Source organism: Anguilla anguilla, chromosome 19, assembly GCF_013347855.1.
Source record: "Anguilla anguilla isolate fAngAng1 chromosome 19, fAngAng1.pri, whole genome shotgun sequence".
NCBI lineage: Eukaryota > Metazoa > Chordata > Actinopteri > Anguilliformes > Anguillidae > Anguilla > Anguilla anguilla.
This window is the reverse complement of record NC_049219.1, coordinates 12,072,113-12,211,684: the sequence shown is the minus strand read 5'-3', so window position 1 is coordinate 12,211,684 and position 139,572 is coordinate 12,072,113. Positions and strand designations below refer to the sequence as shown.

General features: G+C 50.0%; 6 protein-coding genes and 1 long non-coding RNA gene across 10 annotated transcripts; 5 read left to right on the top strand and 2 right to left on the bottom strand.

The window, feature by feature from the left end:
- The first annotated feature begins 26,825 nt into the window (after window positions 1-26,825).
- On the top strand, window positions 26,826-29,054 carry LOC118218765 (caveolin-2-like). The gene is made up of 3 exons (XM_035401419.1): window positions 26,826-27,063; window positions 27,416-27,603; window positions 28,570-29,054. The coding sequence occupies exons 1-3, from the start codon at window positions 26,914-26,916 to the stop codon at window positions 28,718-28,720; spliced, it is 489 nt and encodes a 162-aa protein (XP_035257310.1). The 5' UTR covers window positions 26,826-26,913; the 3' UTR covers window positions 28,721-29,054.
- A 1,888-nt stretch (window positions 29,055-30,942) lies between these two features.
- Window positions 30,943-36,110, top strand: LOC118218734 (caveolin-1). Of its 2 annotated transcripts, XM_035401375.1 has the most exons (3): window positions 30,943-31,126; window positions 31,920-32,087; window positions 35,728-36,110. In XM_035401375.1, exons 1-3 carry the CDS (start codon window positions 31,094-31,096, stop codon window positions 36,067-36,069), a joined length of 543 nt encoding a protein of 180 aa, XP_035257266.1. In that variant the 5' UTR covers window positions 30,943-31,093; the 3' UTR covers window positions 36,070-36,110. The 2 variants fall into 2 exon arrangements, with proteins under 2 accessions (XP_035257266.1, XP_035257267.1); XM_035401376.1 differs by lacking the exon at window positions 30,943-31,126 and having other exon boundaries at window positions 31,197-32,087.
- A 6,679-nt stretch (window positions 36,111-42,789) lies between these two features.
- LOC118219053 (cortactin-binding protein 2-like) lies at window positions 42,790-74,646 on the top strand. The gene is made up of 23 exons (XM_035401874.1): window positions 42,790-42,853; window positions 43,059-43,156; window positions 47,244-47,351; window positions 59,804-60,028; window positions 60,113-61,502; window positions 64,368-64,547; window positions 65,215-65,314; window positions 65,697-65,847; window positions 66,079-66,300; window positions 66,657-66,774; window positions 67,624-67,854; window positions 68,699-68,794; window positions 68,987-69,066; window positions 70,024-70,110; window positions 70,367-70,466; window positions 70,816-70,971; window positions 71,652-71,839; window positions 72,312-72,490; window positions 72,833-73,038; window positions 73,386-73,565; window positions 73,707-73,740; window positions 73,822-73,912; window positions 74,251-74,646. The coding sequence occupies exons 1-23, from the start codon at window positions 42,805-42,807 to the stop codon at window positions 74,452-74,454; spliced, it is 4,473 nt and encodes a 1,490-aa protein (XP_035257765.1). The 5' UTR covers window positions 42,790-42,804; the 3' UTR covers window positions 74,455-74,646.
- Window positions 74,647-77,636: 2,990 nt separating this feature from the next.
- LOC118219051 (cystic fibrosis transmembrane conductance regulator-like) lies at window positions 77,637-98,763 on the bottom strand. The gene is made up of 27 exons (XM_035401873.1): window positions 98,665-98,763; window positions 97,804-97,914; window positions 96,182-96,293; window positions 94,511-94,726; window positions 93,858-93,947; window positions 92,505-92,668; window positions 91,977-92,102; window positions 91,067-91,313; window positions 90,689-90,781; window positions 90,409-90,585; window positions 89,896-90,087; window positions 87,513-87,607; window positions 87,126-87,212; window positions 85,979-86,681; window positions 85,505-85,633; window positions 85,208-85,245; window positions 84,609-84,871; window positions 83,807-83,886; window positions 83,204-83,354; window positions 81,549-81,776; window positions 81,241-81,341; window positions 80,555-80,779; window positions 79,898-80,053; window positions 79,386-79,475; window positions 78,841-79,013; window positions 78,419-78,524; window positions 77,637-77,840 (listed from the first exon to the last, which is right to left on the bottom strand). The coding sequence occupies exons 1-27, from the start codon at window positions 98,715-98,717 to the stop codon at window positions 77,637-77,639; spliced, it is 4,410 nt and encodes a 1,469-aa protein (XP_035257764.1). The 5' UTR covers window positions 98,718-98,763.
- On the top strand, window positions 81,237-86,054 carry LOC118219052. 2 transcript variants are annotated; one of them, XR_004763649.1, is made up of 3 exons: window positions 81,237-81,639; window positions 85,491-85,576; window positions 85,891-86,054. It is a non-coding gene; the product is annotated as an uncharacterized LOC118219052 (long non-coding RNA). The 2 variants fall into 2 exon arrangements; XR_004763648.1 differs by lacking the exon at window positions 81,237-81,639 and adding an exon at window positions 84,724-84,837.
- An 8,289-nt stretch (window positions 98,764-107,052) lies between the features above and the next one.
- LOC118219371 (transmembrane protein 19-like) lies at window positions 107,053-111,375 on the bottom strand. The gene is made up of 7 exons (XM_035402498.1): window positions 111,344-111,375; window positions 110,727-110,893; window positions 110,050-110,163; window positions 108,782-108,916; window positions 107,969-108,223; window positions 107,565-107,774; window positions 107,053-107,356 (listed from the first exon to the last, which is right to left on the bottom strand). Exons 2-7 carry the CDS (start codon window positions 110,854-110,856, stop codon window positions 107,193-107,195), a joined length of 1,008 nt encoding a protein of 335 aa, XP_035258389.1. The 5' UTR covers window positions 110,857-110,893; window positions 111,344-111,375; the 3' UTR covers window positions 107,053-107,192.
- Window positions 111,376-112,246: 871 nt separating this feature from the next.
- LOC118219010 (zinc finger C3H1 domain-containing protein-like) lies at window positions 112,247-139,264 on the top strand. Of its 2 annotated transcripts, none has more exons than XR_004763630.1 (35): window positions 112,247-112,983; window positions 114,046-114,483; window positions 114,882-114,976; window positions 115,220-115,490; window positions 115,963-116,180; window positions 116,958-117,081; window positions 117,390-117,484; window positions 117,872-118,072; window positions 118,472-118,621; window positions 120,231-120,368; window positions 120,679-120,797; window positions 121,028-121,159; window positions 121,785-121,959; window positions 122,549-122,680; window positions 123,135-123,671; window positions 123,799-123,908; window positions 124,153-124,284; window positions 124,476-124,597; window positions 124,793-124,894; window positions 125,362-125,490; window positions 125,714-125,900; window positions 127,585-127,771; window positions 128,440-128,628; window positions 129,459-129,699; window positions 130,864-130,969; window positions 131,055-131,253; window positions 131,625-131,719; window positions 132,938-133,045; window positions 134,085-134,189; window positions 135,700-135,865; window positions 136,895-136,995; window positions 137,341-137,442; window positions 137,615-137,729; window positions 137,770-138,136; window positions 138,258-138,343. XR_004763630.1 is itself a non-coding variant. In XM_035401790.1 (35 exons), exons 1-35 carry the CDS (start codon window positions 112,431-112,433, stop codon window positions 138,393-138,395), a joined length of 6,000 nt encoding a protein of 1,999 aa, XP_035257681.1. In that variant the 5' UTR covers window positions 112,247-112,430; the 3' UTR covers window positions 138,396-139,264. The 2 variants fall into 2 exon arrangements, 1 of the variants encoding a protein (XP_035257681.1); XM_035401790.1 differs by having other exon boundaries at window positions 137,615-137,654; window positions 138,074-138,136; window positions 138,258-139,264.
- The last annotated feature ends 308 nt before the right edge of the window (window positions 139,265-139,572 follow it).

The window sequence follows — 139,572 nt, the reverse complement described above, 5'->3', positions numbered from 1 at the left end:
GGAAGAGGGGGGGGAGGGGGGGGGTGGCTGTATTGATAGTCCGGTTTAAAAAAGAAGACTATTTTTCACCTGCCCTTTTTGCTGACTAGCCTCCCCCCACTCTCTGCCCGTCTATTATGAGGTTCAAGGAGCGGCCAGCGGGCCAACTTAACCTTTTCAAACAAATCGTTTTATTTTTGGCAGACGTTCCGCTGCGTGGCTAGTCGGACCGATAAACCGGCCCAGCTGTCCCCCGTCCTGCTCTTTCAGTCTGGCTGTGTCACTTTCTTTAGGCAGGATTATCTTACCTCTGTGCGGGATGCTCTTTCCCCGTCGCACAAGGAACCTGTTCCAGTTTGCCTTTGTGCAAGTGAAGCAATATGGGATGGTTGTGAGGCATACTGAAATACTTCTTTATTAAAAAAAATAAAATAAAAAATAACTCTTTCATGCTAAGTATAATTTTTGACTGTTAATTGCTATTGCAAATGTGCCGTTTTGAGAATGTAGCACACCTACAGCCACCCTGACCACATAAGCAGAATGAAATATGGGGTCTTGTGCCGCGGGGTTGCCATGGTGAATGGCGGGTTTCGCGCGGTCTCTTTAGGCCTGCCTGTCCCCTTCCGCGACCCCGGCGGAAGACGATCCGTGTCGGCCTGCGTTAGATCCAATCAGCCCACAGCGCACCTGTCCGTCTCCGCAGGTGACTGTAATCACATCTACTGGGCCACACTCACATCTGTTTAAGCTGTGAAAGCGATCGAGATGAGCTCCTCACACAGAAGCCCGCCCCGGCTGAAACACTGAGTAAGTGTAACTGATGCCTTTAAAAGTGCTTCTGGGGCGTCAAGAAGCAGCAAGGGCCTCGCGCATCACCGTCAGTCTGAGGTACAGATGGATTTAGTCGGTTTGTTATGAATGGACGGCATGCAAAGCACGGTGTCTTTTCGACGTCCGCGGCCGCCATTTTGTATTTATTTATCATCAGCGAAGGCGAATCCGGACGTTCGGATTTCCGCACCGCTGCGGTCCAAAGCGTGCGTGCGACTCGCGGTTCGTGGTTCCCGTTCTCAGACGGCTCTTCTGCTTCCTGGCCGCCGCCCCGCGCCCGCTTCCTGCGCGGCCCCCCTTCATCACCCCCCCGGCGCGCTCTCCAGCTGACCGCTACGCAGGTGGAACGTCTCCAGCGGCTCGAGAACCGCGTCTCGAAGCGTTTCGGGTTTCGCGCCCCGCTGGAATAAGACGTGAGGGGTGACTGCTGAGATTTTTAAAAAATCTGCGCTCGGAATAAATAGCCCTGTCACGCACTGGAAGGCCATCCGAGCGCTGCACGGGGAACTTACCCATTTAGGAACAAGCCTTAGGCATCTGCTGACCAGCGGGCTTCAGCGTTTCAATGCCCGCTGGATCACAAGGGAGAGGAACAGCTGGGGAGGTCCATAAACAGGCCGCTGGGACGCGGGCCCGAACGAACTCGGTGACACGGGGCCGGCCCCAGCCCAGTTCCTGGAGGTCTACCATCCCGCAGGGTTTCCATTTCAGCCCTAATCTGGCACACCTGACTCTGCTAATGAACGGCTCAACGAGGCCTCTGGCTGTTTAAGGAGGAGCGCTTTGTTAGGGTCGGATTCGAACGGGGACGGGCAGCCCTGCTCTGACACTTCAGACCAAAGTGAAGTGAGCACTTGTCCGTTTTTTTCCTGAAGTGCACCCGCCCGAGAATAGGCTGTTCTGATCTCAGACAAAGGCCCTGCAGCAGTAATAGCATCGGTAATGGCAGCTCTGTCCTCTCCTCCAAAACACAAAGTGCTGCGCTGTGTGACTGTAAGGACTTTTTTTTTACGGGAAAAGGCATGGGCTCCGCACGAGCAATAACATGAGGACAGGAGCCTTATAGTCAGCGGGGAAATATTTCTGCGGGAGGCGTCCTGTTGATTATCAAGGGAAAGTTATATTTAGTGTCATTTTTCACCACAGCTCTCTGAAGCCCTGTGTCTTCATGCCCCTTTCCGGTCGTGCTGTAGAACAGATAAACCCTTAAAGTGTCTCTTCACACTGCTGGTGGGTCCAGGGGTGCCCTGCTGCAGAAGAGGGGTGCAGCCCGCAGCGTGTGCCCCCGGCTCGGGGTCAGCGGGGGACGCTTTTAGCCCTGGAGAGAGTCAGGGGGGTTGGCACGGCCCCCCCTGGCCCGGGTCCACGTGGCATCGGGGCCATTTTCCACAGCCCGGCCGCGAAACCCCCCTGCCAGCAGGCCCCCAAACGGGCATGACCCGAGATGCCATCTTCGCCCACCGTCCAAATGAAAATGCCACCATCCACCCCCGTCTAGACCACGGATACTCAGATCTGGACCTCCAATCCGAATCCATTTTTTTTTTCCGGCCAGGTGATTAACTGAACAGTTAGTGCTGCTGATTGGCCAGACTACATTCGCACCTGACTCCCAGGTAAAGGGAGGATGGAAAACCAGAAAATCAGTTCTTGGACCTTGAGTGTCACGGTCTTTACTGAGCAACCTCTCTCCAGACTGCACAATGGTGATGCTGCTCTGCTGATGCTGCAGCAGTAGTGGTCCTCAAACCGTGGGTCAGAACCCACCGGTAGGTTGTGTGAGGATTTGATACATGTGAAACTACTGTCCATATCATCCGCTGTCTATATCATCCACTGTCTGTCATCCACTGTCTATATCATCCACTGTCTGTCATTCACTGTCTATATCATCCACTGTCTGTCATCCACTGTCTATATCATCCACTGTCTGTCATCCACTGTCTATATCATCCACTGTCTGTCATCCACTGTCTATATCATCCACTGTCTGTCATCCACTGTCTATATCATCCACTGTCTGTATCACCAACTGGAGCCAAACCGAGGCCCTCCTTGTTGGGGGCTGGGAGTCCAGCCTCAGCATGGATAAATAGGAGGTGTTGCTCCCGCAGGGAGTTCAGGGAGGAGGCGTCATGTGAACAGGTGGGCCGCAGGAGCGGGTCGGAGGTGCGCGCGGCGCGGGGCAGGGGCAGGGGCGAGCGAAAGCGAGACGGCGGGTAAATAAAGAATGAACAGAACCGGCGGTGAAAGCCTAGACGGGAGGCCCCGCCGGGGCCCAGACGTGCCGAGAGAGGCGGAGGTGATGAAACCCGAGCAGGACGGGCCGGGACACCTCAGCACCCCGGCCCGGGGGCGGTCCGAAATAGCGCAGCGCGGAGTTTTCGGACAGGGGCGACGCGTCACGGGTGAAGGGGAAAGTGGGGGGGAGGGGCAGTGTGGTAAAACAGCAGGGCTGGGCCTCAGGATCCAATGGAGGTTAGGATGCTAGAAACAAACAGAGAAGCAAATGAATAAAGTAAATAAAGTCTGAATAAATCACAAAAGGCTCAGAATTGTAGGCTTGTGCACATAAATGTAATTTCTGAGACATTAAAGTTAAGAATATTCACACCGCATAGCTTCCATATATCGTTATTTCGCCAGGAAGTGCATTGCTTTATGTCATATTACTGCTAGTTTTTGAACAATAATTCTCTGGGCATTTTTCAGTTTTAGCACATCAGCGAGCGATAAGACTGTCTCTAATTAAACTTGATAATGATCAATAATATAATGGTGCCATTCACAATGTAAGCGATGTAAAAACAACCACTAAAGCAAGAACCCCATTGAGAAAATAATGGAAAAGGACGCACACTGGCAAATACGCACAGATCGTATTGGGCCCTTTGGTGGCCATTTGGCTGAAATCGGTGATAAATGGTTTTCCATCCTCTTGCTGGCACTCAAGGTATGTCAGGAATAGAACGGCGGTGACACAAGGCAGATGCACACCCACTAATCTGTAACCGCAGGATGGAAATGCACATGCTCTCTCCGCAGCTTCGAGTGATCATTCGTTAGGCTGAGGGTGCCCCCTTGTGGACGTTCAGTACGCCAAACGCAAAGCGAACGAGTGTCCAAAGGAGGAAATTGAGTTCATCGTTTCTTCGTTTCCACAATCAAGCGAAGCACAGTTTTTTAAATGATATTCGACTAAATTTAGGACTGCAGTGTTACCGCATGTTAACATACTAAGCAGAAGTTGATTCTTTGGGTATTCTCAGAGGATATTATGCCTGAGATTGCCTAAACACAAGCATGTTCAAGCAATCGTGTTAATCTTTTAATCTATTAATCTTCTGCACTAATTATTCAAACCTCACACACCATGCTGATCTCTCTGCTCTAATCTGTGACCTCAGGGCAACTGGCCTATCCCGTTCCTGTGTCTCAGTCTCCATGCCTGTCTGCAAGTGCCCCACTAGGGATTTTGGGCCCAGTGAAAGTATCTCACATTGGGCCCTCACCATCCCAGGCCACCCCATCCCTGCGCCATATCTGCACAAATTTTTGAGGACCCCTGTCAGAATCATCATAATCACCATGTGTGACTGATGCGGCTTTTATACATTTAAAACATTTTTTTGTTGAAATACACAGCATGCTGAATATTATACATTACGATAAATAGCATGCAACCCTGGAATTGTCCTTCTTTCACAACGAGGTCATTTTCATGCAATTCCAAACCATTCCACTTGGGATTGCACTAAGCACATCTTTGGTCCTTGATACTCATTACAAGTACAGTAGTTGGTCTGTATCAGGTTATTGCAAGTTAGTATATTAATACATTGACATGAAAATATAAATAGAAGGTACAAAAATAGTGGACAGCCTGTTATTTGGACATATACTGTATAATTCTAATTTCTAATAACATCATAAACTCAAGTTCATGAACTCAGAGCAGCATTTGAATTGCAGTTACCGTTATTGTCTATAGACTCAGATGTGTAACGACTGAAGTGAAATAAGCCTATTAAAGCAAAATTAGGCATTGAGCTGATATACAGCAAACAGGGACGGCAGACATTTCATACACGTTGCTCGCCAAAAGCACAGATAACAGCAACAATCTTTTTGGAGGACAGGGTCATTTCTGTGGAATGTCGGTGGAAGGACTGCAGTTGTAAGCTATGAATGGAAGCTATTCATTTAAACAAGCCATCAATCTCTAGGATAGGTAGGACTGCTGCTGTCTAAATTATGTTTTTCATAGTCTCCTGTCATTCATTTTCCCCGACTGCAGCGTTCTATTCTGTCGTTTGCAAGAAGGATAGAATCAAATGCATTATGGGAGATTTCATTTTCAAGAAACTGAGTTTGGGAAAAGTTAGAGAAAAAAGTCTTTTCGGTCATTTTTGCTGGAATATTTCCTAAATCTATGAAACCATACCACTGCACTGGAAAAGAATTAAAAACATACTGCAAATGTAATACATAAACTTCTCTTTTGTGACAGAGTCAGCAATGGAAAGAAAATAATTTTGATTTGTACCATGAAAGAAAATCCCGCAGACTGTCAGCTGTTTCCCCAGGGATTCCATGCAAACAGGTAAACCTCACTTTGCGTGCAGCGCGTTTGACCAGTTTTCATTTGGCAGAACGTTCACGTTCTTCATTTGACTGAACCGCCCCGTGTGGGTGCTCGAGCCAGGGTCACCCCTCCGCCTCCTCTTCCTGTGTAATATCGCACTGGCTCCTAAACTGAGTGGGATAGGTCCCAGACTCCTTGGCAGTGTGTGAGAGGTATCACCAGGTGTATTTTCACAAGGTGAGCTGCCAGCTGAAGGATTGGCCACTCCCCCTCACAACCCCCTTCGTCTCTGATTTCTTTGGCTTGTTCCTATTTCTCTGCTCACTTGCTTTTCCTCTTTTTTTTTAATCTTCACGCTCTTTCTCCTCGTTCCCCTCCTCTCTCTCTCTCTCCCTCCCTCTCTCCCTCTCTCTCTCTGGCTGATACGATAAGCGGTCGAACCCGCTGCCAAGCAGAAGAGAGGCCCCCCCCGGGGACACACATGCCTGTTGCAATGTGCAATGGAATGCGTGGCTTCAAGATTCTTTTGATTCACAATGGAATGATGTGATGGATGGATGTACCAACCCCACTGAACCAGAAAACTGAAGAAAGAGAAGAACTGTTCTAGCTACCTTTTAGGTGGCCTGAAATAAACAAACAACAACAAAACATTACATTATATATATATCATTTTAAAAATTGATTATACATTTTTTTAATGCTTGTATGCCGCTTGTGTACTTAGTAGTAGGCAAGTATGCTTATTTGGGCCGGGCTCTGGTGTGGAGTGGGGGAAATGGCACTCTGGGTCAGGCTGCTTAATGAAGGTGGAGCTGCACTCTGGAGCCCGTATGGCTCTACGAGGGCAGTCCTGTGTGACGGTTCACACCTGCCCCCTACTGGCCAACCCTGGAATAAAAACTAAACAGATGCTTACTTTCACATTAATATTTAACACTCATATCTCACTGGAACGCAACAAGTAAATAAGCCTCAGATAAGGACGGCTTGTTCTAACAGAGCTGATTTATAAATTCCTATCTGACAAAACACAGGCTTTCCCCCGGCATGTTTGCTCAGAGCAGGGCAGAGCAGTTCTCCTGCGTATGGACATGTACATAGAATGATTATTTATTCAGCCATTTTTAATTACAATTCACTGGGTTGTTCAGCCAAAGGAAACTGGGATGGTATTGCAAAGTCTGGAAGATTGACTCTGAACTGTGGCACGGCATGAAAAGTAAATATGTAAAGAGCAATATAATAGGCTGACCAGATGGTCTCTTCATCCAGGACATTTCCTCTTTTAGATTGTTCCATAGACTGCATATAAACTAATGGCCCAGTATTATGTTCATCATGCCCACCTGCCTCTGTCCTCTTTTTAAAAGCCAATACTGTATATGGTCACCTTACAATATAAAAATAACAATGCCAAGGTGGCAAAAATGGCACGCATGTCCACGCATAACCGGACCCATTCTACTGGAGGATTAGCGGGGAGAAATCTCGATGCATTTGCTAACGTTTAAAACACATGTTGAGCATGACCAGGAAACCCGCTATCATGTGGAAAATGGCTGAGAGGACAGCTGGTTCCTGCATTGCAGTACAGTGATGCAAGCTCTTTTTACCCTCCGAGTTCCGGTGATGATTGTTGCCCTGGTAACACGAGGGCCTGCTACTGGGCGCTCCTCGCAGTTTCCGTTTCCTGTCATTGTTGAGCAGAGAGTAGCCTGCCCCCCCCCACCCCCCCTCAAAAACAGATCCCTTCTCCATCTTCATTTTTAAACATATTTTAACCTATATTTTATATTATTATTATTAGCTCTGAGGACTGTGGATTGCAGCCAGTTTAGCCCACTCCCTTAAACCTTGATGGAAACACAATAGAGTATTCTGGTAGCAAAATGGCACCCAACACTTTTACCAGACCCCTGGGGAATGGGCTTCCCGTTAAGGAACTGTCACAACGTGGGGATGGATGAGATTTTGTGATTTCAGGAAAATAATGCTTAAGGCAACTTCTCAAATCAGTCTGCTGATTTGGAAGCCCAGTGATTTTAAAAGTAAAATGTCCACACACAGATCTGGCAGCATGTTTTGTCCTTTAGCAGGTGTATGTTGTAACAAAGCTACCATTAAGAGAGCTTAACATCCGATCAGTCGTGATTTTGGGGTGTGTTTACCGAGCCAGGGTTACCAAACCCTACGAACGCTGTCCTTTCACAATTTAAATAGGTCCCTTCAAGTTGCTCTCTTGCTTAACGCGGGGATGACCTCTGTCACGGTTTCCCTTCTGTCTGACTGAACAGTGTAACCCCCTCATTGGAAACGTATGTAATCCGGTCACCAGGGAGACCAACTGCTTCCGTGCGCCAGCACAAGTGTCACAATCTGCAAGCGAAATAGCAACATGGCGCAGATGCCCAACTGACGAAAGAAATCCCTTTGGTTTAGTTCCGCTTCCTGACAAATTCTGCTTGGCAGGAATCTTTGCTCTTTTGTTTGGCCTCCGAGCTTCACTCTGATGTGTGAGTCAATACGTGGAGGACCTGCTGGGGTGGGGGCAGTTGCCGTGGGATACGGTGACACGTTATCCCAGTACAAGAGAAGGAAACACTTCTCTGCACCACCAAGGCTAATTTCACTGAAAACCGCTTTCCTCCGATTGTCCAAATGAGCCTTTGTACACACTCCCCCTTCCCTCGCTCTCTCTCTCGCTCTCCCTCGCCCCTTAAAATGGCAAGGTAAGAATTCCTCCAGCTCCAGACAACAGTTTGGCAAAGCTGCTCAAAACAGAGCCAATGAACTTCCTGGGTAGGAATGCATAGTTGCCTTGTAAGGTAATGGTAGGGAGGACTGAGCCTGCCTTTTTTTGTCCTGTTTTTTTTGTTTTTTGGACTAGGAGTTCGTTCCAGGCCTCCAGTAGAACTGTGGAACCTGTCACTGGTGCCTGATGAGGAGAACGCTGCATTTGAAATGCACACACGCACGCATCGGGCACACGGGGCAGAAGGGGCACCCAAAGCCACCCCCCTCTGCACGTGCCCGCGGTCCCCTCTTACACTGTGACCTCCGCCCCAGACGGGGAGAGGCCTGGCAGTGCTCGGCCAATCCCAGGAGCCGTTCTGGCGCTCGGAACACTCTTTTTCAATCGCCCTCCCGCGCGGCGCCCCCGGCAACAAATCACCGCGATCGTTCCAACTGCCGTTTTTCAACTGCCAGTGCGCAGGAGCGAGCCAGTGTCTGTCAGAACTGAGAACCCCCTCTTCTACGAGCCCCAGAACAGACCGCACAGCTGGAAATGGCTACCAGAGCTTTCTGGACCACACAACGTACCCAAGAGGGGCTGTAGAGAACAATCGGAGAAACCGGACAGTCGGGGAAAATTCCTCAGAGCAGTGCTTTTCTTTAAAAAGGTGTTCCCTCGCCCCCCCAGTTTTGGGAGGGAGGGAGGGAGTGACTGGCCCCCCTGGTCCAGGAATGTGACCTGTGCTCTGACAGCGCCGTTCCGGGGTGTGTGCATTCCCCCGGCCTGAGTCAGAGCCGCTGCCTGCTGGACCCGGTCCACACAGAGGCCCGGTCCCACCGACAGGGGCGTGGGTACGCCCGAAAAGAGACCCGCGCCCGGACCACATGCAGTATGGTGCATGCGGCACGTATTACAACATCTTTCACAGCTTAAAAGAAATACGTTTCAGTACCGGAAAATCTGTAATTATTTTTGTGTTCGCCCCCACACATTGTACAACGTAAGTGTTGCCGCATCTCTTCTGAAATTGATAATGTGTTTTATTTCACAGTGCGCTGTAGCGCGCTGCGTTTCAGAAGGGAGGGAGCAGTTTGGTCTCTGCTTTGTGTTCTTTGGACAGAGCAGAAGAACAGCTGCCCAAACAAGCTCAAGGGCCATTCACCCAGATAGGAGGCAAACAAGCACCTGCTGTTTAAATCCAGACGATGTCGTAGTAATAATCCTCGCCCTGTAGGGTCCTTCTGTCAGCCCACTGGGTTTCGCGAGTGAAAAATAGTTTGGCTAAAATGCAAAGCTGTGAATTTCCTTCCCCGCGGAACTGCGTTGTTCCAAAAAACCTGCGGTGGACTGTACACTTGTGGCTTTGAATTATGAGACACCGGTTCTGTTCTGTTCAAATGTTCAACCGAACAAACCTTGACTTGACGATGGGGTGTGGTGACAGTAGTGGGGCGGGCGGAGGAGGAATATTTCCATCCTTTGTCAGTAGTAAATTTGAGCTTCTTGAAACTGTAAACCGAGGAGTACTGATGGGAATCAAGGGTCACATTTTTTAACTGGTCAGCCTGCAGTCTTTGGGAGTGTACTGTCAAGTGAGTGAGTGAGTGAGTGAGCATGTGTGTCTGTGTGTGTTTCTGTGTGTGAGTGCGTGTGTGTGTGTGTGTGTGTGTGTGCGTGTGTGCGTCTGTCTGTGTGTGTGCATGTGTCCACAAACATGCCCTGCACAGTCCTCCCGGACACACCCAGTGGAAGCACGCTGATGCTAGCGCTAACGCTAACCTTTCCACTGTGTTCCGGGTGAGGCCAGCATGCTTGTGCTCAGCTGGAGGGTTGGAGTTTGGGCTGGGCTGTGGTTGGGGGTCACCAGGGGGCAGGGGGGCTGAGCTATACCCCTCCCCAGCCGCAGGGCGGGGTGGACGGACTCCTGCTGAGGATTATCCCTCGCCTCATTCCTTAACCCTACACTTATCCTCTCCCACTCATCCTTGTCTAATGTGGGGCTACTGTGTGGAACACTGTTACAATTATTTAGTCAGGTTTCCCTTTTTGTCTAACAAAAACATACACACATACCTACATACATACAACATACTGTTTTCAGGAAATGCATTAGGATGACGTTCCACGAATTTGAAAGACGGTGATGGTCCAACTGGGACCAGGAATACCTCGTCTAGGATCCCAGTCCACATCCAGTTGCCACGACATGAAGCTCAACCGCATTTTATGAGCGTTTCAGATGTTCCTACCATGCACCAGTCCACCGCGTGCTCGTTCGGCTGTGGACATCCGGACCGCACATGGGAAGAGTGGACGCTTGGAGGAAGCCCTGGGAACACTGCCCGCGTTTCACTTTGATCTTGATGGGTTCCTTCTCGGAAAATGAATGAATTATACCCAAGATGGATCTGGATATGAGACTCACCCCCTTCCAAAGGCGGGCGGGAGGAAAGATATGCAGAAAAGAGTCAGGTATTATTGAATACATATTTTAAGCATGAGTCTATCTAAACCACTGTGCCGCCATGATCCACAAAGCTCAGCCGCATTCACCAAATTACAGCTAAAAAAAACCCCAATAAAAACGGTTTCAAAAACCCTGTTGCCATGGGACCGACAAGCTTATTGTTCCCGTAGCCTTTTATGAGGTGTTTCCAGTTGCATGATGGGTAAAGTGTCTGACAGTGGCAGATGTGCCTTGAACATCACCTTGTTTTAAACAAAAGGGGTGGTTTGAGAAATTTGAATGGGGGGGGGGGTGAAGGGGTTGATATTTGCATTGCTCCTAGGCAAGGGTGGGCGTTACTGTGGAGACCTGAGACCTGAGGGCAGGGTGGCAGTGGTAGTTTTCGGGTAGGCCCGCAGCCTACCAAACAGATCATTCAGAGGCAGCTCTGCAGTGGCGGGGTAAACAGAGCAGCCTTGCCTCCTCTCCAGCTGCGGCAGTTTGAGTTTGAAATGCAACCACAGGCACGGCAGACAGCTCTTTGTCATGGGAGATTTACTGTGGTAATATGAAGGCTGTTCCGCGGGAGACGGCCTGTGCTTCAGACGCGCTGGCATGAAAGGGATGCTTAATCACTCTCAGGCTAGCGTCCAACCGCTGCTAGCCTCCACCTGTCCTGGCACCGTCCCTGGAGAGCGTCCAACCAGCTCCCTCGTTTTGGTCTACCAGGGTGAGGCCCCTCCCCCTTGTCTCCACTGCCTTTTAAAAAAAAATTAATTCTTTTATGTTCCATCCCCCATTTTTCATTTTTATTCGGTGATCTGCAGTTTTGTAAATCACAGACTGGCACGTTGCACTCTCCTCCAAAACGCACTGTGCCAGTCCCCAAAATGCTCTGCCCTCTGCTGGCTGAGCTCTGTACTGCAGGGGGAAACCTGCACTTCCCGGACGCCTGCTGCAGGTCGACTGCAGGTGACCCTAACCCTCACCTCCCCAGCCGTGAGCTCACACCTGTGCCTTCCTCACACGCACTCCACCTCCTCCTCCTCCTCCACCTCTCTGACTCTTTTGTCCTGCATCTGTTCTCCCGCCACGCCCTCCGAATTCTTCTCCCTTCCCCTGAATTTTTTCTCCCCCTCACTTTTCACCCACCTCTTCAGAACCCTTGATTCTACAACGCAAGGTGAGTCCTGCCACCCAGAATCAATGGCGAGCGGAACTGCCCCCCCCCCCCCCGGAGTACAGGGGTTTTGCTACACCGGGGCCCAAGAATGCGGGGATTTCCTCCGGCTACCGAAAACAATGCCCCCCCCCCCCCCCCCACGAGGCGAGATCACCGCTGAGAGAGCGCGCCGCTCCCGCCAAGCCGCCATCGCTCCATTCTTCTCTCTCTCTTTTTTGGCTGGGTGGCCTTCAGAGAGCGGCGGAGGAAATCCCAGGATCGCCGACGCCCCCGCTCAGCGTCAGGGATGTCCTCTGCTCCGTTTACACCCCCCCCCCCCCCCAACATTCCCCCTAGCCCCCCCCGCCCAAGTCACTCTGCACCAAGACAAGCATCCGGTCTTTTCCACAAAGAACGGAGGGCTTGGCACGTGGGCTGAAGAGCTCCTGTTCCAGGCCAGATGTTTGTGAGGTTTTCAAATGTTCCGCATGCTGTTAACACGACTCTCTCTCTCTGTCTGTCTCTCTCTCTCTCTCTCTCTCTCTCTCTCTCTCTCTCTGTCTCTCTCTGTCTGTCTCTCTCTCTCTCTCTCTCTCTCTCCTTCCCTCAGTCCCCCACACGCTCCTCTCAGAATGCCTCTTTAGTGTCTCTTACAACGCAGATCATTCTTTCAGTGAGAAAGTATTTTGATATTCATCAAAGTGCTTTGGCTATTTACTGACCCAGTTCTGTTGTCATCAGGAGGACCACACTGGCGAGGCAGCCAATGAGAAAAAGGCTGAACAGGGCTCATCCTGCAGAGTTCTGGTAACTGATTGGCCTGGTGCCATAGAACACCAGTTCCTAGTCACCTGAATATTTGAATCTCTTATCAATATTGGGAGGGTATTTGAGCTGTTAATATTGTGAGGGCCCTCTGTTGTAAAATGTTTACTCATTTTACCTGCCACTCGAGTAGCTGTCAGTGACTTTCCTACCTGTGATTGGCCGGCACACAGTCCATGAGCCTCTCTTCCAGACTGTAATTGGCTGTGAATGAGGGGGGGGGAGGCGGGCCCTCCGTCCAGACCACTGTGATGTGACGTGGCAGTCCTTGGGTCTGAGGCATGGCTGGTCTCCATGGCAACGATGCCTGTTTACACCGGACTGTTTTCCCACATGCGGGGGGGCAAACCGAGGCGTCTGGCGGAGGCTCGACACGCCCCCCCGCGCTTTTCTGTCCAATCAGCGGCTGCAGCAGCCCTGGTCACCCGCACCGCGGGCTCTATCCGCAACAGGAAGCATCACCGTCAGCCTCACACCTTACAGACAAGGGATAGAAAACACCGGAAAGTTCTGCTTGAAGTATGAGTTTGTTTGCCTTTTCTTTTTCCTCTGCAGTGACATACTGTATAGTGAGTGACATACAGTGGCTATCGGAAAGCACATCTGACACGTTTCAGTGTCATCAAAACCACGTCCCATTATCTCGTCTTTGTTTGGTTGATATGGTTTCTAATGCATCTCAAGAAACAAAAGGTGAACAATGAAATATCTATTCACTTACAGTAGCACACACACACACACACACACACACACACAGTGTTTGTGTGCCTATAAAACATGCACATATTCTGCATTAAGCTGTGTAACCAAAGAAAATAACAGGCATTGTGGTATTTATTCTGTGCTGCCATGGTAACACTGGCAGAGTTTTTTTGAAGACGGGGGTGGGTGGTAGTTTTAGGGAGGCAGTGTTTACGTCATCCCGGCCACCCCAAAACACTCACACACACACACACACACACACAGACACACACACACACACATACTGGAAAAGTCAAGCCAGGCTTAGAGTTTGCAGTCACCATGGAAACAGTTTGCCTGCATGGACTCATTACTGTACAACAGCCTGTTGAAATGATGAGGGGGAAGGGGGAAGGGGGAAGGGGGGGGGGATGTCGAACCCAGCAAGGCCGTCTGTAATGCAGCCCTTAAAAGAAGCAGCTGTACATTACACCACACTGATAAACTATTTGCCCTCAGTGATGTGGATGTGACAGACAAGCTCATTTCACCTCCCTTAGTTAGCTTTGGGACTGTAGACTGTAAGCCCGGGACACTCATTTCCCATTAGTGTGACATTTATCCTGTTTCATTTGCTATCTTTGGGAAGGTATGTACTGCTCTGAGTCCTGCCTCCATTTTAGTGTGCCTGAGCAGAATGAGTCCATTCACACGGTTTCAAAAACGAACACAAACCCACACGCTTTATGGATAATGAATTAGCTGGGAGCGTCTGTACGGAGGTCAGCGCTGAGCTCTCTTGCGGCAGGGAAACCTTTTTTTTTTTTTTTTTTTTTCAAGGGGCGAAACTGACTCACTCATTCCTGCACAGGAATCACACTTTGCTCTTTTCTCTGTAGTGCGTCGGGAAAGGAAAGGGAGCTCGAGGGCCTGTTGGCTTTGGCTCTCTGCGTGTTCAACTGCAGGACGCGGAGGGCAGGGGTTTGCGTGGATGGCGGCTTGTATGGGGGCAGCCACACGGAGCTCTGATAACGGGGACGTGTGGGTGTGCATCTGTGTGTGTGTGCGTGTATGTGTGTGAATGTGTGTGTGTGTATGTTTGTGTGTGAATGCGTCTGTGTGTGTGTGTTCGTATGTGTGTGTATGTGTGCGTGAATGTGTGTGTGTGCATGTGTGTGTGTGTGTGTGCGTGCATGTTCGTGTGTGAATGTGTGCGTGTGTTTTATAGTATCCAGGCAGAGGCAGCCCGGAGTTTCCACACTCCCGCTTCAAGCAGCACTTTCCTAAACCGCAGCCAGGAAAAAGTGCTCTGGGCTTGGCAGCGAGGACTGTGGGAAGACTATGGCAAGAGCCGACTGGCCTGCAGTGCCTGGAGCTTTATATAGACACGCTCCCTCAAACACCTTCTTCTGTGTAAAGCTGCCGTCTTCCTAGTGTAAACTGGGGGAGAGAGAGAGACAGAGAGAAGGAGAGAGAGAGAGAGAGAGAGAGAGAGAGACAGAGAGAAGGAGAGAGAGACAGAAGGAGAGAAACAGAGAGAGAGTGAAAGAGGAGATAGAAGGAGAGAGTGAGAGAAGGAGAGATTGAGAGAGAGAGAGAGAGAGAGAGTGAGAGAAAGTGAGACTGGGAGAGGAGGAGAGAAGGAGAGAGAGAGCTATGCAGAAAGGGTTCGGGGGGGGGGGGGGTCTCATTATTAACGTGCATTTGGTCAGGTACAGCCCTCTCAACAGACGGAGAAGCACTTAGCCCCCCCCCATTAAGGCTGGGTGATGGGGCTGTGATTACCTGCAGCTCTGTCGGTTGGCTGTGGGTCTCTCAGGGGCCGAGCCTGGCGGACGGAGATAAGGCCATAGTTCCATGCAACCAAAACAAAAGCCTTTCCGGGCCCTGCTTGATTGGCAGCCAAAGTCCATCCCCGTCTCACGTTTCTGGGGTTGACATGTTCCCCATCCCGTCTTCACATCCTCATGAGCCCCCGCCCCCCCGCCCCCCCGCCCCCGTCCCCCTTTTGTTCGCCCTGACCCCTTAACCTGACCGGCCCCAACTGTCTTACGAGGACACAACATCCTCGAAGATTTCTAAAAATACTTAAACATGCCGAAATCATGAGCTGATGCAGGAACCAGTTCCGGCGCTGGAGTGTCCCTTAGCGTCTCTGCGGCACGGGGAAAAGCATTGTTCCAACGCAGCGCAGCCCAGCCCTGTTCCTGGAGATCTACCGTCCACTCGGCTTCACTGCAAGCCAGCAAAGCTCACCTCAGTCCACAGCTGCAGAGCTCGCTGAGCTGCTGATTAGTACAGCCAGGTGTGCCTAATTAGGGTTGAAACGAAAGCCCTGCAGGACGGTTCACATTGACAGCAAAGACCAGATTCTGAAGGGGTTAAAAACAAAAGTGATGCGTCTGTTTTACCAGCTGAGAAGGGGATTACATATCTTGCGTAAACATTTCACGGGTCATTTTGCTCAAATGTGAATACATTTGAGAAACTTGTAAAAAAAAAAAAAAATCCAGGAAAACAACGGTGGCATTTTGCAAACGGTGACCTGGAATGACATCCAGCAGATTCAACTCGGCGCTGAAATAAACAGCGTTCTTAGGCTTTGGGGAACAGGAAAAGTACCATAAAATAAATTCAAAGCAGCCCAGTAACTCAATGCCGAAGGCAAAAATTCTGTTTGTTTTTGCTTCTCCTGGTAAGATGGTCCTTTCCTTGGTATTTAGACACACCGTTAGTGAAAGAAGACTGCTCTGTGGAATGCGGGAATTGTTGATTACTCACAGAGGAATACTCACCTGTAATTGGCAAACTGACAGCAGCCTTTAAAATTTTTTTTTTCTTTTTAAATCGGGAGTGTTGTGTTTTGAACTTAGGGTGTTGCCAGGGCAACTGTAACACATGGGTATGGGGTTTTATGATGCTGATCATATGAGCAAAGGCTGACAAACAAACACTGTGTGTGTATGGGGATGGGGGGGGGGGTGGCACAAAGAGTTTGATTTAGGACAGGGGACTTTCCAGCCCTGCCCCCAATATGGATTCATCAAACTACTAAAATCTCCTCTAATGTAACCACTGATTTACAGCTGGAAATCCCGGTACAGAGACTCCCTATCTCCCACTGAACTATCTACCTGTTGAGGCACAGGGAGAAGTATATTTATGGTAGCTTCAAGCCATGAGAGTGGAGATCTTAGTAGAATGTAAAATGTCTGGTGTTAAATCAACTCTAACAGTGTTCATTCATCTCTTAACAGATAACATTTGGTCCGACTTGACTCGGGAATGTGGGACCAAGATGTTATCTGTTTAAAAGTTGAATTAACACTGTTAGAGTTGAATTGACACTGGACATTTTACTGTGTAGGCCTTCTGTTATTGTCTCACCCACCTTTTCACCGCAGTGTTCCTGCCTTCGTGAAGCACTCACGCACCCTGACAGTGGCACTCATTGGGCTGCATCTTTGCCCGTCTCTAGCTCGAGTGTTATTTGCCTAACATGGGAAATGCGCTTTGGATAAAAGTCCCTCGGCTAAAAGCGTCTGCCAAACAGCCAAACCATAAACTGTAAATCTCTTGCTTAATTTAGCACGCGCCAGCCTTAATACAAACTTAAATTTCGCTCAGCTTTCATGTTCTAGAGCAGTGCTCTCCGTAGCAGCAAATCGCATCTCTGACCATATTTTCAGACAGCCCTTTTTATTGGTGGAAAGTGATATGATGAGACGGTCGCGTCACACGTCTTAGGTTGTGCGCCCCTTTCTGCCGAGTGACACGCCCCTTCTGGGGCCGGTTAACCAAACGGAGGCGTCCGCGTCTTCACGCGGCGACGTGTTTTCGCGGGTTTTTTTTTGTGTCAGTGCCGCCATGAGCGGCATAAATACAGCCTCCTCCGTACTTTCCACACCTCTTCCTGAAATGGCCAGATCGAAACGGCCTCGCCCTTCAGAACCGGCTGACCTGTCTTCTCAGTCGGTTGTTGTGGGCCGATTAGGCTGAGCGCACTTCTGTACGCACTTACGCTGTGGCTTTACAGCGGCGCTTAATCCCCTTATTTGGCCAGACGGAGGCACAAAATATGTGCGTTTTGGTCGAGTTCCTTCTCACGCATCACAGTGGCATTCTGCTGAGATGAATCACCCTTTTTTTTCTTTTTTTTAGTTAAACATGAAAGTTTGTTGCAAACAAGTGTGCAAGTTTGGCTTTAAGATGAGTTATAAATATCACATTCAGAAACTAGCAGAATCAACACTGCATACTTTCAACAGAGGCTGCACTTGTATGCACGTTCAGTACAACACCAAGCAATAATCTCACAAGGCTTAAATGTGTATAATAGTTTTTTTTTTTTTATTAACATGGGAACGTACGGCATGTATATTTTAACACAAAGAAATGTGAGGGGCAGACATGATGAGGAAGGAAGTAATGATCTGTGTTCTATGGAAGTGTTCTGTGGCACTCGGTGACTTCTTCGCTGCATTGTACTTTTTTTATTAAGCAGGTGTAAATGTATTTCCAGCTGCTAGAGGAATGTGACCTGCGGCGTGTGCATTCTTGTCTTCATCCTGCCTTTGTGGATGAAGTTTCTCATTTGCTGACTGAGTCCCTGATATCTGTAGTCCCAACAGACTGCAAGATCCAGAATACAACTCCCAGCCCCTGGTGATCTTAATAATACTTCCCTACCTCGCTACACAGACATGCGCTCAGGCCCATACACACACACAAACACATATACACACACCCGCATGCATGCACGCACACACACACACCTGGAGGGAGACCTGAGCATTGCACAGGATGAGGAGGAGGAGGGGGAGGCGGAGGAGGAAGAGGAGGAGGATGAGGAAGAGGGACTCGGTGCTTTAGGAAGTGAAGGCACAAAGCTGCTACTGAATCGGACTGCGTGTCAACCTTGAGACTCATGGTCTTTGTTTTAAATGAGATATTTGGAGCCAGTTAAAAAAAAAAAAAAAAAAGTCCTGAAAAACATTGTGATGGTGGAGCTCTGAATGTAAAAAATAAAACAAAAAAAAAACAAAAACAGCCCAAATGACTTTAAATGTTTGCACTTGGCTGGGTTTACCTTCCTGAGAGCATACACTGGGAAGGTCTGGGTGCCTAATGCCAGGGAGTGGAAAGGAAGCAGGCATACTTTAGTGAAAGAACACGACTTACGGCACATGCAGGAGGCAGGCAAATGGGGAGGGGGCGGGGGGGGGGGGGGTATTTCCAGATTTCCAGGATCAGATTAGATGTTTGCCGAGCGGTGGCAGGAGAGGGAGTCCGCGGGACCCTAAAAATAACCGTGGGGAGCTACTTAATCAATCAGGGGCCGAAGGGTAACAGAGCGGGGCAGTGTCTAGAGGGGCGGCCCAGCACAGCTCGCCCCTCTCTCCCTGTCATTAGGTAAGTGAGAGGGGAGGCCGAGCGGGACGCTGATTAGAGGCCGGCGCGACTCTGCGCTGGGCTCAGAGAGGGAACCCCACACGGGGAACCCTGTGACTCACGCGGGGGCGGGGGGGTTCGGGGCGGGGGGGCGGGGGGCGGGGGGGTTCTGCGTCTCGACTCCTGCGAGTCCTGCTTCCAGCCGCGTTCTCTCCCAGAGAGAGAGAAACGTGCAATTTTCCTAAATTGTAAACAGATTTTCTTTTCCAATCCTTAACACAACCCAGGCAGAATTTGCCGAAGAGGTGTGGTCTTTCTTTTTTTAGATGTCTCACTGATGTCTTCAGTGTGCACAGAGACTCCCTGTGGAACAGATAGAAGCCCCTCACAAAAATGGTTTCACTGTTGCCTAACCCTAAGAACAATATATCACAAGAACAAGCACAACATATCAATGGCAAAACTATTTTTAAGGTTGTTAAGATCATGGTTATTTTAGTTTTCTATTCCTAAGGATACGACTGACCAAAAAAAAAAAAAGTACAAAAAAGGAAACAAGAATTGGCTGCAGCAGCTTTTCTGCATCGTTCTATTTTTTTCAAGGGGGTTCATGACTGATGCAGTAAAGCAGAAAAATGTGAGGGAGAGGACTGAAAATCTGTCAGAGAGGGAGTATTAAAAGTGATACTTCACATTCTTCTGTCAGACAAAACGATCGGAGCAAGGTCACCTTGATATAATATACATCGCCTTGAAAAGATGTAATGAAAATATCAGTTACATAAAACACGGCAAAGAAAACAGTGTTAATTGGAAAAACAGTCCCATTCACACAAGCATCCTGATTCTGATGGCCATTATAAGTAATAATAAACCCAAGTGTAAAGTTTCACAAGGCTGTGCTGTTTCCATCCGGACCGGAATTCAGATGCAGTGCAGTGGGATCCGGAGATACGCAGACACGTACTCGTACTGTAAACACGCAAACACACTGGAGCTCAGTCACGGCATCAGAATGCGAGGCATGAGCGTTTCCAGGGCAACGTTCGCTGTGAGCCATCATTTTTCCCCGCGCTGCCCACATAAGGAAAAATCTGGGAATGCCGAGCCGGAGCGCTGGGAACAGCGCTCTCCTTGGCCTGGGGAACTGGGAGCGCTGTTGTCTTTGCTGCTGCGGATTCTCCCTGGCCTGCCTTCACATTCTCCCACCGCTGGGAAAACTATTATTATTATTTTTTTCTTCCAGTTTGGTAAAGAGAGAAAGATAGACAGAAACAGTAGTATAATAATGTAGTAATGTATGTAACACGTACATGTGCACACACACAGAAATGTACCTGGCCCTATTGTGCACAAATACTCATGGAATCCAGGTATTTGATGTGTTCCGCCTTAAGCACACTTGATAGAACTAATCGATAAGCACAGAAGGGGTTGTGGAGTGCATGGAATGTGTTTGCAGGTTTGAGGAAGAAATTATACATTTTTTAAATTGCTAAACGTTTGTACTACTAAATCTCCGAATTTCGGTCAGAATGGAATGTGAGCATCCAAGTTTAGCGATTCCTGTGAACTGTGTGACTACCGTGACGTATTGTCAACCATTTTTCTTGTTTAAGACAAAATTGCGGAAAAGAACTGATCGTGAGCATTTATAAATCATCGAGGAAGGCGGTAGGATGTTTAAATATGGAGAACACCTAGAGGTCAGCATTGCCTATCACCCGGCCCTTCTGTTCTTCAAAGCCAACATCGTGAACATAATCCATGATCTTTTTTTCTGTTTAAGTGAGATTTCCTGTGGGTACCCTCAGCGAATCCCACTGAGCTGGGCTGGCAGTGAAAGAAGACGTAGGGGAGGCGGGGCTTGCTGTGGGGAAGGCGGAGCTTGCTGTGGCTGCTGGCATGTAATTTGCGTTTGAGCATAGCCGAGAACTTTGTATCACCAAGGGAACATCGCTTAGCCACTCTGTCCTGCATCCTCTGCCATCGAGTATCTGAGGCCCCTCCCATTGGCCGGAACCCTGATACATTTTTTGAACAACCACAACAGCACAAAGGCCATCTTCACATGCTTGCTGCACTTTGTGTCCACTGAACGTTAAATAAATAGATTTTTAGTCGCTGGCTCTGTACATGAATAGACATGCACCAGCAGGCTACATTTCATTGTGCATAAGTCTTGAATCATAAAAGGCAGATCGCTCACTGTTTTTTGTTACTAGCACAAAAGAACAAGTACAAACAGATTTTAAAATGTTGACCCAGGACTGTTTTTCTTTGTTTCTGAAGATGAAAGTAAAGTAGGATGACATTCTTTCTGATTTATTCACTTTGCAAGCACACTTATCCCAAGTAAATTACACAGTGTACCCGACATGGGTGTTTACTGAACAGATATAGCTGAAGTACCAAACAGTATGTTAGACTATAGCAATGCCCCACCTTAGATATGATTCAACAGATATAGAGGCGTCTCGCTTGTTATTTCGAAAGAATTCAGCTATGCCTGTCCTAAAATACATTCTTTCTTATCTTACATATCGTATGCATACATTTTTTCTCCTTAAAACTGCACATTTCCTGCTGCTGGTAAATGGCCAAACACAAAGCTCTCATTGATTTTTTTCTGATTATATTTCTAGCAGCCATTGAAAGCAGACACAAAAGCTATCTACTCCTGTCTAAATATGGACACAGTATCTCCAGCTGACCACACAGAGGAAAGCTGGTTAACCCTTTGAAGAGTAGGTTTCTTTTAGAAGTTTTTTTTTTTTTTTTTTCGAAATTCTATGTCAGTGTTCTAGAACTCCATTGCGTTCAGCTACCAGTAGGTGATTGTTACATCAGCATTAGAATGCTCAGTTCATAAAACTCTAATAGCGTAATTGTTCAGCCAGTAAGAAGCGTGCTATCGAGCATTTCCCTTCAAACATTCGGTCTGTTCTCCATGCCCAGAGCTGTGTCGCCAAATTTTCCGTTGCACACTAAGGAAGGCCACTCAGTGGCTGCATCAGTGCTCCACCGGGAGTGACCTCTGGACAGAGCTCTTCAGGGTTTTAGAGCGAGGCCGAGCCTCGGCCAGTGAGGTTCTCCACAGTCTGAGATGTTTACCAGGTAAACATATGAAAGGTGTCTATGGCTCTCAGCTTACGGCACCCGGGGCTGCAAGGCGTGGCTCCCAGGTGTGCTTACCTGGGAACGGCGAGCTGAGGCCGATGTGTCCTACCTTGTGCCGTTCAGTGAGATGAAGGGATGAACCCTTCTGAACAGGGTTCAGGCACCGTGCCCAGAACGCTGTTCTCTTTTCTCTCCTGCCAGGCAGACAGGAGACACCTTTTTTTTTGTTTTTGCCCGCAAACGGAAAGGCCGTGCCTGCGTCAATGACGCCACCGGCTGAGAGCGCTACTCAGGCGGCCTGCTCTGTCGTCCCTTGCTTGGGCTTGTTGTTGTTGACTGGTTGTTTTCTAAGGAGTGGCTCTTTCTTTCTAAGGACCGCCATACACAGAATGTCTTCTCAGCGGGAGAACAAGTGCCCTTTTGTGGGTAGGGTAAATATGGACTGACGTTTTTTTTTTTCTTTTCTATTGATGCACACATGATAACGTTTTATTCATTGCAAGCTTTAAATCTTCCAAACAGTCTCATCCTCAGTTAGTACGGTTCTGCTGGACGGCCCTACAGCTTTGATCTTGTGAGTTCCAGGCTGGGCTCCCCAGATCGGGCCATTCCGGTTACGGTTGGCCAAGGTTTCTAGGGTTACCGTTGCATGATCGTGCAGGAGAACGTGCCGGAAGTCTACAGGTGAGCAGGTGTCGTCAGCAGGGGATGCGTTTCTTAGAGCACCGCAGAACTCTGCAGCGAGCCACACAGTCACCAGAGCACCGCTGTGACTGCTCTCCTGTGCTCTTCACCTGGGCGGGTGGCTGGAGAATCGGTGACGTGAACAGCACAAATGGCACTTCTAACCTGGGTGGTTAAAAAAATTTTTTTTCAAATTAATAAAAAAAAAATGTTGTCAGGTTTCACGTACCGTAATCCTAAAAGGCCAGACGGAAGAAGAAGCTGGAGCCCCAGCCGCCTGCCTTCCAGGCCAAAGGCCCTGCTTTGATTAGTCATTAGTGCCAGGGAGCCAGGCTAATGAGTCAACACTGGAACGTTTCTCGACCCCAGAGTGGTCAGCGAGTGGAAAACAGCAGTTTTGGCAGACAGGATGCACTAGAAGGCCTCCCTCCTCTCAGGAACCCCCCCCCCCCCCCCCCCCCCCCCCCGCTGTACAAACATCACTCTGACAGGCAAACAGCAAAGAGCGCCTGTCTTTACCGCTAACACCGAGCCGCACTTACACTCTGAGCAGCTGAGATATGCCGTAAACATCAGCAGTTTCTACTGCACAAGAGGACACGCACATGTGCAATGCACAAGGGGCACAACTAAAGTCACAGTTTCACTAGACCTGTTAGAACTCAGCACTATAGGCTGTCATTTTTTTTTTTGCAAGGGAAATGATGGTTTGATATTTTGCCAACGTCATCTAGTCTTAAAGCTCTTTGTGTTTTCACCAATAATTCCCCTTACTTCAAGTGGTACTTATCCTTTTAGCGTTCTGCCTCAATTGGGACTCTTAAAAATAGTACCTCTTGACCGACACAAGTATTTAAAACCACAGTATGTTTTTCAAAATTCTTGTTTTTTATTCTTCCGGTATTGCAGTTTTAGCTTCTTGGCCCAGTGCCCTCCTGTTCTCTCTCTCTCTCTCTCTCTCTCTCACAGATGATTGACGGGTGTTTTTGTTCAGTCACGTTCCCCGAAACCGCACCTTCGTGTTTTGGGGTGAGCCAGGCACACGCCACGTGCGTTCAGTCGCGTTCACAGAGATGAGGCTCGTCCACTTTCTCGCAGCGCCCGGCCCCATCCCTGGGGGGGCGGGGCCGGGGGGAATGGGAGGGCCCGACCACCTGTGGGAATGGCGGGTCTTCCCGCGACACACCCTCGCATTTCCCCACGCGGCGTCGCGTCCCGGGTACGTCTCCCGCCGGAGGCCCCCTGGCTCCGCCTCTCACGTCAGACGGGGGGCGGGCTTCCCCCAGATTCGCGGCTATGGAAACCAGCAGCGGGCATTCTCTCCTATGCCCTCAGGGCAACTCTACAGACCCCTGCCACACTCCCATGGCCAGTACAGTGCCAGTGTTAAGGGCGGTGTACATGCATGATTGCCTGATGGATATCACTACATTGTGACATCATCGTCTTCATCGTCATCGCCTGCACAATGTATAAACACACGAACAGAATGATAATGCAACGCATTGCCAATGTGGAGCCATTTGCACGCTAAAGACAACTGTCTAACGGGAGACGAGAATGTTCTGTAACGCCACGGCAACTGAGCCATCGACCAGGTCAAAGTTTATTTTTGGAGGTTGCACATGCTGTACTTGCCGTCCCCAAAACTTTCCAGAGAACACCGGAGTGATGGGCCAGATTCCAAATTTTTGGGGGAGTGTAGGCAGGAGTTTTGAGGGGAGACACAAGGCAGTTTCGTCACGTAAACAGTTCTCCGAGGGCGTATTTTGTAAGCGGTGGGTGAGACGTATTCATAACAAAGTAGCCTTTATGTCGCCTGCTGTCCGTCGGGCGACCTTCCGCTTTTAAGTTTAAAATGGCACCTCGGCGAGTCGACTCTGGGCAAACATCGCGCTCGGGTGAAGAGCAGCGTCCGTCACGAGGAGGGCGACTGAGAGGAGCTGGGACGGTTCGCCCCGCCGGCCCACACAGCGGGCGCAGGTCTACTGGCTCCAAACGAAATGCTCTCGGTGACTTTTCAATGCTTCGCAGTTTGTGAGCAGAGGACAAACCTGCACCACCAGGCCACAGAAAGCGGTCTGAAAGTCCGCCACCACACAGCTAGGGGAGTGTGAACACTCATTAATGCCTGGGGATGGATAAAAAGCTCCGCGGCGTTGACACATTCCTCAGCTACACGTCTTAATGGGACGTTTTTTCCACTCTGGCCTGCGGTTCACATACGTGTAGGTATGCCTCTTTTTTTTTTTTTTTAAAGTCCTGCGACAGAGGACCCAGAGGCTTCACTGCAGGTATTCAATCCCAGCACGGTGTCCTAGCTCTGGACCCTGGAGTAAGGGTTCTGTACCTGGAATGTTCCAGTAAAAACAAATCCCACGATATTCACGGGAAGGTAGATTTTTTTATCTTTTGTGGGTCTGATGATTGAATAATAACACAGCTGCATAGTTAGACCATCTGCTATGAACCAGTCATAATAATGTTTTTCAAGTTAATGTTTCATTGTTAGTCAGACACCCACAGGGAAGTTCAAGTATCTGACTCATCGTTATACGTTTGAGGTAGGAAAATAACATCTATTGAGAAGGCGATTGCCCATCAACTGAAATGGTCATGCTGAATAGTCGGATGACTTTGGGATCTTGCCCCACAGACAGCTTGCTGCTGTGCTGTACACTGCCCGGTGTAGCCCTGCGTGTGAATTCCAAACAAAACTGGGATCTTCACTTTTGTAATGCCACCATTTTACCCAACAGTAAGCTAATCCATGACTAAACAGGCAGCCGTACGTGTTTTTTACAGGCATGTTATGAAACTAGATGCTAGGAAGAGGCTGTGGAACAGAAGTACAGACGACTGTGATGACACAGCAGCCAAGCATCCCTTTTAGTGCCACAGAAAGAGCAAAAAACAAGACCTTGGCCATATGCTAAATTTCCCTTCTAGTGCTCCACATCCACATTCAGGCCATGGCCACATTTATACATGGGCACACACTGTGCCAAGCACACACAAATCTACACGCGTAGTCGTGTACACAATGTGCCAAGCACACACACGCAAGTGCACACACTGTGCCAAATGCACACACACGCACACACACACACACACACACACGTGCACACACTGTGCCAAATGCACACACACGCACACACACACACACACACACAAGTGCACACACTGTGCCAAATGCACACACACGCACACACACACACACACACACACACGTGCACACACTGTGCCAAATGCACACACACGCACACACACACACACAAACACACACACACACATGTGCACACACTGTGCCAAATGCACACACACACATGGTGTGTTAGACTCCCTCAGCGTGTGATGTCAGAGGGCAGGGGACGGTGTGCTGAGCGGCACCTCTGTGTGTGTTGGTAGTTTGGTGCGCCGGTGCTTCTGCGCTGGCAGTGTGGAGGCACGCCGGAGAGCCCGCCCTCGGCGCTACGCTGTACTCTCTCTCACCACACAGCTCATAGTGTGGCGGGAGAGCCTTTCCGGCGCGGCACAGAGCCACGCTCGATCCACACAGCTCGCTTTTCCCATTCACAGACAGCCGCGCCAGGCAGACTGCAGCAAAGCGGAACGGCGACCGGAGGGGTCGCGGGTTTGAATCTTGCTCGTGACACAGCTGCCGCACCCTTGAGCCCCAGTAGCTTCAGTTACCATACGATCTGTGTGAAAGGTTCACATTTATGATTTAAATTGAAATCAGGTTTAGAGATTCTCTCAGGAAAACAAGGGACAAAGTCTAAATGCTGCAAGGAACCCTTTTCACAACAGCTCCTCCCTGCTATAGATATTGTGGTCTGAAGAATGCATTTACAGCTTTCTTTCATTATCTTTTATAGACTCTGTAATTAATGTATAATCTTTCAAGGCTACTGGCCTGTGTCTTGAAGACATGTATGACACCACCCATGCTGCACTGGTTTATTTGCAGACTCAATTCCAGTCACAAACTAAGAAAATTAAAAGGGTTCCCATTCCAAAATGGGAAAGTAGGAAGATTGACGACTGTTTTTTGCAGAGTTCTTTTGAAACGGTTTTGCTTGCTTTAATTGTTACACCCAATAAACCCTTTGGTCTCATTCACAGAGGCCAGAGCTTTAAGGAATGCGGGACAAACTGAAACATTTCATGGCTTTATTTCAGGGTACCCATTTTCCGTGCGAACTACCCACTGTTAAGCATAAACAGTTTCCATGCGTAATTTCGTTTTAAATGAATGTTTAAATCAAAGTTAAGTTCATACATCTACATTGCAATGCATAAATTATGAGGACTGTCACCAAAGACGTGACTACAGAAGCAGTGCTGTGTCAACGCCATGGTGCGCTGCTTTGCGCACGGGGGCGTGAGTCTTTTCTTGGTGCGTTTTACCGTCCAGCTACTATGCGCGCGCGCAGCGCACTCCACACTGAAGCGACTGCGAGCTGAAAATGGGATTCGAAAATGAGAAATCCGAGACGAGCATTATTTTGGACGAAGACGAGTTCAATAGATCTGTTGAACCTATTCTAAACAAGAAAGATAAAGTATTTACGGAGACGCCAGATAGAGACCCGCAAGACACAAATGGAAACTTAAAGGTAAATGGGGACTGGGAAGACTTTAGCAGTGCTAAACCAAATAAAACTACTTGTCGGGCTGAAAGCTTTAGCTTGTACAATATTTTAATCCAACTATCAAGAGTGTCTTGCTTTTGCCTACCATTGTGTGTGGATTCCATCTAATTTATGTAGCTTGCGTTTTTGTTCAGACGCATTTATGGCCATGGCATGCGCTTGTCGACCAGCAGCTAAACAGACCACTGTCCGCACATGCGCTTGCAGTCGGCTCTTTTTCAGCGACAAAACAGTACGAGGCGGATCAAGCCCACGCTCAAGTGCGGTCTACCCAGTTTGTGCGTCGTTTTGAAACAGTGCCAATCTTGCCCCACAGGTTAGCTTCGAGGATGTCGTCGGCGAGCCCGGCACAGCTCACAGCTTCGACAAAGTGTGGATCGGAAGTCACGCGGTGTTCGAACTGGTTAAATATGTACTGTACCGGCTGCTGACCACGGTACTGGCCATCCCACTGTCATTTGTTGCCGGGGTTGCCTTTGCGGTCCTCAGCTGCGTACATATTTGGTATGAATCCTTCACCGTGCGTTTACATACTGTCGTGTTTGTTATAGCCTTGCCATAACTCGATGTTGTTCAAATCAACTGCCAATGAATTACCAGGGCTTATAGCGTTTTCTTTTCTGGCCACTTAATATATTTTTAATAACTCGCTTAAGCGTTTGTATCACTGTCTATGTCAGAGTCCCAAACCAGACAGATGGGATACTCAAAACCTGAATTACCAAAAAGGTGTTATGTTCACACCATGTGGTTACGTGCAGATATGACTAGCAGTAGAAGATAGATGATTGCACAATTCCTGTTAAATTGTCATCGTTCTCACCTGCCTTACAGCAACACATTTTCCACCGAATTCTTGTTTGAACGTTCCAAGAATTCGTTCAAGAGGTCACAGAGCGATGCTTTAGCGTTTGCATGGATGACTGTGAAATATTTGCGTAATGCGTAATATTTCCATATGTTAACCATTTTTCCCCATAGCATTGCTTATTATGAGACAACAGTGAATTATTTAGTATGCACTAAGCAACTTTGATATAACTTAATATAATTTAGTGCACATCCAGAAACTTTGAACTTACCCAATGCAATTCAGTGTGCACTAAGCAACTTTGGTACGACTTGATGTAATTTAGGTTGTGCCTTCTTCCGACTTGCTGAAAAGTTCAATAACAATGAAAAAATGGAAAGTGTATGATAAATATATTAGTCTAAGTTAGGGTTGTCCAATCTGATCCAAAAACTGTGGATGCAGGTTCTTGTTTTAGTCCAGCACTACAACACCTGATTCAGTCAATTAAGTGGTCATGGTCCTCAATCAAGGCCTCAATAAGTAGAATCAGGTGTCTTAGCGCTGGGCTAGAACAAAAACCTGCACCCACACCGGCCCTTTTATTTTGGATAAGATTGGACACCCCTGGCCTAAGTGAAGTGAAACACCAATCAGGGCCCTCCGTTCCTCTTTGACAGGGTGGCGATGCCCGCGATCCGAAGCCTCTTGATGGTCCTGCCCCCCCTCCGGACCGTTTGGCAGAGTTTGACGGACAGGTTCATCGCCCCGCTCTTCCACAGCGCGGGCGCGTGTTTGTCCGCCGTCGACGCCAAGGTCCTGGAAAACTGAGACGGCGAGACGAAGGCCAAGGAAAGCCTTCCATTCGCGACCAGATGTCTTCCTCTCCTTCCACGTCGTCTCCTGAGTCAGACGACATTTTGTCCACACGGTTCTATGGGATCAAATGCAATGTGAGCTGCAGTAAAGTTAGCCTCAGATGGGTTTGGTAAGACGTTACATGACTGTGCAATGCAATACTGGACTGGTTTTTAAATTATTGAATATATTGTTTAAAAGTGGACCATTTAGAGTCCGATTTATTAAAAGATATAATATAATGTGCATATTTACACAAAAACACACAGATATGCAGTAAGGCTAAATAAAACTTTTTGCTGCAACTGCATTGATCTCACTGTGCTTTTAATAACAGCCTTGCTTTTGTAGGCAAAGCTTTAGTGGTATGCATTTAAGGAGTGGTGAATAAAACATTACTTTGCCCGGATGTATCATTCAACACAGTGCCAACCCGTTTGGCGCAGTAGGGTATTAACTGATTGGCTCATAGGCAAAATGGTCATGTGACGTGCCGTCACAAAATTCAGACTTAATATTTTTTTTATGTTGCGGAAAAGTAGCGAACATGTATTTCAGTCTTTGGAAAAAAATCACATTAGCCTCGCCTCATAAGGGACGCGTGTTAAGTCATGGTTTGTGTGCAGTGCATTCCCATATAATGAAGCCATGAAGACTATATTCACACTCACTCTGCTATGCAGGCTCGGGGCTACGTGTAAATCATAGATTCCACAGTGTTACGTAAGGAAATGCCCAGTGGAGAACTGCTGCAGACCTGACTATTAGTTTGCTGATTCAAATCATCTGTGGCTGCTAGATGTTGTAAATTTCACTCCGTTTTTGAAAAAGAGCCATTTTCCATCAAGTAGCTAGTGCCCTAAAATGTTTTAACTGTTAACACCTCACCAGTAGGCTAGCACTCTTGTGTGTAATAATAACAACTGAATGTTAATGTACCTAGGGGTTATTCATGACTAAACTTCAGGAGGATCATAGATTGATATGCATGGCTTGGTAAGGGAAGTGACTAGTCAAGGAAATGTGTCAAGATTACTACACGCTCCTTTTATTATCCTGGAGTTTGAAATGTGTAGTCTTTTGCAGTATGACAAGATCTTGGGAGTGACAGTTATTCAAAATCAGCTGATTTGCAGTGGCCCTGGATCATGCATACCACTCAGAGCGCATCTCCCCTGTGAAAAACAGTGCCAGATTCTACACATCGTCACAAGTAATTTGTGTGCCTTTGTGTGTGTTGCCTTCATATTCAAACAAAAAAAAAAACCTTTGCCATAGACTACTGCCTGCTTTGACAGCTGTATTTTTGCTTGCTTTTGCATTATCTCTGACCTGCTGTGGCCTTGCCTTCACAAAACAAGGCTTTTCACACACACACGGGATCCACTAGCGGAGTCCACAGGTTTGCTAATCCTATCCGTGGGGATCATGCTCTCATTTCTGTTCATACCGCTCTCAAGTGCTCAACTTAAATGGTTAACAGATTGGTAAACTTAATTTATTTTGCTTTATATTGCTAGTAGGTGTATACCTGTAACAAAGTGTCAGATTTGCATTCTTAGTTGGGACAGAGGAAACTTATTTTGATTTATATCTGCCCATTGGGACAGCTGTTGAAATTCCATTTCATATGGCTAATATATTTCTTAGGGTCATATAACAAATTACTGAAAATAAATCCTACATTATTTGTATAAGCAGCAATTCATTCAAGTGGCAAAAATGAACGGAAAATGAATTGAAATACCATTAAACACAACAAATCCATTCCTTTTCAGGTGGTTAACTGAAAATGCATAGCTGTGTAAAACCAACAACCATCACAGTTGGCTAAAAGCTAAAAGCTCAACTGTGAAAAGCAACACAATGAGTTGGGTTTGCAGCTGTATAGATATACAAATATGGGTTTACATGCACGCAATACACATTTTCCATGAATAATACAACAGATGACATTAATAACAATAAACTCATAACGACAATAATAAAAATAGTAACGACCACAGCAATGTATTGTATAATTATAATTTATGCGCGTTATTGTTTTATGTTTTTCGATTTTTATACATAATTACGCAACCAATCTTGCAGTCGTGGTTACCTGGCGACTAAGGCGCACTGTATTACAGAGCAAGTCGCACCGTGTCTCTAACAAGCATTACACTGTACTTTGAGAGCAACGCGGAAATATTACGTGACAGGACTTGATGTCAGCCTAACTACGCTTCCTCTTAAGCTGGATAATTTAAGTCCGCACGCCTCCCATTTTGGGTTCTGTATCGCCACTGAAAAGTTCCGTACTGCCTGGACAGACATTATCGTATCGCTCTTTATAGTAGAGACAGAATGACTGGAGGACTTAAGGACGAGGGAACGGAGGTATGTTCCCGTCTCGTCCGTACTTAACTGGTGTTTTCACTTACTTCAAGATTACAGCGGTTGCCTGGGTCGGACGCGCGCATTTCCAGACGCCGTTGTGCTTTGAAAGTGATGTTTCGTGGATCTATAATTGTGCAATCAATTAAAGTGTGGCGACCTATGTCTGGAAGACAACACAGATTTCTAACTGAAGTCTTTTTCATCGTGAGCCTACAGTAACTGCTTTTCACACTTTAAGTTTATCATCACCCTAACGGAATGTGCGTGCCTATTTGTTTAACCGTTTGTCTACTTGACTTGGCTTCTCATATTATCATTTATGGTTATGCCAATGAAGAAAAACAAGTTATATTCTAAGACGAACTACAATTACGCACAATTGGCACATTCTGTCTTAATGTTACGGTCAGTTATGTGCATTTATCAATAGACTACCGTCCACTTTTATTTTGCATTTAGGAACTAGAAACATTTCCCAATTGCTATTTGAGCCTAATTCAAGTATTATACTTGTCTGTTTTTGGCGTTGCTATGTTGACCAAAGGACTGAAAAGTCAGGTGTGAAATTCAATGCAAGCTGTGGACACGCTGAAAAGGTGGTTGTATGTGCGTGCTCGCTGTGGCTGGGGAGGATAATTTTGTAGTCCCCCCTTGTGGTGAGAGTGAGAACACTGTTTCAGAGGGGTGTGGTACAAACCATTTAAATCCATTTAAAACCACCCCAGGCTGAGACAGGCTGCAAGCTCGTACTCTGCCGCACTTAACTTTATTTTCGTTCTTATTGGACTACTAGGAATACGTACACTCGCCATTCATTAGGAAACAAGGGAATATTTACAAACCAAACAACAAAAGTATGGATGACGACGGTATCAACGAGAAGACATTTGAAGATGTTCACACGAAGGAAATCGACCTGGTCAATCGGGACCCCAAGCACTTAAACGACGAGGTTGTAAAGGTAAGTGGAAATCCACAACTCCATACACTACCGCCGGTTTTGGACCTTAAAATTGAAGTATGTGTCTATGATGATGCTCAGGAAAATTGTAATATTTCATATATGCTTTGCAAAATGTGACAGTTTTTAATTTGTGACCATTTAATAAACTGCGTGCATTTTGATTTGTCGCAGGAAAGGGCAGCTTCTTGTGCGAGGTGCGTCAGTAAAATGCCTGTTACTTTAACACAAACGTTAAACTTGACACGGACTGAGCGTTCTGCTAGTTTGAGTTTCAGTTACTCAAATTATGCTTTTAAAATGAATAATGAAATGCAGCTATATTGTCACGTTAAAGCGCTGGAATCTTACGCATGGTTTACGCATGTCAATAAAGACCATTCAGTCCGCCAATGACTTGTCATCTGACCATATGTGTCTGAAAGCTGAATTAATTCGTGCGTGAAAATGCCCTGCGATCCAACACGCCACTGATTTCTGCTTTGTAAGCAACCGAGAAAAAAGGTGCTCCAAACTGCCTCGTGCCTGTCCCATCCTTAGTCAGAACGCTTGCACGCACAGTGTCCAGTTGTTCCGTTTAATTCCGCTTGAACACTTTCTTTCTTTCTTTTTTTTTTTTTTAGTTGTGACGTGGTACTCTGAAGCTGTAAATGCATCAATCGAGTGCTGTCAAGGTGCAACAAGTGCAAGATTTGCAAAGGGCTTACTTTCAACTGAATTCAGTTTGATCATACATGTAAACTCCAAAGAATGCTTGACAGAAATCTCTTCTTATATATTTGGACATCTGTCTTAAATTAAGTCGTTTTCAGTATGGCCAGTGTATCTGAGGACAGTGTGGGGTGTGTGTGTGTGTGTGTCTGTGGGGGGGGGGGGGGGGGGGGGGGGTGTTGCAACTTTCATAGGTGTGTCTTTTTAATCAGCTGGCCCCCAAACTGAAAATACACAAGTAAAGCGTTTTAAGACCAGGGAGTCACATTTGTTGCCCATCTGGCCGATCTCCGACTCCTCTCCCCTATGTTGAATATTTCCCCTGCGAGGTTAATTTGGCATTTTGAAGTGGTGGCCTTGGCCTGGTGGGAGGCGGGAACGCCCTTGCGTCTGGGTGAGAGGGGCGGAGCCGGAATGTGGGGATCTCGCACATGCTCAGAACCCCCCCACCCCCCCTTCCCGATGGATGGCACGGGAAACGAGAGGACAGTCTGACCGTCCCCGGAGATCCGCTCTGGTCCACACTGTGGCTCTGACTCATAGCGCAGAATTTCTTAGAACAGCACTCGGAACAGAGTGGAGAGCACTTTGGACACAAGGGCATTGGGTTATAACAGCAGATAGAATATAAGAGGTGGCTCTTCTAGGACTAGAACAAATGCAGAGGCACTAGACTGAAGTGGAAGGGAATGACAGTTAAAGTGGAATAGAATGTGCATTGTTTGAAGTTCTGAGGTGACCGCAACAGGATCAGCTTTCTTAGACTGGACCACAGTGCACCTTGTATGTGTGCAAGCTCCTATTGGCCTGTTTAGGCGTTTATGGTCATAAACGGACACACCCTATGACAAGAAGGTTAGCTGCAGCTCTATTGAAACCTGGGCTAACCTCTCCCAGGCAGCTTCCCCTCCCGTACGTGTGGCACACGGGGAATACCTCTGGAATGTACAGTGCGCTCTCTACCAAACTTGACCGCTGCATTGCAGAGAAACCCAGCTGCACTCACTCTGCAAACAGCCCTGCCACCACATCAAAGAGCTCGCTACAAAAATACACTTTCCCCTACAATAGATGTACTCCTCTCATAGACTGCATTCTTTTCATAACACAGTGGGACAGTACTGCAATCTCTTGAGGAGTGGTGCTGGCGCTGGTGGTGGTGGTGGGGTGGGGGTTGGGGGGGGGGATGGGTGGAGAGGGGGTTAAGGCACCCAAGAGGGGGGTAAAGTAGAAACCGTTCCCAGCGGGGTGGAGTTTTGAGTGGGTCATTTGTCCGTAATAAAATGCTCCCAGGATTCATGCTGTGCGCTGGGAGTGAACCAGCTTCCCCTGGATGACCGGTGTTGGCAAGGAGAGGGGCATTGTTACGCTGCAGGCTCGTAATGCTGTGGAATGCTGTCACTGATATCGCCTCTCTCTCTCTTTCTCTCTCTCACTCTTTCTCTCTCTCTCTGTCTCTCTCTGGGAGGAACACCTACCCAAAGCATCAGAGTTGGTGTTTCTGTGATAAAGCGGGGACCCCCTGGTGGCCTGAATGCAGTGTGACACTGACAGAGCCAAACCTCTCGCTCTCATAGTGGGTTGAGTCTCTCATTATGGATGTGGTATTTTTTTAAACACAGGGTTTCAACAGGGGGAAAAAACAAAACTTAATCACAGAATCTGTGTTATCAACGGTCTTCTCATTTGATGAGGATTGCAGATTTGCTTTAGCTGAAAATGCCCCCCCCCCCCAGCCCCCCCGATTCCATTGAGTCTTGGATGAAACTTGTTCTTGATTGAATTTCCTGCATCCTGTAAAATTGTATGGGAATACAGCACACACACACACACACACACGCACACATACTATATATAGTGAGTGTTTATTTGGAAAGAAGAAAATAATGTCTTTCCATTCCCACAGTCCCGATTGTGTTTCTTTTTAAAAAAAAATAATTTGAAGAACATACTCATTGTATTTGCTAATCAATGGCAGATGTCTGTTTAGTCATGGAGTAAATGCATACATATGATTTGGAAAGCCATTGGAAAGTCCTTCTTTGCCCAGTATGTGTGTGTGTGTGTGTGTGTGTGTGTTTTTTCCACTGTGCCATCATGCCCTCAGTAGCAGTGAAGTCATGGGCAAATGCTCGCAAGAGAGAGCAAATGTTGATACTTGGTGAGGTGTGTTTGCTCTAAGACCCAGCGTTTACGTTTGTGAAGGAAGAGGCCTGCCAGGATCCAGCCGGCCCGCAGAACGCTTTGTCCTCATAACCGAAGCAAGTTTAGCTTCTTCACCCCGCCAGAGCTCACTCGACAGTGAGAGTTTGCTCCCTAAAATCAATGCCCGGATGAGAAATAGCGAGTATCTTAGAAATTAGGTTAAGTTTTCAAGACAAAAACACAAAGATCCAGGTTCAGCATAAAGCATCAGGCACATTATATAGGTCTCTGCCTGGTGACAAACTAAAATAAATTTGCGCTGTTCTGTATGTCCTAAAATGAGCCAGTGTTCCACTGTGGGTCTGCACAAGCGCTGTAGCCGGGCTCCTTAGCCGTGTGTGCCTGGAGCGTTGCTATGGCAGCCAGGGCTCCACGCTGCAGCTGGGGTTCTCTGTTGTGACCTGCAGTGGAGCTGCAGGGTTTGTGCCGCTCTGTGATTTGTTGAGTTCCTTAAAGGCCAAATTAAAATGTTCCAATGAGGAAATGCTGAAAATATGTCTCTCATTTCTTGACCCCCCCCCCGTCTCTCTCTCTCACACACACACACATACATACCTGCACAATCCCACACTTACTGTCTCCCATACATACTGTGACATACACACATGTACATTGTTTCACACATACACTTTCATATACACGGATTCATGCACATGCACACGCACACACTCACTCGCACTCGCACACGCACACACACGCACACACACACACACACACACCCCAGGTGGACTTCGAGGACGTGATCGCAGAGCCCCCCGGCACGTACAGCTTCGACGGCGTGTGGAAGGCGAGCTTCACCACCTTCACCGTGACCAAGTACTGGTTCTACCGGCTGCTGACGGCGCTGGTGGGCATCCCGCTGGCGCTGGTGTGGGGCATCTTCTTCGCCATCCTCTCCTTCCTGCACATCTGGGCCGTGGTGCCGTGCGTCAAGAGCTACCTGATCGAGATCCACTGCCTGAGCCGGGTCTACTCCATCTGCATCCACACCTTCTGCGACCCCTTCTTCGAGGCCGTGGGCAAGTGCTTCAGCAACATCCACGTGCGCGCGGTCAAGGAGGTGTAGGACCAAGCGGAGGATGAGGAGGAGGAGGAGGAGGAGGAGGGGGCGGGCGGGGAGGAAGAAGGTTGGGGGGTGGGTGGGTGGGAGGTTGGGGGGATGGAGGGACCTCAGAGCCAAGAAAATCACAACCAGAACACCAGGAAATGAAAAATTGTCTAGAGGGAGGGATGGTGGCTATGTGGGGGTGGGTGGGGCCTATGACCCCGCCTCCTTTCATTCCTTTTTTCCTGTTAGATTTTATTCCTGCTTTTTTTTGTTTGTTTGTTTGTTTGTTTTGTTCCTCCCCCACATTGTTCATTCCATTGTTCTCAAAGGGGTAGGAAGTGCCCTCCCTCTCATTATGTTGGATGTCCTAAAAACTGGGGTTTGCCGGGTTTTGGGGACCAGGGTCAGTGGGTGGGGGGATTGCCCGGAGGGGGGTTGCCAGGGAGGGGTGCCTATGCCACCAAACCCGGAAAGCTCTGTCAGACGGTCGCCTGACGAAAAAGGTGCGTTGGTTTGGGCCTGCTGCTGTATGCTTGCTCACTCCACCCTCCCCCATGTGACCGGATGGACAGACGCACAGCCAAAAGAACATTCCAGCACCCAGCCACAGTCGCCCTTACACCCCCCTGCTCCGTCTGTTCCTCTGGGGGGGGGGTCACCCTGGGTCTGCAGTGGCTGTCCCCTCCTTCCAGAGGAGCACACCACTGAGAACGTGGCCGCGAATGGTCTAATTTTAGTATTTTCCGCCCCGTGAAAAGAAAAATGTCACTTGAAGTATGCAGCCACACCTGGAACTTAAAACGTACTTAAAAAGGCCCTCTTCAGTTATGAAGGCTGAGCACTTCTAGATACGTGCGCGTGTCACTGTCAGGCATAAGAAAAATCCTGCTTTTCTCTCTGAAAGTGAAGAAAACGTGTGAAATTAGTTTCGCTGTGGTTCACTGAGCTTTAACAGCTGCTGTACAGGCTAGCATCGTAGCGTCGGCTGTCTGACTCGAGTCCTGGACTGTTGCGGTGTCTGCAGGGTTTGGGGTTTCCCCTTCCACCAGCAGTCAGTGTAGGCCTCGAAAACGAGGTGTGTAGACTCGTCTATGCGATGACTTAAACAAATCCCTTAAGAGGCGAAACGCGACAATCGCTGACAGACACTGCAGCTCTCCAGGACTGGAGCCCGACAGCCCCGTTGTAGTATTTAAAGAGGCACGTAGAGGTGTTCTGTGAGAACGCCGAACCCAGAGAAAAGGGACTGGTAGTGCACAAAGTGCCAAAAATTTATGAATCTTTTTTTTGAGGTCCACTGACTGTGTTTACGTGGTACGCTCAACTACTGACTTCCTCTGGGGTTAATTGTCTAATGCAGAATTTATTTTCTTTTTTGTTTAAAAAACTATATTCAAATGATTTCATGTACCAAAATATTGAGTACAAATTGTAGTGATTTTTATTTTATTTTTAAGAGCATCCCTAAGTGCCTTTAATAGTCATCTTGCGTGGCGATCTGTGACGCAATCCTTATTGCTTAGCGCGCTGCAGACCTGGGTCAAATACGCATTTGTTTTGGATTCAAACACTTTTCTGTGCTTTACTGATCTTGTCTGGCGGATTTGAACCAATTAAATACTTTAAAAAAGTGCTAAGGCCGCATTCTGGTCATATTGACTGGCTCACTTACACCAGGCAAGATCAACAGAGCGCAGAAAAGTATTGGAATCCAAAACAAATGCGTATTTGACCCAAGTCTGGCGCACTGCTACAGACACTGGTGAGGACCTGTTATAAAGCTAAAGGGTCCCTCCCCTCACACTGGAATGGGGGAACATATTATAATGACATAATCTCACCATTTCATACTGTTGCATTTGTGTGAACTGTTTGTCTATATGATAATGATAATAGTGCTTCTTGAACGCGTCTTTCAGCTAAAAAAAAAAGGTCATGTTTTATATATGGAATTTCCTATCCCTGCTTTTTACTGCTCAAACTGACATCATGCTGAACACATTAAAAATATGCAACTAATCTGAATCGTTTGTGGTGTCCGTTTTCTGGAAACTTCTTCAAGGGCATGGGAGATTATGCCATCTGTTGCATGCGTGTCAGTCGTAAGGAAGGTGCAGAAATTTTATGTGCAGAACCAGACAGAGCCCAGCATTTATAGCTTACAGCCACAACATGGCTTATCTCAAAGGCTGAATATGAGAGGTAATGTTTTTCATACGCTCCTGTTCAACTGACAGAATACACCCGGATCATTCACTGAAACATTTCCACAGCTCCATACAGTAAACATGCCCTCATCAGGAGGGTGCTTGCAGGCCGACAGCTCCGCTTTCATTGAGACGTGCTGCAGGTAGATCCTCTGGTGCCGGTTGTGTTTGAATAAAATATTAAAAGGTAAACACACAATGAAAACTGGCTTTACAGTGTGTGTCAGCACTGAGTAAACACGCTCCTGTACGGTATCGCATGCTCTATCACAGGTCTATTTTTTCCCTGTTTTATTTTGCCTGGCCTAGAGAGGCCTGTTCATTCTTCAGGCTTAGGTCTCCCGGGATACGCAGTTGGAATGATGTCGCCATCTGCTGGAGAATGAGGTCAGTTTCACCCGGTGGGGGCCGTCAGAAATTGCTGGTGAAATGGCTGTTGGAGGGGGCCCCTTCTCTCAGTCTGCGTTCGGGACCCGGTGCGCGACCCAGTGTGGCTACTGGAGGAAGTGGCCGTTGCTTCTGGACAAACGCATCACGTCTACCCACACAGACACCACAGGTCCTCCACTGAGTCTGTGATAAAATAAAATAAACAGTCCAGAACAAAGATTGAGGCAAATGTACCTTTCAGCAGTAATTCCATAGCTTGTGTCAATGTGAACACCCTCCAGTCAATGTGAAAATGTGTGTCCATAGACAAGGTGCATCAAGTTTCATGTTTATAGGCCTAGCTGTTAATGACGTTGCTGTTGGCTATTATGCTCATTTTCCAAGAAGCCAGGACACAAGGCAGAACCAGCTTTAAACTGGTAAAAGGTATTTTTCATGGCTTCAGAACTTTCTGACATATAATTTTGAAAAATTAGATTTTCAGTCTAGTGCTATTGCACGACTGATAAGTCTGATGAGTCCACTGCCCAGACCCGATTTGACATTTGGCATGTGCCTCTCGTCTACCTGCCACATTTGTCAAGGTTGGAGCGATTGCCGGTGGAGGCACTAACAGAAAAAGAACAGACAAACTTTGCAATTATGTTTGAATGCCTTTCATTTTGTGTTAAGGCAGGGGTGCACAACTCCGGTCCTGGGGGGCCAGTGTGCATGCTGGTCTTTTTTTTTGACAGCTCTATAAACTAGGCTGGTTAACTCCTGGACCTGGGCACAGTAAACTCTTTAGGATACACTTGCAGTGTGCAGCTGCAGCTGGTGCTTATGCAATTTTCAGATCAAGATATGATTGAGCTAATTGAATAATTAAGAAGAGAAGTCGGCACAAAATGCTGAAACGGATCAGCCCCTTGTTGTGCACCCCTGTGTTAAGGTTATACAAAAATACGCTTGTCCTCATCCAGGCTCAGCCCCTCCTCCTCATCGGTCATCCTCTTCTAAATCACCTCATCGATTCCCAAAACAAGCGCAGAATGTCAGAGGAAGGGCTTGGTGCAGCGATTGAATCTACAGCAGTCTCAAACGCAGTACTGGGGCACCCCTGTGTTTCCTCGATTTTGTTACAGCCAACCACTTACTCCTTTAAGGCTGTTGGACACACACGTTCACATTCTTCCATAATTTTCTTCCTTAATTTTCTTAACACAATGCAGGTTTGGCTCGTTGTCATTTGGGCTGTCCTTGAATCCTTCATTGTCTAACAATTAGTTAGTTTTAGTGGCCAGGTGTTCACACTTTCGCCAATCAGCAACCTACTGAGTCACCTCAGTCTAATTTGATCAGTTAAAAAAAGTTTTTTAACCTCTTTTTATGTCATTGTTTGCAATATATCACCATACTCACAGTGTAAATATGGGACTTTTGTTCTTCATGGCATGCAAAATTGTGGGATTGTAATTATGATTGGAATGAAAACCAGCATACACAGGTGTTCCCACTGAACCGCTGAGCTATAGAGAAAATGTGTGTTTGTACTTCTCTGCCTCTTGGTCCGCAGACATAAATACAAAGGGCCACTGGGTGGCGATATAGCACTATCAATCTGTGTGAGCAGTCATCAGCACCCATTTCTTTTCCTTCCTAATGCTCTGCAGAGCGCTGTCAGTGTAAATATTGAAAAGCAGCACGGCTGCCTGCTAGGCCTCAGAGGCTCAGTTGTGTGTTATAGTTTCTTGAAGTTACATTGCTTTCCCGTGACTAAATTCTTATCTTGTGTCAGGCGAGATATGGCGTATGATTTATTTAATAGTAGGAAGCAAATCATAATGTAGGTGCATTCGGATCTCTGTGGACTTAGAGGAAGAGAGAAAGAAGAAAAAAAAAACTCTGAATCAACTGCCTTGAAGCAAAACCTCCCACACACACGCACACACACACACGATCATGCCGGGAAAAGCAAGGTAAAGTGTGTTTTTATATCAGTCAATAGTAGGAAAATTGGTTCAGTTCTTCTAGTAGAGATAAGAATAAAGATAGAAAGCTGCAACAATCAATTTAAAAATTCCTTACTGTATTAAGAACACAAAATGATTTAATGACTGCATGTTTTCCATTGTAAAATGAACTTGCAGTGCACTTAGCTGAACGTTAAACCTCAGGTTTTAACCTCTAGACCACAAAACTGCAACAACTGGAGCAGCTATCCTAAGCTGTGGAATAAGGATTAGCTGCTCCAGTTGAAATGCAGTTATGTGGTCTAGAGGTTTAAAGCTGAGGTTTAAACTCCAGCTAAGTACACTGCAATTGGCCCCTGATGTCCTGCTTGTACGTCTATGTCTATGAAACGACTGTCAGGGCAAATAAAAGTGAGTCCCTGTGTAATGGCAAGAGATCACTGAGCCGCTTCAGTCAAATTCTGCTCTGGTTGGTTGCTGCCTCTACTGCTGAATAGGAGCCCTATGTCACGTGACACTGCACAGTCAACAGGAAGAGACACACTCCAGGCCCCCTGACCCCCCCCACAGCGGGCCGGATCCGCACTGGTGGGGGTTGCAGCGGCTGCAGATTTGGAGCAGGGCTGGGACAGGGGATCCGGGGGTCACTTTTCTCCCCCCTGCCGGCCTGAGGAAGCACACTGGAGGGGCCTTGTGTGGATACAGCCCTCTGGCCCTCTGAACAGGACACCACTGCCACCGCTGCCCCCAACAATGGCCGAGTCAACCAGAGCCAAGTCCACATGAATGGGGTATGGAGGGGTGTGTGGGGGGGGGGGGGGTATATCTGAAGGGCCTCTCTAATCACAGTCCAGCAGGGCAGCTCACATTTCTTTTGAATTACTCATGATAATTAAATTTTTTGACATTTTACATTGTACAGTCTCATCTTTATAGGTGCATGAAGTTCACATTTCAACCACTGATCTGAATATTACTTAAAATGTATATTATTATTATTATTATTATTATTATTATTGTTAATATTCTTATTTGTTTTGTTGTTATCAATAATGTTATCAGCACCCTAATTAGTAACATTTGAATTTAATCAAAATAATAATAAACTTTAAAACACAGTGATATAAAAACGAAAGGTAATGGTTTTACTTATTAGTGACAAAATAACCCTCCTCTAGTTTTCAAGTCCTAGCAGAACACACAAATTTTACTTTGTCATTATTCAGTCAGCCTCTAATGCCCTTGTGCATGCTATGAAACATGGCAGAGGACGTTGCATAAAGCTACTAAACTTCAAAGTTGTTTAAAACTTGTCTGCCTCATTAAACTCCACTGTTAACTGAATTACACCCCCTACGCTCTTACGCCGAGCCATGTTCATTACAGTGTACAGATCTGATTACACCAGCGTTCACGTGCTCGTGCGAGCAGATGCGTGTGGAGTGTAATGCGATTTTTGTCCTGGTGACTATAATGTCCTTCCTTTGACTCTCACTTCCAATCTGCTTCTGCTCAGATGGATTTTTTTATTTTCTTTCTTTGAAAGCCGGTCAATTTCACCAAACGTAATTAACTGGATTTGGCACGGATTCAGGCTACATTTCACATCTCCCATCCTAACCCCTCCTAACAGCACCACCCTCCCTCCCCGCTAAAATGGATTACGCTGAATACATAATATTGGTGTAGAACAGTGTTTCTCCACCATGGTCCTGGGGACCCACTGCCCTACATGTAGATGTTTCCCTGCTCCAACACACCTGCTTCAAATGAATGGGTCGTTGTCAGGCTTCTGCAGAGCTTGATGACAACCCATTCATTTGAATCAGGTGTGTTGGAGCAGGGACAGTAACCTACATTGCTGACACAATTTTATTTGCATTAAAAACGAGAAAGAGAGTATCCTTTTCTAAATGGAAACTGAAATGCTTCGACAAAAAAACTACCACAAAATAGAAGGCTTAAAAAAAATTCAAACTTATGTTTCGGACAATGTTGAGACAAGTACTTCGGGTTCATTAACCCTACAAAAATCAAGTATCAGGTCGAAAACCGTACATTTATGTTTGTACCTAACTGTGGTAATATTGTTAATTGTCTTAATAATATTGCTGTAATTCTTACGGTAACGGAGCATGTCCCTCATAAATCGACACAGTGTGAAATAATTGCATATATTCTCCCACTGGAGAGTTAGCATTTGAATGTCCCAGTGTACCCGGGTAGGCGGGCACCTCCTTTCAGAACCACTGAGTGAGTTACTGATCTAAGGCCGTGCCACCGCTGGAACATTTTATCCGTATGCAAATGAGGGTGTTCTGTGCATTGCCCGGTGCACAGAGGCACACTGTCGTATGGGGGGCTCGTTAATAATCTCAATTCACGTTCAGCAGCTCAATAGTTAAAACTGTGCCGAATGCGTTGTTTTCTGATCTGTGTGGTGCTCTCGCTTCACCAGAACGCTACAGTGAGAAGATGGCGACGGACGGAGCGGGTGGGGAGCAGCCTTCTCAGATCCAAACGCTGACAACCGCTGTGTGTGGAAGCGTCGAAATGGTAAGACGCGTTGAGTAAAAGATGAAATGCAAATTATATTTACGCGTGTGGTTCATTTTTGCTGCGCAGTCGGACAAAGAACGCGCAAGTCGTTTTTCTGTCGGACTCCTTGGCTGATCGTTTGGAGCGGCTTGGAGGATAGAGGTGTTATTTTTTGGGGTGATGCAGCGAGCAAGCAAGCAAGCAAACAAACTAACCAAGCAAGCAAGCAAACCAGCCAACTGCACAAGTTCTTTGGAGGAGCACTTTGTATTTATAAAAATGCCGTATCCAGCACAGCCGAGAAAGAGGTTCCATTTATAAGCATGCTCTGAAATAGCCTAGCTGGTAACCCGTAGATATGTGCAAAGCAGTCTTTGTATGCCAAAAGCAATTGTTTGGGTATTTCACCAAAATATGGCTATAAGCCGTGATTTGCGGTTGTAATGGCTGAATTTGGCGGAGCCAGTTCCAGAGCATTACTAAATATTTTGTTCACATTTGTTTGGAATACAGATGGTTAAATCTTGTTTTTACATTTAACGTCACGACAATGTATATACCGTGACGTCGAATGTTTGTTTGTTAAAGCGGATGTATAGCCTAAGTTATTTGGAAAATCTATGATGGGAATGTATTATTTTAAATGATAATATTATTATTATCCAGAGACCGCGTGTAAACACGGAACGTAAAATGCTACGAGTTCCAATTGTGGAGAATTTGCGGAGTTGGCGACGCGCAGTGGAGTCATCAGTTCTTAAGATACCTTTGGTCAGAAAGGGTGTTTTGTGGCTTATCATTGTCTTTTAATGCATTTTACCATTTCATAAAGACACGTTCAGTTTAATTTAAACCGTGCATCCTTCATGAAAAGAGTCTCTGCGTTTGGTCTTTTAAAAAGGACATTCCCTTTTTTGCGTTAAGACTAAATGGACAGCAATTAAACTCAGACATGAGTAATCACGGTTTAAGATCTGTATGGGTTCTGTGTTTTTTTTTGGGAGAAAAATGAGTTCAGTGGTATGTTCCTCGTGTAAGCCGTCGTCTCTGTCGTCCCACGCACATATCACACGATTTATCGAATTGGGCTACTGATTGAAATAAAATAAAAAATAAAATTTAAGTGCTTATTTTTCCTCCAGTTGGCCCATACGATTTCCCCTCTTTTCTTCACCTGTCGGGGAGTTTTTACACGAGCTGGTCGTGGGATGCAACGCAATGTGCCAGAACTCTCTGGCTCCCCTTGTGTGATAATGAATTAATCAGACACCCCTTGGGTAGGTGCCATGTAACAGACTGTACTCCCTGGAGCCAGTTGTACTGAAACGGTCTCTTCCTGTACAGAGCTTCTTCACTGGCACAGCCCAGTATATTTTCATTTTATTTTATCTGCAGGTTTTTATTTGTGTGTTAATAACGAGGAATGTTTTTGGGAGCTTGGGCACACGCGGATCCTCTGGAATGTGGTGGCACCATGTTTCTGACACCATGGAGGTAGTGGTAAGGGTGCGCGATCACTCGATACCTTTCTAATTTTATCTTAATTTCATTGGCTAGTCTTGCGCTGCTTAGAGTACTGAATTACCCAACTTACCCTGACTTAACCCGTTGAAGAGGAGTTCTTTTTTGGGGGAATGTTATTTATTTATTTTTCAAATATTCTCAATCAGTATTCTAGAACTCCATTGCTCACAATTACCAGTAATAATTGTTACACAAGCGTGAGAATGTTCAGTGAAGAACATTCAAACATTGGAACATTAGACTGTTCTTAACTGAATTAGAATGCTCAGTTAACATTCTGATCACATGTGTGTGACATTACCCCTTTAAAGGGTTAAAGATCACGGACCTTTAAAGGGGGATTCCCGGTTTGCTCTGAGGAACACGGCATGCTGTTCCAGTGATTTACCTCAGGCTCCCTTTCCGTATCCTCCAGTGACCGTGGACAGGACTTCGGTCCAGGTTTTTCCCAACTGTTTCAGATGCAGAACTGTGCCCCTTGTTTTACGGGGGGGACAGATGTTACAGGGAGGCCATGTCATCCTGGTTCAGTTCACGTGGCTAATTCTGCACATCCCCATGCCTTCCCTTTTTGTCAGTACCAGTGGGGCGGTCCTGTTGCAGAGATCACTTAAATCAGAGGGGAGGAAGCCTTGTGCTAATGTTGTGATGTGTAAACTCAATGTCAGCCGTCTTAATTAAAGTGTTCCGATGGGTAAAAACCTCACGTGTGGGGATGTGAACTAAGAGAGACAGACTTTATTAAAGGGAAATGTCACAGTTATTGAGTGCTGTTGTTTTATTGATCCGTCTGCTGTCGGAAGGTTGAAATAAATCACGTTTCACTATGCTGTGGCTGTCTAGACGTCTTACCTGCCGTGCCCTGCGTCCAGAACACACCTCTTTGATTGAGCTGTTTATCTGTAACGCGTTGACAGCAGCCATGCCTCAGTGATGCTAAATTGCATCAGTTGAAAACATTTTTCCACGGTGGGAGACTCATGTCGAAGATTGGCATATTCCAATTTCTTTGTCTTATTTTTTTATTTTACTGTATTATCAGTGAACGTATAAACGTTCAGTTTTTGTTGCCCTTTAAACAGAGAGCAGCATATAAACTGTCCCCAGCATTTCAGCCCCCCACCCCCCACTCCCACGCCAAGCACAGAAACACAATTCAGATCCCTGGTGGAAGCAATAAGTTACCCTCCTTGGCTGTGATGATTTAGCTCCAGTCATACAGACGCATGCACATGGGGTTAATTTTTATTTTTTATTTTTATTTTTTTTTAGCATTGACCATATTACAACAAAAGTATCCGATCAATAGATCGCAATTGAGGATCAATAGCTTGCTCTTTTCTGTCCGTCACACTGCCCAGAGCTGTTTTTCATTGGAGCTGAAATGCCATTGATCAGGTTGGGCTGACCTTTTGAAGAGAATGACCTGCTGTAGTCCAAGCGACGCTCTTCCCCTTGGCTTAATAAAATCAGATATCGCAACGTCTCCCTTGATCCCAGAAGGAGAAAAACAATCGTGGAATTAAACGGTGTTTCCAAAAAGACGGTGGGTTGTAGGCGACATTGAGACGTATGCCGTGAGCATGTGCAGAAGCTGTGGTCACCACTGAATTGCACTGCTAGTTTGATCAAACGGGTTGACGCTTACTCAGATTGGATCTAATCTCATTGTGCTTTGGCCCTGACAACGAATGAGAAGATGAGGAGATTTCCCCCTTTCTCATGACCGACAGTACAGACTGTGACACACGTGCCGGGTGCGGACAAGATGTATTGTTTGTCATTTCTTTATTCAGTTATGGAGAATGCTGACTGCAGCTGAATTGGGCCATCATACTGAAAGAAAAAATGAAAGAAACTGTTGCATAACCTTTTCACCCTGCACCTGTCACAACAGCATTTTGGGTTCCCCCCCCCCAGTGATGAGAGACTTCAGAGATGATGCCCTCTCTAAGATGGGGGATATCAGTGAAGAAGTCATCCTTTTTCGGGCTGATTTCCAGCTCCAATCAGAATCCATTTCCTGTCTTTGGTCAGCCAGTCAGGAGTGCGGTGTTTGGAATGTTGACAGAGCAGCGACTGTTCTGAGGGCTGAAAGTGGAAAATAAACATTGAGCTCCGGACTATTTTTAATGCTGTTGGGAGGAGAGGGGTGGGGGGCTTTTAATTCGTTTAAGTGGCAAAGCGGTTTGGTCACTTGAAATTACCATCACCATTATTGCCTGCTGTGTAGGTTCCACTTAAAGAATCAGCATTTTAACGAGCCCGTTAATTGTAATTGAGCTTAATGGCTTCTCGGTGCAGCCACCGTGAGTAACGTTTTTTTAAATTGAAATTATTTTTTTATTTTTCAGCTGGACAGTGTGTTTGCTCTGTCTCACCTGTTTCAAAATGAATGCTTTAAAAGGGTTGTCAGCAAAACCTGTTTAGCATTAGATACTGCAACATTTGTCCAGTCCAGTTCTCCAGAGACCTCCTTTCCTTTTTGTCTTGGTAATACAAGCACACTGTAACCGTGTTGTAGTTTTATGGTGCGTTCGGTTCACAGGAATGGGAGTTCAGCATTGCGTTTGTCTTGCAGAAATGCGAGTTGAACATGGACAACCTGAGCAAGCCCGAGCTTCTGACTCTGCTCAGCATCATGGAAGGCGAGCTGGAGGCACGGGACCTGGTTATCGAGGCTCTTAGGGTGAGTTACTGACCGTGCACTGACCGCACACTGACCGCACACTGACCGGCCAGCTTCATCGACACAGGGGTGCCCTTTTTGCCTCCCAGAAGGCTGGAGAGGTTAGGGGTATCATGGTTGCGGGCGTGTGCCGGTGTTGAGTTTCCGACTACCCCCCGACCCCCAAAGCCTACTGTCGCTGAGAAACTTTATTTATGGGCCATCTGGGTGGCGGAGTCCTGTGTTCTGTCAAGCGAGCCTCTCCTTCTGCCGGTGACTTAACACCCCCCTCTACCTGGCTGTAGGACTTCATGCTCTGAGCACCGGTGTTCAGGTACAATCCTGAGCACTGGGGGGGAAAAATAACGTTCCGCGTCGGTTAACATTTAGGAAACCGTCATGGCCCTCGTGGTAGTACTGGTGCTGCTGCTGTACGGTGATTTCATCACAGGGATCAGTGTATTGCGGTGGCCTTGCTCGGTGCGTGCCGCAGGCCTCCCGGGCCGGGCTAAAAATAGCGCTGGAATTCCGCGCGACGGGAGCTGATTGGATTGCGTAACGCGGGCTGACATTTTTAAAGGTTCACGGCTCGCCGGGCGCATCAGCTCAGCAGAATGCGCGTCTGTTGCCACGGCGCGGATTCCAGAAACGCGTGAGGGGGGGGGAATGGACGCGCGTCGAGCGAGCGCACAGCTGATTTTTGAGAGGCCGCCCCCGATTGGACGAAACGGTCCGGTCCGCTGAACTACGGACACAGAAGGGGCTGCGTTTTGTGCGCTCGCTGGCATCGCGATCTGAAATTAATGTAGTGTTCTGGAACATGTCAGTAAGTGTTTGAAAATGTCCAGTACACCCCAGATGAAGCAAATGATTGGGGGGGGGGGGGGGGGGGGGGGGCAGGCAGGCACACTCCAGAGTGCCTGTGGGTTTATTGGAGGGGGGCTGAGGGCTGGGGGCGCGAGCAGCTTATCCCGGGCTGTTGTGTCAGTTTGGCTGTGTTTCTTAGCCGGTTCCTTTCCTCCAGGGATATCGCTGCTCTCCGAAATGTGCGCCTTGCCCTGCGATAAGCTCCCCCCCCCCCCCCCCCGAAGACAAAAGCGCTGCTGTTTCTGGCCTGCTTTCTGTATGATCCAGGATATTTCGGGATTGGAAAAAGAGCAAGATAAACTTGTTCCTAGTTTTCAGGGAGAATGAAGTCGGGGGTGGGGTGGGGGGTGGGAGGGGATTAGTACACAATGCTGAAAGGCCCTCTGCCTTGCATAAGTGGGCAGCAAGGACATACATGTTAGTGTCTGGACTATGTGCTTATTGATACATTTCGTTCACTTTTAATATTAGTTAAATAAACATTTTTTTTGAAGTGATCTTAGAAGTTTCACAATCGCACAGAGTCGAGGAAGTTTAATTTGGTGTTTGAAACTCGGCAGACTTGCCTCTGGACACGGCGCTATTGTTTAATGTTATTGTGAATTATTAAGAGGCTTTTTTGCTTTCAGCTATTAATTAGCGTGCTGGAAGAGCCTGGTGAGTCGGCGTATCACTTTTCATATGAAAGGGTGGAGGAGAACGAGCGGATTACCCCGGCCTGAGCTCTGTCACCTGCTTCTCCAGAGCCTTCTTCTCTTATTTACAGGATCCTGAGTTGTTGATATTTTTAAGCGGTTAAAAAATGTGTTCGAGAGCGGCGAAAGGTGTGTTTCGGCTGCGGTGCTGTGGTCGTCTTCGATGCCAAAATGAGCGCGACTGAGTCCATTGGTCCCTTGAACCCAGGAGACCGATCTGTGTGTGTGTGAGTATGAGTGTGTGTGTGTGCGTGCGTGCGTGTGTGTGTGTTCTGATGAGCTCTGTTCTCCTGCCTCTCCACGCCCCTGCCTCTGAAAGGCCCAGATGTCTGAGCCTGTGAATGGAGGGCCTTGTGCTGTCTGAGGCTCGCCTCCTCCTCAGACAGGAAGTGTGCGGAGCGTCTCTGCGCTCGCTTGTTCTCTGAGCCGCGTGGCCGAGTTAATGCGCTAAAACGCTTAATTCCCCTCTCCCTCCCGCTCGTCCCTGCGTGGGTGCCTGTGACGGGGGCTCCTGGGTGTGAGGCTGTTTTTGTGGGGGGGGAGAAGGGTGTTATTTGCCTTCTATACTGCCACTCTTCTCCCATTTCCCCTCACAAATATGTCTGAGAAATTCAACCTGTGCTCTCATACAGGGGAGGCAGAGGGGGGTATTTTCATTTGTCCCCTGTGTCCAGCTGTCATCTCTAAAGCTGTTGGGTTGCATGCTGGAGGGTTGTGAGGTGGGCCTGGATTAATGCGCGACCCTGATTGGCCAAGTTGGATTAATGCGAGATTCCGATTGGCTGAACAGCAGCGGGGATGTTTGCGCACGGCTGGAAAGTAGGTCTGTGAAAATTGTCGTAGTTCCACTGATGCGAATATGTGAAGCGGTCAAGTACTGCTGATAATTTATTCATGCATCTATACCAGCTCTCTCATTTTGACTACATGATGGTTTCACATTTTTCTCTCTTTCTCTTTCTCTTTCTCTGTCTCTCTCTCTCTCTCTCTCTCTCTGAGGAGAACTGTGTTATGCAGGAAGCCTGGTATGTTTGCGGTACACGACTCTCGGACTGTAGTGATGAGGATAATGACTTATTATGTTGACGAGAGTGATGACAGCATTGATGGGCAGATTTGCCTAGGATTTGAATGGTGGTACAGTGTGGGGGAAAAAAAACATTTTTTGGCTTTTTTTATGACTGACTTTAACCAGGCATTGTCGTTACAGGACCATTAATTCATAATGGCCGAAGTTGCTGTTGTGATGATAGTCTTTGAACCATTGAAATAAGATATTTATATCTATTGCTATTATTTTTCCCCCCTTTGTACTGGTTTTTGTGCTCTTTGGGAGCTGCTTTGAACATTGAAAAAAAAGAAAAGTACTTTGATCGGGTTTCATCGTAACAAAAACGGCAAGCTTGGGATTCAGCAACTTGGGCGTACCCACTTAGACGCCAGTCTACTCAACAGGGTGGGTAATCATCCACGTGAGAGTGCGTTGGGTCTGTCTGTCCGTCCGTCTGTGCGTCTGTCTGGCTGTACCGGTCTGCTGGTCGTATCGGGCGCAGCTGGAGCCTGCCGTTTCTCAGACCGGCGGCAGTGTCTGTGAACAGAATAAAAGAACCAGCGTCCGAAGAGTTCTGGACATTGCAGAGTTCCCCTTTGAAGTCTGCGCTGGAGATTAGCTGTGTGCGGATTCGGCTGGATGGCGGGTTAAGTGCCGTTGGACCGCTGGCCCGGATCCATGTGGATCGGTGCCCCGTTGCCCCGGCGACCCGCAGCTCGTTGTAGGGCATGTGTACGGGTCCCGCGCGCGGCTTCCCTTCGTTCACGTTATACCGCTCTTCGTTATACCGCTGCCCCTGTACCGCTCGCTCCGCCCGTTAAAAAGAGAGAGAGAGAAACTCTCACGGTTGAGCCATGGAGGAGTCTTCAGTCCGAACGTCCCTGTATGCCTGAGAATGGGGCCTGTGGGGAAACTGCTATCGCTTGCTGCATTACATCACGACACTGCGTCACAATCGCCATGACTACCCATAATGTGTGAGGGTTTGGTTATATTAAATCTTATCAGCCCCCCCCCCCCCCCCCCCCATTTCACACTTCTCTGGGTCTGAACACAGATGACTGCTGTGCTCGTGGTACCCAGCTGTGACCTTTGACCTCTTGCACTCCGCTCTACTGGTGGACTGCAGAGTGAGATGGAGCAGCAGCTTGTGTTTTGGGAGGAGAGCACCTGTGCGTGTCTGTGCCCCCTCAAATTGGCAGAGGAGATTGCAGGGTTGATACCATGGAGTGTTCCAATTTTAGAGAAAAAGGGGGGAGGGGGAGGCACCCAGAATGGTTTGCCCAGATTTATTTCCTGTTCCGTTCCGCATCGCTAAGGCTGGTGGCCTTGCCTGTGCTGATGGCTGTGCTGGCACGGAGGGGAGCTTGCTCTGAGCTGATAGGATTCTGTGATCCGTAACCACCCCCCCCTCCTGGGCAGACCTGTTGAGTGGGCAGGTGTTGTGCCAGTGAGGCGTTTGTAATTTCACCAGGGCTCCTGGCATCGCTGATGCCGCAGTGGCTTTGTTTGGAGCCGTCTGCCTGTTTAATTATTTCATCAACCGACACTTCTCAGCTGTCGACTGTTTTGGAAGAACTGAGCGTGTTATTAAGGAGCGTACAGCTGTAGCTTGTTTTTAAAGAAGATGGCATGTTTTAAAAGAACATAGTAAGTTTTAAAGAGCACAGCTTGTTTTTCACGAACATAGCATGTTCTAAAGAACATAGCATGCTTTAAAGAACATTGCTTATTTTTAGAGCCCACAGCTTGTTTTTCAAGTGCGTAGCGTGTTTTAGAAGGACGCGGCGTGTTTTAGAAGGACGCGGCGTGTTTTAGAAGGACGCGGCGTGTTTTAGAAGGACGCGGCGTGTTTTAGAAGGACGCGGCGTGTTTTAGAAGGACGCGGCGTGTTTTAGAAGGACGTGGCGTGTTTTAGAAGGACGCGGCGTGTTTTAGAAGGACGCGGCGTGTTTTAGAAGGACGCGGCGTGTTTTAGAAGGACGCGGCGTGTTTTAGAAGGACGCGGCGTGTTTTAGAAGGACGCGGCGTGTTTTAGAAGGACGTGGCGTGTTTTAGAAGGACGTGGCGTGTTTTAGAAGGACGCGGCGTGTTTTAGAAGGACGCGGCGTGTTTTAGAAGGACGCATCTCGTGTGTAAGGGACGCGGTGTGCTGAAGAGCCTGTTTTCCGTCCCGAGCGCTGGCTCTCGCAGGAGTCGGCGGCCCTGCGGTGCGTTCCTGTGGAGGAGGGCCAGGCCTGCGCGGTGTTCTCCTTCGGGCTGCCCCCCCCCCCCGCCCGGCCGCGGGCCGTAACCGAAACCGGCCCGTCGCTCACGACACCCGCCCCGGCGGTTTGGGCTAAATCCCGCCCGTCTGGAGGAGCGGGCGTATTTAAAAGCCCGGAGACCCACGGTGGCTCTGATTGGACGGCCGTCTCTCGAGCGCCGCGCGGGGAGCTCGTCGGCGACGCGGCCGAGCGATTCACGAGTCCGTTCCTCTGACCGATCCCCGCGGGGACGGCGAGGCGTCGGAGCCAGAATGGCTCCTGTGTGCATCAGAAATCGGGCCCATGTTGTATTATCCCCTCCGTCGCCTGCAGCATTACTGCGTTCTCTGCTGTTCTGTCCTGTCCTGGTGTTCAGTGTGAAAACAGAGTAAGAGAGACGCTAATTAGCGAACGCGCTAACTCCAGAAGACACGGGGCAGACGATGCTGTGACGAGGCCCGCGTACGCGGTGGCATTTTTAATCCGCCCGCGTGGCGCACCGGGGCAACGCGGCAGGTGCCGTTATGGGACGTGCCCGCCTCTGCTGAACCCTGTCGCTGTGATCCATCCTCACGATTCGCTGGGGTAAACGCTAACGGCTGCCAGCGCCTCGGTGCGTCTGGCTCGGGTCGATTACCGCCCCCATCGCTGGCCTGAGCGATCCATTCTCCTGGCCCGGTTTCGCCTGTCAGCTGCGTCGGCTGTTTGGCTGTGTGTCAGCTGCTCTCTCTGAGCGGTGCTTTTTTTTTTTTTTTGTGAGGTTCTTCGCGAAGCTCTCCGCTGCATTTTCATCATCGGTACAAATGAAAGTGTATGTGACTGCATCCCCAAAATGAGCCAACAACAGGCAAATTAATTTTACTCCAGGCTTCAGAAGGCATGGAATTAAGCACATAATGACCCTCTGATATCGTACACACGCTCAGGATGAGTTCGGCTGTGATGTTCTGGCGCAGCTGTACTGTGGTGCCTATAATTTCAGATAAAAAATTCTTTGAGCCTTTGCATTGTGAGGTAGGTGAAATGACACGTGCGGCTTCTCTAAACTACACTCTTGGCATCTGCAAAGTGTGCAGCTGCACGCTGTTTATCTTTAAAACAAATCATTCCTGAGTCCTCCTGGATGAACGCGTGGCCACGGCTGGTGCCTCATCAGTTTTATTATTGAGCCTTCAGCTGAACTCCGTCTAGGGGGATTCTGGGAAATGCTTGTCTTCTAAGAAAGACTGATTTCCTGGTTGTGTGGCCAGGACTTTCCAAATGGTTTCTGTTTCAGGGTGGTGTGCTGTCCCATGTTGTTCTTAGCAGGTTAATGTGGAAAAACTCATGTGGTTTTATTGCCACACCTCGCCTTTACCGTTGCTGAGCTGAACTGAGCTTCTGTCGCCTCATTTTATAAAAGTGACAGTTGGCAGTTGCCAGCTGGGGGCGGGGCCACGATGGGCCATCCGGTCACTGTCGCCATGACAGCGGGGAAATCTAAGCTGAATTACCTGCTAATTTAGGGGCTGTTTGCTCATGTGCAGCTGTATTTGTGTGCATGTGTGTGATGTATGTACACGTGCATGTGTCTGTATGTGTGAGTCTGGAACTGAAGGTAAATAACCTGAGCACTGGAGGGCGGCTCCTCCTGGTGGGGCGTTAGTGTGTGTGTGTGAGCGCGTGTGTGTGTGTGTGTGTGTGTGTCTACTGTGTCATGTGTCCTCCCCTTGCCCCCCTCCCCCCCTGCTGTGTGTGAGCAGTGGATCTGGAGGGCCCTGTCCCGTGCGCGTTTGATTAGAGGGCCACCCTAATCCTCTCCCCACTGATCCTGCACGGGGCACCTCCTGGGAATAAGGCTCAACTGCCAGGCTCCGCGCCCCCCCCCCCCTTCTCTACACCACGATCTTCGCCCTTATCAACTGATTGTTCCGTTTCCCTGACGATTTGCCCCCGTGACGTGCAGAACAGCTGGACGTGGCACAGTTGCTCTGATCTTTCAGCTCCAGGGGCTTGGTTGAGTGAGGTCGGTCTGTGGCCAGCTGTGCACTGGACTGCTCTGGGAGCTGTAGCTGTTGCTTGGGGCTTGCAGGTTCAAATCCTTATTAGGGAGTGACATGATGGAGGGCCTTGAAGAGCTAAGGCTATGATGGGGCTACTCATTGGAAAAAAAGCAACAACAACAAAAAAAAGAACCCAAATAAATTAACACAGTACATTAGTTATACGTTGTATTCCAGTACATTACCTAGCTTCCATACTCCAGGCCAGACTTTCTGTGTGGTGCAATATTCAACACCAGCGTCTCAGAGGAGTTCCCATTGTCCCAGCGGTTACTGGGATACCACTGGGGCTGTTGTTCCCAGCTCCATGGCTTTCGCGGTGAACCGGCACACCCGAGCGGCCTAAAAAACAGCCTTGCGGTTCTGGAGAGATAAAATGCCGACTCCCACGTAACCTGCGGGAGGGACGTACTTCGTCAGGACGGCGGCCTGCCCGTCTCTGGGTCACGTGATCCACCCACGGCGACCGTACAGGCCGGGGCATTGATATCCTGCACAATATGGCCCTCTGTGTCGGAGAGCTGTTCCGCACAGTCTCCCATCTGCCGCTAATGGTGGGGTAATTTCCCCACGCCGCTCACCCGCCCACCACCAGGCGCTCTGCGAGGCCTGCCTCTCATTATCTCCGGAAGGACGTCTCCAGTCTGCTTTAAAAAACGAAAAAAAAAAACACAAGAACTGTACATGTTTCACACTTATTACATAACATCTTAAGAGATTTGTCTTGCTCGATACACGGTGATCCTCGGAGGCGTCGGGTGTTTGAAGAACACAACGCGTTCCCAGTTTCGTTTTTTTTTTCTTTCTTTTCTTTTCCTTCATTCATGTAATTCGTGCGGCCCACGCCGCAGAGGGGCAGTTGGCCCGGCTCCCCCTAGTGGCCCGTGGGGCGTGGGCGTGACCCTGCCAGTGGCCTTTCTGGGCGCCACGGTTTCGGAGTGAGTCAACTTTCCGTCCGCTCTGGCCTCGGTTTTCCCAACGGCGGAGTTTTCCGGAAAATCTGTGAGGTCCGTGATCCCAGCTCCTCACCACTCCGGCTTTGTGTGTGGAGAGAGAGAGAGAGAGAAATGGAGAGAGGGAGAGGGATGGGGGGTAAGGAGAGAGAAAGAGAAGGGGAGAGTGAGAGGTAGGGAGGGAGAGAGAGAAGGAGAGGGAGAGACAGACAGAGGGGGGGGGGGTCCAGTCTGGTACCTACAAAGGGTGCAGTGTGTGTGTGGGTGTAGTTGAAAAGCTCCTTGTTCCATCCAGGCTCTGTGCACAAAGCCCCACAGTGAGGCTGACCCCCTCAGTGCCGGTCAGACGGTCAGCTGCTGCAGGTGCACCGAACCCCCCCCCCCTCCCCTATTCCGGGACCCCTGGACTCTCCTTCCGGAACGTGGGTTGGATTGGAGCAGAGGGGCTGGAGGTGGCCGGGTGGGGACTGTGATTGATGAGGTGGAGGATACAGGCACTTGACTGATACGCGTATTGATCTGACGGCTTTGGGCTTACCGGGCCCCGGGGACCGCATGTAACCAGAAGCGCCGTGGTGGAACCGTTTATTTCAGTGAGCTGAGAAGATACTTTTTTTTAATGAAATCAATCCACACTGTCCATCCTTTTAATGGCTTCCAGGAAGTTCCTGTTTGTAGCTGAGGTATTCCCAGCAGGGGGGGGGTCACGCCTTGGTCAGGGACAGGAAGTAGCAGATCCTGTCCTCTCTGAGGCCCTCACAGCACCGTGACCATACGCGCTTGTTAATTATGTAACGAGCATTCTGCAATTAACCTGGTGCTGCAATTAACTGTGCTGCATTTAGCTGCATGATATATGCCATAATTGCATGCTGTAACTACCTGTATATGCTGTAATTAACTACATGTTGTAATTAAACATGTTCTTTAATTGCATGCATGCTGTAATTAACTATTCAAGCTATGCAGTGTATTTAACTACTTGCTATCCACTACGATTAATTACATGCTGTAACTGTGTGCTGTAATTAACCTCCTGCCATCATTAACGGGGTGATGCTGTCTGAAATGTAGCGTCCCAGTGGCCAAAGGGGGGCATTCATTTATCTGAATGTCACCGCGGTTTCTGGGGCTCTGGTCCGTGTGACTCCTCTGAATTGGGTCACCATCCTGGGGCTGTCAGAGTCTCCAATAAGACCGCATGGAAACGGCCCCAAGCTGGGCAGGGGCCTGGGCAGTACATCCCACTGGTCACAGCGGGAAAGCGATGCCTTTAAAAAATAAATAAATATATATATATATAATTTTTATAATTTATTTATCATATCGTTAGGGTCAGCTGCACAGCTGCTATGCAGAACCGCTGCGCGTTTAATGCATTTGGAAGGCGAGGACCGCTCTGCGCAGTCGTGTGAGAATCTGAAATCATAAATGCTGCGTCCATTTTATGGGGCCAGCTGAGTTTATTTATACCGCTGGGCAGCACATCACAGTAAATATTGAACTTGACTGCTCGTCACGTTGAGCGGAGCGCGGCCACGTGAGCGATGGAAATCTCTCCAGCCGATATAAAATTCAGATGCTCATAAATGCGTAATTAGTGGGGTCTTAAATAATGGATCGGGGGGGAGGGGCTTTTCTTGGCTGTGGATTTTACATGCTCCGTGCTTTCAGTGCAGCTGTCAGGAGTCAGGGTTTGTATTCTTCCTCCCCCTCTCTCTCCCTCCCTCTTCTGTCACTTCTCTCTTTCAAAACTCATCGCTCTCTTCGTCCCTCCTCCTCTGTCACATGCACACGCACTAACATTCACACACAGATATGCGCACACACACACACACACACACTTGGCTGGCTCTGAAGAAGACCTCCTGCTCAGCGGTGTATTCCTGTAGGTTGACACTAGCAGTATGCAGCAGCACTTGACCGGTGTGAACAAACAGCACCTGTGACCTGATGCTCTTAATGTTACGCCAGTAATAACCCCAGGTGGTCTCTTGTTTGTAGACCCGCTCCAGGGGGCCCAGTGCCGTGTAAACAGTGTGTCCTCCTAAGAGTGTGCACGAGTGTGTGATGCTACGCTGTGTGACACACTGAATGTGAGGCTGCACGGTTCTGCGTTTGGGGGCAGTGTGTAGGTAGAGGCGTGTAGTGCGCGATAGATTAGAAGCGAATTTAACTCTCCAATGTTCATCATTCCACCATGCTACAAACAGAACCTAGTTCAGCGTGGTCCTCTCTGGCCACCGTATTGGGGGTGGGAGAGCCGATCTGAGGTATGGTTGACTCCAGGTCAGCTTTTAAAAAGCCCCCACCCCCCCTCCTCCTCCTCTTCCCCATGCCATCATCTGAACTGCAGCTGTGAGGGTAGGGTGCCATGGAAACACTGCTCGCCTTCATGGCATCATGCGTTCTCCAAAATGTGAGAATTTGGGTGCGTTTTTTTATTGGTCGAAAGGTCACTGGTGTCCCGTAGCGTCGTTTCTTTTCACACTTTTTTTTTTTTTTTTTTGCCGGAGCCGGTGTTGCTGTCCATCACTTTGACTGACAGATGGATGAATCATGTCTGACGTCGCGTCGGCCCGGGCGGCGGGTGTGACTGTGACTAATGGCTGCCTGTACCGAATCGCTTCGACCCCCAGCGTCTGCTTTACGACCCTGATATTTAATCCCTGTGTGTGTCCTGCTGTCCAACACGAATCCTCTGATATTCCTCATGGACAGCGGGGATGTTGACTGAATGTGATCTGAAGGATACTGACAGAAAGCAGTTTCCCTCATCGCCTCTAACCCTGCAGAGACCCATCGTGCAGCTTATAGGGGGTTTGGGTTGTCCCCCTGTATGCCTGTAAAAAGGTGAATACTGTTTTAGCACTGTTTCATTTCCTGTGTCATCCATCTTCGCTGTGTGGTGCTCCTTAAGGTTCTCAACGCCTTTTAAAGGCATTTGACACGGTGGAAAGTGCGCCTTGGAGTGCCGGAGGACGTCTCTTGCCGTCTCTCCTGTGTAAACACTCTTGGAGAGGAGCGCAGCCGTGTTTGTGTTCCTCAGATTCAGGGGGAGACCTTTCGCCTCCCTTCTGCCCCCTGCTGATAGAGCTGGAGAGCTGCACCCGGCCATCCCTGAATAACCCGCTGTGTGATTTTGATCAGTGAAGAGAGGATTATTTGGGGTTCCCCACTGGCTGTTTGTGGTCCAACCTCGGGAGTGGTGGAGGGGGGTGTTTTGGGGTGGGGGGGGGCTGGATTTGGATGCTTGGAGAAAGAGCTGCAGATGTCTGACTCACTCTGCTGCAGCTCTTTCTCTCTCCCTCTCTTTCTCCCTCCCTCCCTCCCTCTCTTCTCATTCCTGTCTAGGTTTATGTGTCCTGGCACTGTCATTGGTGGCCTTATGGTGATGTGCTCAGCACGGTTGTTTAGATATTTCTAAGAGCGGTCTAATGGAATTTGGCCCTGCAGTCCCTTCATATTTATTTATGTAGAAAAATTGATTGTTTCCTTCGTTGGCAAACAGCACTGCCCGCCCCCCCCCCCCCCCCCCCTTAACACGGACAAAGCACCTACTCATCTAACTCATTTACTCATCTAACATGTTCTCTTACAACACTGTTGGATCTGTTTTCCCTGTCCTACAGTGAACCGGCTGTGTGTCAGTCAATAAGTCAGCCAATCAAACGGTGCTCTTCCCACAATGCATTTTCCTACACGCAAGTCAAGTGCTGACACACACGGCTTAAATGAACGACCGTGTTGCTTAGCAATAAAAAAGGGGGGTAGAGTCTGTTCTGCAGACTTGTCCTAATTATCTTGTATGTATTTTTTCAGTTGTGTAGGAATTAATGGTGCCTGGCAAAATACAAGCGGCACCAGTGTTCTCCCTTATTCTCCACGTCCTCACAGGCTGGGGATTTTCTCTCTGCTCGGTGATCTAGAGGAGCTGAATCTGTTCCCTCAGGCCTTGTCTGTCTCTGTCTGTCTCTGCCTGTCTCTGTCTGCCTGTCTGTCTGTCTGTCTCTGCCTGCCTGTCTGTCTGCCTGTCTGTCTGTCTGTCTCTGCCTGCCTGTCTGTCTGCCTGTCTGTCTCTGTCTCTGCCTGTCTGTCTCTGTCTGCCTGTCTGTCTATCTATCTGTCTGTCTGCATGTCTGTCTCTGCCTGCCTGTCTGTCTGCCTGTCTGTCTCTGTCTCTGCCTGTCTGTCTCTGTCTGCCTGTCTGCCTGTCTGCCTGTCTGCCTGTCTGCCTGTCTGCCTGTCTGCCTGTCTGTCTGTCTGTCTGTCTGTCTCTGCCTGTCTGTCTGCTGTAAACCTGTGATCCCCAGATCCCCAAAGCAGCTTCATTACTCCTGAGTAACTCCATTTCCCCCTCAGTCTGTCTGTGTGTGTTATGCTCTGATGGATACTGCTCGATGTGGTTTGGGTTACAGGCCGGGCACGGGCAGAAGGGGGCAGCAGGTGCCAGCTTGTGCCCCGCTGAGCGGCTGTGGGGCCGTCCAGCGGCATGCTGGGATAGCCCTGGGAGGTTAAATGCGTGTGCGCTGCGGTGCCAAACGCACTCGGGAGAATGACCGCCTGTCCGAGCTCACCCCCCTCCTCCTCCTCCTCTTCCTCCTCCTCCTCTTCCTCAGGCCCCCCGGAACGAGGCCTTCATCCAGGAGCGCTACGGCCACTTCAACCTGTCGGACCCCTTCCTGGCGCTGCAGCGCGACTTTGAGTCGGGGGGCGGGGCCAAGGCGCGGCGGGCGCCGTGTGCCAGCCCCCTGGCCGTGCTGGAGGTCGTCATGGCGCACTGCCGGAGGATGCAGGAGCGGATGGCTGCGCAGCTCGCCGCCGCCGACGCCCGGCAGAAGAAGGTAGGCCCCGCCCACGATTACATCACACAGTGACACCCCCCCCCCCCCAGGCGCAGGTGTGCAGTGACTCTGTCTGTTCCGCAGCTGGAGCAGGAGAAGGCGCAGCTGCAGGGCCTGCAGCAGGAGCAGCGGCGGCTGTCGGCGCAGCTGAGGGAGGAGCGGGAGAAGGGCAAGCACATGGTCAGCATGCTGGTGCGCGAGTGCAAGCAGCTGAGCGGCCGGGCGGCCGAGGAGGCGCGCCGCTGCCAGGACCTCTCCGCCCAGCTGGAGGAGGAGGCGCGGGCCTCGGGCCGGCTGGGGGAGGAGCTGCGGGCGGAGCGGCAGAAGGGGCAGCAGGCGGAGGCGGCCGCGGAGAAGCAGCTGTGGGAGCTGGACACGGAGCGGGAGCAGCTGCGGGCGCGGCTGGGCCGGGAGGAGGCGCGCGGGGCGGAGCTGAGGGAGGAGAGCGAGGCGCTGCGCCGGCAGGTGGAGGAGCTGAGGACTGAGAGGGAGGCCCCGCCCCCTGAAGCTACGGCCGCGCCTCCTGCAGCTGTGGCCCCGCCCCCTGCGGACGAAGCCGCACCCTCCACGGACAAGGTGGCCACGGTCTCCGTCGGCGTGGGGACCGATCACGTGACCTGCCGGGTGGCCATGTGTCAGACCGACCCGCCCGCGGCGGAAATCGGCGTGGAGGGGCTGAGGAAGGCGCCCCTCGCCCTCCCCGCCAAACCGTCCCCCGCCAGCTACGGGGGCGTGGGCCGCGGGGCGCGGGGGCTCCCCCAGTCCGAGAACGGCCCGGGGGGGCCCGACCCCTCTCCAGCGCCCCACCCCACCGGGATCAGCCCGCGGGTCCAGGCCGCCCGCTACAAGTTCCAGGCCCCCGCCGAGCAGGACCAAAACGGCACGCCCAGCCCCCCCTCCCGGGACCTGTCCCCCAACAACCGGGACAGCTTCGCCGCCCGGCAGCAGGCCCGGCACACCGTCACCCAGGTCCTGTCCCGCTTCACCAGCCCGCCCGCGGGGGGCGCCCTCCGGCCCGGCCCGCCCCACCCCGCCCCCGAGGGGGGGGGGCCCGTCCCCGCCCGGCTGGGCCCGCACGTCGGCCTCAAGTCCCCCACGCCGGGGCGGATCGACCGCGGCAACCCGCCGCCCATCCCGCCCAAAAAGCCGGGCCTCTCTCAGACGCCCTCCCCGCCCCACCCCGCCATGAAGGTGTCGGGGGAAGGCGTCAGGCCCCCGGCCCCTGGCGCGGGGGGTCTGCCCAAACCGGCCACGCCCCAGCTCCCGCCCAAGCCCGCCATCGACCTGGCGGGCCGGGGGGGCGGCTGTCCCGTCCCAGCCTTGACAGCGACTCAGGTGGGTGCCGGCCCCGCCCCGGAGCGGGGGCCCCACCGGCCCGCATGCGCAGGGTGTTCCCCTAGCTCCCCCGCCCCCCCCGCTAGCGCTGCGCCCCGTAGCTCCTGTGAGTCAGACAGCCTCCCGGCAGCAGCCTCAGGTAAAACACCTGGCCCCCGCCCGCCCGCACCTCTCTCTCCTCCTCTCTCGCTCTGTCCTCCCGCCGCACTCACAGACGCTGTCAGTCAGCTCACGGCCCGCCTCCTTCGCTGGCTGTGATCATTTCTTTGCACTAAAGGCCATAGCTGTGGGTGGGGGAGGCGGGGGGGGGGGCGAGTCAAAACCTTAAGAGATACGGTTTTGCACAGAGGCTAATCTGGCGCTGTTCTATAGTCGAGTCAGTGCTCTCAGAACAAACGAACACACGTCTTTATGCTTATTGACTCCAGAGGAGATGGTGCTTCTCTAGATTTCATCCTGTGAATGGCCGCTTTCTCTCATCCCCCCCCTCCCCCCCCCATTTCCGCCCGCTTCTCCCGGATCTGGTCCCCCCGCGTGCGCTGAGCGACCCAACGCCGCTCACGCAGGCCAGGTCGCATCCGCCGATTCTCAGGTTCTGGGGTTTCCTGTGAGTAACCGTAGTAACCGCCTCCTCTCTGAAGCTGATGCCGGAGGCTGCTCTGTCCCCTTTTTGACCCCCCCTTCGCTGTCGCATGCCGCGCACGTCTTCCCTGACCCCGCCCCCATCTTCCCTGACCCCGCACCCCGATCTCTCTAACCCCTCCTACCCCTGTGTCACTAACCCCGCCTCCCTGCGTCTCTTACCCTGTGTCTGTAGTCACGTCCTGGCTTTCGTCCAGCCAGCAGTAAGTAAGCTGTGTTCTCGGCTCCTGTCGTGTTGTGTAAAAAGTGTGGATAACCAGAGTGACGCGTAAAACTGTTTAAAAAGGCGCCTAGGATGAGTGAGAAATTTTAAGAGGGAGGGGAAACAAGGCCCTCAGCATTGACTGTGTGAGCTGTGACTGCTGGTGAACACTGTCTGTACTTCCCCAAGTACTTATAAACTCTTCTCAGTTCACTCTCAAGTCTGTATAATTGCTATATCTTCATTAGAGTTTGATATTATTTTTGAAATCTAATGTGGGAGTTTAAGATCGTTGTTAACAGTTATGTAATCAAAAGCCCTAGGTGCCCTTTGTGAAAAGTCTCTTCCTGGAGAATTAGCTGCATTACAAAATGGTTTGTCTTGGGGGCAGGGATTATATTGTTTGAATGATTCCAGTTTTGAGGCTTGTTAAATGGCTGACACAGGCTCTAATACGGTTTGGCTGCTCTCTTTCCTGCCTGTTTGTCTCTTGCGTGTGAAGTTTGGCTGTTAATGGCATGTGACGCTTCCTGTTCACTGACACCTTTCTGACCGTTGGCAACTTCCCATGTTTAATTTTAAAAAGTTATTTACGCAAGATGCTAACCAAGTGTATTTCTCTGATCTTAATTTAGTACCATCTAAATATATGATGGATATACTATTCTTCTGTTTAAGTATTTCCGTTTAAGAAATTATATTTCAGTTTTATTATTTGTCATGATTGTGGGACAAGTCACGCCAGTGCAAGGAAATGCCAAAAAAAGCCTCATTTGCATTGACACACTTTCTAAATATAAAAAAACTCTCTCTTTATTGTATGCAGATTGATTTTATTGATTCTCAGATTCATTCATCTAATTTTTCAGCTTACTGGAGTCATAACACAACTCTTGTCTGTAAAGGTGTGTTGGGAGTTGTTGAAGGGAAGGGAGCAATGTTAAGCAGGTCTTCCTGCAGTAACGGCACTTTTTCCTTTCAGAAAGCTTCTCTCCCATCTAAGAAGAAGAAAACACCCGTTTGCCCTGTCAAAAAACCTGCGTTTATAGTGCTGGAACTCTACAGACCTGGCCTCTGCCACAGAACTCATTTTAACGGCGGTGCAGACCGCTCGCGCTTGTCCCGTGTCTCGGCTCGGTTGCGGTGATCCGCACCGGCGGCTGAACCGGGAGGCGTCGGCGGTGGGACGTTGGCTAAAACGCCCCTCTCTCTCTTTGTCTCCTTTTTCAGTTATTGAGGGGGAGTCCTGCTCGCAAGGTCTTCTGTTCTTTGTACAGTAAAATCCACACGCTTAACCGCCTGTCCTCCAAGAGCACCAAATAACGCCGCCACCATACTGACTCTGACCCCTTTCTCCCTCCCAGTGATCTAATACAACTCCAGCACTGCCCCCGTGTGGCTGGGAGGAATAATGAGAGACCAACTTATGCTTTACAAAAAGCTTATGAGAATATAGTAATATAATAATTAATAGCAGTTTTTTTCCACTGCCTCTACAGAGGTTAATCCGATTACTTTCTTACCTCTTAATTCGTATGAACCAACATTGTCTTTGCTTACGGTTTGCCTAAAATGTTCCCGTACTGACAAGTAACACTTAAGTTTTGATGTGCCGGACAGGTGGAGAGGTCAGACTGATTGCGTTTAAATTGAAGTGGATTTGATTGATTGATGAGGAGCCAATGAGGAGTCACCCTCAGTGGGGTTTGAACACCTGTGTTCCGTTCCCTGTCATCCAGACTGGTCGCTCCAGATACGACATGCACTGAATGACGCTCAGTCACCTTCCAATGCAGAATCACTCCTTAAAGATCCATTCAGTCACAACCAGTACACCAGCGAAGAGTAGCATCGTAGATTGCTGTTAATTGGAAGCAGTGGCTGTGCTTGAAGCAGAGGAGCTGTGGCTCCATTCACGGGCGAGACTGAAAGTACAGCAGAGTGACACGCATTCAGTCAATGTTCAGCGGGCAGGGTGTGTGTTCCATGAATACTGGTCCCCCCTGTGTTTGGAGCTGAAAGATCTGGCTGGTTTATAACTGTAGTCACCACCCCTTTCTCCTCCTGCCCCCAGCCCTCCCCCCCTCCTCCCCTCCTCCTGCCCCCAACGCGTGATGCCTTCGCTTCCTCCCTCTAAACCGTGTGACTCTTAACTCCCAGGCTGGTGTGCGCCCGTAGCCCCCCCGCCAGCCTGCGGGGGCCCCGTCCCCCTGGTCGACGGGCGCACCCTCCTCCTCCTCGCTGCTGCCCAGGGAAACGTCACTTTGCTCTCCGTGCTGCTCAGCCCCGGCGAGGGAGGCGCCGCTGCCTTGTATTCTGCTGCTCAAAACGGACACACAGGTGAGGGGCCCCCCCTGGTTTCCATTTTAGGTCCCGGCTATACTTTTGACTTGGATCTCCAAGTGGAGTTTGAAATAAAGATAGTTTTTTTTTTTTTTTTTTGGTGAACTGTGTGTGTTTACTGTAGTTTGCCATACCTAGAATGGAATGAGTGGTCAGTCGATTAGAACTGTAAACCACTGTGGAGATCATTTGCATGTGGGATGTCTTTTATAGATAACTCAAGCAGAGGTATGATATTTGAGTTTCTTGAGATATTTACAGTTAGGCAGTTGGCCGATGCACTTATCAGAATCAGAATCAGAATCAGGTTTTATTGCCAAGTAGGTTTACACATACGAGGAATTTGTTTTGGTCAGGTGGTGCATAACAGTGAACATAAAATAAGATAAATAAAATGAAATAAACATAGTGCAATAAAAACATAACAGACATAAAATAACATAAACATTATCCAGAGTAAATGACAAAAGTCTCTCTCTCTCTCTCTCTCTCTCTCTCTCTCTCTCTCTCTCTCTCTCTCTCTCTCTCTCTCTCTCTCTCTCTCTCTCTCTCTCTCTCTCTCTCTCTCTCTCTCTCTCTCTCTCTCTCTCTCTCTCTCTCTCTCTCTCTCTCTCTCTCTCTCTCTCTCTCTCTCTCTCTCTCTCTCTCTCTCTCTCTCTCTCAGAATGTGTGAAGCTGCTGCTGGCTGCAGGTGTTGCCGCTGAAGTTCCAGATAAAAAGGGCTTTACGCCTCTGCACACTGCTGCCGCCCACGGCAAGCCCAGGTGAGAGAGAGAGAGCGCGCGAGAGCGAGAGTGTGCGAAGAGAGTGTGAGAGAGAGCGAGAGAGGCGCTCACCGTTGCTCAGCGCCTGAGGTACTCCTGTGTATTCTGGTGTTTCTTATACGCAAAACTAAGTCGGAGTCGTGCTGTAGTCCTTTGGCACTTCTCCCCGGTGGAGTTTGCTTCATCTTTCTTGTTTACGTTGGTCTTTCAATTCTGTAATTTCCACAGAGAGTTTAGTTTGAGTTGCCCTGCTGTGTAAAGTGTGCAGACACACAGGGGCAGTGTCTGCCTCAGGCTGTCCGGTCCCCTCCCCGTCAGTCGGACTCGGTCGGCAGGGTCGACTGAGCGGCGGCTCCTGTGTGTCTGGCGCGTGCGTGTGCAGGCGCGTGGAGGAGCTGGCGGGCGTGGCCGTGGACGTCGACCACTCGGCGGCGGACGGGCGGACCGCGCTCTTCCTGGCGTGCGGGAGCGGGAGCCCCGACAGCGTCAGGGCCCTGCTGGACGCCGGGGCCGACCGCACCCTCGTCAGCGCGGTGAGACCCCAAAAAACCCAGCGCCGTAAAAGGGTGCTCGCCGGTGTTCCCATGGCAACGGGAACAATCTAGCCGCCTAATTTTCGCAGCAACTACTTTTTTTTTCCCAGCATCCTCGTGTTCTCACCAGGGTGTAATTCAGCCCTTGGTTTTTTAGCTGTTGCAGTAACAAACAAAAAAAGATTCGAGGGGCAGCTCCTGAACCCGCGTGGGTGTTTGTGTCGTTCGCAGGACGGCTGGACGACCCTGCACGCCGCGGCCAGCGCGGGCAACGCCTTCAGCCTGGAGCTCCTCCTCCACCACCCGCCCCCCAGCGCCGACCCCGCCCCCCCTGCTGCCGTGACCGCCGCCCAGCGGGACAAGAGGCCCCCCCTCCTGCCCAGCGCCCTCCTCAACCACTGCAACCGGGACGGCTGGACCCCCGCCCACATCTCTGCATCCAAAGGCTTTAAGGTCCCTCAGCCCGGCCTGCCAATCACACGCACACACACACACACACACACACACACACACACACACACACACACTCAATCTCTTACACACACACACACTCAATCTCTTTCACACACACTCACACACACACACACACACTCAATCTCTTTCTCACACACACACACACACACACACAATCTCTCTCACACACACACACACACACACACACAATCTCTCTCACACACACACACACACACACACACACACAATCTCTTTCTCACACACACACACACACAGTCTCTTTCACACACACACACACACATACACACATGCCATACACACAGGGTTTTTCTGACACGCATTTGTATGCCTTTCAGAATTGTCTGGCGGTGCTGTGTGGCCACAGCGAGCTGGACATTGAGAAAAGGGACAAGTGCAACCGGACTATCCATGACGTGGCCACCGACGACTGCAAAGACCTGCTGGAGAACCTGGGTGGGTGTGTGTGTGTGTGCGTCTGCGCGCGTGTGTGCGTGTGCGTGTGCGTGTGCGTGTGCGTGTGCGTGTGCGTGTGTGTGTGTGTTCACGCTCCCTTGATTTGTCCTATATGAATTGATAGGGTTTGTCGCCCTGGGTACACTTTGACTGTGCTTTGTCTTTATGGGCTTGCAGACCATGGATTTTAGGTTTTATGTAATTTGAATTAAAATGGTCTCACAGTAGAACATTCACTCAAATAACAGCCTTGGAAACTGTGACGGTTGTCCTTGAGAAATCCTCGACTTTGTCAGTGATGGAGGAGCTCAGCATGTCACAGTGTTGCTTATGAAAGGGAGTCATTGAGTCTGCCATCTGGGTCAGAGGTTTTTTTTATTTTTTTTTTAAACCCACAATACACTGCCACTGTACACTCTCTCGCTCTTACACTGGAGTTCGCTGCCGGGGTTCTGATAATGCTCTTTGTCTTCCGGAACGTGTCGGAGAGAGAGAATTCTTCAGCGCGTCACAAAGAGTGCCGTTACATTTTCATGAAATCACCAACTGTTCGGTGTAAATATGCATCTGCTGGGAGACTGGAAGAATGGGGCCCGTTCATGCCCCTGACGTGCGGGGGGGGGGGGGGGGGGGGCTGTCATATGTGGGCTTTTAATGCCCCGTATAGTTTGGGTTCAGCCCTGTTTCTGTGTGCCTCAGAGAGCGACGGCGTGCGTCACGCGAGAGCGATTCACAGGAACTCCTGTAAACTCGCTGTTGTTGTGACCCTGTTGCTTAGCGCCGGTGCAGCGAGTCTGCCGGTGGTCTCGCTCCTCTCACCCGCTGTCCCCGCCGTCCTGTGCCCCTCAGACTCCTACAGGGTTCTGGTCCGGATCCAGAGAGGCTCGGAGGAGCGGGTCTGCACCGTGGACATGCTGGAGGACGGGCTCACCGTCGGCATGGTGACGGTGCGCAGGGCCACCGGCTGGGCGGAGCTGTCCCAGAGTCTGACCCGGGCCCTGTCCGCTCACTTCCTCCTGCTGAGCGGGGGCGGAGCTTCTCTGGGGCTCAGCGCCGACAGCGTCTCCTCCGTCCTCATTGGTGAGCCACTTCAGCGTCACATGACCCTGCATATTCCACCTACTGCCCGGCAGACCAGTTTCAGTATGTGCTCACACTTGTTACGCCTTCACTAGGCATTCTGAAGTGCTTTTGCAAGCTTTGCTGTGTGTTCCATCGGTGAATGGTCACAAAGTACAGGATGAGTGACACGTGACCCGTCCAATCAGCTGGGTGGGTAGTTCAGGCCACCCGAAGCATGGAGAAGAGCAGGATCGTAAATTCCGCCCTGGTAAATAAAATGTGTTTATGCCTTCAGCTGTCATTTTATTGCACTGCAGTGCAGAGTGTGTGAAGGTTAAATGCGACTCTCGGTAAAATGAGCTAACCTTGCAGGACCTGGGTCCGCCCCCGCTGGTGGAAACATGCAGAGGCTGATTCACACGGCGAGAAAGGAGGGGGGGGGGGCGACCGGGCGAATTCGGAAAAATCGGTTGATGGAATAGATGAAACGGACAGCAGGAAGCGAATGCATTATGCAAGAGATTGAGAGAGAGAGAGAGAGAGAGTGTGAGAGTGGCAGAGGATACTTAGTGCGATACAATTAAAGAAATGCACGGATTGTTCCGTCCTCCTGGAGCGTCTCTCCCCTGAATCAGAGAATCGCTGTCTGTTTCCCTCTCCCCCATCCCCCCTTCTCATCCTCTCTCCTCCCTCCCCCACTCCTGCTGAGCGGAATCACATTTACACAGTGTTCCTTTTTAACGCAGCCACGAGCCGGTATTATCTGCCCTTGCTGTGTTCTGATCTGTTGTGCTTCTGTTTTTTTAAAATTATTATTATTTTTCTTTTTAAATCTATTTTTTATGGCAATTATTTTTTGTAGGTGATGCTGTTTGGCACCCTGGCCAGCCGCTCTCCCCGTCGCCGTGGGATCTGATCAGGAAGCGTCACTGTCAGCACCTGACCGTCAGGCTGAAAGGTGCGCTGGCCAATCCCGACCGAGCGTGCGCCCGCTCCCCAACCTTCCGGAACCTTCTCTGCACTCATGTCACAAATAACTATGAATTGATGGATGATTGGCTACCTGTGATTGGCTGGAGGGGCTGCTTCCTGTCTGGCAGGCGGCGGCAGGCTTTGCTCATCCCCCCCCTCCCTGTTTGTCTCCTGACAGGCCTGTCTGAGTCGTCTCTGGAGGAGCTGGTGTATGATTCTCTGATCCCCCTGCAGCTGCTCCAGAACTACATCCGGCTGGTGAGGGGGGGGGGGGTCGTGCGCGCTAACGAGGGTTGGGGGGTGTGTGGGGGGGGGCGGGGCCTCTTCCTGTCACTCTCAGTTCGGGCCAGGAGGACGATCAGAAGGCGCTCTGTGTCTGCCCTGTAATTCAGGAGATTATTTTTGACACGAAGCTTGAGCTCTCTTCTCTGTTTAATTTTAAATTACATTTTTTTTTTGTACCTGGGGGTACAGGATGTGTGGGCGGTTCAGACTAGCTGACATTAGCATTTTTTTCCCGGTGTGATTCAGTCTTTGTGGGCCCTCTAGTGGCCAGTCCTTAATTGCGCAGTGTAAAAGAAGTCTGGCTCATTTTCCATATATATATATATATATGGTCTTGTGGGACATTGCAGGTAGTTTGTGGAACGCGTATATTTTGCTGAGATCAGCTCTCTCGGGGAGTTGTTTCCATTCGAACACAAACCGTGTAGCTGTGCTGGATTTGTGCCTGTGCCTTGCTGCCAGAATGTTTATAAGCTCTGTATAACAGGGCTCTATAACCTTGCTCCTGGAGAGCCTTTGGGTCTGTTGCTTTTCGTTTTTACTGGGCTCATGTTTGATGAATTAAAGCAAGTGATTTAAGGGTTTGACGCACTTCACACTGGCCTTTTTCATTTTGAAGGGGCTGCTGATTTTTGAGGTGAAAACTAGACCCAGCCACCCTGCTGTTCTCCATGCTGCACATAAATCCCCTGTTTATAACTCCAGTTTGCAATAGGGGGTCCTCTCGTAGATACTATAGGTGGTACCTGGCCAACTGCCACATGCACAGATAGAAATAGAAACCCCCCCCCCCCCCAGGTCTGCAATTGCAACCACGCCACACACCCCCTGTGAAATGCATGCCTCATGCTGTGGATGAACGATATTCTTATGGCTGTTAATGCACTGATGGTGCAGGTTTTTAAAACAGAATGTCTGTTTCCCCTCCAGGTGGAACAGTATCGCAATATCATCTTCCATGGCTTAGAGGGAAGCTGCCAGGATTATATAGCCAATCAAATCTGCCGATGCATAAAGGTGGGCTTACTGTCACCAATCAAAACCCTCCTCTGCTCACGCTGCAGCCACAAGGAGCTGACTTAACAGATTACAGTGTAATGGTTAAAACCCTGTTTCAGATGCTTATAAAAGAGAACCAAATCTGAACTGCGGAATGTGCAAGATAAAATTTCATACGTAGCTATTAAATTTCTTGCTGAATGTTACATCTGTGGTGTGATATGGGATAATGGCTGTCTTTAATGCTGTCTAAATAGAAAAAACATTTCTTCAGCACAAACAGGAGGCTATGGGCGTTTGCTGTGACATCATCAGAGTGGAGGTGGATGAGACCCTGTCCAAGGAACAGCTGGTGGAGACCTTCATAAACTGTGGTACAGACATTTACCTCCATCACTTGTCTGTACATATTTTTTTCTGTTCAGTGTTTAGGAAATGAGCCGTTTTGGCTTTGCTGTGTTCTTTCTCCTCGATGATTTGAGATGAACGCAATGACTTCTGTACAGTGTTCTATGCATTTTAAAATTGTCAAATAAATTCATTCATTAATCCGTCGGTGCAGATCTAGTGCTGTCCGATCAGTCTTGGGAGTGCTCTGTGTCTCACCCAGCCTGGTGCTGGACATTTACATTTATCCACCGTTTAAATGTAGATGGTGAGCGTCACTGCTCTCCTCTTTTCTCTCCTCCTCCTTTCTTCCCTCCTCGTTGTGTTTCTGTCCAGGCTTCCTGGTCCCCGAGCGGCAGTGTGTGACCGGTGCTAGCGTGGTGGTGCTGCTGGAGGGTCTGGAGAGAGCCCGCTCCCTGTCGGAGCTCCTGGGGGACCTGTGCGAAGGGCTGGAGAACCGGGGCTCGGCCTACCCGCTGCCCCTGCTTCATGGTGAGGCCTGCTCTCAGTGGCCAGGGGGAGCTCTGGTTCCCTGCGGCTCAGACTACCCGCTGCCCCTGCTTCATGGTGAGGCTTGCTCTCAGTGGCCAGGGGGAGCTCTGGTTCCCTGGGGCTCAGACTACCCGCTGCCCCTGCTTCATGGTGAGGCCTGCTCTCAGTGGCCAGGGGGAGCTCTGGTTCTCTGTTCGTTCCTCTCTGGGCACTTAAATCAGCTTCAGCAGACATTGGCTTCACACGCAACACAAGCTGAGGGTGACATTCACACATTTGCTCGCCAACACAGGCGTTTGATATTTATATAAAGAGTTGGGTGATATTATTGACTGGAGTTTCAATGCTGTACGGTGTAATTTGAATATGATGCTATTCTCTAGTTTCCATGGAGGCTGTAACTCACAGAACTGCAAGGGATATGAACTCTAATGTTCCCATAGACGATTGTGGGTTGAAAAGTCAGTTCTTAATCCCGCTGATCCCCTCAGGTTTAAACTAAGGTAGCACCTCATTCCTTGACTTAGCAATCTCGTAAAGGACAGTGGGTAAGGAGTTGGATAGTGGGAGTTATGGAAGCTTCCTCTTGTGAAAGTGTGGTTTCTGAAATGCATGATCATGCTTTGCTTTGGGGCAAGTTAATGAGGTTAAAGACCCCGTCCACCTCTGTCCCTCGACAGCTCGGGACAGCTGCGGCCTGCACCGCTTCCACGAGGGCGGCTTTCTGATTGGCACGCTCTCCAAGCCCCGCCTACACGGGGCGGAGCTTCTGCTGCAGCAGCACTTCCGCTGGGTGCAGCTGCGCTGGGACTCGGAACCACTGTCTGGCCTCCTGAACCGACACCTGAACAGGAAGCTGGTGCACAAGGTCAGAGGCGGGGTGGGGCGGGGCCAGGGCAGGGGTGGGAGGGGGGTGCATGGGTTTATGGGCCATTATATGTTCAGTACAAATTCAGATTTTATGGTATTAACTTTCACATGTTCAATAAGCTGAAACATTGATGGAAAACACCAACGAACCATATATGTCTATGCATTTGTCTAATTTAAAACACATGAAGAAGTAGGTAGATTATTAATTTGTATGACAGAATGATGCAATGAAAAATTACATGACATGGGTTTGTAATGTAGACAAAAATCTGTTTCCCCAGTTACAGCTAAAGCAGGTTTAGTACATTCCAAATCCAGTTTGAGATCCCTGAAGTGTAGAGTGACATCACTGTGACATCATTACTGATGTGTGGCCGGTGTTGAAGGGAACACTGTTGTTTCAGAACCCGTGTCCCTCGGTCACACACAGTCTAACACAGGTGTGCCCTCTGCCGTTCCCCCTGCAGATGAGGGGCCAGGTGCCTCCCGCCGCGGACGTGCTGAGTCGCACTGTGGCCTGGGTGTGCGCCGTGTGGCAGCAGCTCAACTCCTGCCTGACCCGTCTGGGGGCCCCAGAGGCCCTGATAGGGCCACAGATGTTCCTGTCGTGCCCCGTGGTACCAGAGCAGGCCCAGGCTGTCCTCAAGTAAGTCTCCGCTCGCCTGTGTCCATTATAATCCACAGTCTCCCACTCGCTGCGGTTACCTGGGTAAGAAACAGTCAGAGCGGCAGCCATATTGCATGAGGTTTATCATTAGGTTTTAGGATCAAGTGGTGCCATTTTGTGAGAACCGCATCCAAGCTGCTTGTTCTTAGGACTTGTTCATATAACTCTGTGCAACACAAAAGAAGGCTAAACGCATTTGAACTCTTTCTGTGATACGCTGTTGTTGTGATGCTGCTTCTTTCGGTGATGAGCTGGATAGTCAGACGGCCTGTGCGTTCCGCGGTCAGTTGGTATTTTCGCGGTGTGTGTGTGTGCGATCAGGTGGCTGTCCCGGCTGTGGAATGTGGTGGTGGTCCCCCGCGTGGAGGAAGCCATCGGCGCCAGGGTGACGGCCAAACGGTCTCCGGGCCAGCGCCAGTCGCCCAGCAACAAAAACCTGTGTCCCAGGCAACAGGCTGTGGTGAAGGCCGCCCTCAGCATCCTGGTCAACAAGGCCGTCCTGCAGGGGTGTCCACTGCAGCGCACAGGTGCTTACAGGGCATGGCTCTGCCTCAGCAAATACGGTCCCTTACGCAGTTATGGTTCTTACAGCTCTATGCTCAGTTATGGCCCTCAAGTATACGCTGCACACTCATTACTGTGTCCTAGCGTACTTATACCCTCACTATTCAACCCAGGAGTACATGTATTAAAATCTGTGTTCTGGCAGGACACAGCCGCCTCCTGTTTTACGTAGCCTAGTGCTACAAATGTTTGGGGGGGGGGTGGGGGTTTAAAAATAGTTGCAGCTAATCGCAGAGGATGGGTCTGCGTTCATTTCATGTCAAGTTTCATTTCCTTTGAGACTTTTTTTTTTTGTTTTTTTCTGACGCAGAGATAGATGAGCACCTGCCGGCATTCCAGGGCAGCGGCTTCCCCCTGCTGTCACTCAGCCCGAATAAGGGCGGAGCTAAGAAGGGGCGGGACGCTGCCGGCTGGCGGAAGGCTAGCACCAGCCCGCGCAAGAAGGGCGGCCCCGCCCCCGCCTGGAGGGCCGGTGGCACGCTCAGAGAGGGTGAGCAGGGATCCCACGTGTCTCTGGAAAGGGGGGTTGCCTTATAGACCTTGGAGGGGGTTGCTTTAATGACCTTATGGCTCTTTGGAAATCAAGTTCTCTCTCTCTCTCTCTATGTCTATCCCTGTGGCTCCATTGCAGGTTTGCTGTGCAGCACTGACTCCAGTGGCCAGAGGTAGGCGCTAGTGTTGGGGTGGCGGCACCGAGGCTGTCGGAAGGCGTGCTGTTTTAAATCTGTTTGCGTTTGCTTCGACAGGGAGGACGTGCAGCTGTCTCTGAGCTCAGATGACCTCATTCAGGAGCTGCAGGCCATGTGCAGCAGCCGCTCCGAGCCGGACGTCAGTAAGGTAAGAGCCCCGCCCCCCCGAAAGGGGACCAAGGACAGAACTAAGGAAATGCATAGAAATTCACATTACCACATATAGGGAGTGCATGAATGCAAGCGTCAGCACATGAATATGGGCAGTGATATTCTTAACTTAGATGACAGTGTATTTGGTCAATATAAAGAAATGTGTGCCAGTAAATGTGTCTAAAGATGCATATCATCAAAAATGCATTTCATTTAAAAATCCTCAAAATACGTAAGGGAGTCTTTCCTTTAAGTGAGATATGAATAGAACCTATAATATGCACTGCTAACCTCCAGGAAATGTACTGACACACACCCGCTGTCTACCTGCAGGTGGGTCGCTCTCCCTCAAATCTCAGCGCCCCCGGGCCCGCCGGCAGCAAAAACAGGGCCCCCAAACCCAGGTCCCAGCTCCCCGTCCCAGCCAGCACCCTGCAGCCCCCCGGCAGCGTCCCGCGCAGCAGAACAAGGCAGACGTCGTCGCCCAAAAACAAACCGCCAGAGGAGATCTGGATCCTGCACAGAGAGCCACATTGAAACCCAGGCCTCGCCCCCTTTTCCCTGTTCTCTCTCTCCACCTCGTCACAGTAGAACTGAGACTGCTTTTCGTATCTGTTCTCGTTATAGCCGTACTTGATGCAATGTATAACATTGTGTACATGGGGACCGTAGTTCTATTCTGTTGTATAGTGTATTGAGTTTTAGGTGGGGGAGAACTCAACATGTTAAACCAGCAAAACGAAACAAAAAAAATTATTTGGATCAAAGCAACAGGACAATTTTTTTTGGATATTGCTTTTTTTTTTTTTTTTTTAGAACATAAGTGTTCCCTGTTTAAATAGTTGCAAGGTTGTTTTAAATACTGTTTCAATCGATCAGGGTTTTACCAAATGTGTAAATAGGAACTAGAAACTTATAGTATATAGATGGACAGTGGTGTTTAACTTGTACAGTGAAGATCTTAAATATTGTACATATGTTTGTACTTTAACATTTATTTGGTTTGTAATTGTTCACTTGTTTCAAAGTGAATGGAATGTGGCAATAAGTATCATAACTAAAAACACAGGACATTTTCTTTCAACCGTAAGCCATAATAAACATTTCAATTAGCCATATCCAAGAATGTAGGAATATAGGGGGTAGGGGGGGGACATGCCTCCCCAATGACTGCCGTTAAATATGATTATGCAGAAAACACCATGTAATTCCTTTAAACATAGAATTCAATTACAAATCCCCCCCCTCCCCACACCACTAATTATGGTTTGACCCACCATGATGCACAGCTCTTATTTATGAAACCACAAAGTGGATATATAATTTTAAAGACAAAAAGAAACAGAATATGTAGTCAACAGTTTGCATGATTGCAGGAGTTGCTCGTTCTGTGGACTTCTCTTCCCATTTGTAGTAGAAAAGCTGTGTGTCACCAGTCAGAAGCTAGTGCGTTGATGTCCTCTGTCAGTCACAGTGGTGGAAGAAAAAAGTGATTAACTTTTGCAGCTAGCTCGTTAACTATGTATGTGTATGCAAGCTAATCTCAGCTGTAAAAAAAAAAAAAAAAAAACTAAAACTAAAAAACAGCATTTTCAATACTTGTAACCCAGCTTGCCTGCAATATAAATAGCAGCCTTTGTCATTTAATGAATAGATTAGCTAGATGGCAATCAGTGAATGAACATGCAGGCTGGGTAACTAAGGTTACCCTGCGATGTCCACTCACAGAAAGAAACCAGGAAACTATGCAGTGGTTTGCCAAACAGGCAATTAATGTAATGCCCCCCCCCCCCCCCCCCCCATTGCAGTGTTAATGTTTATTAGGTAATGTTTTGTAGCCAAGTATTGTAAACCTTAAATTTACAAGTTTTCTTATTTTTTTCATGCAGCTGCCATTTTACCCTGCATCTTATTGCTGCTAGCCAGCTTGTAGGATGTTGCACTGAATGTTCGCCTTTCTATTGCATTTAAATTATGTTGGCTAAGGTTATAAAGTAATTTCGATTTTTAATTTTTTTATTTGAGCAAGTTCACTAGCAATCAATAGCACTATAAGTTTGAATTTAACAACAAACTACTGTCAACCCAGAATGTATAGTTTTAGTAGTAATGGTATGGGCATAGACTTTGACCCCACATAGACTGACGGTCAGTAGAGAGTCCAGGGGAGAAAAGTCCCATTAGATAAGTAAGTTATTTTTTTAAATGAAGAAAGCTAGGATGTTGTGGGATATGGTGACACGTAGGATATGCCAGAAGAGCACCTCACTAGCCAATCAACCGTGCTGCACACTTCTCATTCGGCTGAGCACTGCCATGTACTGCAAGCACAAAGGAGGCCTGGAGTTAATTGGGTGATCACCGTTGGTGTCCCCCTCAGTTATTTAAAAAAAGAAAATGTCCTGTTAGTCAGTCCCTCTCCCCTCGCTCAACTGAACTTTACGCCATTGCCCATACCTGCCTAACCCCTCATAAACCCCCCCACACAGAATTAAAGCAGAAAGCGTGTAAGCGTTTTTGTTAAACAGTGTTGCGTTTTCCCACTTTACTTCATTTGAAACGTTCATGTGTACGGAAGAATTGTTCAGACTGGCCTCTGTTATGTTCCAGCGTTAAATATCTGTCGAGTGGGGGCTGAAGAAGTGTCCTGCTTTCTGCATAAGCACAAGCATTAAACTGCACTCCAGTTTCTAGAACCTTCTTCTCACGTTTATTTCAGTCATTCTCCAAACAAATCCACATTTCTCTCTCTAAACAAATCTCATCCCCTTACCCTTGGAAGGAAGAAACATTAACACACACTATACATTAAGTCCATTCAATATGCATATAATAGACAAGTTACCACATTACAAAGGTAATTTCTGTGGTAGTGTATACCATTTCATGTTTTTGCGCAAAATTAAATAATCTAGCTTAGAAAATAGAATTTCCAGTTTATGACAATGGGCATCAGATTTACACAGTCCCAACAGCTAATAAGTACCATAGATATGTAAAGTGCATTGACATGAAAACGAGCACAGCAACGTATTGAAGTGTCAAGCTTTTGCCCGTCAAGTCACCAAATTAATCAATATACAAAAAAAAATCGTGGTTACGATTGAAAACTAAGGATTTACACTACTACTATATTACACTGGTCATTAAGTGACGTAAAAACAGATTTGTGGACATGCGCATTGCGCGTCCGTTTTATTGCAAGTCTAAACTGCACAGAAGTAAAAACGGAATCTCATCTTTTCGATTCGAATTTATACCGCACTCGTGCGTGCTGTTTACCCGTTTGAAGCTCCCCTGTGGTGTGCCTGTACGGCCTGGATCGGGCCTTAGGAACCCAGGTAAATTTTCCGCCATCGCACCTAAGCCAGGAATATCACAACGCACGTGAATGACATCAGTAGCCTAAACACCGTACAGACGGTGTAGTGGCTAGATAGCTTACATCACAAAGTTCTGAATGATCCTGGACTGTTGTCTGTGGTCTCCCTCTGAGGAGATGTGCATGAGATCGTGTGCGTGTCGTGAGGTGTGCGTGCGTGCGTCACGTCAAACGGTACAGAGGTCAGGTCATGGGTCAAATGTAGGGCATGTGACGACTGTCGGAACTGCGGTGTAAACGTAGCAGTGTCATTGGAGGAGAGGCGTGGCTCCACTGTTCATCAGGTTTATCCAAAGGCGGAGCCTGGCTTGCCGTTGCCGTGGTGAGGGGCGGGGTTTCAGAGGCGGGTGTCGTGGACCTCGTCCTCCGCCTCCTCCCGCAGCGAGCTGATTGGCTTAGCCCCGCGCTTGCTGGAGACCCGGCGGTTGAGCGGGAAGAGCTTCTGCCGGTCCAGGCTGCTCATGGCTTGCTTCAGGTGGCTGGTCTCGTTCATCAGCTTCTGGATCGAGTCGTACGTCTTCAGCGAGCTGCCCTCGATCATCTTGGAGATGATTTTTAGAAAAGGGAGGGAGAGAGGGAGGGGGAGAGAGAGGGGGAGAGAGGGAGAGAGAGGGAGAGAGAGAGAGGGTCAAAAGCCAGGTCAGATGCAGGGGTGGCTTGGTCAAGGCAGAGTGACGGACTACACGTTCAATGGAACAGTAGTGCACCGTTTAGGAGTGCCATGCTTGAACATAACCAGTAGAGGGAGGCATGTAGTTTCAAACAGATTGGCTCAAACTCTTTGTTCTGTATGTACTGATCAGATATGCATGCACTGGGGCAACCCAGAACAAGTCATAAGATGTTTGGAAAAAAAGCATGATAATGTTTTTTTCCATAAACTACCCATGCAGCCTTCATGTAAATTCTAGAAAATAAAAATGATTAACATATGAAAGTAACGTGCAAATTTAAACTAAAAGACTAGCACTCTGTGGTCACATCGTCCGTTAACCTTAATATTACTCTTATTGTTGGATGCCTCACGGGGTATACCAGTCATTACAGTGAGAGTAGAATTTAACCAGTAAAACGGCACAGTAGGTTGCTTAGTGACAGGCGAGAGGACAGGATACTGACCAGGAAGGACTGACACTCCAGCAGGGGCTCCACGTGGTGCTCGGAGAGCATGACGGTGCAGTCGGAGAAAGAGTGCTTCAGAGTCTTCCTCAGCACCTGCAGCGTTCTGGGTGGTACAAGCAATGACATCATCAGCACTACCCCCCACAGTAGTCAGCCTACGCCAGGGGTGTCAAACTCCAGTGTTGATGGGCCGCAGTGTCTGTACAAGGCGGTTGCCAGAGTTTTGCCAGTTGAATATAGTGAAGTGAGTTTGTGTGAATCCCCATGTGTGTGTGTTTGCGCTGCGTGACACACACACACACACACACACACACACACACAAGCCTAGCTCCTGGCTCTGTTAGCAACAGCGTGGAGGCCTGGCTTGGCTGGAGTGCGGTGCGGGGGGGTGGTGGGGTGGGCGCGAGGCGGGTGCTCACATGGGGTCCAGGTGGGCGCTGGGCTCGTCCAGCAGCAGGATGCGGGCCTTGCTGAGGACGGAGCGGGCCAGGCACACCAGCTGCTTGTGCCCGTTGCTCAGGACATAGCCGCCGTCCTCCAGCTGGAAGTCCAGCTTGTCCGGGAACTGCTCGATGACCGACTTCAGCCCCACCTGTGGTGCAAAAGCAGAGGTGCAGAACCCAGGGTCAGACTGTAAAATCCTCTCCAGTATTTTGTTCCAGTCCCCTGGATTTGCTAAGGAGCACAATTCTTCAGCCAGGAGGTAGAACTAATTATTGAAATCAGCTGGCTGAGTTCATGTGTGGAAGAAACACATGGCAGGACTTTAACTTTCTGACCCCTGGACTTTCCACCTGTAAGGTTGTCACACTGAAACGCATGGTCAAATGGCCTTTAAGGCAGCAGTAAATGTACATATGTTAGCTGCATACTCACAGAACATCATATAACATTCAATATGGAGGTGCGATTTTAATCACGACTCACAGATAAACAGAGACCCGATTTTTGGCGTAAGGTTTACCTCCTCTGCGACTCTCCAGAGCTCCTCGTCGCTGTGTTTGAGATAGGGGTCCAGATTCATGCGAAACGACCCCGTCAGAATGAAGATTTTCTGCACAAAACAGGAAGAGGAGATGGGATCAGGATGTTGTTATCAGCAGCGATCTTGCAGCCCTGCTCCTGCCAATCTCAGCACGTTTGAATTATACGAGTTGGGATTTTGCAAGAGTATGATTTTTTTCAGGAAGCTTTTTGGAAACAAATGTTACTTGTTTTTATTCCATGACTGTAACCATTTTTTCCCCTTTATTGTCCAGATTGGCTCTAATCTCCAGTTCCAGACACAGTCATATGGAGATATTTGTGAGATTTAAGAGACGTATGAGTAGATCTGACATTTAGGGCAAGTAATGCATGAAAAACGGTGAGTGCAGCCGTGAGTGTGTGCCTGTTTGTGTGTGTGTGTGTGTGTGTGTGTGTGTTTGTGTGTTTGTATCCATGGGTGCATGCATGCGTCTGGTGGTGTTTGGTTACCTGGGGAACCACGCCGAAAGCCTTCCTCCAGGTCTGCAGGGGCACAGAGCTCCAGGAGACGCCGTCGATGGAGATCTCTCCGTCCGTGGAGGCCAGCCGCAGCAGGGCCGCCAGCAGGGTGCTCTTCCCCGAGCCTGTCCGCCCCAGAACGCCCACCTGCAGGGCGAGGACACACACTCCAATGGGCTGCCCGTCCACACCACTGACCTGGGATCAGCGGGCTACAAGATGACAGCTTTCAAACCGTCAAGCGCACATCTGTATCGGGGCCTACTGGAGGAACCACGGCTAAAACGGGTTGGGAGCAAGGTCAGGTGACATGACCTCAGCCTATTAGAAGCATGCATGTCATGCTGCGGCTCCTCCAAATGAGGCAACACATCCAGGGAGAAGCTCCAGAGAACTTCAGCTCATTCGTGGTTAAATGTCTGTAATAGAAATCTCTGCTGTCTGTCCATTTTCTAGGCAAGAGATTAAGTCACTGAAAAGGAACCCATTTACTTACCTGAAAAGGTAAGTTATCTGAGGCTGTGAATCTGAAAATCGTTTATACACCTCCCCAATATTTTTGCATCTAAGCTTGAGTCACCCGGACCTGAGTTTCAACTACTTAGTGAGGACTATAAACACAATTTCCCATCATGCCCATCATCTTACCGTCTGCCCGCCCTCCACGCTGAAGGACAGCTTCTGCAGGACGGCCCTCCCGGCCTCCGTGTACTTGGCGGTGAGGTCCCTGACCTCCATCTGACCCCTGGAGGGCCAGGTGTCGTGGACGTGCGGGTTCTCGATGACCAGGTCCTTGTCCTTGCCCCGGCCCGCGGGCCTGGCCTCCTCCGACGGCAGGTCGATGAACTTGAAGACGCGCTCCACGGATCGCATCTGGAAGCGGGGCGAAAATGGGGTTGCCAGGGGTAACGCAGCCATTAATCGGGTTCCCTCTCGAGGGGAAGGTTTGTTTGGGCTGCCAAATGATGCTTGGCCCGTCTGTTTAAATGTGCGTGGATTTACTGTACATGTTGCAGTGCGCGGGTAAGATTGGGTCCATGTGTGCTTCTTACGGCTTCTACTTACTGTACAAGCACTGAACTGGAATATTTGTAAACGGGGCCTATGAATAATACTTGGGGACTCTTTTCTTTGAATAGTTACCAAGAATTAAAACGTCATAGAGTCTGATTAGCTACTTCTATCCTTCTTAAATTTTTTACTCTTCAAATGAATGCAAAATGAATAAGTTGGAAAATGTGCTGCCCCTGTTCTGCTCTGTGCCATATTAAGAAACAGTGCAGGTGTTACTATGCTGGGAAATGGAGTCCAGTGGATTTGGGAACGGAACGTACCAGGCCGTCCGCTGTGATGCTGGTGATGACCGCCCACTGGAAGGTGCCCAGGATCAGCATGGCCAGGACGATGATGATGCCGATCTCACCGGGCTTGTCCCCTGCAAGGCCACAAAAACAAGCTCAGTGTACGGCCTGCCTCACAGTCTACCCCAGCTGCACGGAGCCTAAACTCTTCCTATTCCCAGCCAATATGGAGACCACAGTTTCTCACAAAGCAAAGCTAAATAACCTCCCACCCCTACAGTCCTCAGTCTGCAGACTTTTCATCATTCTGTTACACAGAACCGGGGGGCACGGGTCCTTACTGTTGGTCCCCACGGCGATGAAGGCGGTGGCGGTGAAGAAGAGGACGAAGAGGATGTCGATGCGGAAGAGGAACCAGCGGAGCGTGGACAGGTACAGGTGCCAGGTGGCGGTGTGGGTGTTGAGGGCCTTGTGGAACAGGGTCTCGAAGTAGGACTGGCGTCCGAAGGCGCGGATGGTCCACAGGCCGCGCAGCGAGAGGATCAGGTGGGAGAAGATGGGACTGCGGGCTGGGGAGGAAGAACAACGTGCAGCCTTAGAGAGAGACTCCGACCCTCTATGTTTCTTTGGAATGTTTTTTTTTTTTCAAAATTCCGAACCAGCATTCTAGAACTCCACTGCTTTGAATTGCCAGTACTGATGGTTAGGGTCTAGCTACGCAACTTTTGTTGCTTGCAACGAAATTGCCTTAAGGATTGCTTCGCGTAACACCACACTGCAATTTACTTGCAGTTCCAGATAGCAATTTAGGTGCTAGAAGCTGAAGTTCATGCAGTAGCCAGAGCAGAGATACGGGTCGCACAGGTTGCCAGGTTTTAACTCGGCCAGCGGCCAGCAGTACCGCAGGAACGCGCGGCGACTTTGACGTCAGACAGTGGAAATGCATTTCTGTGAAGCAGACGAAAGGCTGTTTACCACAAAGTGACCTTTTTACCCGCCCCCCCCCGAATAAAACCCAGTGTAAAAAACAGCACACGCGACGCGCATGGGACGATCGGGACAGGCCGGCGCTCCAGAGCGCACCTCTGACCCGCTCCTCGCTCGTCGCCCATCGCGCCACGTCGGCGCAGCGTGTGACCGATGCCAGGATGCCGGTGCGGAAATCCCCGCTCGCATTCCCCTTCCAGCTCCCGCCGCACACACTCCGCCCTGCGTGCGCCGCGTGGAAACAGGCAGGAGCGACAGAGCGACCGACCGCACGGCGGCCATGTTGGAGAGATGCAGCGAGAGGGCGAACAGGGCGCCGGCAAGCTGAATGCAGGACCGGGGTGCTTGCTTCTCCCTCATTGGATCATGAACAGTTGGACCGTGAGCAGATTGGACGAGACGTGAACTCTTCCCCCCCCCCCCCCTTTTTTTTTTTACGGCTTCCTTTGTGAGTACCCGTCACTCCTCGGCCCAGGAGTCATCCGCCTGCTCTGCTTCCACTCCCGTTTTCCGCCATCAGCGTGACCCCTTCCCCCCCCCCCGCTCCCGTCCCCCCCGCCACCAGACTCTATGGCTGAGCCGACAATGTCTCCTCTCTTTCCCAAACGAAATCAAAAACACCGGCTCATATCCCACCTCCTTCCCCACTTCCTGTCAATAGCCCTTCTATACAATATGGAGACTGACACAGTTACCCCTCTGTACAGTATGAGAGTGACACAGTTTGCAGTATGCTAAATTGTGCCCAGTCAATCATGCACCTATACAGTTACATGCAGTGAACCGCGTTGTCTGGCTAGCCCTAGATAAAATGGTGCTCTACAGACCTTACAGCTATTAAGGTCAAAAATTGACTTTTTCTGGTGTCACTCAAACCTTGTGTTGCACTTGTGTATGATGAAGAGCACTTCTGAATGGATGGCGGCAAACAGGTCACATGACCCTAAAGAGCACAGGGGCGCAGCCGGGATCGCGGGCGGCCCGATTTCACCCCCCGCCGCCTCCTCACCTTCGGCCTCCAGCTGCCTGAGCTGCTGCGCGGTGCGGAGGAAGTACTTCCTCAGGATCACGAAGACGATGGTGAGCGGGATGGCGGCGATGAAGATGTACGGCCTCATTATGGACACCACGAAGATGGCGCCCAGCACGATCAGGGTCAGCTACGGGAGGAAAGATTAAGAGTGGTCACCATGGCTAGGCCCTATTAGAGGGGTAGAGTAACTATTAGAAGAGTAGTCTACCCCTCTAATGGAGGATAGATGTAAATTGGGTGAGGGCTGGAAATAGACCCAGGGCAAGTTCCCAGATGGCCACAAGAGAGAAGCTGAACTGTGTAGCACATCCTCTTTCGAGAGTGGAAATCCTGTCCTGATCCTGCTGGACGCCTCGTTTGACACATTTATCACCCCATTGATAATCTCGCTCACAAGGGAGACTAAAAGTAGATCCATATCACTGAATCAATAAAGATCTTAAGGCCAACATTCTGTGTGTGAATACGTCCATTGCTAACTTTGTGAGGCGCCTCTGTGAATACATTTTATCAAATGTGTGGGTTTGTGCCTTATGTGAAGAATTTTGCATCCTTCCAAAGGCTCATCCAGTTACCCACCTGGACCAAATCGAACAGGATGAGGGGCAGCATGTCGTCGATGGTGGCCATGTCTTTGGTGAATCTGTTCATAATCCGACCTGGGAGACAAGAAAAATTCTGAAAAAGCTGCACAGTTCAGACAAAGCTCACGGGTCTGCAAAAATCCATTTGTTTCATCGTCAAGGTCAAACACCGCAGTCCAGGAATCGCCCGGCGCAAACCGCTGTTTTTGTATAAAATGTAACTGGCAGACGTCCAGGGGAGACACAGACTGACCCGGACCTTGGATGCCTCCAAGACAACGTGCGTCATAGCAGGGTTTCCACGCAAGCCCGCCTCAGACTGGAAGTGCTCTAGGGGGGGAGGGGGAGGGGGAGGGGGCGGGGGGGAGGTATGGGGCTGCTGCAGGAGGGTAAAGTGTGGGCTGTGAGGGGTGGGGCTGTTCCCAAGCAGGTATTGGGGGGGGGGGGGGGGGGTCAGGGGGTTGGGTGTGGCTATGAAGGGATGGGTGTGTAGATGGGCTGTTAGGGGGAGGGTAAAGTGTGGGCCATGCTCCGGTGGGGTGGTGGGGGATTGGGGTGGGGTGGGGGGGGGCAGGCTGTTAGGGGGAGGGTAAAGTGCAGGCCATGCTCCAGTGGGGGTGGTGGGGGATTGGGGTGGGGTGGGGTGGGATGGGGTGGGGGGGAGGCAGGCCGTTAGGGGGAGGGTAAAGTGCAGGCCATGCTCCAGTGGGGGTGGTGGGGGATTGGGGTGGGATGGGATGGGGTGGGGGGGAGGCAGGCTGTTAGGGGGAGGGTAAAATGCGCGTGCGCCCTCGTACCCGACTTCATGGTGTTGAGCACGGCCATGGGCGTGCGCAGGACGGCGCTGAGCATCTGCTCGTGCAGCTTCTTGGACACGGTGAGCAGCGTGTGCACCAGCGGCAGCCCCCGGAAGAAGCCCAGCGCCAGCACGCTCTCCGACGTCGCCACGTAGATGTAGATGATGTAGTACGCGCTGGTGGGCGTGACGATGACCGCGTAGTGCGTTCCCTGGGAGGACATGTTGGGGTGCGTGCTCTCGTCCTCCTCCCGCCAGATTTTACTGAAAGTTTTGACAGCGCAAGAGGATTATGGGTAAAAGGGAGGGGTGTGGTGGCTGGGGCATGAAGCTGCCACCCAGTGGCAGAGATGCTGTATACGACGTGTCGCTATATACGATGCTTGATAAATACTGTACATGCACTGCTAAAAAATGTTAACAAAAACAGCAATGATCTGACTTGGCTTTGAAATTGCTTCGTATCCTATAGTATATTTCATCTTGTATTTCTAAAACTGAAAAGACTACAGAGTCACCAACAGTAATTAAACACAAGTGTGATGAACATTCAACAGGGAACTACATTTTGATTTGCCAAAAAATAAGAAAGGTACTCACTCAGTAATCAGAAATATGCCAATCACTGACCCAGCCACCTAAACCAAGTGCATACAATAGAACATTTCAGATAACAAGACATGCAGACTCAAACTTCATTTTATTTGGAGTATTATCTGAGATGCAAATAGTACTCTAAATAAATCGTTTATCATTGCTGGCAGAAATCTAAATTAGAGTACAAATACATTAAGAACATTTTTGTTTTCATTTCACTGATTTTCTTAGTAGAGTACAATTGCTTTGCTTATGAAATTTTTTCTTTTCTTTTTTTTTTTTCCAGCATCGCACAATTACCTCAATCACAAAGACCACAGCGATGAAGATGAGGGTAAAAACAAGGTTCCTGTTGGTGGACACGTATCTGAAGTACGTGCTCCATGAGGTAGTCTCAAACACATTCTCACGTTCGTCTGCAAAACATTCCTGTTGGAATAAAGGTGGAAAAAATGTCTCATTTGTACTGTACTGTACTTGTACTGTAACACAAGTATACAGTAAATGTAAATGAAGGGCAGTTTCAGAAATCAGGTTTCAGATCTGTGTACCTGTCTAAATCGCACCACTGAATATAACACTTTCTTCCACAGTGAGATTTTATTACTTGCTCTGAGCAGAGTGGAGTTTTCATTTAAACAGCCCAAATACGCTTGCATAGTTACTTTTTTTCCCTCTCTCTGTAGTTTATTAGTTCTACCCTTAGATGCGCCTCTACAATGCCAGTTAAACCCCTCGACCTCTGGCTGCCTGTCGCTAAGCGGACACGCCCACCTCCATGTCCTCCTCCTCCACCTCCTCGCTGATGTCGTAGACGCTGTCGTTGGAGAGGCGGCGGGCGTAGACGTCCAGCTCGGAGGCCAGCTCGCTCTGGGGCTTGGCGGACAGCCTGCGGCGGAAGGCCTGCTGGTTCTGGTCCCGGCGCTTCTGGTCCTGGGCGTTGGTGATGAAGGCCAGGACGGACTGGCGCCGCTGGCGGGAGAGGGTGTGGGCGTGGGCATACACGTTGCCCCGCGGCAGCACCTCCTCCACCTGCTCGTCCTCGGGCACCACCGAGAACCGGTTCTCCGCCGCCTCCTCGTCCTCCTCGTCCTCGGGCAGCCGGGCGTGGGAGAAGCGGCGGGAGGCGGCGGCGGCGGCGGAGGCCGCCAGCGGGTTGAGGACCAGCGAGGGCCGGCGCTTGTCCGGGCCGTCGCCGGGGGCGTCGGCCCGCGAGCCGGTCGTCTCGTCCACGGAGACGCGGCGCAGCGTCTCGGTCAGCACCGAGCCCCGGCGCTCGGCCGCGATGCTGTCGTACGACCCCAGGCCCAGCAGCAGCGAGCTGAAGTCGGGCCGCTTGGACTGCAGCTGGGCGAAGGTGCCGTAGAAGTAGCACATGCCGTTGTGCAGCAGCAGGATCTTGTCGGCCCGTTTCAGGTGCTCCAGCTTGCTGGTGACCACCACGCGGGTCTTGGCAGCCATCAGTTTGCACAGGCACCTGCAGGCGGAGACAGAGGTGTGTGTGAGCAAAGATAATCCACTCAAATCAAAGCAAACACACTGCGGCTGGCAGTGGCTACGATCACCGCACAGTAAAATGGGGAACCAAGATCACCACACAGTAAAATCAGGGACCAAGTGGTACATATTAGAGTTGACTTAACGCTGTCAGGGTTGAATTAACACTGGACATTTTACTGTCCAGGAGTTGACATAAGTGGTACGCAAGCAGGCATGCATGGCAAGAATATTAAAATGCGCAATAATTTGATTGTATCTATTTTCTAGGTACGTATCTATTTTCATGTACACTTTAAAAATGGTGCACGTTTTAATATTTTATCCATGCATGCATAGCTGCGTTCCGCTCATGTCAATCTCTGGCAATCACACTAATCTGATGCTCAGTGTGGGCAATCCGTGAAAACTTTATTCTTCTGACCTGTTGAATATTTCTTTCTCCGTCACAATGTCCAGGTGAGTGAAAGGAGAGTCCAGGAGGTACAGGTCAGCATCTTTGTACACCGCTCTGCAATAACAAACCAAAAAAATACCTGTCAATCATGTGCCGAAATATGAATGTGTGAAAGTGAATGTGTCGAAGGGCACCGACATTTTGAACGGTCTTCTAAAACAAACAAGATTTAAAAAATGAGATACAATCTATCATATTCAGGTCATATTGTACTAGCACTGCAACCAAAGGTTTACCAAGGCATTCATAAAGTATGTGTAGACAGTATATAACAGCTCCATGAGGCATTTATTAAGGAGGTACTGTATGACGGGCTGTGAGTGAAACAGAGGGGTACGCGGGCGCGACCGTTACCTGGCCAAACCGATACGGGCCCGCTGTCCGCTGCTGAGCGTCACCCCTCCCTCCATCAGGGGGGTCTTGTCTTTGGCTGGGAGGAGGGCGAGGTCCTGCATCGGGACGGGACAGTTTTTAGGGCAGAGGTCGTACATTTACATTTACTAGCCTTGTGCTGTGTGCTGTGTGTGGGGCAGTCCAAATCCCACAAGTGCAAAGGTTAGGCGACTCCCTTAATTTGATGGCTACCAGTTACCTGTCCTATTTGCGCCCATAAAATTTGGCTCAAATTGATACGTTAAATGTGTTGTAAGGGGAAGGCGCTATCTGCAACAGTTTTACTGTCGCACGGTTTTACAATGCACCATTTTCACACATGCACCAAATAATACGCTTGTGTCATATGAAATGCATATATGTACAAATACAGCCAAACATGGTCATGCGACACAACACTGCATAAACCACAAGCACCCGCTTGGCCAAGCACACACATGCAGTGTGTGAAAGTATGCTAGGACATGGTGTTTATATGCAGGCTCCACAAAGAGAACGGAGGGTACTTATCGGAGACCCACAATGTGATAGACTGCATTCATTTTTATTAGAGCACATGTACTGTATGGAGTCCACAAGGGTCATTAGCATTTCTAATAGAACACCAACAGAGGGAGGGGTGACTGTGTGGGGGGAAGAAGCGATAAAATCTCCTACCTTTTAAAGGGCTGTTGTCATTACGATAGCAAGCAGAAATGTTCAAAAGCACACCGTTACACAGGGGTAAACAGCTAGCATTCATCTCACAGCCCAATCACTTTGGTCTAAGCGTACGCGTAAATACTCTTTTGGAAGTCTTTCCACAATGTATATATTTCACTGCAAACTGCTTTATAGAATTGCAAATGATTGTAATCTCTTTACAGACACTTCTTTTTCTAAAAAGCCGTCTATAGGGCACATCAAGGGTTACTTAGAGTAGTGACAACTAAGGGAATGTACACCGATCAGCAAGTCACAAAATGGACACTAAGTTCTGTTGTAGAATTGGATAAACAGTGACACTACCATTATACCTGCTGGGAGTAAAACTCTTCCCAAATTGTCTTGTTTAAGGGCCAAGTTACTAAATGCAACCAATTCAAAGAGGCAGGTGCCAAGACATGGAATAAGGGCAACTTCCCAAACTAGCCAGTTAGAAGTTAATTAAGTCAACAGATGAGAGTTGCCAGTCCAGTTAGGTTGCTCCATTCAAGGCTGTGACCTCCACAAGTGTCCAAATAAACAGAAACGATCAATGACGCCTGGTAAAGGTCTTTCACAGGGCACATTAACATTGCAAATGAGCGCTCCGTTCAAAATGGAGAGGGAATCCCAGACCCGTCTGCGTCTGGCAGCTACAGGGTGTGGTGAGATTAACCTTAAGCACAGCCATTAACCCTGCTACTTTCAATCTGAGCTTCCAGTACGCACGGTTGACATTTAGCGGCTGTTGTTGTCATTTCTCTCCACCGATTTGTTTCACGCTGCCGGTGTTTGCTTTGACAATAAAGCCATTGTTTTTGGTGAAACAGCAATCGAGGCGCTCACTTTTCTGGCCCCGGGGAAGCATGCAGGCTGCGACCGGCGCCCCTACAGGCGGGTTGCGGAATGTCACCTGTCTATCCAAGTTTCCAGACTTGCATTACATCATAGCGCCCCTCCTCCTAAGTGGGTGAGGGGAGGGGGGGGGGGGGTAGCACAGGAGGGAACAGGAGCCTTACTCAGCCTCAGAAACCAGGACATTTTGCTCTCTGTATCTGCTGTCTGAACTATGGAGCTTTCACTCGTCATAGACTGTCCCGAATGCCCTGGGAATATCTGACTGGCCCTCTCAGCGTTGAGAGAGAACAAGACAGTGGAGTTGGGGGGTGGGGGGGGGGAATTGTGCTGTGCTGAAATTGCTAAATAGGTGTAACGTGAAACACCTCTGCACCTCACCAAAGCTCCTGGGCCAACCTGGTGTTGACAACTTGAGAGCAAAACGTCACCATTTTGAAATGCGACAGTGCCTTTTTGTAGACAGAAGTGGGTCACCGCTGTCTCTGAGCAAGTTCAGTCTCCATGGTTTCACAGCACCCAGGTAATGATGCATGAATGTAGACTGTTCTTTTTTCTGAGCAAGTGAATGTCTGGTAGTAACTTCTGAGTAAATGGGGTGGTAAAGCTGCCGTGGTCTTTGGGAGGGACTGAGAAAGAGAGAGAGAGAGAAGAGATGGAGAGAAAGAGTTGGAGTGACAGAGAGAGGGTAGAGATAGAGGGGGAGGGAGATAGAGAGAGGAGAGAGGGAGAGAAAGAGTGAGGGAGGGAGAGAGAGGGAAAGAAAGAAAGGAGAGTTGTGTGGATGGAGGTGACGGTGCGGTACCTCCTCCAGCTGGCAGGCGTTGATGACGCTGGTGTAGCGGTACTCGTCGTAGGTCAGGCCGAACAGGATGTTGTCCCGGATGGAGCCGGGCATGATCCAGGAGGTCTGCGGGGAGAAGGAGATCCTGCCGCTGTGCTTCACCTTGCCCTCCGAGGGGACCAGCTCCCCCAGGATCATCATCAGCAGGGAGCTCTGCGTGCAGGCACAGGGAGCAGGCCCAGCTCATGCAAAGCGCTATAACATTGACAAAACATTCCAGGAACGTTGCGAGAACATTTTGTGCTCTGCGGACAGGCACAGGGAGCAGGCCCAGCTCATGCAAAGCGCTATAAACATTGACAAAACATTCCAGGAACGTTGCGAGAACATTTCGTTTTCTACTGGGAAGTGGGCACCACCGGGAGAGTCTCTGCTGGTGGTTTGTGGCGTGTTTCAACATCATCAACACTCGCACTGTGCAAACACACTGACGTGACGTATGCCACTGCCCACAGGCCCACAGGTGTGCGCTACCTTTCCTGATCCAGTCGAGCCGGCGACAGCCAACATCTGCCCCTTCTCCAGGTGCAAGCTGATGTTCTTCAGGACGGGCGTGACGTACAGGTTGGTGAAGAACAGTCCCGCGTCGCCGTTGGGGTGTCCGCTGTTCTTGTTCTCCTGTTTGATCTTCTCAAACAGTTCTCCAATTCCCTAAAGGGACGAGACAAGAGGAACCCGGCCTTCAGCTCCTCGACATCGCTCTCACCGCCCTGCCTGAGCCTCGGTCTACCGGACGGCGCGTGGAAGCACCCACCTCATCCCAGGAGGCCGTCACATTCATCAGCTCCACCTCCGTGGTGGTGAGGCTGTACTCCAGCACCTTGTACTCCTCCTTAGTCAGGTACTCCTAGCGAGGAGGCAGACCCACACAACAGCGGTCACAGGACAGACAGTACAGACAGCATTCGTACTGCATTCAATGACATCTAACGCCTTCTAAAGAAAGAACTCATGTGTACTTATGTGGTGAAAACAAACCTCATCACCCATCATTGAAATGGCTTTATGTGGCAAAAAAATCCATCATCCATTAGTGTGGCTAAAAGAAACATTGTTATGGGTAGAAAGGTCTATGGCTAAAAAAACCATATCGCCCGTGGTTGAGAATGGTCTTTATGGGTGACGCTCTTACCTCGATCTTGTTGATGAGGCCCACGGTGTCGTACCACATCTGGATGGAGTTGGGGAACTGGCGGGTGAGCGTCATGCGCAGCACCATGCAGTAGGACAGCGTGGTGAAGATGCGCCGCAGGATGATGCCCTTGCTGAGCGCGAAGGGCACGATGGCGGCGATGATGACGATGAAGGCCGAGTAGAAGTAGGCCGCGCTGTAGAAGTAGCGCAGGGAGCCGATCTTCCTGGTCAGGGTCATCTCGTCCCTGCGGCGAGAGGGTTTCGTTCACGCGCAGCTCGCTGGCCGAGGTCTCGGCGCGAGCAGGCGACTGTGACATCACAGCTGCCTGGTAGAAGCTTCTAGAACACTCATCTGCTTTGAGCAAGGCCTGGAATGCCTCAGTCCGCTGGGCATCAAGATCATAACTGACCTCTCTGCCAAATGAAGCTAAATCAGTCCAGACTGTTGGTTTAATCGTGGTGCTGCATGCCAGGTTGGACTCAAAAGCTACAGGGCATACGTTTTATTATTTTATTTTATAATAAAATAGTAAATTAAAATAACTATTAACAATGTGAAATAATGAGAAAGCATAATAAAAGGAACCATAGAAAATAAAAATTTAATCTGTATTCTCCAGCTTTTTCAGGTGCCCAAAATGGCATATGGCCTCTGTATAAACCAGTAGGGCCTAACTCTGCTCCTGGAGATCTACTGTCCTGTACGTTTTCACACCAACCCTAACAAATCCACACCTCATTCAACAGCTAGAGATCTGCATTGAGCTGCTAATTAGTAGAGCTAGGTGTGCCTAATTAGGATTGAAATGAAAATCTACAGGGCGGTAGATCTACAGGAACAGGGTCGAGACCCACTGGTATAAACCCTCACAGGTGTAAACCCTCCCAGGTGTAAACTGAGCTCTTACTGTCTTATGTTTTTGATGATGGTCTCCATGATCTCCTCCCAGCCGTAGGCTTTGACTGATTGGATGTTCTCCACGATCTCGGACGTGAGCGCCAGCCTCTTGCTGATCAGCTTTGCCCTCTTCGTCCTGGAGGTGGGGGTGGGGTGGGGTGGGGGTGGGGGGGGAGCTCAGTCATGTTAGAGTGTCACAGGTGCCCTGGGGCTGGTCTCTTAAAACCAGTCTGCCCATAACAATTTAATGGGTATATACTGTATCTAACTGGAAATTTGTTTTATATCAATCAAAGGAAATATTTCAGACTGGACATTGCTGGATACCCATCACTCCAGTGAATTATCATCACAAACCAATCAATCTGATTTACAAACCACCCAAAGATTTCAGTACTGGAAGCCTTATTTACACTTTCAGTGCCTTATGAACTGATTTGAGCCATAGATTTGATGAGTGTGAGAGTGGGGAATGTCCTTCCCACGGGTACAGAAGCAGGCGGAGACGGAGGGAGGGGGCAGGGGGGCAGGGGGGTACCTGTAGGGGCCCATTTTCTGGGACAGACAGGCCTGCATGATGGCCAGCAGGGTGAGGGCGGCCAGGGTGCAGAATCCGGACGCCTCGATCAGCTCCCAGATCAGCCCCACGCACAGGATGCACTGCAGCGGCGTGATCCACACAAAGTGCGCCAGACCCAGGCTCTGCAGAGACACCGCACACAGGGTTACACCCCAGTACTGCACAGGGTTACACCCCAATACTGCGCAGGGTTACGCACACAGGGTTACACCCCAGTACTGCACAGGGTTACGCACACAGGGTTACACCCCAGTACTGCACAGGGTTACGCACACAGGGTTACACCCCAGTACTGCACAGGGTTACGCACACGGGGTTACACCCCAGTACTGCACAGGGTTATGCACACAGGGTTACACCCCAATACTGCACAGGGTTACGCACACAGGGTTACACCCCAATACTACACAGGGTTACGCACACAGGGTTACACCCCAATACTACACAGGGTTACGCACACAGGGTTACACCCCAGTACTGCACAGGGTTACGCACACAGGGTTACACCCCAGTACTGCACAGGGTTACGCACACGGGGTTACACCCCAGTACTGCACAGGGTTACACACACGGGGTTACACCCCAGTACTGCACAGGGTTACGCACACAGGGTTACACCCCAGTACTGCACAGGGTTACGCACACGGGGTTACACCCCAATACTGCACAGGGTTACGCACACAGGGTTACACCCCAATACTGCACAGGGTTACGCACACAGGGTTACACCCCAATACTACACAGGGTTACGCACACAGGGTTACACGCACACCCCAGTACTGCACAGGCTCAAGAGATTCAGTTGATCACAGGGCACCACACTGAACCGTGCGCATTACCGCCATTACTTGCATTACTTGGAAGGCAAGGTGGAAAAGGTGGTGAAATGACATGAGTGGGAGCTGCTTTCAACCAGTGTACAGTATCAACAATCAGCACTGCTGCCCATGTTTCCTGGACGGCCTTGACTGTTGTGCTTATATCATCATGCTCCATTATATTTACTCACTGACTACCCGTAAGAATTGAGATACATCCAGCCATTGGCACCTGCTCAGTGTACAATGAAAGAGTGGTTCTGAACCCCTTAAAGTAGGCAGCACGAACCCCAACCAATTCAGGGGTTTATAATTCCCTCGCGATTTTTCCAACGCCTTTCTCATGGGATGAAAGACCCAACTGGGTTTTTTTTGTAAACACAACAAACCACGACTTGGTCTCACACTTGGTTCTGGTGTTACCGAAATGGGAAGATTAAAGAGGCACGGGCTCTAAAAATGAGCAAACGCTGTCATGTGATCGCACGCTTACCTCGTCCAGCTTGTTCAGGTGTGCAGACATGAGACTGACCAGCTGCCCGGTGCTGATGTTGTCCAGAACCCGACTGGAGAGCTTTAGAGTCTAGAGAGATGGACCCACATTTGCAACCATGTGAGCACATTTTTTAAAAATCCAAAGATGATTCATTTTATTCCTTTTCTGTCAGGCCAATATGACCTGGGCTCACACTGTACAAATACAGGGGGAATGACGAATCAGTCAGCTGTGGTCGTCTAGATATGTTTCTGCTAAGTTTATTTCCCCTTTAAGAACAAGGATATAGCAAAGATATTCTATTTAGATGGTGCCATATCTGTAATATATGTTGTTTATTGTAATCATGATAGTAACTTGATGATAGTAATCATGCACCTCCCTCAATAGGGTTCCTGATGTTCTTGTGATATCCTACTGTTGTATCAACGTGGCCAGTAGATGGGTGCTACTTAATATTAAATCTCCAGCTGAGATTTATATCAGATTGTCCTGTTCCACCCCCTCCTTTTTTTTGTTTTATGTTATGTTTTGTATGTTTATGTTTTTTTGTACTGCTTTTGTGAGTATATTTGTGTATCATATGAAAATGAAAATGAAAAAAAAGCAGATTGTACCATTAAGGTGTGTGTGTTGTGGGGGGGAATCACCTTCTTATATATGAGGCTGAACAGGGCTATCCGTATCTGCATTCCCAGGTGGTGCAGTCCGAAGATGGCGGGCTGGAGGAGCAGGAAGCGGGCGGTGAAGAGGAGGCAGAGCCCCAGCGCCAGGTAGAAGCCCTGCGAGCGTTCGGGCGCGTGGAAGGGGTCGAAGGAGGCGATGATCCTCCCCAGCAGCTGCGGCTGCACCGTCTTGGAGGCCTCCTGCGGGCGGGGCGGGGGAAACAAGAGCCTTTAGTCCCGCCGGCCACGCCTCACATTTAAAACACCACCCGTTTAGGGTGAAGAACGCCAGCTCACTCAAGCGATCGGCGATAACGGCCAGTATTAAACAACTGTAAGGTTTGGCTTCCATCTTACAGTTAAAACCCAATGCCCTGAACCCCGCTTCTCAGATCAGTAGACTTGTCTGTGATTTGACTCTAGAGTTTAAGTGAAAAGAGTAACCTGACTGCCTTAAAATGCCTTGAGTTTTGCAAACAACGGATTGTTCAGTTCTTCATACTTCAGTTCCTCACAGTTCATGCAGAAGAAGGATCAAGGTCCGTCGTTCAGCTAACTCAAGATTTTAAGGCAGCCAGGTTACTCGTTATTTTAACTAGAGCCACCTTTCATTTTTTTTTTTTTTTACATTATATCAGCATGACCCTACAACACAAAATGACTGTTCCTGTCACAGTGGGGATTCCTGCCTGACAATATACAAAATGCACCGTAACCTTTTACTTAGTAACATGATTAATATCATTACGTACGATAATCTGACGTACTTGTGGCATTGTTGTGGTTCTTTAAACACCATTATAATTAGCACAGATCTGTTGCTGGCAAATTTTGGATGTTGTGGCATCTCCTTCTGCTTAAAGCCCATGAGACACAGTGCCTTACCTGCTGGAGACTCGCCACTATGGATATTCCAGAGCTGATGATGATACTCTCAACACGTAAACCACACTGCTGTGCGTTATCACTGTTATTAGTGGCACAGCAGACACAGTTCAGTGCTGTGTTCCAGTCAGCACCGTTGTGCGTTTTACCAATTAGCCGTGAGATTATTTTTTTTCCACCCTGCTTTCCGGGTGACTGAAGATCAGATTAACAAACGGGGATCGCTCGTTTCGAGTGAGGTAGGCGCATACGCGGAGGTAATGTACAATTCCCAAATAAGGTTCTCTTCGTCTTTGAAAATGTGGCTCAGGTCTAGTTTATTTCAGTGTTCTGTACAGCACGGCCAATCCCCACAAATTAAATGTAATTAGACAGAGAATAACATGTATTGACCATTTGACTATTATGCTCATATTTAAAAGGCAATTACTAATACCAAGAAATAAGACACAACTGGTTTAGAAAAATATTGTATTACACTATATTCTTGCTTAGTAGACACACTTGTCCTAGGCGGAAAGGTTAGGATTTCCATCATTGCCCATTTATACAGCCAGAAACAATTACTGAAGCAATTCAGGTTAATTACATGGTTCTAGCAAAGAACAAGCTTCCTTACCTTCTTAGCCACCTCCATCGGCTGCAACACTGCCAACCTGACCCCCAGCTTGACACACCCCGCTGATAATGTGACTCATCAAGAGCCTAAATCTGAACCCTGTTTCAGCCCCCCCCCCCCGAAACAAAAAAAAAAAAAAACATAAAACTTACCCCGAAGTAGAGCAGGACTCCGTAGAAGGCGAAAGGCCAGAAGAAGCATCGCGCCAGGGCCCTGAAGAGGCGGGGCCTCTTCTTGGTGGACGCCAGCTCCCTGTCCCATTCTCTGCCCCAGACAGAAACAGGGCCGTAAAACCCGCGTCATTAAACGGGCGTCTCGCCTCCTCGCCGCGCCGCCATTGTTTGGGGGGGGGGGGGGGGCGTCTGTGAACACCCCTGGGGGGTTCGGCGAGGTCTTTAAACGAGGGGGCGACGGCGCGGACTTGACCACCGAAAACCATGCCGACCAAGTACCAGCTGAAAGCTCGTTGTGGCAGATTAAAAATCAGCCAAACTACGTATTACACTGCAAGAGGCTGGTGATTTTTGAAAGGTCATGTTTTGTACTCATTCAGAAAACCATGCAATGACCAAATATGGGCCTGAGGGAACTCTGTGCTGAGTCACATGACGCTACTGCTTCTGCTCAGAGAAGACGCTCAGAAGAACTTCAGAGTCAGTGCAAAAACAATGACATGCACCTGAAAGCGAGATATTTATGCGCTTTAAATTTCAAGGCCGATCGCATGGAAGTAAGGAAATGAGGAAAGTGAGAGGTCTTTTGTCTTTGTCACGGGGCAGAGGGAGCCCAACTGGAAGCGCCATCCCACATTTGAGGCTGAGGCGGCGCTTCTCGTCAGTCCTGTTACCCTGAACCTGCCGCGCGCCCATAATCACTGGAAACACACCGGAGCCTGAAGGGCACAGAAGTGACTTGCTCTTCAGGACCTGAGGCCGTGCCGTCTGCTAGAGTAAACACTGTCAAAGGGCAATCAGACGCAAGTGTGCGCTTCATCTCTCCATCTCTCTCTTTCTCTCTCTCTCTCTTTTTCTCTCTCACCACCAGCTCGGAGAAACGGTGATGAAACCTGCCTTCTCTTGAAGACCACCACACCGTGTTAACAAGAAACAGACAAATTAAATTCCTTGAAAAGACAAACCCGTGGAACTTACAGAGTGCTTAGTACAGTAGCTCTCTGAAAGGTAATCACCCATTCATTGTTTAGCAGAATACCTAATGATTTGAGAGCAGGAAGCCTGGGGACTAAAAAGACTTGGTTTTTTCACCTGCTATAGATTTGATTAATTCAATTTAGCCTTTGTATAAGACTGCAATGCATTTTTAATTAATGTAGTAAAAATGCAAATGAAAAGACACATGAATTTTGAACTGTTATTCCAAGAAAATAATGTATAATCTTCCAGAAATAGTGTTTACTATTTGGGAAACAATCAAATATACAACTACTAAGTCGATGTTCCTCACAATGCTTTATGTAATAGCACTTGGCACGTCCAGTCAAAAATCTTCCCTTACAGTAGTTCCACTCACACTGAACCTCTCTCACATTCCTGAGAACACAATTTTCCTGACTTGGCAACAAACCAATTTGAATGCTGTAATTGAATTGGCTGGGACAAATAGACAAGAGCCTTTCTGCCAAGTGCTCTGACATAGCCTACCTACAGTGTAACTGAGAAGAAATCAGCTTATTGCAGGAGTTTCATAATTTTCTCTCATAATTACCCAAAATAAATATTTTTTTATATATATATGTACAATTAAAAATACGCACCTTTCCAAGCGTTCAGAAAGATTGTCAGCTGTGTCAAAAGATGGAGCTTTATATATATCTGAAAGCTCTAGTTTCTGTTTATACCCCTTTCTCAAAATTGGAGATGTCCAACTAGAACAAAGCAAAAAGAGGTCAGTTACAAGCAGTCACATAATTTAACATGGCTAGTGTCTAAAATCAATACCATTTCTGACCAATAAAATATATTTTACTGTGCCAGGCACCTGCACTTGTCCACAGTTGATCAAGGAAACAATTTCTCGAAATCTTTGTTTTAACTTTAAATTCAAACAAAGAATCGAATGATAGTACACTTTAAAATTGTAGTATTTTCATTGAAAATTGTAAAAAATAAAAACAAAAAACTATAGTTTGTACTATAGATTTTTTTAAAAAAAACATAGTCCAATTTTATATCAGCATATATGTGTATATCATCTGCATCCTATACTTTATGGACAAAATTATTCGATATTACAAGCAATTGTACAATGTTTTTCATGACATGACATTGGATGTAAACATAAAGCAACATGCACAATAATGACCAGTTTCTGTATACATAAACACGGAGTATATACTTTAAGCTAGATAAAATGAAAAGCTACTTTATATGTTATTGCCAGAAGAAATTGAGTAGTTGTACATTTCGAGTCATGATATAAACTTCATATGTTATGAAGTCATTGTGTATCGGTAAATACAACAAATTCGCTCCCGTACAACTGCAAGCTTAAGAAAATAATATAAGTTGCGCATTACATGACCAATTGGCATAAACAAAATGCACTACTGATATTTGTACATTTGAATTCTTATATTTTAAAACCCCATGCACCTGTACAGCAAATTCATTCTTACCAAAAGAAATATCTGGAGAGGAAGTTGGCATCTTCGACAGGTGATTTCTGCATCCTAAAATTGCCACCCGGTTACTTAGTCTGTACCTGCGAGAAGTGTCTCTGGCATTGGGTGTCTCGTTAACTCTGCCCTTTCAAAAAAGACCTCTTGTTTTGTTCTCCACCTTGTGTATAGCACGCAGTGATGTCACTGGTGTGTTGTTTGGCTCAGTCCAGGTTTACAGCAGTGTCAGAGCTCCGCGGTGGACAACCAGGGAGTTTTAGGAAAGCGCATTCCCTCACTCAAAGCGGTTTCGCGACGTAGTTTGCGCAGAGCTGCGCAGCGCCAGCGCCAGAGTTTCTTTGGGTTTTTGAAACGCGAATAGCAAGCTACAGGGCTGACGACTGTCACACATCCTTTCAAGATGTCACTTCCATGAAGAGAACCCGGACGCAAAAGCGGCACCATGCTGCATATTTTGGAAATGACGTCTGGAATAATTCTGCGTAAAAATAAAAGTAAAAGTGCGTAAATTGCGTAATTGTTATTACTGTCTCGGGAATATCTAAAGACATTTCTAAAATGTAGAAAAACTCATCGTAACTCTGTGTTTTGCCTTATAACTATCACTAGAAAACTGGAAACTATCAGTCGCTGTCCATTTACAAAGTTTGTGACGGTTGGAAGCTTGAGTCATTCCTTTTTGCTATAGATGAACATATGGATGGCAATCCCACTGATGGCAAAACATTTCCCTGTAGGATGACCTTTCCTTCCTCTGATTCTCCAGACAAGCAACATAGGTTTAGAGTTTCTCAAAGAATTTCGGTGTAGAATGACACTGCATGATCCTACACATTCAACGAGCTCCAAATTTTATATTCGCACCATATCCAACAATTGATTGTAACAGAACATCCAGTAGGCTAACAGGAAATAGCAGGAAAAGCGCAGTTTATTTGACACTTGATATGCAATGTTGTGACATAGTAGGCTATATCTAATTGACCTTAATTGGAATTTATATTTGTATTATGAATATTGAGAACTTACTTCTAGTCGCGTTAATTGCCTATTCTGTTCAATCATTAATTCCGAGAATTAGGAGAACTGTCAAATGCAATTGCTTGTAACATTGGCAGGAATACAGCGTTTTTTTACTGCTTGAAATAAGTGCAATAATTCTTAACTTCAAGGACTAAAATCTCGTCAAATTATAAATATTAGAATAGGATATGTCAAATACTACATGAAGTTTAATATATCCTGGCTTCGTTTGGGCTTATTGCGAATCTAAGATAATCTAATTGGAGTGTTAAACCAACTCCTGAGATAGCTATGTTTAATAGCATATAGGTCAAAATCCTAGAATTAATATATAGTATCGTGAAATGCCAATGCAACTATTCGGCTATAGCCCAGCAACAATTTTGGACTTAATTTACAAAATGTAAAATCTTGGCAAATTTTGTGCAGTTATTTACTTCTTGAAGAGAAGTTAAAGTTAGGAAAAAAAGGCATTGCTGTAGAACTCCATTGCTTTCAATTACCAGCAGTGATTGTTACATCTGCATTAGAACGCTCAGTTAAGAACATCCCCAAGTGTATCCATCCAACTCTGGCAAGATGGTTGGAGAACTGGACCCGTTTTGAATGACCTTCATGTGACATTTTGCATTCGCACAACTGTCGGAAAAAACAGGACTTCTCAAGATTTACAAGCAAGGTGTCCTTCAGTGTCATACATCAAATGGCTAAGCCTAATCCTGGCTGGAAATGGTTTGCTTCCCAGCAAAACCCTCATATCTGGAGCAGTGTCTCTTTGCATTACTGTTTTCAATGTGTCTGTTGTCCTGCCAGCGATGGGAACCAATTAGAATATGAGTCCCCTTTCTTCATCTGACATTACTTAATGTCTGTGACGCAAAAAGGGGAAATATTGAAAACATCCACTAATCCATGGCGTGTTTTCAGTTTACACTTACAGCACTGTTTCTCCTTTATAACAAAAAAAAAAATTGAAGGCATCTGTTGAGTCTCGGTGAACTAGAAATACGTCTTGCACGAGTTTGGTAGTTGGGGCGGGGGTGCGGGGGTGCGGGGGTGCGGGGGTGACTGCTGCTCGGGGCTCCAAAAGGAAACGATTAAGCCCGAGACGGAGCAGCGGCCGTTCCGCAGGGTGACGGAACTCCAGAGTGATTGATAAGAGCGGTCCGCGGAGCGTGGCGCTTTCGTCATTCTGTCCGCCAGACACCGGCCTCGAGCTCTCCTGCTTCAGACGCGGCGTAAGGGCAGCGGCCTCCGCTACCGGCTCCGTCTAAATCAGATTAATCCTCGCAGTGAACCGCCGCACAATGGCTTTGAGTGCTGTGCAGCAAACCACAACAACCCCAGGCGCTTCATTTTTATCCAGATGACTGACATCGAACGCTCGAACCCGAGCACGTAAATATTTAGGCATCGCTTCTTCTTTTACATTTGTAAAGTACCGGCATTAAAAGCCTGCTTAATGTAAAGTGACGTGTGTTTGTCTGTTAAGCCCACGACCTGGCAGCTGCAGATATGGTCAGACATCAGCGCATTGGGGACTATTCCCGTACCGCAGTGATGCAGCTTTTGCACGTGCAGATCTGCTTGCAGTATGCATAGAAGATGTCAATCAACAGCTGTGGGGCGTCGACCCAGCGTGGCTTGTGTGTCATGACCAGGAAGAGAAAAAAGACACCTGTGTGTTTCCAGAATAAAAATAGAACTTCTGCTGTCCTGGTCAACTCTAACCCAGCAGCATATGTAATACCCAAACCATCAGAACAGGCAGCACTCCATGCAGGGATGATGGGATAGCCCATTATGATGCTTTATTGTGCACAAACCACCAACTGCTGCAGACATGGGGCACGAGGTCTCTCCAGACCCGGCTGTCTGGAACCACTTAGTGTTGTCATCATCCACAGACATTTCTCCCAGCAAGTCATGGGTAAAGTTCCTCGCCCCCCCCCCCAAATACCTACCCCCACCCCCCACCCCTGATGTGGTGCCGACCGCGCCGGGCATCGCCCCACGACCCTGCCAGCACATAGTTCTAATGGGTAGGAAATTGATTGTTTCCTCTGCAGACAAAATATTTTGGAGAACAAAAAAAAAACCTGATATGAAGGGACTGCAGAAGCCTACGGGGGTCCCGGGTCAGGGAAAGAGGCTGTTCCCTGTGCCCGTGCACTTAACATTAACAGGCAATTTGCTCCATCTGTGGCAAATACCTGCCCTCTGGAGACTACAGACGGGAGGGACAGATACTGCACCCCCCCCCCCCAAATTACCAGTACCAGAGTGAGGCTGAATTTTCCTTCTTGTAAAATTGCATCATGCTAGGAGATTCTAGAAAATGATTTTAAATGTCCAATTTTTTATGTGGTTTTTAAAAGTTTGTACAGTTATGTCCAAACTTCTCCAATTGCTCCCAAAAAACAGTTTTATCAATGACACACTGGTCATTGGCTTTAGAGTTCTGGAGCAGCTCTTTGGGTACATGCACAGGTGTCCCCCCAGTCCACCAATCATGGATTCCATCGGGTTGTGCAGTTACTTACTGTCTGTCAGCCATCACATCTCCATGTTTGGCTGAGAGACAGATTTACCACACACCTCAAGTGGGACTTGAACCCACAGTTCCCTGCTGGGCGATACCAGCGCATTTACCCTCTGAGCCACTCCAGAACTCTGGTGGAGGACTCACTGGAGTTGGTTTGGTCAAAAGGCCACTGCACTCTCTGAACAAGGACCTGTAGGTGTCCTGAGCATGGCTGGCTGAGGACTCATCAGGGAGAGATGGAAGACCTGTTCAGATCAATTATTCCATATTATTTACCACAGCTCACCCAGTCAGCATTGTCATGATTCCACACCGCTTCTATTTATTTTACAGACATTTCTCAGCGCTACGCTGTATATCTGTGAGTGCGTGTTATTCACAGGGTAGTCGTGCGGTAACTGAAACCACGTATTGTAGAACAGTCAAATTCCGCACGTAAGATTTTTTGTTGACTTGGTCATTTCTTATCCTATACCGCCCTCCTGTGGTGTAAAATGGAAATGTTGATGCAATTCTGTGTGAAACGCAGAACGTAGATCCATCCATCGATGTATTGCATGAAAGATAGGAATACACGCTGGAACGTCCACAAACACAATTCATTCACACACTCATACATATGGGCAATTTAGAGCCACCAATTAGCCTTCCTGCTTGTCTTTGGACTTTGGACAGGTGTTGTCCCTGAATTTTCCTTTTTGTAAAATTGCGTCATGCTTGGGGATTTTAGAAAAGGATTTTAAATGTTCAATGCGCAACTATAGGTATACTGTACTGTTGCACTGTACTGTTTTGACAATGCATGTATTCCGAGAAACAAAAAAGTAACCAGAACACATTTATGCACTATAAGTGCATGTCCCATCAAATGTAAAATATTTTTGGGATTGTGTTTAGTAAGAAATGTAGAGAAAAATAACCCTTTTCGCCTTTCACTGTTCAGGATTATGCTGTATGGGAAAACCCAATTTATAATTTGGAAAAAGCAGCATGAGTATAAGCGCTCACCTGTATGATAACTTAACCCTTGCTTGCTCTGTGAAGGGGGGAAGTTACCAAGGCAGTACTGCACCACAAGATTCCAAAAGTACAATAGTAAAACTTCTCCAAATGCTCCCAAAAAGCAGTTTTGTCAATGACACACCAGTCATTGGCCTTAGAGTTCTGGAGCTGCTCTTTGGGTACATGCACAGGTGCCCCCCCAGTCCACCAATTGTGGATTCCATCAGGGTGTGTGGTTATTTATTGTCTGTCAGCCATCACATCTCCATGTTTGGCTGAGAGACAGATTTACCACACACCTCAAGTGGGACTTGAACCCACAGTTCCCTGCTGGGCAATACCAGCGCATTTACCCTCTGAGCCACTCCAGAACTCTGGTGGAGGACTCACTATAGTTGCTTTGGTCAAAAGACCACTGCACTCTCTGAACAAGGACCTGTAGGAGTCCTGAGCATTGCTGGCTGAGGACTCATCAGGGAGAGATGGAAGACCTGTTCAGATCAATCATTCCATATTATTTACCACAGCTCACCCAGTCAGCATTGTCATGATTCCACACCGCTTCTATTTATTTTACAGACATTTCTCAGCGCAACGCTGTATATCTGTGAGTGCGTGTTATTCACAGGGTAGTCGTGCAGTAACTGAAACCACGAATTGTAGAACAGTCAAATTCCGCACGAGCTTTTTTGTTGACTTGGTCATTTCTTATCCTATACCGCCCTCCTGTGGTGTACAATGGAAATGTTGATGCAATTCTGTGTGAAACGCAGAACGTAAATCCATCCATCCATGTATTGGTTGAGAGGCAGGAATACACCCAGGAACGGCCACACACACGATTCATTAAAATACTCATACATATGGGTAATTTAGAGCCTCCAATTAGCCTTCCTGCATCTTTGGACTTTGGACAGGTGTTGTCCCTGAATTTTCCTTTTTGTAAAATTGCGTCATGCTTGGGGATTTTAGAAACGGATTTTAAATGTTCAATGCGCAACTATAGGTATACTGTACTGTTGCACTGTACTGTTTTGACAATGCATGTATTCTGAGCAACAAAAAAAATGTAACCAGAACATATTTATGTACTATAAGTAGATGTCCTATCAGATATAAAATATTTTTGGGATTGTGTTTAGTATGAAATGTAGAGAAAAATAACCTTTTTCACCTTTCACTGTTCAGGCTGAATTATGCTGTATGGGGACACCCAATTTGTAATTTGGAAAAAGCAGCATGAGTATAAGCGCTCACCTGTATGATAACTGAACCCATGCTTTCTCTGTGAAGGGGAGAAGTTACCGAGGCAGTACTGCACCACAAGACTCCAAAAGTACAATAGTAAAACTTCTCCAAATGCTGCCAAAAAGCAGTTTTATCAATGACACACCAGTCATTGGCCTTAGAGTTCTGGAGCTGCTCTTTGGGTACATGCACAGGTGTCCCCCCTTTCCACCAATCGTGGATTCCATCGGGTTGTGTGGTTATTTACTGTCTGTCAGCCATCACATCTCCATGTTTGGCTGAGAGACAGATTTACCACACACCTCAAGTGGGAATTGAACCCACAGTTCCCTGCTGGGCAATACCAGCGCATTTACCCTCTGAGCCACTCCAGAACTCTGGTGGAGGACTCACTATAGTTGCTTTGGTCAAAAGGCCATTGCACTCTCTGAACAAGGACCTGTAGGAGTCCTGAGCATGGCTGGCTGAGGACTCATCAGGGAGAGATGGAAGACCTGTTCAGATCAATCATTCCATATTAGGCTCCAATTAGCCTTCCTGCGTGTCTTTGGACTATGGACAGGTGTTGTCTCTGAATTTTCCTTTTTGCAAAATTGCATCATGTTAGGGGATTTCAGAAAAGGATTTTTAATGTTCAATGCACAGCTATAAGTAGACTTTATTGTGCTGCCAAAAAGCAGTTTTATCAATGACACACCTGTCATTGGCCTTAGAGTTCTGGAGCTGCTCTTTGGGTACATGCACAGGTGTCCCCCCAGTCCACCAATCATGGATTCCGTCAGGTTGTGTGGTTATTTACTATCTGTCAGCCATCACATCTCCATGTTTGGCTGAGAGACAGATTTACCACACACCTCGAGTGGGAATTGAACCCACAGTTCCCTGCTGGGTGATACCAGCGCATTTACCCTCTGAGCCACTCCAGAACTCTGGTGGAGGACTCACTATAGTTGCTTTGGTTTTCACCAAAGGGAACCTGGGTTCAAACCTCCTGTGCCTTTTCTCCTTTGACTTTTTGGCCTGTAGACCTCATTATGCTGAATTAGAGCCTGGCATCCAGTGCTGTGGTGTGGCTCGATGGGTAAGTGTGCCGATGGTATTAACAAAGAGATTGTGGGTTCGATTCTCGCTTCTGCTGTTTGCGTGTCTAATCTCTGCCTCTCATTTTCAGGCGTGGATACGTGTGTGTTGGGGCTGATGGTGGTGCTGGCTGCTGAAGACAGTAGGAGTGTGTTGGACCCTGAAAGGTGTGTGAGCAATATTTGTCCTAAATTAATCCTGTTAATATTTATGGTTTCATTTGGCAACATGCCACCTTTAATCTGTTCCTGATCTAACACCCCCTCACTTTCTCTCTCCAACCCTCGGGGGGCCAGTCCCCCCCCTTTTACCCTCCCCCCCACACTTACCCAGCACCACCGTCATCTGGATCAGCACCTGTGAATGAGGAACAAGGGTCAGTCATACATACTGCCGTAGCGGGGCTTGAACCCACAAACATCAGGACGAGAACGCCAGCACACTTACCCACTGAGCCACTCGGGAGGACACGCTCTGGTGTCTCAGTCAGTGTAATTAAGAAAGCGCTACTACCTCATAACATGTGCTCTACAATACAAAAGACCGGCCTGAGTATTGGATAAAAAGCTTGCATTTATTATTCAAGTGACTGCAGGGCTCTGTCAACAAACATTTCATGAGAAAAACAACTTTTTATTCAGTGTGCCATCTTTCAATTTGTATATAGTAATAATCTGTAGATCAAAGAATTGTCTCAATTTTAGGGGGTTGAGTAGATCCAGTGTCATAAGTGAATACAGAACTCTTGTAATTTGTAATACAACGTCAGTTTAATTAAAATAATGTCTGCCAGCCATGATTAATCAAATAATTGATTTTATATGCATGTTACAATTGGGATACAAAAGTTCTACTGTTGCTGTAATGCTGCCCTCATTTGGAAGACTGGGAGAATGCACTACACAGGGGATTAACAGAGAGTGTTGGGATCTGAGCTGAGCTGTGGCTCAGCAGGTAAGTCTAGTAGTGTGATTAAATCAGAGATTATGGGTCCCCGCACGTGGAGCGTGATGCATAACTTTTATAATTCACAGGTATTTAATATTTAAGTGAAATTTGACAGGTGCAAGGCCTCCACTGGGCATAGACAGGGAATAATGTATTTTTGTGGACGAGAATTACAGAATCACTTGTGATGGTGAATTAAGGAGAGAAATTATGGAGTTTTTGCTCCATCAAATAGGGGGGAACAGAGACACGTATCCATGGTAACGTTCCTGCGTGCTCCACACAGTCACTGGCGCTATCGCTAACACACTGTCTCTGTCTGCTGTGCTGCCAGATTGTGAACGTGATGATGTGGACATTTATCTGATATGATGTAATATATCAGTCCTTAGTCATAGCATAAACATGACGTGGGTTGTACTCTTTAATTTTAGCACTGGTTAGGCATGACCTACATACAAAAAAATACACACACACACATTTATTTATTATTTATTATTACACCAAATGCACTGGTTTCTGCAGTTGTAATTCCAGTGTAAGCCTTCATAGGCACAACATTGCAACCTGTAACATTATAATTGCATAACTGATATACAAGGCTGTTTTAATCCAGACACACCCCCTGCGATAAAACACTGTAAGACCTGTCAGACATCAGATAACCTGCGGGGTTATTCTACAGCTCTGGCCAGAAGCCCCACGCCATGCCAGGCAACAGCCAAGCGATCAGGATGGCAGAGAAGAGGCTGGCGCTGTTGTCTTCCAGAATCGGCTTCCCGCTGATCCTCTTTGTGGTGCGAGACTCGTAGCTCACCACCTCTCCAGTCTTCACGTCATAACCTGGAGCAGAGAGAAACCACCTCTGTCAGTGGGAAGAGCACACACACACACATACACGCACACACACACGCACACACACACACACACACACGCGCACGCACACATACACGCACACACACGCACACACACACACACACACGCACGCACACGCACACACACTCACGCACACACACACACACACACGCGCACACACACACACGTAGCTCACCTGAGTACTGTGCTCGAGCCCCCAGGTAGGATCTCAGAAGGGACCCCGTGAGCCCGGCAACACCCCCGTACATGACGACCGGCCACTGAGGAGCGGCCAGGTTCAGGTCGCTGGCGAATAGGAGCTGGGAGACGAAGTAAGCCACGCCCAGCGTCATCCCGCCCAGGAAGCTGGCTGCAAGGCCCACGGGCGTGACGCCCCCATGCGTACCTGTGGCCAAAAGAAGGAGAGGAGGCAAGTACCTCATCCTCTGCATTTACATTTCTCCCCAAAAGTGGAAAAGCCAAATTGTATTCGTAGTGTTCATAGGCCTTCCTCCCTGCTGAAATGTCATCTGAAACAACCCCCACTGATTGGCTAAAGAGTCTGTGCACCTTGTTTCGAAGACTTTAAATTCAACTCACCTACAGGGACCTCCTTCCAGGAGGTGATGAGGCGGGGCGGGGTCGCGCTGAGGACGGGCCCCACCTCGGAGGCCCAGACGTTCCCCGCGCTGCAGGCCAGCGCCCCCAGCAGGGACAGGCAGATCCAGGTGGCTGTGTACTGCCCGACGAAATCCAGCGGGGCCTCCCTGGGGCCCGTCTCGATCATGTAGAACAGGGCCAGCTCCGTGGGGATGCCCCCGATGCAGAACACCTGCAGCAGCCCCATCCGGCTCCCTGGAACACAGCACAGGCGGCAGCACAGACTCAGATGCTGCGACTAGCATCTGGGCATGCTAAAACTCTGCAAAAAGCAGTGGCTGTTAGACAGCATGTATACATGTATAGACAGCAACTGCAACAGTGGTATTTTGCTTGATGAGTGAATTTTCTTGGTTTGAGTAGAGAATGTGCTCTAAATACCTGTTTTTTGAGTAAAGAGTGTGCTCTAATGCTTAAATTAGAAGGATTTTCAAGGGGTTTTCAAAACCAGGCTTGATAAGGTGTTAGATACCGTCTAGTCTGTAGGTAATCAGAGCACTCGGTACAATTTAGTCTAATTGATTTGCTGAATTGCCTGTCCTTATCATTATGTTGTATTATGTTAAACACTCAAATATCTGTTTTTCCCACATATTTTTCTGTATGAGGGATTCGGGAAAGTGAAGTTCACCATACAGTGTAGGTGAAATGCGCATCAGAAGGTGATTCCCCCTCCGTAGGCCACACAGACCTGCATGAAACGCAGGCTGTAAACTGTATGCATCTGCACAGCATTACAGGGCTCGTTTTCACCTTTATGTTCTGCGTCCGTTTGCTTGCTCACTTCGGCCTTCCACCTCGCTAGCTTGTAGGTCGTCATGAAAAACGCAAGCAAGGCGGAGAAGAAGCTGAGGTTGGCCATGGACAGAGTGAACCCTACCAGCATTCCTGGCGTGAAAAAAGAGATACATCCACAGTAAGAAATCACTTCCCTTATTTTACCTGGATAAAGCGTGGCACTGATACCCAGCAATGCCCGTCCCTATCAACAGTAAGACTCAGCAGGTGAATTAACACAAAGCTTTTGTGCAGGAGTCAAAGGCAGGACTCATTGCTTGTCCAAAATAATAAAAAAACCTGAAATGTGCCTAAGTGTATATTTCACATGTCAAACCGAAAGTATGATTCTACCTCACGCAGCATGCCTGGCATTCTGCATACCACTTTGCCACAGCAAAGTCGGTCGCCGCCTTTGTGGCATTTTCAAATAGCCTCGCAGATAAATGAGTCACAAGCCTGCGGCGTTATGACAGCTTCAGCAGCGTACGAGCCCGAGAAGCCGTAAAGGAACTGGCAGCGTGAGTCAGCCGTCTTCCGCGCTGAATGCAAAGGAGGCTGACGCGTGTGCTGTTCTTATCTGGCCCTGGATAACTCTCCGGGCAGATAGCATTCTTTGGGCGGAAGTGTAACAATCAATTGGCAGGGCTTTTCGTTCACCGCGTCTCAAAACAAGAGCTGTACAGTACACACCAGCAAGCACGTGGTGTGCCCTGATGTCAATGGGAAATATGACGGATCCCCTAAAACAAATGTCCCATTCTCCCCCCCACCCCCCCCCCCCCCCCCCCCAAAAAGGATAGTGCTTGAGTGTAAAAATGAAAAGAAAAAAGAAGAAAGTTCAGAAGAATATTCTCCATTTGTGAACTGTTGCTCACTTCAACATCAGGAGCAACTGTTGGTTCATTTATGAGATGGACCTCTGTTCCACACTGCAAGGCGACATTTTCCTCCCTTGACCCCGGCTAGCAATTTAGAAATGAAAAATATGCCTGTGATAGGTTTCTTGCAGCAAAGGATATGATTTAGGTTCAGTATTTTTTTCAGCTTGCTCCAGTCATGACACCCATGCAGCTGCAAAATGGGGCTATAAATTTGAATGCCACTGGCTTATAGAGTGTTGTGTGATGTGACCTCTCGTCCCACATAAGCAGGTTAATAGTGCAGCTTCTGCAGCAGATTGTATAGCAGATTTCCCAGGTGCCGGGGGCGCACTTAAGCGTAATTTATTGCCTCTTGCTTACCTCCCATTGCTCCGCTGCGGTCCAAGCTCTTGTTCCTCGTCGCACGGATTGTGAGAATTAATGGCACAAGGACCGAAAATAGGCAGCGCCACGGAGATACGGGCCGCAAAGTGCCTGCAACGCAAATGAATCCAGAGGAGTTTTTGGGCTAATAATGAATTGAATAATGTGACATAAGTGCGCGCAGAGCACTGCTACTTTTCTTGTACATATAAGGATTAGTGCTGGCAATGCATCGCGCTTTGAGCCGTTCTAGGTTTTATTATAAGCAGGTTAATGTACTTCGTGGTTTTCCTGCTACTAGGAAACCCTGGAATGACCAAAATTCATTTGCATTTCACAATAATGTTTCCATCCCCAGCTTATAGTTCTGATGTGCAGTATGTTCAATGTTCCCTTCAGCATTGTAAAGGCTATTTTGAACCGAAACTCAGGGGAAGAGCATAGTTCCATGTACCAAGCATACCAAGTAGATGGCGTACAGAAGGCTCATTTCTACATACTCGGTGGAATTGCCCAAAAGGGTCCCCCTGGATTGTACTCATTTTTCCAGAGAAAGAAAACCCCCCCTTTGTGCCATGTCCAGAATATTACCGTGGCTAACCTTGAACTCTCGTTTAGCCGCAGCGTGCACAACATTGAATCAACAGGGGCGCCAGAGTCGCTGAGGAACCCACCGTGGTAAGAGCTCGCCGCCAAAGACACGACCCAGAATGCCAAAGAGACGGCCAGAGATGCACAGAATATCATCATGTCAGCCATGGTCTTGAAATAGTCCTTCACCGGGATGTCTGCTTCGAACTCCATCTCGGCTGGTGAGAAAAGTACCTGCAGGACACACAGACTACCACACAGTCTAATTTGAGCTCAGCTCACACCACCTTGACAGAACTGTGCTTTTCTATGGTCAGGCTGAATCATTTTTATAGGCTTTTGACCATCTTCAAACATGACAGTATTTCCCCAAGGAGAAGGGGCTGTATTATCATCATTATGCAATTACAGCACTGGTTTACTGCACCGTATTCTGCAAAAAAGATCAACAGTATTAATTTAGTTGAAAAAATGAATGTTAGTTTCATTTATTTTGCATTTTACAGCCAGTCCTGTCTCTCTCCTGTTCAAATTTCACAGAAAATTACACTCCTTTCATTAAATCTTAAAAATTTAGATTCCACCTGTGGAAAAAAGGTGAGTGGAAAAAAAAGTACTCAATGAAATGTATTCATAAAAATAGCTGAACAAACTGATCAATCTATAATCCTTGTAAAGAGGTGAATAAAAGCTTACCTACCCCAGCACAAACAAACAGACAGTTGAGAAAATATTCCTGCTCTGGAAAACAGAAGAAAGCGCAACATCACATGCCGTCTGACTTCATAGCTTCTGAAATTGCCATTGCTTTTCAATTTCACAGCTGTTTTTGCTTTTGGATGAGTCTCAAAAAAAAAAGGGTGGGAATGGCAACCAAAAAACGAAATCATAGATGTACATTACTTAGTCTCTTCATTCAATTATCTATTACTTATCTATTTACCTAAGCTGGCCAGCAGATTCAACCCAAGCTAGAAATTGGCGAAAGCTATCAGTATTCTTCACGGTATTGTTCATAATGCAGCCTCTAGTATCATAATAATCCCAATGTGAAAAATACAGTTATTTGTGTTAGTTTCAATATTTGTTTCTGAGTGGATACCAGTCCATGATGGGGATTGGAGACGGACACACGAGCCAGAGGTTACACTTGTAGACATTGTCCCGATGGGTGTCCAGCTACTGCTCTTTTATTATTAGATGGGATTGCTTTGATATCTTTGGTATGCGGAAGAAAATGTGAAATATTAGCGGCCATTTAGGTGAATCAGATTAAATTGATGAATCATGTAATACAACCCACCCACACTGATCTTACCCTTGTCACAATGGAATGCTTTGCATGTCACCATGAAAATAATGCTCATAATATATCGTTTTCATACGTTAACAGATTGCTAGTCGCTATACATTTGACTGAATTGAGAGCTGATCCACACCGGGACAAAAGAAAGATCCGGCTAATTTTTATTTTTATTTTTTGGACCTAAAGACGGACACCCCCTATCGTTCAGAAAGTAAATTAACATATTTTACGGAGTTGAAAGAGTTAAATTATGAAATCACGTTGTTCTTACATAGCGGACTGTAGAGTATCGCGATATCTTGACTACGTAAGCTTGACTGGAAAGGAAAAGGATATTCAGCAAGCTGCTTGGAGGTGTTGAAGTACGACTAAAACAGGACCGAAAATAACGTATTAACGTCGAATGATTGATTGTTCAAACCAAGAAACTGAAGACACACGAGAGGTCGTCTAACTAAAATCTGTACAGACTTCGATAGTAATGGAGTTAAATTCGAGTGGCCAGTCTCCTAGAGAAGAAGGGGAGCTTGAAGACGGAGAGATATGCGACGATGACACCGATGAAAAGCTGTTGTTGCCGTGGGATAGGAGGCCTAACGTTACTACTACGAGTAGCGCCACAAGCACTTCAGTACGATGTGCACGGAAAGCAAAGCCCTCGGCGAGGTCGTTGCCCTCGATGATGGGAGCCCCGCCAGGTCAGGATTTTCGATTAAAAATGCCGTTCAATCGCGGACCTCACCCGCACCCACCCTTCCCCCCAGGACACAGACAGCCAGGTGGCCCGAGCGGACCCGACCGGCCGCTTTCAGGACAGCACTGTGACACTGGCCCTCGGTCCTCTTTTTGGGAGCGCAGCCACACGGCTCTTGGTAGACTAAGGTACCGAGGGAAACCACACGAGAGTCGCGGTGGTTGGGGAAGAGTAGGTTGGGGGGAAGGTGGGGGAGGGAGAGGGACTGGAAGGCCGCCACCGGGCCGGTTTGCTTTCGGGGAAAATCATGGGAATCGAAAGGAGTCCCCTTCACGAAAACGTATCCTTTGCCATTACGGGCTAAGTGGCCATCAGACCCTCGAGTTTAGCATGAAGCAACATTGTATATGTGTCTGTCACTGTATGTTGGCATCGCCCTTCAAACGTGCTGAGACATTCTGGTCTGTGACTATTGAGCAATCGTTGAGAGTAGCTGCTTGAGTGGCTGGTAGCTAGTAGCGAGCTAGCTAGCTTGCTAACGTGCGCAGAAATCCCCTTGTCCGCCAACGTAAGCTTGCTGACATTATTGTAGCTTACATTAGCTAACAGTAGGACTCAAAGACCAGAGTTATACACCTGCCGTAAACGTATTTCCTAATACGTTAACAACATGTTGCTGCTTTTTGGTCAGTGACTTGCATAGCTACCTAAAACATATTCAAACGTTTATCAAGTACCTAGACGTAGCTACTAGCTAGGTAGTGTTGACAATTAGCCATCTGGTTCCCTAGCTAGCTAACATGTTGACACGTATTCAAAAGTTGGATAGCTCACTGGCTACCTACTGCGATACATTGTCATGCCTATTGCGTCAGATTTTGTTAATGGTAATTATCTTAGGTAAATTTGTCATTTTCTATTAATATTGAAAGCACAACTGAGTAAAGTGTATAACCTAATATGGGATGTTAGTAGCTACCGTTTGCTGGGTGGCTACATGTCACCAGCTTAGTCATTTACAGTTCCTGGCTGTCATTGCTACCTAACAGTGGACGCTTAAAACAGCGTTTACTTCCATTTGTTATTAAGAAATAACTAAATTAATTCTAAATTAATTCTGGTTTAAGGACGGACTGAAATAGAGGGTAGCTTCTGTATTGATCAAAATAGATCTTTAGTCCGAAATACGTATGAACTGTAACTTCTGGACCGGAACTGCAGTTCTGTAAGTTACCACACGATGGAGTCATTTGCCTACCTTTGTTTGAATTTGCCTTATTTACCTGTATTTAAATTAATAAATTCAGCGGAGATCAGATTCCAGGTCATTTGTCCTTCGCCAAATTGACTGCGTGTAAATGTCAACAAGGATAACGTCACAGTCCTTTACTCCTGACCTCAGAGAAGCTTTTCGGGAGGAATCAGGTAAGAAAACCCATGTATAACTCTGCCAAAACCGAGAACGGTGTTGACGAGAGCTTCGAGGACCTGCTCATGAAGTACAAGCAGATCCAGCTGGAGCTGGAATGTATTCGCAAGGAGGAACGGATGGCGCTGGACCCCAAAGCGGACTCCCCTCCCAAGGAGACGGAGGGCCCTGGAGGTGTTAAGACTGAACAGGTATTGGAGTCGGACAGTGTTCAGGGGGAGGCCGCGGGCGAGGCCCCCCCGGATCCGGAGAAGGCGGAGAAGAAGGCTTTCCAGGCCTTCAATCTGAAGCCGCTGAGGCAGAAGCTCCTGACCCCGGCCGAGAGGGACGCCATGAACCAGAAACCCGCTACGGACGCGGACGGGAGCCCAGAGGCCACGCCTCCACCGGCTCTCGCAGCCACTACACAAGGTGCGGTACAGTATACACGCAGCATGCCCCTGCGCTCGCTGACGGCCCAGTGCGGCCATGTTTCTGTGGCACGGGGTCACGCTGGGCGTGGCACGCTCATTTGCACATACATAAAATACTGCTCTGTCATGGCACTATGTCGTCTGCCAGGTGCCTGAATGTAAATGAAATTTGGGATAACTCTTAAGCTGGGCTGTGGGGGGGAAAAGCATTGTTCAGCCACTGTTTGGATTCTGGTTGCTTAAGGTGCTGGTGAATGGAAACAGGCCTCCATGCTTTAGCTGGTCAGGAAAGGCAGTTCACCACTCCTGAGAGCCGCTGTCTGTTCACCATTGTGCATGCGGGGACATCATATTTAACTCACTAATTTTGGCTGTGGATTTTTATTTTGTTTCTAGTTGAAGATGAAGATGAGGACGATGAGGAGGAGGCGGATTTGGACTTGTCAAATATATCCTGCGTAAGCAGCAAGTCCGATGTCCCACTTGTGAAGGTGAGTGTGTGCATGTGAAAGACGCTCTTTCACAGTGAGTATCTTTCATTTCTGTTCAGTGATGAGGTGGAACCAGGGACCCTCTCCTAATGAAGAAACGCCAAATTGATCACTTACGGTAATTTCTACACAAGGAAACCAGCATTACTAGTATTTTCCAGTACAGCTTATTTTTAATCAAATTGACCAAAAAAATAAATAGTAATTTATAGGCTAACAGTTTGTGTGATGTTGTGTTTCCAGGCGGGGCGGGGGAAGGACGAGGATGACGAGCTGTCAGAGCTGCAGCTCCGCCTCCTGGCCCTGCAGTCGGCCAGTAAGAAGTGGCAGCAGAAGGAGCAGCAGGTGATGAAGGAGAGCAAGGAGAAGATCACCAAGGCCAAGCCCGCGCCGGAGAAGGGCGGCGTGGGGCCCAAAGCCGGGCCAGAGAAGGCCAGACCAGGGCTGAAGGCCCCCCAGGAGAGGGGGAAGAGCGTGCCCAAGACCCACCCAGGCAAGAAGAACATCAGTCCAGGTGAGGGCTGCCCTGTGACTGCCTGTCTGGCTGTTTGGTTTGGCAGAAACGCCGGAATGTGGTTTGATAGGTTTGTGCAGCCAGAGCTTGGGGTGAGGCTGCAGCTTGTGTTCCTGTACCTTAGTGCGTCATTGTACAGTTACCCGCCTACTGTCTGATACAGCACACTGCTCCACCTGCACTGTGATACAGCGCACTGCTCCACCTGCACTCTGATACAGCGCACTGCTCCACCTGCACTCTGATACAGCACACTGCTCCACCTGCAGTCTGATACAGCACACTGCTCCCCCTGCACTCTGATACAGCACACTGCTCCACCTGCAGTCTGATACAGCACACTGCTCCCCCTGCACTCTGATACAGCACACTGCTCCCCCTGCACTCTGATACGCCACACTGCTCCACCTGCAGTCTGATACACCCTATTTCTGTGAACCTCCTCACCCCCCCTGCCTCGCCCCACTCTCAGGTTCAGTGGCCAAACAGGCGTGGCGCAAGCAGCAGCTGCGCACCTGGAAGCTGCAGCACCAGAAGGAGCAGGAGGAGCAGCGGCTGCAGCAGGAGGAGGAGGAGGAGAGGAGGAAGAGGGAGGACGAGATCCGTAAGATCCGGGACCTGTCCAACCAGGACGAGCAGTACAACCGCTTCATGAAGCTGGTGGGGGGCAAGAGACGCTCCCGCAGCAAGGTGAGTCGGCGGGCGGGGCTCTCTGGGGCGGTAGTCTGGGGGGGGGACAGGCTTTTTTCGGATGTCCCACACACTGTTGGATCAGCGTCAGAGTGGCTGATCGCTCTGTGTGCGTTTGACAGCAAAGCGCTCTGTCGTAAAATTTACAAATACTTAACTGCAACCCCAGACCTTATGCGGCACATTTCAAAGTGGATATGACTGTTCAAACCCAAATGTGGGTAAATCAGTCATAACGTGCCAGACAACAGCCTGTGCTTCATTTGAACGAAGCGCACCTGCAGTTATGGCCTCCAGCAATAAACCAAATATGTAACGACATCAAAGAACAGGAGACCGAACTGAACAAGCCCTACAGCTCGTCTAAAATTACACTCAGTGGAGTTCACAGCGGGAACCAGAACACAAGCGCTGGCGTTTCGGTGACTTCCCCAGAGCCTTATCGATATAAACGAGCGCACGTTATGTGCTGAGCTCCTGAACGGCGGACGCTAAGGCAGGGTGTGAACGCTGCTAAGTGAGCAGGCCCTCGGGGGGACTGCGTAAACTCCCCCCGATAGCAGGGAAGGTGTGTTCAGCGGGAGGCGGGACATGCAGGCAGCCAGTAGCAGGGAGGGAGTCCCAGTGGTCCTGTGCCATGGCAAACGCGGTCTCCGTGGAGATGGGAGGCGTTGCTAGCGGCAGCGTCCTCAGCACCGGGCTCAGATGGTAGCTAGCCTGCCGAGCGCTCGGGGCTGGATGGATGTAGCGGTGCTCATAAGCTGTTTTCTGTCACAGTCCGTGGACACGGAGCACAGGAAGTCCCTGGGCAAGCAAGGCCTGGACACGTCCGGGAACCTCTACCAGTACGACAACTACGATGAGGTTGCCATGGACACGGACAGCGAGGCCAGCTCGCCAGGTAAAGGAGCCACTCCAGTCTGCAGTCTGCAGGGTCACGCCTGTGTGTGTGTGTGTGTGTGTGTGTGTGTGTGTGTGTGTATATATATCTATGTGTGTGTGTGTATATATATATCTGTGTGTGTGCTCTTTTCCATTAGCACTAAGGGAAAAGCTGCAGCATTAGGCAGTGTTCATGTGTTCATGTCCAGTGTGTGAGTGTGGTGTAAATGTTAGCGCTTTTGTCTGGGTGTGATGAGCTCTGTTGTCTGTAGCTGCACATGGTTAGTGCGTGAGGAAGTGCGTCTTTCTTCGCCTGTCTTTGAGCAGCTTCGTCCCCAGTGCGTGACGCCCTCGGCATCGACGCTCCGCCATTCATCCCCCCGACGCACCCCTTCCCCACGGACTCTCCCCCACTCAGCCTGGTACGTACGCGCTAACCAGTCTACGCTCTGTGCCTTCTGCGGTTTACACAGTCACCCTACTTCACTGCACTCTGCATCCTTTACACACGCATCAATACATGAAGCTACACGCTGCGCTGGGTAGTGACTTGCCGTCTCTCTAATGCGTTTCTGAACACGATTCTGTAACTGAACGCCTTTGGATGTGTTTCACATGGGCCACGGGCGGGGCGGGTTTGGGATCGGCTGTGGAGCAGTGGGCTCCAGGCTGGGTCCCTGAGGGGTGTGGGTCACATGACCTGGGATGACCCACCGGTGTAGCTCCGCCCTTTTTTTAGACAGGGCTGTTTGATTGACGGCCCGTAACCTTACTGAAGTAGACCTGTCCTCTCCCGGTCCCGCCCCCAGGCCCCGGCTCAGTGTTTCCCGGACCCCCTGTCCGTGGGCCCGTCCCCGGGGGCGCCTCCCCCGCCCCTGCCCCCCCTCCCGCCGGACGAGCCCGAGATGCCCCCCAAGCCCCCGTTCGCCGACGAAGAGGAGGAGGAGGAGATGCTGCTGAGGGAGGAGCTGCTCAAGTCCCTGGCCAGCAAGCGAGCCTTCAGGCCCGAGGTACGTGTGACACTGCGAGAGGGGCGGGGCTTCCTGCTGTCCGTCAGGCACCGCTATTGATGTTAATGTTATCTGATCAATTAATGGTACTGATTGGCCAGAGGTGTAACTCCGCTGGCTTAAATCAGTGCTGATTGGTTGGGGGTAATGAAAGCCAGCAGCAGCAGCACTGCTGGGCTGGAAGGCCTGGGTTGAGCATCCCTGCTCTGCTGGGTAGATGCTGGGTAGGTGTTGGCCTTGCTGGGTCCCAGGAGAGCTGAGGATCCTCTGGATTTACAGTCTCTTCTCTGGGGTGCTGTGTGTTTCCTGTGAGTGGATATGCATCTGTGCTTTTCAGGTTGATGGAAAGTCCCAACCCCCTCCCCCCCCGTTGGTTTTTTTGGTTTTTTTTTCTCGCAGGACACCTCCAGCAACAGCGCCCCTCCCTCCCCCCCGGCCAGCGCAGCCGCCCCGGTGGTGCCCAGGGGTGCCCTCGCCGCCCTGCCCACGTCACGAGCTGCCAGCACCAAGTTCAGCCGAGGACATCCCCCCCCTCGCCCTCCGCTGGTGGTACGTTCCGCGTCCGCGCCGGACCCCGCTCCAGCCTCGATTGAGTCGGCCCGTTCACAGCTTGTGCCGTCGAAAAGAGATGGGCTTCACCACTTCACAGCACGTTTGAGGCTGTAGCATAAGCTCTAATAGCGAGATGAGAATCATGGTGTATTTACTGTGGTTAACTGTGCTTAATTTAGTGTCGCAGGTGTGTAGATTTAACATTTGCAGCAGTCCGATTGTATTAATTTATTGTCGTTTAGTATTGTTTAACGGTGGAAGTCTAGGAGTGCATTGGGATACGTCAGCGGCTTTGAAGACTATACTTTTTAAATAGCTCTGTAGCTACTACAGCAGCACTTCAGTTTAACAGTGAATGAACATTGTATGATGGGCGAATGAAACAGAGATTTAAATGTGCCCACGCTCACTGTTAATGGGCAGCTCTCTGAATTCCTCTCATTTCTGGAGCTGTGAGTTCGACCGCAGCTGGGCCGCGGCGGGGAAAGTGCGCTCAGAGCTGCAGACGCGCTGTGACTGGGTGAACCGCTCCCTGCGCTACGCTGCGCTGCTCCTCCCGTAAACAGGGAAGCCTTTGTGTTCGTCCCCGTCTTTATTTAGCCGCCGCGGGCTATATTAAGCGCAGTCCGCCGTCTCTGTCCTCTAACGGTCGGAAGGGGGGGGGGGGAAGGGGAGGAAAGACGGCGGCGGCGAATGTTCGACTTCAGAAGGCTGTTTCCCCCAACTCCCCCCCCCCTTCGCCCCCGACGAGCCCAAACGGTGCTCTGGGTGTTTCTGGGTTGCTGCGGGCAACCGCGTCCCCTACGGGCGGGAAGCTGGAAATTTTGTCCGTTTGTTTATTGGTCTTTTTTTTTTGCCCGTGAGACGCGGGCGGGGCCGCGGCGGCGTGGCGTGAGGTCCCCACTGTGAGGTCCGGGGCCCGGCCTGGCCGCCCGCGGGCTGTTTTTCGGGGAGGGGGGTGGGCTCCCCGTGGGGGAGGGCTCTGGAGACCTGTCCTGGTGAGAGATTTGGAGGGGGGGGGGGGTTGCCAGGTTCGCATTGCTAATTTTAATCCCAAAACCCCTCGCGGGAGGTTCTCTGGCTGCCGCTTCTAGTCCCTTTAGACGCCATATTTATTTTGAAAAGACTGGCTGAGTGCATTTGGCAGCCCCAAAATATTCTGAGACCTAGCATGCTGAGATTGGTCTGTGCGTTTTTCCGGGTGAGTTGTTTATGGCGAGCGCGCGCCTGTAGCTAATAATACGCCGGTGTTTACATTCCCGCCAGGCAGAGGATAGGGATTAGAGGCGGCGCGGCCGTGAACGGACAGCGACGCTCGTCTGGCGCAGCGGGGAAACCAGCCGCGGGAGAGCCACGCTGGCACACGCGCGCGCCTCTGGGCCTGCGGGGGGAAGTGACATCACTGCCACTTTGTGTTCATTACAGGAATCAGCATCAGTAGTGGTTTATTATACTGGGTGATGGGTAGTGACAGCTCTCGCAGTGTCTTGTGCTTGTTCATATTCGGTTTTGTATTAAGAAGAGGCGTCAGTGGCAGCTGTTATCCTCAATCACAGGAAGTGACATCGTTGGCAGCTTGTGGCTTATTGCTGCCTGGTCTCCTCAGCTCCCCAGGCACAAGTCGGTGGTGGTGCGGCTGAACGGCTCCGATGACAGCGACTCTGAGGGCGACGCCCCCAGCCCCGCCCGCATGGCCTTCGGAGGCCTGGAGTTCATGATCAAGGAGGCCCGGAGAACAGCGGAGGTGAGTCCATAACGTCCCCTCCCCAAAACCCCAGAGCCCTGTCCAGTGTTCCTTTCTAAACCCCGGAGCCCCGTCCAGTGTCCCCTCCCCAAAACCCCAGAGCCCCGTCCAGTGTCCCCTCCCCAAACCCCAGAGCCCCGTCCAGTGTCCCCTCCCCAAAACCCCAGAGCCCCGTCCAGTGTCCCCTCCCCAAAACCCCAGAGCCCCGTTCAGTGTCCCTTTCTAAACCCCAGAGTCCTGTTCAGTGTCCCCTCCCCAAACCCCAGGTTCAGTACAGTGCAACCTAACACACCGCGGTCTGCTCTCACAGGCTGCCAAACCCAAGGGCAGCTCTGCTTCAGAGAAGGAGAATAACCCAATCAGGACGCCCGAGGCGCTTCCCGATGCCAAGAAGATGGAGTACCGGCGCTTGAAGGAGGAAATCGCCAGGTAATCATTCAGACCCGCCCGCTGCACACTCCTGGGCTCTCTGACTGGTGTACAGACACATAGCAGCTCTACGGCTGTGACTGTTTCTCTGCAGTCCCTCTGACAGTACTGGATTAGGTGGAGTAAACCTGACAGTCACGTGGAGTTGGGTTGTCAGGGCACTGGGAGCTGGAGCTGACGGCAGTCTGTGTCTCTGTCTGTGTGTCTGTGTCTGTGTGTCTGTCTTGCAGCAGGGAGAAGCAGCGCGTGCTGAGGCCGGACGCCTCCCGCCAGGCTCCGCCCGAGTCTGAGGTGGACACGGCGGGGAGAGCCGCTGCTCAGCTACAGGTCACCGAGGCGGAGAACAAGCTGGCCAAACACAAGTGAGTGCGTGTGTGTGAGCTTGTGTGTGTGTGTGTGTGAGAGAGAGTGTGTCTGCATGTGTCTGTGTGTGTGCGGTTGAAAGGCAGATTAGCAGTGAGAGAGAGTGTGTGTGAGCGTGTGTGTGTGTGTGTGTGTGTGTGTGTGTGTGTGTGAGAGAGTGTGTGTGTGTGTGTGTGAGCTTGCGTGTGTGTGTGTGAGAGAGAGTGTGTGAGCGTGTGTCTGCATGTGTCTGCGTGTGTGCGGTTGAAAGGCAGATTAGCAGTGTGTGTGTGTGTGTGTGAGCTTGCACGTGTGTGTGTGTGTGTGTGTGAGAGAGTGTGTCTGCGTGTGTCTGCGTGTGTGCGGTTGAAAGGCAGATTAGCAGTGTATGCAGCAGGTCTGCTTGTGTTTATTTTGGGGCGGGCTGTGTTGATGTCATTTGGTTCAGCAGGAGCTCTCAGGCGCTCTCTCCCACTGTAAAATCAGGCCCGGGACTTCCCCCCCACCCCGGGCCCGATTGGGTATCCCACAATGCCGAGCGGGCTCGGAGAGCGGCGCGGCGTGGCGAACGGGAGGGGACGGGCCTCGACCGGCACCTTCACCGTGTGTTTATCTCCTCCTCCTCCTCCTCCCCCCGACTCCCAGGAACCTGCTGCAGAAAGACGAGGTCCTCCTCAAGCACCTCCTCCAGCAGGAGCAGCGGAAGCGGGAGTCGCTGCGCGCGGCCGAGGCCAAAGCCGCCAAGCTGAAGGAGCAGCTCCTGGCGTCGGAGAAGATCGCCGGCGCCAACCGGCTGCTCTTAAAGAAGCTGGAGGAGCAGGTTGGTGTGTGTGTGTGTGTGTGTGTGTGAGTGTGAGTGTGAGCGTGAGCGTGAGCGTGAGCGTGAGCGTGAGCGTGTGTGTGTGTGTGTGTGTGGAGCGAGCCGGGGCGTAAATCAGACAGAGTTATTTCAGCTACCATTACCCCAAATAAACGGCTCCACTTCCTGCTGTCCTCGGCTCCGGGGAACCAACGGAAAATGAAATATTTTAAGCCGAAACGGACACACATACGCGAGCGCACACACACCCATACACACACACCTCCCTGCTGTTCTGTGGGTCAGGGTCCATTCAGACCCTGTGAATGAGGCCATGCAGACTGATTCCAGCCCATCTGTCAGTCAGTGTAGCGTGACCTTCCTTCCTGTTTCTGTGAGGCGTGTCATTCACTGCCATTTCACTTCCTGCCCTGAGTCAACTCACACACACACAGTACAGCTCCCCTCCCTTGCAGTATGCTCACACGTGTCTGTGTCCACGCATTGTGCTGTGATTGGCTGGCTGTTTGCACACCGTTATTTAATAGGTCTGTAAATTTGTGCACTAGTTTCTGATTGGTCAGTGCGCGCTTGCACACTCTGATCGCAGGTCCACCGGGTGCAGCACCGCGTGTCGGTGAAGAAGCACCAGGCGCTGAAGCTGGAGAAGGACCTCGCCCAGGCGCGGGCGGTGGCGGGGAGAGGCGGAGTCAAGCGCAGGAATGACCCCGCCCACTTCACTGTGAGAACCACCGCCATCTCATTCCTTTCACCGCTAGCTCTAAAACATTTTGGAGAGTGATGGACCAATGATTTCTTTACACTGCGCTTGTTCTGTTGGTGTGAGTTTGTACGGCAGTTAGCTGAGGTTAGCGTTTTCACATGTAGCATGTAATGTGTGTTGTTAGCATGTAGCATGTAATGCGTGTTGTTAGCGTGTACTGCATACTGGTAGCGTGTTTCACATGTAGCATGTAATGCGTGTTGTTAGTGTGTAGCATGTAATGCGTGTTGTTAGCATGTAGCATGTAATGCATACTGTTAGCGTGTTTTCACATGTAGCGTGTACTGCGTGTTGTTAGTGTGTACTGCGTACTGTTAGTGTGTTTTCACATGTAGCATGTAATGCGTGTTGTTAGCGTGTACTGCATGCTGTTGGCGTGTTTCACATGTAGCGTGTGTTGTGCCCTCCTCAGCCCAGGAAGCTGCAGCGATTGGACGGCTCTCCCCGCACGTCGGAGCAGCACTTCGCCGCGCTCATCGCCCAGAAGCAGCGGCTGCAGCAGCTGGAGTCGGAGTACGCCCTGAAGATCCAGCTGCTGAAGGAGGCCCAGGCCCTCCGCCACCGGGGGGCGCCGCCGCCCCCGGCCCCCAGCCCCGCCCCCTTCCCCCTGCCCCAGCCCTCGCTGCACGACCTGACGCAGGACAAGCTGACGCTGGCCAGCGAGGACGCCGAGGCCGAGGCCGAGGAGCTGTCCCCCGCCAGCGCCGCCACGCGGGGGCGCCGCCGCTCCTTCCGCGAGTCGGGCTTCTTCACCAAGCCCAAGCTGCGCCACCCGGACGTGTCGCCCGGGAAACCCGCCAAGCCCGCCGCCGGCTCGCCCGAGCTGCTGCTGGGGCTCAACCTGGAGGACCTGCGCCAGCGCTACCTGGAGTCGGACCGGCTCGGCCAGCTGATGCAGCGCGGCCTCCTGGCCACCGGGGGAGCTGTGGGGAGCCGGCTGCCCACGAAGGTGAGCGTGGGCGAGGGAGCGTGTGTCCGAACCTGAGGGACAGGGCATCGATCCTGCTGCAGCCTTCCTGAACCACCACCGTTAAATACGTTTCTGTGTGTGTGTGTGTGTGTGTGTGTTTGTTCAGGAGATCCCTGTGGATGTGGAGCTGCTCTCTGTGCCAGCGACTCGTGGGGAGCTGAAGCCAGTGCCATTCGGACCCTATCACAGCCCCCTACTGGCCTTCAGATCTTACAGGTCTGTCTTACACACACACTCGCACACACACACGCAGAGCCACACAAACACACACACACACACACACACACACACACACACACCTCTTGTCTAGCTTGGTCAGTAATAAGGGAATAGGGACTGACTAGGATGTTGAATTGCACATCTGCACAGAAGTACAGTGGTTAAGTACAGAAGTACAGTGCGTAAGTACAGAAGTACAGTGGCTAAGCGCCAGTTTTCCGTTGCGATCTTGTCCTCACAGATTCAGTCCGTATTTCCGCACCAAGGAGAAACTGTCCCTCAGTTCCGTGTCCTACAGCAACATCATCGAGCCGGAAAAGTGTTTCTGCCGCTTCGACCTGACGGGCACGTGCAACGATGACGCCTGTCCCTGGTGAGTCAGACCAGGGCGGGAATACGCCACCGCATCGCGCCTCCTCGTCTCCTCTCTCCCTCTCTCTCTCTCTCTCCCTCTCCCTCTCGCTCTCGCTCTCCCTCTCGCTCGCTCCCTCTCTCCCTCCCTCTCTCCCTCTCCCCCTCCCCCTCCCTCTCCGCACTCTTACCAGCGAACGCTTGTTTTTCCAGGCAGCACATGAGGAACTGCACTTTGAACGGAAAGCAGTTGTTCCAGGACATCCTGTCCTACAGCCTGCCCCTCATCGGCTGCTCCGAGAGCAGCACCGACCAGGAAGTCAGCGTTGCCACCGGTGGGTACTGCCGCCTCGTGTGTCAGTAGCGCTGGGAGGTTGTTGTGTCTAAGAGCGTCTGTAGGCCAGTGCTGTGAATGCCCTCCTAGTAGCGTGTGAGCAGTCCCGTTCCTGTCTGTTAGCATGCAGAACTGCAGTGAACTGCCTGAACGTTTTTCTTTATTTTTGTTTTTCTCTTGTTTTTGTTCCTCTCAGAAAAGTACATGAGCAAGCTGTTTGGTGCCAATAAGGACCGCATGGGCACGGACCAGAAGGCCGTGCTGCTCGTGAGCAAAGTGAACGAGAGCCGAGGCCACGGTGAGCGCCCGCCCCGCCCCGCCCAAACCGTCTGTCCCGCCCCCGCCCCGCCCAAACTGTCTGTCCCTCCCCCGCCCCGCCCAAACCGTCTGTCCTGCCCCCGCCCCGCCCAAACTGTCTGTCCCGCCATCGTCTGCCGCGCTCTTCCCCCTCCCTTCAGAGCCTCCCCAGTGCTGCTACAGCCCTCCTGTCCCTGAGTCCTTATAATGGCTCTCTGTTAAATCCAGCCTTGAGTTTACCCCTCTAAGGTGTGAGGTCACAAACATGTGATTAGAATATTGTTACCTGAACATTCTAATGCTGATGTAACAGTCACTGTGGAGTTCTAGAACACTGAATTAAAATTTAGAAAAAACATGGCCCGTTCCACAGAGCGGCAGGGTGCTGCTGTAGCTGCTGCTCCTCCTGTTGCCGTCGTGGCGTTTGTTGCTAAGAGACAGAACCCTCTTCTCTGCCCCCCACCCCAGTCCCGCCGCACACCACCTGCAAGGAGGCCAGGAAGTGGAGGCCACGCCCGGCGCGGAACCCGAAGCCGGAGACGGGCAGGGACAGCAGCGACGAGGACCCAGCCGACAGCCTGGGGCTGGAGAAGCAGGGTGAGCTGCCTCTGCCCACATGCCCGTGTGTGCCCGCGTGTGCCCGCTCTCACTGGGGTCACTTCACTGGGGCTGCCTGACTGCTTGGTTGTAACAGAAGACTGCACCCACACCTTCCCTTTCTGGATAACATTGAGGGACCCCTGTGCTATGTGATGCGTTAAGCTGTAGCGTTGGTCAGCGCCATGTTCTGACGAGTGTGGGCGGGGTCTCTCTCTGACAGAAGGCTGCTCGAAGCCCCTCTGGAGGCAAAGCTCCGCCCTCGATGTGTGCGTCACGCAGGACGACGAGCGCTACTTCACCAACGAGACGGACGACATATCCAACCTGGAGACCAGCGTGCTGGAGAGCCCGCGGGACGTGCAGCTCTGGATCAAGCTGGCCTACAAGTACCTCAACCAGAAGGAGAGGTGAGTGCATCAGACTGGCCTACAAGTACCTCAACCAGGAGGAGAGGTGAGTGGATCAGACTGGCCTACAAGTACCTCAACCAGAAGGAGAGGTGAGTGCATCAGACTGGCCTACAAGTACCTCAACCAGAAGGAGAGGTGAGTGCATCAGACTGGCCTACAAGTACCTCAACCAGGAGGAGAGGTGAGTGGATCAGACTGGCCTACAAGTACCTCAACCAGAAGGAGAGGTGAGTGGATCACACTGGCCTACAAGTACCTCAACCAGAAGGAGAGGTGAGTGGATCACACTGGCCTACAAGTACCTCAACCAGAAGGAGAGGTGAGTGGATCACACTGGCCTACAAGTACCTCAACCAGAAGGAGAGGTGAGTGGATCAGACTGGCCTACAAGTACCTCAACCAGAAGGAGAGGTGAGTGAATCACACTGGCCTACAAGTACCTCAACCAGAAGGAGAGGTGAGTGCATCAGACTGGCCTACAAGTACCTCAACCAGAAGGAGAGGTGAGTGGATCAGACTGGCCTACAAGTACCTCAACCAGAAGGAGAGGTGAGTGGATCACACTGGCCTACAAGTACCTCAACCAGAAGGAGAGGTGAGTGGATCAGACTGGCCTACAAGTACCTCAACCAGAAGGAGAGGTGAGTGGATCACACTGGCCTACAAGTACCTCAACCAGAAGGAGAGGTGAGTGGATCACACTGGCCTACAAGTACCTCAACCAGAAGGAGAGGTGAGTGGATCAGACTGGCCTACAAGTACCTCAACCAGAAGGAGAGGTGAGTGGATCACACTGGCCTACAAGTACCTCAACCAGAAGGAGAGGTGAGTGGATCAGACTGGCCTACAAGTACCTCAACCAGAAGGAGAGGTGAGTGGATCAGACTGGCCTACAAGTACCTCAACCAGAAGGAGAGGTGAGTGGATCAGACTGGCCTACAAGTACCTCAACCAGAAGGAGAGGTGAGTGGATCACACTGGCCTACAAGTACCTCAACCAGAAGGAGAGGTGAGTGAATCACACTGGCCTACAAGTACCTCAACCAGAAGGAGAGGTGAGTGGATCAGACTGGCCTACAAGTACCTCAACCAGAAGGAGAGGTGAGTGGATCACACTGGCCTACAAGTACCTCAACCAGAAGGAGAGGTGAGTGAATCACACTGGCCTACAAGTACCTCAACCAGAAGGAGAGGTGAGCGCCCAGCGTCCTGGGCTCACATCCTGCATATGCCCTAGTGACTTAGTGGGGTATGTGTGGTGGGGAGTGCTAGCATTATCAGAGTGTGTGCTAACATTAGCAGGGTGTGTGTTAGCATTAGCGGGCTGTGTGCTAGCATTAGCAGGGTGTGTGGTTGTGGTGAGGAGTGCTAACACTAGCAGGGTGTGTGCTAGCATTAGCGGGGCATGTGAGCAGCATTAGCGGGGCATGTGAGCAGCATTAGCAGGGTATGTGCTAGCATTAGCGGGGCATGTGAGCAGCATTAGCAGGGTATGTGCTAGCATTAGCGGGGCATGTGAGCAGCATTAGCAGGGTATGTGCTAGCATTAGCGGGGCATGTGAGCAGCATTAGCAGGGTATGTGCTAGCATTAGCGGGGCATGTGAGCAGCATTAGCAGGGTATGTGCTAGCATTAGCGGGGTATGTGAGCAGCGTTGTGCTAAGCCGCCGTATTGTCGCAGCTCCGCGGCGGAGTGCCTGGACGCGGCCCTGAACACGCTGGCCCGGGCGCTGGAGGACAACCGCTGCGACGCGGAGGTGTGGTGCCACTACCTCACCCTGTTCTCCCGCCGCGGGAAGAGGGAGGAGCTGCAGGAGATGTGCGAGATGGCCGTGGAGCACGCCCCCAGCTACCAAGTGTGGTGGAAGGTGATTTTAGCGCCCGCCGCTCGCCCGTCCCAGCCCGGCGGGGCCGTCCGGGGGGGGCTGCGGCCCAGGGAGAGGGGCTGTGTGAGGAAGTACCGCACGGCCGAGACAGCCAGCTCACTCTGTCACCCAGACTGCACCTGGGTCAAACCCACTAATGCACAAGGCCGTGTTCTTCCGTAGTTTGAGTTGGTGCTGTAGTTAACTGTAAGCGGTAGGGTGTCTCTGTCCCAAGGTGAACTGTAGATTATTTGCTGGGCCTGGTGCTTGTCACAGGTTGGGTGGGTTTCAGCTGCTGCTTGTGTGGCTGTGTGTGTGTGTCTGTGTTTGTGAGCGTGTGCGTGTGTGTGTGTGTGTGTGAGTGAGATTCAGACAAAACCTCCCTTGTTTTCTGGGCCCATTGTTCTCGTGCCAGAGGGTCACACACAAATGGCCTCCTGTGGAGTCTGCCAAAGTGGCAGGTGTTCCTGTGTGTAATCTCCTTCAGTATCGCAGACACCTTTCTCCTGGCTGTTCCCCTTTTAGCAAGCTTCTTGGAAATTTTAATTTGACTCATTTACTCTCTCCTCCTCCTCTCTCTCCCTCTTCCCCTTTCTCTCCTTCCTCTTCTTTCTCTTTCTCTCACCCCTCCTTCCCTCTCTCTCCCTCCCCCCCCCCCTTCTCTACCCCAGTACCTGACAGTTGAGAGCTCCTTCGAAGGCAAGGACTTTGTCTGCGGACGCATGCTGCAGTACCTGCAGGGTGCTGCAGGGGGCGCCTGCTCGGAGCCGCAGTCCTTCCAGCTGCTGGAGTGCCTGCTGTACAGGGTGCAGCTCAGCCTGTTCACTGGCCGGCGGCAGAACGCCCTGGCCCTTCTGCAGGTGAGCCCGCGCTATGCTCCCCATGCTGGGTCCGACACGCTTTTAACGCGCTTCCGTACGGGGTGTACGTGCGTTAACATGATTGGCCACGTTCTGACCACGGCTGGGTACTGCTGCTGAAGATTTTAAGCTGGGTGCGCTTCACGACCTGCTGACTGTTTCTAGAACGTTCTGCATGTTCTTCTCTGCTCTCTTATTGCATTTCCTCCTGCCCCGTGTCTGTGTGGTAGATTCTCGTGTTTGTCTAGCACTGATACATATTTCACATGTTATGTGTTTCTCAGTACGGTGCAGGATGTTGTGCGTGAGTCTGTCTGTCATGTAAGATTTACTTACCCGCCAGTTAAGTTGCAGGCTGGTCGCGTGCAATGTGCCAACTCCATGTGATTTTTGTCACATGCTTGTCGCAGTGAATTTTTTCAGCTAGACAAAATTTTGAATGAATGGACTACTGTACCCTAGCAACCGCATATTACGTCCAAACATTCATAGCTCTGTGAAATCTTTGGTAGTGATAGTGTTTGTGTAATATGATGTTGAAACACTTGGGATGATATTTACTTTTGTCTAGTCTTGATATTTTAATGTGAGCCATTTTATTTTCATACTCTAACATTGCTTCTGCTTTTTTATGCGTGTGTGTGTGCCTGTGCTTGTGCCTGTGCATGCGTGTGTGTGTGTGTGTGTGTGTGTGTGTGTGTGTGTGCATATGTGTGTGTGTGTGTGTGTGTGTGCCTGTGCCTGTGCTCGTGCCTGTGTGTGTGCGTATGTGTGTGTATGTGTGTGTGTGTGTGTGTGTGTGTGTGTGTGTGTGTGCGCGTGTGCATCAGAGTGCCTTGAAGCCATCGAGTGAGCAGAAGGGCATGGTGGAGCAGCTGACGGTGGCTGATCGCTCCCTGGCCTGGCTGTCCTACATCCACCTGCTGGAGTTTGGCAGCCTGCCCGCGGGCCTGTTCGACCCGGCCCAGTCCAACCCGTCCCGCATCGTGTGCACCGAGCCCTTCCTGCTGCCCTGGGGCTCGGCGCGGGACGTCCGGACCCAGCCGGACGCGCTCCTCGCTCTGTTCCGAGGTGAGCCAGCAGCATGCAGCGGCATCCTGCCCCCCTCCCCGTGTCCCCCCCCCCCCGCCCCCTCCCCGTGTCCCCCCCCCCGCCCCCTCCCCGTGCCCCCCTCCCCGTGTCCCCCCCCCGCCCCGCTCCCCTGTCTCTCAGCGGGGGAACCTGAGTCCCTGTGCCAGGGCGTGTCCTGTTTGTGTTGTGCTGCGGCAGGAAGCCGCTCTGAGGATGACTAACAGGCCCCAGGAGCCCAGGTGGGCCCCCCCCAACAGGATGGTTTCATTTGACCTTCCTCTAGACACTGGGAGACAGGAAATGGAGAATAACAAATGGAGGACCCTCACTGACCCTGACCTGCCCCCGCCCCCCACCCTACTGCCAGTTCGCCCTCAGGCCCGGTGACGATTGGTCAACCGAGGGGCAGAGGGGCGGGGCCGGCGAGCAGCGCCTCTGCCGAGAGTAACGTGGGAAGGCTGCTGAAACGCTCCTCGGGACGCCCCCGGGACGCCCCCGGCACTCCCAGGGTTAATTGCCCAATTAGCTCTCCTCTGATCCCCGAGGTATCCATCAGGCCCGTGACAGGACGGCCGTACCGCCGGCGCGGGGGCCTGCAGACGGAGCGCCGCGGGTCAGCGGTGCCCCAAAACCGCCACGCCACCCGGCCCTCTGCTGGCACTCTGGAGAAAAGCACCAGTGCATGACACGCCACACATCTCAATATGCCTCTACAGCTGTGCTCCTTACAAAACGCCTCCATCGTCCGACTGACTGCGTCCTTCGTAGCTTGTGAATGCTACCTTTGTAAAGAATGTGATGTTTCATGCTTGACAACAAAAAAAAAAGAAAAAGAATGCACTTCTGTGCTATCAAGCAGCTGAAATATGTGAGGTCAAAATGCCCCGGGCTTTGCTTTGAACAGTAATGTAAATAAGCTGCTTGTAGTTGTGCTGGATGTGTGAGGTTCTGGAGGTTTGTGGTGCTGGATGTGTGAGGTTCTGGAGGTTTGTGGTGCTGGAGGTGCCTGTGAGGTGCTGATGAGCTGGAGGTGTGAGGTGTGAGGTGCTGGAGGTGTGAGGTGTGAGGTGCTGGAGGTGTGAGGTGCTGGAGGTGTGAGGTGCTGGAGGTCCCTGTGAGGTGCTGGAGGTCCCTGTGAGGTGCTGATGTGTTGCTGTTCTGCAGATGCTCTGCAGCAGTGTGCAGATGAGACGCTGTCGCTGAGGGAGCGGACGCTGGCCTGCCTGCCCCTGCACACCAACATGATCGCACTGCACCAGCTCCTGGGAAGGTAACGCCCCCCCGCCCTCTCATTGGCCCCAATGCCACCGTGTGACACGTGTGGACCAATGGGCTGACTCCCTTCCTCCCCGCAGGCTGGAGCCGGCGGTGGAGCTGTGCGAGGCGGCGCTGGCCCCCTGCCCCGACTGCTGCCCCCTGCTGGAGGCGCTGGCCGAGCTGCACCTGGCGGGGGGGACGCCGGACAAGGCCCTGAATGTGTGGCTGAGCGCGCTGCTCAACACCCCGCACAACGCGCAGATCCTCTACCACGCCTGCAAGTTCCTCCTGTCCCAGGTAAACACCCCCCCGCAGCCCTGCAGGACCCCAAAACAGCAGCCGAAAATACAGTAAACCTGGGACAAACCAGTACTGTGAGGGAAGCTTTCAATGGTGTAAATGGGTGCAGCTGTCTTCTCTGTCCCATGTGGAAAAAATGGCATACTAGGCATACTTGTATGAACTTATACTTCGAGTATTCTTATGTATAAAATTATATACCTCAGCATACTATTTTTTCACATGGGGCTTCATACCATTGAGAGAGTTATTTTTTTGTTGTTTTTTTGTGTTTGGGACAATGAAGCCTTGCATTGCAGAATGAAATATTGTGTGTGTGGCAGCATCCTCTAACCCACTGCCCCCCCCGTGTCTCCCCCCCCCCCCAGGAGCAGTCCCACACCATCGCCCCGCTCTTTAAGGAGTTTGTTTTCTCTTTCTGCGAGGACGAGCTGAGGGAGCAGCATCCTGTGCTTGTGCTGCGGTAGGTTTCTCACAGGAAGAAAAGCAGCCCCCCCCCCCCCCCTCCCTCCCAAGGCGTCCCGTCCCCTCGCTGGCGTTCGCGCGGCTCGCGGGTAAACACGGCGCCAGGAAGCCGTGCCGCTCGCCGCTAGAACAAACGGGCCGTGCTGATGCTTTTACCGGCCGTCTAGAGTAAACAGCCCCCCCCCCCGCGCGGGGAGAGAGAGGGGGGCGCTTCCAGAGTGTTTACTGAGTGGGAGCCTCGGGTTTAGGCCCACGTCCGGGGAGATTACGGACGCGAGCCGCGAATCACACGGCCAAACCGCCGGCTCCCCCGTCCTCTACGCAAGCGTCCCATAACACGGCACACCGAGCGCATGGTTCAAGAAATCAAATAAAAAATAAAAAAAACCGTTAAGACGACAGCTTTTGGGAAAGCGGGAAGTTGACCCCGCCCCTCTTGGCTGAGTTTCCTTATACGGGCGTGAGGAAGGAAGAGCGGGCGAAGAGCTGGGACGTGTGAGGCTGTGGCCTGGCTCGTAGGTGCAGGGCTAAGACTGCCGCAGGGCAAAGCTAACGTGCTAAGGTCGCGCTGTTCCCCCCCCCTTAAACACGGTTTACCCTTGTCCTGCTTTGCTGCCACACAGGGAAGTATTTGTGAAAGAGGAGCGGTGTGGATCTGTTGTCGGGGAGATGGGTGGTTATCTGTGGCTTTGGGAATGTGGATAAATGTTGCCTGGGGGGGTTGGTTTGGGGTGGAGGGGAGGGGGGGGGTGAGTGATGGGGTCTGATGAACACTTCCAGGGCCCTGGGGCTCAGGACAGCAGGATGGGGGGTGGGGGGGGGGGGGTGTTAGAGTGCTCTGTGTTCAAAACACACAGCCCTTCATCTGATACCTCTCTGTTTTTACTACAGCAAACGACCCTTTCAACCACACCGCAAAATTAAAAACCCTGCAACCTTTTACCCCTTATGAGAGGTCAGAGTGGTGCATTTCCTAAATATTTGCCCCTCAGAGTGGAATATGCCCCATGGCCTTATGGGAGATGCATTATGGGGGGAGGACGGACTGCAGTGTGTGGGTCAGAGGCTGTGTGTGTGCAGTGTGTACCTTTATGCAGTGTTTCAGGGATAGTGCTTGGCATGAATCTGAAGGAGTTTTTAGTTGGCTGTAAGTAGAGAAATGGATCCGATGTGTTCTGTGATGTGCTTTTTTACCGTTTCTGCTTTTCCTTGGCAGGTACATCCTGGGTTTTCCAGTGCAGGGCACCCTGAAGGCTCCTCCAATCAGAAAAGAGCTGAGGGATCAGCTGACCGCGCAGATGCCTTACATGTGTGTGCTGCACTGGTGAGTGTGCGCCGCGTTAGCGCTGGCCCCCGTTAGCGCTGGCCCCGGGCCCGCGGCCCCCGCTGCTTCACACCTCTCACGCCCGCGGCTCACGTTATCGTCGCCGTGGCGCCGGTACGGCTACGCCAGGCGGCTGTCCTGAAACGTCTCGGGTGGGTTTTCACCGAGCGGCCGGCGGTGCAGCTGCAGGTAGGTGGTGGAGCGGGAGCCGCTCTCTGATAGGACGGTGTAGTGCAGCTGCAGGTAGGTGGTGGAGCGGGAGCCGCTCTCTGATAGGCCGGTGTAGTGCAGCTGCAGGTAGGTGGTGGAGCGGGAGCCGCTCTCTGATAGGACGGTGTAGTGCAGCTGCAGGTAGGTGGTGGAGCGGGAGCCGCTCTCTGATAGGACGGTGTAGTGCAGCTGCAGGTAGGTGCTGGAGCGGGAGCCGCTCTCTGATAGGCCGGTGTAGTGCAGCTGCAGGTAGGTGGTGGAGCGGGAGCCGCTCTCTGATAGGCCGGTGTAGTGCAGCTGCAGGTAGGTGGTGGAGCGGGAGCCGCTCTCTGATAGGCCGGTGTAGTGCAGCTGCAGGTAGGTGGTGGAGCGGGAGCCGCTCTCTGATAGGCCGGTGTAGTGCAGCTGCAGGTAGGTGGTGGAGCGGGAGCCTGCTCTCTGATAGGCCGGTGTAGTGCAGCTGCAGGTAGGTGGTGGAGCGGGAGCCGCTCTCTGATAGGCCGGTGTAGTGCAGCTGCAGGTAGGTGGTGGAGCGGGAGCCGCTCTCTGATAGGCCGGTGTAGTGCAGCTGCAGGTAGGTGGTGGAGCGGGAGCCGCTCTCTGATAGGCCGGTGTAGCGCAGGACTGAGCTCGCGTCTCTCTCTGTTTGATCGCACGTCTTGATGACAGACGTTTATCTTGACGCGTATTGGATTACAGCAGCAGCAGCAGCGGGGGATTGTGTGGATTCTCAGTGCTGTTGCAGGCTGGGAAACGTGTCTGCAGGAGAGTGGGGGTCTTAACTGTGGCGCAGACCACCCTCCCTGATGGCGTGCGCTCTGTCCCGCAGCCTGTGGCAGTCTCTGTACGGCAGCCTGGGCGAGGCGGTGGACGCTTTCGAGAGGGCCCTGGGCACCGTCATGCAGCGCGACGTGGTGCAGAGGCTGTGGCTGGAGTAAGTACACCGCCCCCCGTCCCGTACAGAGACACAGACTCCCTGTGTTCCCCCTGTCCCGTACAGACACACAGACCCCCTGTGTTCCCCCTGTCCCGTACAGAGACATATAGCCCCTGTGTTCCCCCTGTCCCGTACAGAGACACATAGCCCCTGTGTTCCCCCTGTCCCATACAGAGACACATAGCCCCTGTGTTCCCCCTGTCCCGTACAGAGACACATAGCCCCTGTGTTCCCCCTGTCCCGTACAGAGACACATAGCCCCTGTGTTCCCCCTGTCCCATACAGAGACACATAGCCCCTGTGTTCCCCCTGTCCCATACAGAGACACATAGCCCCTGTGTTCCCCCTGTCCCATACAGAGACACATAGCCCCTGTGTTCCCCCTGTCCCGTACAGAGACACATAGCCCCTGTGTTCCCCCTGTCCCGTACAGAGACACATAGCCCCTGTGTTCCCCCTGTCCCATACAGAGACACATAGCCCCTGTGTTCCCCCTGTCCCATACAGAGACACATAGCCCCTGTGTTCCCCCTGTCCCATACAGAGACACATAGCCCCTGTGTTCCCCCTGTCCCGTACAGACACACACAGCCCCTGTGTTCCCCCTGTCCCGTACAGAGACACATGGCCCCTGTGTTCCCCCTGTCCCGTACAGAGACACACACAGCCCCTGTGTTCCCCCTGTCCCATACAGACACACACAGCCCCTGTGTTCCCCCTGTCCCATACAGACACACATAGCCCCTGTGTTCCCCCTGTCCCATACAGACACACATAGCCCCTGTGTTCCCCCTGTCCCGTACAGAGACACATAGCCCCTGTGTTCCCCCCATCCCGTACAGAGACACACAGCCCCTGTGTTCCCCCTGTCCCGTACAGAGACACATAGCCCCTGTGTTCCCCCCATCCCGTACAGACACACACAGCCCCTGTGTTCCCCCTGTCCCGTACAGAGACACAGACCCCCTGTGTTCCCCCTGTCCCATACAGAGACACACAGCCCCTGTGTTCCCCCTGTCCCGTACAGAGACACAGACCCCCTGTGTTCCCCCTGTCCCGTACAGAGACACAGACCCCCTGTGTTCCCCCTGTCCCATACAGAGACACACAGCCCCTGTGTTCCCCCTGTCCCGTACAGAGACACAGACCCCCTGTGTTCCCCCTGTCCCATACAGACACACACAGCCCCTGTGTTCCCCCTGTCCCGTACAGAGACACAGACCCCCTGTGTTCCCCCTGTCCCATACAGACACACACAGCCCCTGTGTTCCCCCTGTCCCATACAGAGACACACAGCCCCTGTGTTCCCCCTGTCCCATACAGAGACACATAGCCCCTGTGTTCCCCCTGTCCCGTACAGAGACACAGACAGGGGGTTTTTGGCATGCCTGCCCGTGTAGCTGCTGTGCTCCAGCCTGTGTGTGGGAGAGGGAGGCGTGGCCTGTGCTGGCGTGCTGGGGCGTGGCAGCGTGGTGGGCGGAGTCTAACCGTGCCCTTCTCTCTGCAGTTATCTCCTCTTCACCAGTAGTGCGCTCGCCGGGTCCCAGTGCAAGAGGCGCGACCTGAGCGCCTTCACCGACCTGCTGCAGCGTTGCCTAGTGACCACCCCCAGCAGACTGCCCGTCCCCTTCAGCTCCGCCCAGTACTGGAACTGCTACAGCTTCCACAACAAGGTAGCCCTCCCTCCCCTTCACCCCTCTCACTGTCACCCCTCTCCTTCACCCTCCCTCCCCTTCACCCCTCTCACTGTCACCCCTCTCCTTCTCCCTCCCTCCCCTTCACCCCTTCCCACTGTCACCCCTCTCCTTCACCCTCCCTCCCCTTCACCCCTCTCACTGCCACCCCTCTCCTTCACCCTCCCTCCCCTTCACCCCTCTCACTGCCACCCCTCTCCTTCACCCTCCCTCCCCTTCACCCCTTCCCACTGTCACCCCTCTCCTTCACCCTCCCTCCCCTTCACCCCTTCCCACTGTCACCCCTCCCCTTCACCCTCCCTCCCCTTCACCCCTTCCCACTGTCACCCCTCTCCTTCACCCTCCCTCCCCTTCCCCCCCTTCCCACTGTCACCCCTCTCCTTCACCCTCCCTCCCCTTCACCCCTTCCCACTGTCACCCCTCTCCTTCACCCTCCCTCCCCTTCACCCCTTCCCACTGTCACCCCTCTCCTTCACCCTCCCTCCCCTTCACCCCTTCCCACAGTCACGGTGAATGCACCAATCGCCAGTCGGTGGGCCCTTATGTTTGTACAGCGCCGTTTGTGAACACGCTGCACCAGGGCTGTTTTACAGAGGGAAACTGATCCAGGTTTAGGGGAAATCATTTATTTTAAAAGTTACAAAACTGAGCTTCTGGAAAATGGTGGAATGTGAAAGCAAATATACGCACATGCTCAGTACGCAGAGCCGGGAGACGGTGTTCTTCAGTGGGCTGTGTCTCCTGATTGGCTATGTAAATGGAACGCAGTGAGGTGAATCGGGGTGGCTCAGTCTTACCCCCGCTTGGCTGAGTGGGATCAGGTAAACGCAGACGGGACGTCTTAAACTCTCACACGTGTGTAAGCGCAGGGCTGCGTCCGGCCCGGGGAAGGCAGGCTGACTCATGTTTCGGCAGGCTGATTTTTAGCGGATGCTGGGGTGAACGGGATCCGGAGGGGGGTGGGGGGGGGTGATGCTGACCCTGACTGACGTGCCCCGTGCTCTGCAGGTCATATCCTTCTACCTGGGCTGCCTGCCCCCGTCTCAGCACTCCTCCGTCCTGGAGAGGCTGCGATACGTCATGCCCAGCAACACTGAGCTGGCACTAAGGTACCCGCCCCCCCAACCCCACCCGCCTAGCAACCATCCCCTCCCCTCTTTGTCTTGTGTCTCCATTTTGTGCTGGGTGTGATGTAGAATGTTCTGGATTCCTGCCCAGAAGATCTGAAGCTCCCCTTTGCCAGAGACCCCTGTGCACTCTGAGGCAGGGGTGTCCCGTCTTATCCGAAAAGAGCCGGTGTGGGTGCAGGTTTTTTTTTTTGTTTTGTTTTAGTCCAGCTCATTTTTTACCTCGGCTAAAGAACTGCTCATGGTCTTCAATCAGTACCTGGATAAGTAGAATCAGCTGTGCGCTCTGTAATGGCTGGAGTGTTAGTCTTCTCTGTCGTTGCCCAGGTTACTGCAGCAGGAGTGGCAGGAGGGGAACATCCAGCACCTGAAGCTGCAGAGCCGAATGCTCAGTAACAGCATCCCCGGCTGTCTGGCTAACTGGCAGATGTAAGTGCCCCCCTCTCGTCTGCAGCCGCGGCGCTAGGCTACGCTAGGCTAGGCTAGGCTAGGCTAGGCCGCGGCCCTTCATTGCTTCAGATAGGCAGCGCTGTGTTGCATGTTTTTGGCGCGGTGTGGCCCCGAGGCCGGTGCTGACGTGGTTTGCCTGTCTGCCCCGCAGCGCGATCGCGGTGGAGAGGGAGTTAGACGGACGATCCGAGGTGAGCGCATGCCAGTGTCCCGTCCCGCCGCAGTGCGCCCTCTCACTGATTCCGGGACTCCCGCACTCACCCCTTTTTTTGGGGGGGGGGTTCCTCCGTGACCCGCCCCTTAAAGTTTCAATAAACCTTTTTCTTACAGGGGCATGTTCAGTGTTCAGGAAAATGTAACGTAAGACAGTGGGGAAAAAGCTGAAGTGTTGGTGTGTGAGGGGTGCGGAATGTTTGGTGTGTGAGGGGTGCGGAGTGTTTGGTGTCCATGTGTTGTGCTTGTTTGTGGTTAATCACAGAGGGGAACGGGAACACACATTGTTGAAGACTTGCTCTTCCCGGTCTTGCCGTTTATCTTGTTGCTCTAACTCACCCCTCCCGCGTGTTGGCGTTTTTTTTTTTTCCTTTTGTCTTTTCTCTCGTCCTCGTAGGTGCGTCAGCTTTACCGGCAAGCCCTCCAAAAGCTTCCTCTGTGTGCCGCTCTGTGGAAAGATGTAATTTTGTTTTTTTTTTCTTCCCTCTTTCAACTAAAATATGGAAATTTTGAAAGCTTGCCTTTTCAGACAGGGCCCGGCGAGCACTTATCCCGTCTGTCTCTGTGTCTCTCCCGTCCAGCGACTGCTGTTTGAAGCTGCAGACGGAGGTAAAACTGACAAACTGAGAAAACTTGTTGCCAGGTGCCAAGAGGTCGGAGTGAGTCTAGATGAACCGTTAAATTTAGGGCCAACCGGAACGGAGGGGAAGGACTGCTGAGCTCTAGAGCTGCAGCTAAGTCATCCCCAAAAGACCCCTCAGCCCAAAAAAAACTAATAACTCAAATTTGAAAAACATTTAAATTCACTTCGCAAAATATGCAACAACAAAAAAAATTTTATCAGCCCAATTTAGCTTGTGTGAGAGGCAAACTTGGCAAGTTGTCAGACCCTCCCCAAATCAGTGTTCGCTCCGGACGAGGGTCATTTGGAAAACCCGGAAAAGGCCGTGACCGGAAGACAAATGAACTCCTGATTGTTGAGTATCTGGGCTGCATTTATCTTCTTGCACCGCGTACGTAAGTATGGTCCTGCTCAATGACAGATGTCTTTGCTCCTTTTTTAATTTACCCGTTCCTTTTTTTTTTTCGTTTGTTTTTTTTTTTTTGTTTCGTTTTTTGTACTGTCATTTATAATTTTTCGTTGATTTTTGTTTTATAACGTGAGGTTTCCAGTGCAATGCCAGTGACATCTTTCTGTGATGTTAACGTTTTGCGTGTTTTTAGGCCGCTCTCCTCTTTTTTTCCCCCGCTCCGCCCCCTTGCTTCGTATCGGGGGGGCGAAGGCTCAGGCTCCTTCACGTTTTGTTTTAGACGGTAAAATCGCAAATAAACAGATGGATTGCCAGGGGGAGAAAGTATTTTATTTGGCCCTCCGGTGGCCGCCGCTGCCGCCGCCGCGTTTGAGACACTGCTGCCGGGACTGCCGAATGTTTGGAAGGCGAGAGCGCCGCTGGCCAATCGCGGCGGGGCTGACTCTGAGCGCCCCGGCGACGCGTCAGAACTCACAAACCGCTCCCGATTAAATGTCCTTGTGCAATCTTGTTTTTTGTCAAAATTTAACATCCATTAAAGAGTACCTAAAGAAGATTTATCAAAGCAAAAAAAAAACTTTCAACTGTTTTTTTTTTGTTTTTTTGTTTTGTATTTAAATTTTGAGATGTGTTTATATTAAATTATTTTTTATATAATTCAATTTGTCGTCTTGTCTGTTCATTGTTATGCAGGATTTGCCGTGCAGTGGGCCTTGCACTGTGAGGTTCAAGTCATCGCAGTATCCCTGAAAATTCAGGAGGGAGTCGTAGTACTTAAACACGTTACTTAATTTTGTGTAATTGTGACACATTTCCTTCATGCATATTCCTTCATTTAGATTTTTATGGAAATGAAATGATTACA

What these genes read in the sequence shown, in the direction of transcription:
- LOC118218765 (XM_035401419.1), top strand. Translation starts at nt 26,914, where the DNA reads ATGGGATTCGAAAATGAGAAATCCGAGACGAGCATTATTTTGGACGAA. An exon ending in ACACAAATGGAAACTTAAAG is followed by an intron (nt 27,064 to 27,415) that starts GTAAATGGGGAC and finishes CTTGCCCCACAG; the next exon opens with GTTAGCTTCGAGGATGTCGT. An exon ending in CTCAGCTGCGTACATATTTG is followed by an intron (nt 27,604 to 28,569) that starts GTATGAATCCTT and finishes CCTCTTTGACAG; the next exon opens with GGTGGCGATGCCCGCGATCC.
- LOC118218734 (XM_035401375.1), top strand. Translation starts at nt 31,094, where the DNA reads ATGACTGGAGGACTTAAGGACGAGGGAACGGAG. An exon ending in TTAAGGACGAGGGAACGGAG is followed by an intron (nt 31,127 to 31,919) that starts GTATGTTCCCGT and finishes TTGGACTACTAG; the next exon opens with GAATACGTACACTCGCCATT. An exon ending in TAAACGACGAGGTTGTAAAG is followed by an intron (nt 32,088 to 35,727) that starts GTAAGTGGAAAT and finishes CACACACCCCAG; the next exon opens with GTGGACTTCGAGGACGTGAT.
- LOC118219053 (XM_035401874.1), top strand. Translation starts at nt 42,805, where the DNA reads ATGTCCCAGTGTACCCGGGTAGGCGGGCACCTCCTTTCAGAACCACTG. An exon ending in AGACCTGCTGGAGAACCTGG is followed by an intron (nt 66,775 to 67,623) that starts GTGGGTGTGTGT and finishes TGTGCCCCTCAG; the next exon opens with ACTCCTACAGGGTTCTGGTC. An exon ending in CGGTGGCACGCTCAGAGAGG is followed by an intron (nt 73,566 to 73,706) that starts GTGAGCAGGGAT and finishes GCTCCATTGCAG; the next exon opens with GTTTGCTGTGCAGCACTGAC.
- LOC118219051 (XM_035401873.1), bottom strand. Translation starts at nt 98,717, where the DNA reads ATGCAGAAATCACCTGTCGAAGATGCCAACTTCCTCTCCAGATATTTC. An exon ending in TCAGCCTCATATATAAGAAG is followed by an intron (nt 93,948 to 94,510) that starts GTGATTCCCCCC and finishes CCATCTCTCTAG; the next exon opens with ACTCTAAAGCTCTCCAGTCG. An exon ending in CTGTGGTCTTTGTGATTGAG is followed by an intron (nt 85,246 to 85,504) that starts GTAATTGTGCGA and finishes CACTTGGTTTAG; the next exon opens with GTGGCTGGGTCAGTGATTGG.
- LOC118219371 (XM_035402498.1), bottom strand. Translation starts at nt 110,856, where the DNA reads ATGGAGTTCGAAGCAGACATCCCGGTGAAGGACTATTTCAAGACCATG. An exon ending in GGCGGCGAGCTCTTACCACG is followed by an intron (nt 110,164 to 110,726) that starts GTGGGTTCCTCA and finishes TTTGCGTTGCAG; the next exon opens with GCACTTTGCGGCCCGTATCT. An exon ending in GGCTCGAGCACAGTACTCAG is followed by an intron (nt 107,357 to 107,564) that starts GTGAGCTACGTG and finishes TCTCTGCTCCAG; the next exon opens with GTTATGACGTGAAGACTGGA.
- LOC118219010 (XM_035401790.1), top strand. Translation starts at nt 112,431, where the DNA reads ATGGAGTTAAATTCGAGTGGCCAGTCTCCTAGAGAAGAAGGGGAGCTT. An exon ending in AACGATGACGCCTGTCCCTG is followed by an intron (nt 124,285 to 124,475) that starts GTGAGTCAGACC and finishes TTGTTTTTCCAG; the next exon opens with GCAGCACATGAGGAACTGCA. An exon ending in CTGCACCAGCTCCTGGGAAG is followed by an intron (nt 130,970 to 131,054) that starts GTAACGCCCCCC and finishes TCCTCCCCGCAG; the next exon opens with GCTGGAGCCGGCGGTGGAGC.